The following is a 140,834-nucleotide window of genomic DNA, read 5'->3' on the forward strand; positions in this document are numbered from 1 at the left end:
CGTGGGAGGTAGCGGGGAAGGTGCCTGGTGGTGTCCTGGGAAGGCGTTTGGGCAGCGGTGGTGGGAGTCTGCAGGCGCCAGGAGGAGGCCTTGGCCCTCAGCGCCTGCACTGGTGGAAGGAAGCCTCCTGGAGCCGGGCCCCCCGGGCCCCCTGCACGCAGAGTCGAGGGGGCGGCCCGGGACACCTGGGAGGGCAGGGGGAGCGGGGGATCGTGGCCGGGCGCCCCACCGCCTGCCCTCAGGCCTGCCGCTGAGAGCGTTCTCCTTTCCGTTCCAGGCCGTCCGTGCCCAAAGCCCAGAGTACCCCCAGCGCCACCATGACTGGGCCGCTAAAGAGGAAGTTTGACCAGCTGGATGAGGACTCCTCCTCGCTCTGCTCCTCTTCCTCCTCCTTGTCCTCGGGCCGCCGTTCTGGCTCCTGCTCCCCGAGCTCTTCCGTCTCCCTGGCCTGGGACTCAGATGAGGAGGGCCCCTGGGATCAGATACCCCTGCCTGACCGTGACTTCTGTGGCCCCCGGAGTTTCACCCGTGAGTCTCGCCCCGCCCCCCTCCCGGGAACCACCACACCCCTTCATCCTTCCTGAAGATGAAATCGGGAGGCCCACCTTGTCCCCCGACAGAGCCATTCTGGCCCCTGGAGGTCATGTCCCCGCGGCTTTGGCTTCCCACCTTGTCCACTTCCCGTAATACAGTGGTTACTCAGGAATGCCCTCTGTCCAGAGGCACCGGGCCTGGCTAGATTCACCTTTGACCTTGGGACTCCCTGCTTAGAAGTCCTGCCGGGCAGGCAGGACGGAGCTCCTCACTGTGGCCCTCGGGCCCTCCGGCTGCAGCTCCTCCCTTCTGTTCCAGTTTCGTTTCTCCAGCTTGCACACCCTGTCCTACCTACGGAACCACCGGAGTCCCACGCCCCACACTTCTGCACCGCGGGGCCTGTCAGGCCGGTCCCTCTCCTGTCAGAATGCTGTTTGGCTTTGCCTGAACATAGTGGAAAGGTTTCTTTCCCCCAGTTATTTTTCAAGCTGGCATAATTTTGATTTCGAACTGACAAAGACAGCCCTAAAGTAGTATTCCTCAACCTTGTTTTCCATTATTATTGCCCCCAACCCTAAGGAGCCTTTTTAGACATATTTTTCTTTCTTTTTTAATTTCTTTTTGTTTTGTATATATTTTTTTCATTTTATTTATTTTTTTATTTTTATTTTTTATTTTTATTTTTTTTTTTTTAAATTTTTTTTTTTCAACGTTTATTTATTTTTGGGACAGAGAGAGACAGAGCATGAACGGGGGAGGGGCAGAGAGAGAGGAAGACACAGAATCGGAAACAGGGTCCAGGCTCTGAGCCATCAGCCCAGAGCCCGACGCGGGGCTCGAACCCACAGACCGTGAGATCGTGACCTGGCTGAAGTCGGACGCTTAACCGACTGCGCCACCCAGGCGCCCCATCATTTTATTTATTTTTTTAGAGAGAGAGAGAGAGAGAGAGCAGGGGAGAGGGACAGAGGGGGAGAGAGAGAACCTGAAGCAGGCTCCACGTTCCGCTGGGAGCCCGACGCGGAGCTCGATCTCATGACCATGAGATCATGACCTGAGCTGAAATCAAGAGTCAGACACTCAACCCACTGAGCCACCCAGGCACCCCGAGACATAGTTTTCCTAATTACGACATTCCTGCCATGACATTTTAATACCTCAGATATGGTGTCTTTGTTTATGTACTTGTTGTACATCTTTATATTATACTAGAAAAAGAGTATGATTTGTAGCACATAGAATCTAACAGTAGGTTGACTAAACCCCTGTAGGTTTGTTCTGGAAATACAAGAATGGCTTAATATTATAAATATCATAAAATATAAAATACTATAAAACCCGATTTTATACTTTTATGGTTTACTATAAAATATGGGAGCCACTGTCGATGTTGAAGGACATTTGATAAAAATGTCATGTCCCTTCTGGATAAGACCCTTGATAAAGTAGCAATAAATGGATGCTGCCTGACATGATTAAAAAATTTGTGTCTCGACCCAAAAAGCTGGCATTCTGACCAATGAGGAAATATTAGAAGCAGTCCAACTAAAGAAAGAGATGGGGACCCTGTCACCACTGGTAGTTAGCATTGTTCAGTAAGTACTCGCCAGTTAGCAGAGAGGATGAGAATTCTATATATTGGATTGAGACAGACAAAATAACATATTGCGTGGAAATACATGAAATTGCCAGTATTCAACTGCTTTATGGTTCTGCCTATGGTTCAGCCTAATAAAAAGGAACGGTATGCCAATATGTGTACAGAAGATACCAAATACATAGCTTACTACCCAGTATACAATCCATAATTTAGAAAGGTAATCCCAAATAATAGCCTTTCTAAGTGTGTTCCAAAATGCAGAAGCTATAAAGGAAAAGATCAATATATTTTTAATTATGTAGCCTTAGAAGTTATTTTATAAAATGCCTTGGACATGGGGCGCCTGGGTGGCGCAGTCGGTTAAGCGTCCGACTGCAGCCAGGTCACGATCTCGCGGTCCGGGAGTTTGAGCCCCGCGTCAGGCTCTGGGCTGATGGCTCAGAGCCTGGAGCCTGTTTCCGATTCTGTGTCTCCCTCTCTCTCTGCCCCTCCCCCGTTCATGCTCTGTCTCTCTCTGTCCCAAAAATAAATAAACGTTGAAAAAAAAATTTTTTTTTAAAAAAATGCCTTGGACAAAAATAAAAGACTAAAGGGGCACGAGGGTGGCTCAGTCGGTCAAGCATCCCACTGCAGCTCAGGTTGTGATTCCCGGAGTCCAGCTCTGTGCTGATAGCTCAGAGCCTGGAGCTTGCTTCGGATTGTGTCGCCCTCTCTCTCTCTCTGCCCCTCCCCTGCTCATGCTCTGTTTCCCTCCGTCTCTCAAAATGAATAAACATTTTATTTAAAAAATAAATAAATGAATAAATGAATAAATAAATATTAAAAGACTAAAATATTTGCACAGATAGGCTAGATGATTACTATCTCTAATGTCATATATAAAGAGCTCCTGCAAATCAATACAAAACTACAGAAAACTGCATAAGGAACCTATAAATGGCTAATAAAGATGGGAAAGATGCTTAATGTCACCAAATGCTCTCATTGGGACTGGTAAATAACAGTAAGCCCATGGTGACCTAGGAGTGGCGTTCAAATGTACCAGCTCGCATCCCAGCCAGGCTGGCTCCATTTCTCCAGCTCCGTTCGGATCCATTGCTTTCTTTGGGCTAGGAGATCGGAGGGGGAGTGTGAGGAGAGGCAGCTCGCCATCTTCCTGGAGGTTAAGCCGTCCCTCACGGAGAACTAATGCCCTGTTCCTTCCCTCCCTGCCTTTCCAGCCCTGTCCATCCTGAAGAGGGCGCCCCGGAAGCGCCCAGGCCGCGTTGCCTTCGATGGCATCACCGTCTTCTACTTTCCTCGGTGTCAGGGCTTCACCAGCGTGCCCAGCCGCGGTGGCTGCACGCTGGGTATGGCCCCCCGCCACAGCGCCTGCCGCCGCTTCTCCTTGGCCGAGTTTGCACAGGAGCAAGCCCGGGTTCGGCGGGAGAAACTGCGCCTGCGCTTGAAGGAGGAGAAGCTAGAAGCCCTGCGATGGAAGGTAGGGAGACCCGCTGCCCCGCGCCAGAGCCTGGGCCAGCTTCTCAAGTCCTGGCCGTGAGGGGGCGGGGCCTCCGGGGTGGGAGCCCGGGTGCTCGGGTGCTCATTATATATTTGGGGAAAGAGGCCCCTGGGGCCAGTGTTGCTCGGCCAGGGCCTGTCGCCTGCATTATCTGCAGAGTGGGGTGTGGGAGGGCCTGTTTGCTGCAGGGGTTGGGGGCACAGCGCCGGGAGCTGTCTGGGGGCGGGGGGCCAGGAGCATTGCAGGGAGGGCGGGAATCTGGAGTTGATGTGACCCTGGGGGTCATTGTGTCTGGCTGGTTGATGGTTGGGTGGGTTTGTCCACGGACTGGGGAATGACAGGAACGGGAAATCTCTGCAAATGCCCCGAAGGCAGTGTTCTTGGCCTCCCAGCTCACTGTGGTATCTATGGTGCCCGACCCAGAGCGCTTGTCGGGTGACCGATGGCCGTGGGTGGGGGCAGAGACCCCTTCTGTCTCTCACATCCCTCCTCTCTCCCATTGGATACAGCTCACGGAGGCTGGCGTACCCGAGACAGAGGCCGGCCTGCCACTCACAGTGGACGCGATCGATGATGCCTCTGTGGAGGAGGACTTGGCCGTGGCCGTGGCCGGTGGCCGGTTGGAGGAAATGACCTTCCTACAGCCCTATCCGGCCCGGCGCCGGCGGGCTCTGCTGCGGGCTGCGGGAGTGCGGAGGATCGATCGCGAGGAGAAGCGGGAGCTGCAGGCCGTGCGCCAGTCCCGCGAGGACTGTGGCTGTCGCTGTGACCGGGTCTGTGACCCCGAGACCTGCAGCTGCAGCCTGGCGGGCATCAAGTGCCAGGTGTGGGCCGGGGAGGGAGGCCCGAGCGCGGGGGCTTGTCTGGGCTCGGGGGGACCCTCTCTCACGCTCTGCTCTCTCTGCAGATGGACCACACCGCGTTCCCCTGCGGCTGCTGCCGGGAGGGCTGTGCGAACCCCAAGGGCCGCGTGGAATTTAATCAGGCGCGGGTGCAGACCCATTTCATCCACACGCTCACCCGCCTGCAGCTGGAGCAGGGGGCTGAGAGCCTGGGGGAGCTGGAGGCTCCCGCTCAGGGCGGCCCGGCCAGCCCCGGTGAGCAGGCGCTGGCTCCCACTTTCCCGCCTGCCAAGCCCCCCGCGAGCAGCGAGCTGGGAGACGACAGCTGTAGCAGTGACATGACCGACTCCTCCACAGCTTCAGGCACGAGCGAGACCCCCAGCGGCCCCACCCGCCCAGCCCTACCCGGCCCTGGCTTCCAGCCTGACATGGATGATGACAGCCTGGCCCGGGTCCTGAGTTTCAGTGACTCGGACCTGGGAGGAGAGGAGGAGGAGGAGGAGGAAGGGGGAGTGGGGACCCTCGACAACCTCAGCTGCTTCCACCCAGCTGACATCTTTGGGACTGGTGACCCCGGTGGCCCAGCCAGCTGGACCCACAGCTATTCCAGCTCCAGCCTCACGTCAGGCATCCTGGATGAAAATGCCAACCTGGATGCCAGCTTCTTCCTAAACGGTGGCCTTGAAGGGTTGGGAGAAGGCAGCCTCCCGGGCACCTCGGTGCCGCCCGGCTCGGACGCTGGCCAGAGCAACTCCGTGGACCTCAGCTTGTCTTCCTGCGACTCCTTCGAGCTGCTCCAGGCCTTGCCAGACTACAGTCTGGGGCCTCACTACACCTCCCGGAAGGTGTCCGACAGCCTGGACAACCTCGAGGCACCCTACTTCCCCTTGCCTGCCTTCTCTCCGCCTGGGGACGCGGGCTCTTGCTTCCTGGAGTCCGTCATGGGCTTGCCTGACTCAGCCGCCGAGGCCCTGGCTCCCTTCATAGACAGCCAGTTGCTTGAGGACACCGCCCCGGCGTCTCTGGTGGAGCCTGTGCCCGTGTAAGGCCCCGGGGCACCTTGTCATGGCCCCAAGAGCCCTGTTGCTGCTTTGTTGTAATTTGGGGGCTCCCTGAGGCCTGTAGGTAAGGGTCTCCCGTTGGCTGGCTCGCCCGTGCGGGCACTCCTGATTTTTGTGCAACACTCTGGATTGATTTATTTATTTTTGTAAGTTTCTGTGCCGAAGAGAGGGCGGGGAGGGGGCCCTCCCTTTCCGCCACCCTGCTCCCCCGCCCCCCAAGCCCACACAGTCTCTCCTTCCACTTCCACGGTGTGCGTGCCAGGGACAGGAGGACGTAAGCCTTCCCTGGAGCTTCGCAGACCCCTTTTCGGTCTCAGATGATGTTCCTTAGCCCAAAGACAGCAAGACAGGGCAGCAATCAGCCACTTCTTACGGCTTCTCCTGCCATCCTGAGCCCCAGACCCATGGGTGGCCGCGTTCTCTGGACTCTAAAGACTATAATTTATTTCCATAATTTATTTGGAGACTAGGAGGTGTCGGCCTCTCCCCCCCGGCTGGCGGGCAATGCTGGGGTTGGGGTGGGACACAGACCCCCGTGAGTCCCTTTTGCCTTGTAGTCCTATATCCCTGCCCTTCCTGGGCTTTGGTATAAACCAGGTGTGGATTTGGGCCCTGTGGTCTGCTGTGGCAGCTGCCTGGCCCCGGGTGGCTGAGGACAGCATCCAGGCAGGGGGCTGGGTGGGGTTGACCAACCGTGACCAAAACCTGCCCCACACGGCCTCCTCTTCTTCCTGTCCTCTGCCATATCTTCCTCCTCCCCAAAGGTCACAGCCTTCATGCTGGGCCCATCAGTGTAGAGGGGGAGCAGGAAGCCCCAGCGAGGGCAAGGGGCTAGCCTCGGGGCCCACAGCACGCCCCTGACCACTATCTCAGGGCTTTCTGGGCACGCATGCCAGCCTGGGCCGCCTGCCCATGCCCTGAGGCCACCTGGCTGGGGTGAGGGGCGGCTCCTTGTGGCTTTTATGCCGTTCGTTTGCTGATGTTAAGTTTTGCATCCTAATTTCTATATCGTCCCTGAGTGTTAGAGCTATATAGTTTATTCATCTTTCTCCATGTCTGTGCCAAGAAGCCCAGGCTGTGGGCCTGCCTTCTTGCCTAGGAGGCCTTACCAGCCCGCGTGCTTGTGGGAACACCTTGTACCTGAGCTTACAGGTACCAATAAAGAGGCTCTATTTTTAACACCGGTGGTTTGCGTTTGTGGGACCTGGAGTTGGGGGGGGGTGTCTACCCTCAGGAGGTGCTGGGGAGGGAGGGGGAGGCGGGACCTGCAGGGCAGCGTGGACACCGAGCCTCTGCTGGGGTAGGGGTGGAGACACCACATAGTGGGCCTCCTTCTGCACGGGCCAGTCATGGCCAAGTGGGAGGCTGGCCGGGCAGGGCAGGCCGAGCAGTGTTCTCTTTATGTAAACCCGTCTCTCCCCAGTGGTCACCTGGGGTGGTGGGAGCAGCAGGGCAGTCTTCTGAGACAGGGCTATCTGCCCCGGGGTTTTTCCCACTCGGTCACGCGGGGCTGGGGCCTGGCTTCAAGGGTGAAGCACCCCCCCATACCCTCCCCCTTTAGGGGCAGACAGTGAGATATAGCTGGTAGAGGCCTCCTGTGGGGCCCAGCGGCTGGGGTCCCTGGGGACTTGAGCCCCGGAAGCTGCGGGACCTCCTGGGACCTCCTCTTCCTGCACCAGCCGGACCTGTCTGACCTGTCCCCAGCAGGCGGTCTGACCTGTCCCCAGCAGGCGGTCTGACCTGTCCCCAGCCTAGGCCAGAGGAGCAGGCCTCGCCCTGCCCTGGGGAGTCCCAAGTGTGGGGCCTGAGGAGGAGCAAGGTCGACCTCCCCCTTAGGAATAATGGCTTATACGAGTGCTGGGAGGGAGGAGGACCAAACAAGGACAGCAGATTTGGGTCTCCCTTTTCTCGCTCTAATCGTCTGCCTTTCGGCCTGGGCTGGGCTCCCCTTTATTTCATCTCTGTGGCTTACGGGGTAAGAGCATGGACCCTGAGTGCCAGGTTCACATCCCAGTTCTGCTACTACCTGGCAAGGTGACCTATGCAAATCACTTCCTTTCTAAGACTGCAGTGTCTTGCTGTCCCCAGTGCTGTGCAAATAACACTACTTGTCTCATAAAAGCTTTTTCAGTTCACGCATACACAGCACTTAGGAGAGTGCCAGGAGGGTGCAAGCCTTGTGTGCATGTTTGTGACTTCCGTTCTGTTTTCGTATTGCTGCCTCTATGTTTTATCCCCTCTCTCTCTCTCTTTTTTTTTTTTTTTGACAGTTCTGTCACTCTTTGGGTATCTGTCTCTTGCCTCTGGACATGCATGGATGTGACCGTGTGGCCATATTGTCAGTGGCCGTGAGAGGACCCAGAGCTTGGAGCCTGGCCCGTGGTGCGCAGCCTGTTCCTGTAACCAGCTTAGCCAGGGACAGCCAGGACTTAGGCTCCTTGGGGTGGAGTATCCCCATACGGTCAGCGATGCTGCCTCCCCTCTCACTGGTCCCTGGGAGCCCTTTTGCAGAGATTGTGTCAGCATGGATGCTTCAAAATCTGGGTCTCTCCAAGGGCTCTGAGGCCCTGCTCTGACGAGCCTGGGGGTCCAGGTGGCAGGTTCCTGCAGCCCCACCCCGTCCCTGGCTGGAACCCCCACAGGTTCCTGCCCCATGGATACGGCCCATGGCTGGACTGGACCTGCCCACCTCCCCTCTAGGGCAACAGGATCACTTCCTGGCTTTCTCTTCTTTTCTTTCTTTCTTTCTTTTTTTAGATAAATGAAGACAACTTAGGTTTTACAGCAACAAAAATGTGATTAATATACAATCCATGACAGCATCATTCTCCAGACGGGCAAACCTGTCTCTCAACAACCCACCCCCAAGAAACCGGATTGTAACGCAGATGCCAGGAAAAGGGACTGGTTTCCCAAAGGAAGGATGCTAAGTAACCTGGGGAAAGTGTTCCAGGTCATTGACTCAGACCAAGAGGCCGTGCACCCGATCAGCAGGATGTTATAGAAACAAGGTTCTGCTGTCACGAAGGATAACTGTCTGTTCTACAAGGGACCCCTACCGGTTCAGTTTCCAAGCTGTAGTCACTGGACGACAACTCATAAAAACTGTACCACAGCTGCGTCTCGCACTCACGCTAAGTGCGTATTTCACTTTACATCAATTGTATCCATGTGCTTAAAAGTTAGAACCATTGTAACAGCACTCATGAGTTCACCAGTTCATCGTGCTGTTTTTCTCTAATAGAGAATATATAATACAGAGGAATGATGTTTTAACACATAGTTATTCAACTTCAGCTGTCTGCTGTATATCACTAGCAGGGATTTGTATCATGGTTTGGGAACACAGATCTAGTCTAATTTCCTGCCACGGAGGGGAACACGGAGGCCCAAAGAGTAGAAACTCTTGGGAAGGTCACACTCCGGGCTTCCAGTTCAGAGGTCCTTCCCCTGAGGCCTGACTGGCCCATTCTTGCCGTCATGAAACACAGAAGAGAGGTGTTGGGAGCTCCAGCCAAAAGTGACCGCTGTCACCCTCTTGCCAGGTACAAGTAATACAAGTCATCTAACTAGAGACACTGCTTTTGTCCCCAGAGGTGGCGAACGGGTTTCTGGAGGATTAAGTTTGTTGGTCAGTGTCTTTTACAAAATCTTAAGTGAGAACTATTTTTCCTGGGCTGTATTTCCCTGTACCAGGCATGGGGAATCACGTTTGTCCCAAACCAGAGAGGACCAGCCGAGGCCAGCCAAGGACTTGATGAGGAATCAGAATGTATGGACAGAGTGAGCCAATGAGCCTCAGAACCTGCAGGACGATGGCGTCCCTCGCACAGAACCTCAGCTACGGGGCCTTCTGAGCCGGCTCTCGTATCTGTGACACTGCCGGGAAGGGTGTGCGGGCAGCAGGACAGGGGTGAGCAGTCACTTCTTGAGCTCGAGGGCTCTGGGGACCAGACGGGAGAGGGGAGGCACTGACCTAACCATATTAAAATCGCTGTGGGGATTTTTAAAAAAAATCACCTCTTTGCTCCCTCGCAGAGTCTGGAATAAAAACGGAGCCCAACAAAAGGTGCCCAATGAGCCCGGCATAAACTAGCTTGGTTGATGCCCTTTTTCCCTCTGAGCAAAACTGCTTCTTGTGCCTGAAAAACACAAAGCTTTCGGATGCCCCTTAGATCAGACGAGGCACCATCCAAAGAAACCGCACACCATACAGACACGGGAAGAATACGTCATTTTCGAATCTCCTCTCACTGACCCACTTCCGACCTCTACTTCTGTAGAAGTGAAATGTCTGTAGGTTGATGGCTTCTCCCCGCCCTGGCTCCCACTGACCACAGCTAGGGCCTCAGAGACCCTTGGGCCTTTTCCAAAATTTCTTCTCTGATTTGGGGGTAGTTAGGATGCTCTCCGAGGACCTGGGAACAGAGGGAGAAAGGGTGTGCGGCATCAGGCAGGGCCCTGCCACCAAGCCCCCTCGCCCCTCCTCCTGGTGCCTCCCAGCCGCTGATGGTGGCTTACCGTGTGACAGACTTCAATGGCCTCCACGAATCTCTTATCCTTCAAGTAGTTGAAAGCGAGTTTGAAGCCTGTCCAGGGGCAGAGGAAACACACACGGTGGCACCCTGACCACCCAAGAGCCAGGGTGGTGGTCCTCCTGCCCAGCTTCCTCCTCACCCACATGGGCCCTGGCTGGTGGCCTTACCCACGGCCGGGCTGGCGTGATGACTGTACTTCCAGGCCAGCTCGTAGTTGGCGGCTGCGTCTTTGTAGGCCTGCTCCTTCTCCATGATGAAGCCCATGTACTCATAGGCCCTGAAGCAGGACTGCAGGGAAAGCCATACCCATCCCAGCACGGGGTGGAACCAGCGGTGGGGGGAGGGGACACGGGGGGGCGGGGCAAGGGAGGGTGGGGAGCCGCATTAAGCTGACCTCTCACCGACTCCAGCAGCACCCCCCACCTTTGCTGGGGAGGGGTCACCTGTGCGCCCCTTCTAGGATACCCCTATGCTTGCATGGCCCCTTTCTCCACAGCGCTCTGCGCTGACCTGCAGGCCCCTGGACCTCATGAACCCTTCCCATCTCTCTTCACCATCCCGCATTCCCCTCTCCCGGCTCCCCGACTCTGCGCGCCTCCTCTCGCTTCGCCCCGGCCCTTGCATTTCCTCTGCCCCCACGCCCCGCGCGTCCCTCCCGGCCGCCTGGACGGGGCGTCCCCGCTTCCCCGACGGCAGCGCGCCTGCCCTGCCTTGTTATATTGCACGCAGCGCCGCAGCAGCTCCGAGGCCAGGTCGAACTTGCCGCCCTGGCAGTAAACGTCAGCCAGTAGGAGCCAGCTCTTCTCCAGGTCCTCGGCCTCGTCCGGCGTCCACGGGGCCTTGGCCAGACGCTTCAGCTGCGTGCGTGCCTTGGGGACCTGCTTCAGCAGCGCGTGGGCCTGCGCCATGGCCAGCAGGGCGGGGACGCTGTCCTTCTGCACACGGGTGGGAAGCGGGCGTCGGCGCGCTGGGCCCCCCCAGCTCGGCCCCCCGCGGCCCACCCAGCGAGCCGGCCCACCTCGGCCTGTGCCATCGCGATGAAGGTGCCCAGCGCCGCCTCCACGTTGGCCTTGTCCCTGGTGGCCAGCAGGCAGAGGCTCTGCAGCAGCCGCAGCTGGGTCTGGCCCCAGTCCGAGCGCGGGTAGAAATCGCGCAGCAGCTTCTCGGCGGTGCGCACGGCGTGCTGCTCGAGAGCCTTCCTGTCGGTGGAGCTGCGGGCATCCGACGTGAGAGTGGCAGGCTGGCAGGCCGCCTGCGGGCCCACGGGCCCTCACGTGGTCTCTACCCCGCCACGTGGCTCTCCCCGCTTTTCCCAGGGGCCCGGCCCCTGCACCTCGCCTCCCCCCCCCCTCCCCCGCCCCGAGGTCAGCCGGGCCCCTACTTGCTCTCCGCCACCAGGTTCTTGAAAACCTCTCCGCCCACGACCTCGTTGTCCGGGTTCAGGCAGATCTGCACCATGTAGTAGGTGGCACTCTGGCCCCAAGTGCTGTCCTTGCGCGCCTTGTTTAGGAACTTCAGCGCTTTGTTGGGCTGCCCTATGCGCCTGTAGTGGAAATGAGACACAGATACCAAGAACCGGAGAGGGAAACTGAGGTCCGGGGAGTGCAGGGACACACGGGCGCCACTCCCGGAGTCTGCACGGAGCGGGGCTGGGTGGCTGGTCTCCCAAACGCCTGCCCCGCAAGTCAGTCCAATTTCTGCTTCCCCAGTGCTGAGCGGAAGCCCAGCTTGCCTGCCAGGAAGGGCCCCCTGCAGGGAACTGCCCCGAAGACGAAGACACCCCACTCCCCAGCTCACCAGCAGTAGATGCCTCTGCAGTAGTTGAAACCTGGCTCCAAAGGAACACGGCTGGACATCCTCTTGACCAACTCAAAGAAGACAGGGGCATCCTCAAGTCTGCCGCTTCTCCATAGCAGGTCAATTAGTTTATTCCATGCCAGAAAGTTGTCTACAATAGGAGAGAAGACGCCAGGCTGTGAAAACCAACGGCCAAGGCCGATTGGGCGCTGTGGCCTGGCATGGAGAAGTGAGGGGCCCAGCAGACACTGCCTATTTGGGCTGAGCGGGGACCTCCCAGCAGCTTCAGTGTCTCCCCTGGTCTCCAAAGCTGAGCAAAGGATAATCATCACACTGAAAAGTAGCAGCTAGAGCTTACACAGTACGTTAAGCATTAAGGGCTTTACCTACACACACCGAGGTAGCTATTTTTCCCTTTCCACTGAGACACAAAAGTTTTCGGCCAAAAGTCACACAGCTGGTACGTGGGGAGACCGTTAGTTAGACGCAGGCGGTCTGGCTCCAGGACCCCGCGCTCCTAAGGGCCGCAGTCTGCTGGGCCTCGGGGCAGGGTGGGCTGTGGGCCCGCGGGGGCTGTCTTCTGAGCCTCAGGTGTGGCGGGAACGTAGCTACCTAACAGGGAGAGTTTCTAGCCACCTCCAGGTGGCTGTCACTTCAGAAGGGGGCTGTGTCCAGTCCAGTGGCCGTGATTTGGAGACAGACAGGCTGTCCTGGGTCCGGGGCCAAGCACTGCCCTGCCTGAGACCGGGAACTGGCCCCTCGGACTCGGGAAGGGCCAGCACCTTCCACTGGTGCTTTATCAGTTTCCTGTCTCTCTGGGAACAATCAGAGAGGAAGGGGCTTCCTCTGCCCAGTCAGGAAGGAGGGGAGGCGGCCCACCCTTGCGGGGGAGAGCAGCCCTTGCTTGGTGGGAACTGACGCAGGCCATCTCAGTGGGCAGTCTTGATGTGGGCAGTTCGTTACCTGGTGCTTTCTCCAGGACTTGGTGGTAGAGATTGACGGCAGCTTCGTATTTCTGTTTTCGAAACATCAGGTCAGCCATCATCTGTCAGAAAACACACAATGCTCCGGGACTCCTGACAGTTCGCCTGGCTGTGGTGGGGAGGCTGGGTGGGCGTGGGGGTAAGCAGAGAAGGTGGACAAGGACGTCCAAGGTCGCCTCTCTGGGCCCTGGGAGGAGCGGCCACAGGAGGGGCCCAGAAGACAGGGCCTGCTTGGGGTGGGAGGAGTGTGGGGGTGAGGTCACAGGTGGGAAGGTAAGCCCAGGGGTAGACACCAGTGGGTCCCTTTGACAGCCAGCAGAGCCGGACCCTCCACCCGTGTCCGAGAACTGCCAGCTGCAGGCAGTGGAGGCGGAATGAGGACTCCCCACTCCTGTGGGCGGCCCTGGCGGTGGTCTGGGTGTCAGGGAGAGAAGTCAGACTGGAGAGGCCTTTTCCCACGTATTTCTTTAAACCCAGGAACCTGTCCACCCTTGCCTTCACCCACTGTGGGTGTGGTTTCCCCTGGAGCCCATCAGGCTCCCTGCCTCCCCTTGGATTGGCCCCGGGAGGCTGATGTTGCCCCGGCTGCCTGCAGGCCCACCCCTACCACGTGAAGGGCATCAGGCCCAGTGCTCTGTCCCCTCTGCCTGGTGGCCCCTGGGGGTGGGTCAGCCAAGCGTCGGAGTTATGGGGCCGGGAAGCAGCCCTCGCGCGGTGGTGGGGACCCTGGGGAGGGCGGGGGGGGGGGGGAGGTCCTGTGGCCCCATACCACTGAGGCCATCTCGTGGCTCTTCTCCGTCTGCAGGAGATCGGCACAGTGCTGCTCACACAAGTCCAGGTGGCCCTGCAGCAGGTAGAGGCGGGCCAGCTCCAGCAACACCTGGGACGAGGCCGGATGTGATCAACCAGGGAGCATCATGGGAAAACTCGGGCTGGTGTCTCACTCTCGCCTAGTCCATTTTTATTCGTTCCGCCTTCAACATATGTCCCCGGCTCCCCCTTCTCCCCCAATCATACCACGTGTTTTACCAACCAACCTCTGAAACTGGGGGCCTGGGCAACTCGTCCTCCTCCTTTGGCTTGGACCTAGCCCCCTCTGGGCAGCCCTCTGTGGTAGCCTCTGGGCCAGGCACCCGTCTTCTGAGTTCCCACAGTGTGCAGACCCACATGCAGGCAATGGAACTAAAAATGTGCTCATCTGTCCCTCTGCCTGAGGCAGTCTGTGGGCAGGGACCCTGTCTTGCCCCCCGCGGCCCCCCGGGCCTAGCACCGTGCCTGGCGCGTATGATACGTCTCTTAAATGAGTGCGTGTTGAACGAATGAATGGCTGTCACTAAGCTCTTCTCCTAAGCGGTTCTCCTAGTGTGGACTCCAGCCACCACTGCCTCATCTGGGCCACGCCCCCCTCACGACTCTAAACCTCCTTGGAAGCTTAGCCTGGCTTCGTGCCCAAAGACCCCTGGCAGCCACGGCTGTCACCGTGCCCCCACCTCCAAGGGGGACCTGAAAATGCCAGACTAACATGACTTTTGAGAGCATCTTCCCCGCTCTACCCCGCACAAGGAGCTGTCCGAAGTGAGGCCTCCCAGTCTTGGTCCAAGGACTGATGGCTGAGGGCCCTGGGGTCAGCCAGAGCAGGCTCCGCACACCAGGGGTCCCGGGCCCCTTGACCTGCAGCTCCTCAGGGAGGCACAGGGAAGGACCCGGCCTCTGCCCCTAGTCAGGGGACTCTGCAAGGCAGCAGGGCCCAAGAGAAGGAGCAGCCTCTGGCTTTGAGGACCCCACCTTATTGTCATCAGGCGAGTAGAAGAGGGCATCCTTGTAAGACCGTACTGCCTTGGCAAACTCCTTCTCTGCCAGGTGGTGCTCCCCAAACTGGACACAGATGGAGGCTGCCAGTTGTTTCTGGGAGGGGATCATTTCCGGTTGCTCCAGTGCAACACGCTTCAGGATCTGAGACTGGAGGTCCATGGCCTTGGGAAACCAGTAAACTCGGGATCAGAATCCCGGGGCCTGATGTGCTAGACCTCAGGCCAATTCACAGAAAGAATCCCTACTCTCGTTTCTGTGTCAGCAGATTATCAGAAAGGGCATCTCAAGTGCCCTTGAGCAAATCTGGGTCACTCTGGGCACGCAAGGCCCCTGGCTGAGTACTCAGGAGGCAAGCTGGCTCTGCCCCTGGGGCAAGATCGGAAGCAAAGGCACTCAAACAAAACAGTCTGTTGTGCCTGTACTTGTTTACCTGTTTCCATCACGCCTTGATACTTACCGTGTCTAATTTGCTCTGGCCCTCCTACGGGCTAGAAGAAGCACACAGTAGGTGCGCAGGGCAGGCTGCGTTTTGATGGATGCATTTGCTCTGAACGTCGCCCTGCTGGGAACTTGGGGGCAGCCTCCACAAATATCCACAACATAAAATGATCAAGTGAGTAACCAGGGAGCATCGGGACAAGAAGAATTGGTGATGCCGGGGTTAAGTCTTGGGAAGTGGGCACAAATCAGCACTCGGCTTTCTAAGGGCCAAACGGGAGTGGGAATCCAGCGGGAAACAAGGGAATAAATCGTCTCAAGCCATCAGAGTGGGCTTTCCTGGTACAAGTGCAGAAGGCATCTCAGGAACAAGAAGCCAGCCACACCCTTGCGGAGAAAGAGCGAGGGAGGTGGGATAGGAACGGCCAGGAACTGTCCCACTGGGGCAGCCCAGGGGAGAAAAGAGCTTAGGTTGGGACAGGCCAGACCCGGTTCAAATGTCAGCTCCCCCATTTACTGGCAGTCTGACTTTGGGCACATTTCTTAACCTCTTGGAGCCATATCTGTGAAATAGGAATGTCACAGTGCGTATCTCAAAGGGCTACTGTGAGAATTAATAAGAAAGCAAAAAGCCCAGTACAGAACCCACCATAGAGCATTCAGTGCCCGGGAGCTGCTCGCATTGTCCATTATTATCCCACGGGCATCCCTGCCGACTCCCTGCTTTCTCCGACCCAGCCCAGCCGGGCTTGGGGCACTCCGGGGCACCATCAACAAAGAGCACAGGTCGGGGAATAAATGGAAGGCCGAGGTCAGAGGTGTGACCCAGGTCCTCTTTTGAGTGCCAGCCCTGGAGCCTTCCAGACCTGCAGTCCTATCCTTCCTTTTATAGCTCCCACCAGGAAATGGCCAATAAAGAGCTTGAGTCTATTGTCTAATGTCGATTACCTTATTCAGAGTTCCCATCACGTCTTCTTTTGTATGACTCTTGTAAACCTTTGCCAGCAAAAGCAAGCACTTGACATTGTTCATCATGGATGGGAGGTCTTTGGCTGCAAAGAGTAGAAACTACTCTGATTTGAGTAGAAACTCAAATCAGTGTTCTCTGGTGCCTGGGAAGCCAGGGATGGGGGAGGTAGGGGACTGGGCTCAGGACCCCAGCTAGCGCCCATCCCCATTCCGCAGGAAGAGACTGCAGGGCGGGGGCAGTAGGCTAGGGAAGTGACTTCGAAGGGGGCCTCACCAAAGTCGTGTCCCAGTGACTGTTTCAAAACTTTTTCTGCTTTGTTGAACTTCTTTAACTTCAGGAGCAGTTCAGCGAGATCACAGCACAGAAAGTCCTGTCCATTGATCTTCTGCGCAGCCTCATAATAATTAATTGCCTTTGGGCAAACAGGAAATATTGGCCTCGGGGTCTGGTTCTACCTTGAGTGCCTCAAACCGTGTTCTCCTCGGCGGCCACCACACCTGTGTGTCCCTCCAGAACACAGAAGCCTGTGATGAGAAGGCCCTCCCAGCTGGCAGAGGGCTCAGGCTCGGCGTGTGTGTGTGTGTGTGTGTGTGTGTGTGGGTGGATAGCTTCTGAATTCTCCCCTAGCCAGTCCCCCTCCCCCACCAACTTCAACAGAGAGCTACGGTGGGAACGCAGCCACTCCCTTCCCATCCAGAAACTTCCACTCATGCACCCTCCTCTTCCCTGCTGGGCTGGCCCACACCTCTCCCCACCCCAGCCTAGCCTGACCTTGGTGTACTGGTGGGTCTTCACATAGGCTTGCCCGATCCTGCTGACCAGCAATGCATCATGTGGGTTCTTTCTATAGGCCTCGTCATAAGCCTCCAGGGCCTTCTCAGGCTGGTGGGGAAAGCGTCCAAAGGTCTCGGTCTCTCTTCTCTCCCACCGGAGACGTGAGATTGGGGGGCCACTTGGCAAGGCCACGAGGCTTTCACTCACCTCCTGAATGTTCATGAAAGCATCCCCCAGTAGCAGGCTGGTGTGCGGGCCAGGCAGTTGTTCACAGAGTTCCCTGCAAAAGTAACCAAAGACTTAGCTTGAACCTATGCACTCTTTGTTTCTGAATTCATCTCCAACTCTTCTTTCCCATTCATTCATTCATTCGTTCACCTAATACTTACTGAAAGCCCACTGTGCACGAGGCACTGTAGTCCAAGCTCTGCTTATCTGTTATCTGGACCATGCCAGAACGTCTACCCTTTCTTCTGGCCTCCAGTCCTAACCCTCTAGGCCCCTCTGCATAAGCAGGCATCCTGCTCTTTCTAAAACTATGGTGTGGCCGCCTCACCCCACCCCACTATTAGTGTCCCACCGCTCTTGGCTTTGGCTCCCCCCACCACTGCCCCCCAGCGCTGCCTCCCACCTGGATTGCCTAGATAGAGTTCTGCTTGAGGGAGGGGCTGGGAAGGTCAAATCATAAAGACAGCTAGCTCTCCACCCTCCTGCACCTCACCTTGGCCACATCGAGTCGCTGGACATTTCTTCAAGGACAGGCAGAGTCAGGGGCCAGGGCAAAAGTGCATAGCCGTGGTTCCCACCAGAATGTGGGCCATTCAGGGGAGGCCAAGCAGGATGGATGCAGTTCTGTATCTTCAGAACTTGGCAGTGAGCCGGCCTGGCTAAGCTATCACGCTCAAATGTGGACCCGTGGGAAATTCTGTACTTGCATTGCATCTAACACACTTGGACGGTGCAGACTGGAGACCCAGGTTGAGGAAACACAACCTGGAGAAGCCACTCCCTAAAACACCACCGGGAAGGAGGCTGTCAGGGCGCTGCCTGGGGCTTACCGGTAGCAGCCGATGTAGAGGCGGATGTCTTTGCGGGTCTGCAGGTAGATGTTGGCCATCTTCTCCTTGGCTTCCACGTAGAAGGGCTGCTTGGGTGTGATGTTCCTCAGCACGCTCAGGGCCACGTCCACGTTCCCACTGCTCAGGGCCAGGTCCACGTTGGCCATGGCGATGCGGATCTCCTCCGGTGTGCCACTGAACTCGTTGATGGCGTCCTGCATGACCTTAGTGGCCTCATGCTAGAGCATGGGAACCCAACAGACCTCCGTTAGCTGTCACCCACCACGGGTGACCTGAAAACACTTGAAATCTCTTGGAGGCGACTTAAAGGGATCCCTCTTCCCACTCCTTTCCCCAGAGAGAAATGAAATATGGAGACAGCCAGGAGCAGCCTTGCTCCACAGAAGGCGAGGGGAGGATGGCTCACATCCACCTGCAGAGAGGCTCCAGTGGCAGAAAGAAGAGAGATCCCTTCAGTGTCCACCACCACTCTTCCTGGGGGCAGGGGAAAGGTGCCCGGCTAGCTGGGGGTACAGAAACCCTCGACTGTTCCTTAGCACCTCTACATCTGTTGGCAATTCCTTCTTGCGGGAGACCGATGGATGCATCTCCTTGTACTTTCTTGCTTTCGGTCAAAAGTATTTTAATGTTATTGTATTTGGCACGTTAGCGGTCTGTTTGAATTATTTCCTCATTATATTCATGCCCTTGGTTATTTTAACGAAGTTGCTTTCTTTCCCCATTTTGGTACTTTCGGACTGGGATTCAGCCTTACCAGACATTTCTTCCTCAATCTCTGCTTTCTTTTTGTTTGCTTGGTATATGTGTATCATCTTTTTCCTCTCATCCTGGGCCCTTTGGTGTTTGAAGTATAGAGAGTAAGGGTTCTCTCTGTTGCTAGTTTAAACCACTCTGATGCCTCTTTTATTTAAGAGGTACATTTATTTCATTTACAATTTTGTTACCACAGATACGTTCTTGGGTTTTCTGGCAACAGAAAAGTTTCTGTTTTCATTTTTTAAAAAATATTTATTTTTTGAGAGAGAGAGAGAGACAGCATGAGCAGGGGAGGGGCAGAGAGAGAGGGAGACACAGAATCCCAGGCAGGCTCCAGGCTCCGAGCTGTCAGCACAGAGCCCGACACAAGGCTCAAACTCACAAACTGGAAGATCATGACCTGAGCTGAAGTTGGATGCTTAACCGACTGAGCCCCCCAGGCGCCTGTTTTCATTTTTACATGCTGTTGTGTTTGGCTTTATTTCTGCCTTTATGACCTGCGTGGTCCTTTCCTTTCTTCTTAACTCTTGATTAATGTGGTGGAGATCGCCTCTTAAATTCTACCAAGAGTCATCTTTCTATTAAGAAATGTCTTGTGGGGGCGCCTGGGTGGCGCAGTCGGTTAAGCGTCCGACTTCAGCCAGGTCACGATCTCGCGGTCCGTGAGTTCGAGCCCCGCGTCGGGCTCTGGGCTGATGGCTCGGAGCCTGGAGCCTGTTTCCGATTCTGTGTCTCCCTCTCTCTCTGCGCCTCCCCCGTTCATGCTCTGTCTCTTTCTGTCCCAAAAATAAATTAAAAAAAAAAAAAGTTGAAAAAAAAAAAAAAAAAAAAAAAAAAAAACCAAAAACTTCTTGATTGAGGATACCCCTTGCCACATTCAAGCCTCTGGATGCTTTAGAATAAAGAGGACTCTTTAAAAAAAAAAATAAATAAATAAATGTCTTGTGTACATTTTTTCCCCACATTCTATAAAGTGGAAACAATTAGCATGCTTATAATAATGCCACCTTCTCCCTGAATTTTTTCATAGGATGTTATTGTTATTTTGATTTTAATAACTTTTATTTTAAGAACTTAGCAATTATACTAGCTTTGGGTCAAGCCCAAAGGTATAGAGAGGCATATGGGGAGAGGTATAGAGAGTGGGAGGACAGGGGATCCGAAGTGAGCTCTGTGCTGACAGCAGAGAACCAGAGGTGGGGCTCGAACTCGCGAACCGTGAGAGCACGACCTGAGCTGAAGTTGGACGCTCAACTGACTGAGCCACCCGGGCGCCCCCAGTGACCGTTAATCCTTGGTTCCCATGACTCCATTAGGATATTAGTATTAGGATTTTTTAAATATTTATTTACTTATTTATTTATTTGTTTATTTATTTATTTAAAAGTAATTTCCACACCCAACGTGGGGCTCTCCCCTGATCCATTTCTTCTCTCTTCTGCAGGAACGTTTATTTTGCCTTGGTTGGATACCTGTGGTCTCTCTCTTTCTCACCCGTCAACCCCTCACATCACTTCAATGATTTTCTCACCCCTTTCCTGCATCAGAGAGCTTCAGCAAGGGTTCAGCCACTTTCTGTTTTGTCTCGTGGGACTATAATTTCCTAATGGCATCACTGTTTTCTATGCTTACTTGCTTTAATTTCTGCCAGCTGAACACCTCTGGGGATCTCTGGTGCTCTGCTTTGAGCTGGTTTTACAAGGTTCCATGTTTCCATTTTCATCGAATGTAGACAAGTTCTCTTAGAAGTATTTCTTCTTAGGGATGCCTGGGTGGCTCAGCTGGTTGAGGGTCCGACTCTTGATTTCAGCTCAGGTCATGATCTCAGGGTTGGTGAGTTCGAACCCCATGTTGGGCTCAGTGCTGGCAGTGTGGAGCCTGCTTGGGGTTCTCTCCCTCTCCCTCTCTCTTCCTCTCTCTCCACCCGTCCCCTGCTCACATGCTCTCTTTCACACTTGATCTTAGTTAGCCAAAAGGCCAAGAAGCGATCACATGCTCTCTTTCAAAATAAATAAACTTTTTAAAAAAGTACCTCTTCCATTTTTTATAGAACCCTTTCTCCCCAAGTGTAATCTTCACTTGTCTTTTGCTTGTGATTTTGTTTCCTCTCCCCTCTTTCCTCCTTTCCTTCCTTCCCTCCCACCCTTTCTTCTTTCCTTCCCTTCTTCTCCTCCCTCCCTCACCTCTGTCCTTCCCTGTAATCACCATATTGGACCCCTTCCTCAAATGGGACCGGTCCCCCCTAACCTGGCCCTTTGCCCAGGAGAACTAGGCTGGGGACGGACAGGGTCTAGCACAGCTGCCCTAGGCTCACATTTGCCCTGAGCTTTCTGTGGGTCTTCCTTTTGGGGGTGGGCTTAATGAGAAGCTGGGGTCAGGACAGAACCCCGGGCTCACTGTGAAGGCCCCAGTCTGCAGACCTGTCATCTTAGCAAAGCACGCTGCAGAACTCTTTTTCAGGTTATTTCCCTCCTTACTTTCCTCGGGCCACGTCTCCTAGAAAGGAGCCCGGACAGAGAGAAGCAAGGAGGCATCTGAGCAGGGAGTTCTTGCTCAGTGGCCCTGCCCTTCCACGGGCTGGACCCGAGTCCCTCTAGGAATGCCCCTGCTTCTCCCCGCTTGAGCACATCTCCAGTTCAGAAGGTTTCAAGCAAAGGCAGGAACCTCGGGCCCCGCCTCACTGCACCCTGCTTTCTCTCTCGCCCACCGATGGTAAGTTCCAAAAGGACCTTGCTAGCTTCTCTCTCTATCCCCAGCTGCCAGATGGTGCCTGGCAGCTAGCTGGCCCTCAATCAATAGCTGAATCGACTGACTGAATCGACTGTGCTGGGATGTGGCCGTTCCCTAGGTTTGCTCTAGGTGGAGATTCCTTCTCTACTTTTTTTTTTTTTTTTAAACTTTTTTTTTTTTCAAAAGTTTTTTTTTTATTTATTTTTGGGACAGAGAGAGACAGAGCATGAATGGGGGAGGGGCAGAGAGAGAGGGAGACACAGAATCGGAAACAGGCTCCAGGCTCTGAGCCATCAGCCCAGAGCCTGACGCGGGGCTCGAACTCACGGACCGCGAGATCGTGACCTGGCTGAAGTCGGACGCTCAACCGACTGCGCCACCCAGGCGCCCCTCCTTCTCTACTTTTAATTCCTGTGCTCCTTTGGGCAGATTTAAAGGAGGAAAGGACAACAAACAGGCTTCCACATCCCCACCTCTACCCAGAAGGCGGTTTTCTTTCTTTCTTTTTTTTTTTTTAATTTTTTTTTCAACGTTTTTTATTTATTTTTGGGACAGAGAGAGACAGAGCATGAACGGGGGAGAGGCAGAGAGAGAGGGAGACACAGAATCAGAAACAGGCTCCAGGCTCCGAGCCATCAGCCCAGAGCCTGACGCGGGGCTCGAACTCACGGACCGCGAGATCGTGACCTGGCTGAAGTCGGACGCTTAACCGACTGCGCCACCCAGGCGCCCCATGCGGTTTTCTTTTTTAATGTGTATTTATTTTTGAGAGACAGAGAGAGAGAGTGAGAGACACAGAGCGTGCATGGGGGGAGGGGAGAGAGAGAGGGAGACACAGAATCTGAGCCGTCAGCACAGTGCCCTACACGGGGCTCGAACTCACGAACTGTGAGATCACGACCTGAGCGGAGGTCAGAGGCCCAACCGACTGAGCCAACCAGGCGCCCCCCAGAAGGCAGTTTTTAACTTTAAGGAGAAAAGGGCCTCGCGAGCTGTTCCTTCTCTATGGCAGCCAGATGCCCCCGTACTGGCGGATTAGAGATGGTCCTGGAACTCTGCCGACCCTCTCCGCTGAGCAGGTGAGTGAGTGAGGACAGCGAGGCCGTGGGAGCCTGTGGAGTCAGCTCTATCCACCTCGCCCCCCACCCCGTGTTCCCCGCTGCTCCTTCACACCAGCGTAGGATGCTCAGGTGCTTCCTGTCTTTGCCAAGCCAGACCTGCCAAGGCCCCAGGGCTGCCTCATACAGTTGAGCAAATTATATACCACAAAACTCCCAAGGGGACACAGTTCGTAAAGACTGTGGTGTGATTATGGCGTCTACCGGGGCTGTGCCTTACCCAATCTGCACAACCACCCGTGGCTGTCCTGATGGGCCTGTGTGCCCTAACTCTGTGAGATCCTCATGGGGACAGTGAGGCAGGCAGGCAGGGGACAGATCAGGTGGGGCTCAGTAGGCTTTGGACGTTATCTAGAGGGCACCGGGAGCCATCGAGGCCTTTGGGCAGGGGTAAGATATGCTCCCAAATGAATAAAGGCTCGAATAATAGAACGAATAAACATCAGCCAGAACCAAAGAGCCTGGTTCCCAGGCTTACCCCGTCACTCCCCAGGGACGAGAGCGTGGTATTTCTTACCAGCTCCCCATTCATGCGGAGGGCGTCTGCCAGTTCCAGTAAGAGGGACGCCCGTTCACTGGGCTGCATGGAGGGCCCGCGGAGTTTCTTGCCTTCTTCCGTCTTCCGAGTTGGTAATTTTATGATCATTTTCAGCGTCCTTATGGCTTCTGGATAGTCCCCACACTTGTTGAGGGCCCTGGCCTTGACCAAGTGGTAGAGGGGGTGGTCTCGGACCTAGAGGAGCAGAGTGGAGTGTGGGGCCCCGGTTCACGGCTGCTGCTCAAGGCACCCGGACTGGAGAAAGCCGCGGAAGCCCACCGAGCCTGCCCTGGCCTTTGGCCCGCAGAAGGGTCTGAGGGATGCCGGGAGCTCCTGGGGCCTCTCCCAGGGCAAGTGGGGGCTGTTGGCCGGCTGGGCTTGGGGAGGCGGGGGCGGGGCGACTGGGCACAGAGGACCCCCACCTGGAAGTTGTGACTGACGCCCAGCTCTAAGCAGTGGGAGCACATGGCAAAATTGCCCTGCGCCAGGTAGATGTGGGACATGAGGAGGTGGGCGTCCACGGAGGTGGGGTCCAGCTCCAGGCAACGCTGCAGGGTGCTCTGGGCATTCTCTAACTCTCCTAGAAACAATAAACAGACCTCTACATCCAGGGGTCCCTGGGGGACTCCCAGGACCCAGTATGTAGAGGCAGAATGAATTTTGTGTGTTCCGTTACCCAGAAATACACGAGTTGGCCATTTCACCCAGTTCTGTTCTGTTTCGCTCAGAGGTCTCTTCTTGAAATTACAACTACCCAGACAAAAGCCTGGAAACTCAGACTGTGGGGCAACCCTCGAGGAGATGGCTAAGGCACGTCACTGCTCTGTCCAGAAGCTCCGGGGGACACTTAAGTCTCGAGTCCCACACCTCCGAGCAGAACGGAAGCTAACAATAGCAGCAACTGTAATAGCCCCGTCTTACGAAGCACTTGCTTTATGCAAAGCACTTTTGGAAAGTCGGGGTTACTATGTGCCCAGCCCTGCAAGATGGGCGGTATTGTCTGTGTCTTTTAGATGTAGAACTGGAACCCAGTTACGTGAGTAACTCAGCTCGCGAGGGACAAAGTCAGCATTTGGACCCAGGGCCATCGGCTCCTGAGGCTGAGCTCTGCCTGCCTTGGCGCTCAGGGGCTGAGGGCTCTCCCTGCAGCCAGACTGGCCCCCAGCCAGCAGCAGTGCAAGCCCAGGGGTGGGGTGCAGTGAGCTGGTAGGAGAGTCCCCCTCTCTCTCCATCCAGGTCCCGCAACAGCTCCCGCTCAGGGCCCATAACCCGGCGGGGAGGGGAGCAGCTGCTTCTGGGTCCCCAACTCCCTGCTCCTTCCATGTGCGCTGCTGCAGAAATGCAAAGATGTCACTATGGCAACCTAAGCGGCTGGAGACCTTGCTTTGGCCCTTAACTTGCTTGTTGCCAGCTGCCCGCACCCCTGGGGGAGTGCTCCTGCCCTTGCCTCGTACCCAGGAGCCCCTGAAGCTTGTGGGGAAACCTGGAAACCCAGATGACAACGGGGAGGCCCACGGATGAAGACAGGGTCGGGGGAGGGGCTGTCTCTGCTCGGTGTGACCCACGCCAGGCCGTGCCAGAAGCCAGACACATGCCCTGGCATTTGGGATCCTTCGGAAGCCCCCAGCGCACCAGAGATCAGCCTGCCTTCCAGGCAGACTGGGGTGCAAGGCCACAGGTGGAGAGTCCTCAGAGGGGACAGCAAGGTTCCCCCGGACGCGTCTCCCCTTTCCCTCTCTCTCCAGGACCTGGGTCTCGAGACAGAAGCTGGAAGGACATTGCTCTGGCCACCCTGAGGCTCTGAGAGCCGAATGCTACAGGGTCCCACCTCCCCGTGATGCCCTCCTGCCCACCTTTTAATAACTGCGACCCTGCCGGTTCCCACCCCCTCCCCCGCTTTGGTTTCCTCCACGGAATTCCTGTGTCCTAACAAACAAGGCCGCGTGCTTCTCTGTTCCGCGTATCGTCTATTTCCCCTTACTAGAATGCAGACCTCATGAGGGCATTTCTGCCTATCCTGGGGACCAGTGGATCCTGTGCGGAACTGAAGTTCAGCCACTTCAGCCGCGGTACCCCTCGCAGAGCGAGCGAGGAAGCCTCCAGTAGCAGGGCGGGTGGGAGAGACCCCTGCTGGCGAGGGAAGTCAGGCCGGTTTCTGGGGAGTGGAGGCCAGGGACGTGGCCGGGCCTGGTGAGGGTGTGTGTGTGTGTCTGTGTAAACCGCCTGAGGCAGGGGGCTGCGACCCCCCGGGGCGGTGGCTGAACGGATGAGCAGACACGGGCTCACCTGAGAGGTACTTGACCTGAGCCATCACGTACAGGGGGTCGATCAGAGCTGGCGCCGCCTTGACGACAGGATTCAGGATCACAGCGACTTGTTTGAGAAGTGGAGACACGATCTGGCCCGGCGACCGGGGCTGTAGGAACACGGGGCCTGGCTGGACGGTTTGCCCCATTCCAGAGAGACTCCTAAAGCTCTCAGGAAACACTCTCTCAGTGAAGGAATTTTACTTTCTTATCCAGTCCGTGCCATCTGGTGCTACCGCGGAAGCTGCAGAGAACGGGGACTTTGTTTTGCTGACGGTTGTGTCCCCAGTACCTACCACGGCGTCCGGCACACGGTGGTGCACTTAATAGATATTTGTGGAATGACTCATTACGTGGCACTGGGGGGGACATTACGATAGCAAGAGAAGATCCTTGCCCACGGAGAATCTTGACTGGCTGGGCAAATAGGCAAACAAGTAAAGCAGGCAAAGAAGTAGAGACTAACAGCCTTCTTAGAAGACTTGTGGGGGAAAAGGGAGCTGGTTATTGTCTAGGATAAAGGCAGAGGCGTGGAGCGGTGCCCTGTTCCCGCGAGTGTGGTCTGTGGGCCAGCAGCAGCGGGACCCCCTGGGGGCTGTGCTGACAGCTCAGAGCCTGGAGCCTGCTTCAGATTCTGTGTGTGTGTGTGTGTGTCTCTCTCTCTCTCTCTCTCTCTCTCTGCTCCTCCCCGGCACACGCTCTGTCTCTCTCAGTCTCTCGAAAATAAATAAACATTAAAAAAAAAAATTGAAAAGCAATGGGTCCCTGAACTTCAGGGGCTCAGAGCCGCCTGCTGGCAGGGCCAGACGAGGTCTTTGCCCCCGTCCAGGCCTATGCTCCAGACCCCCGCCGTGCAGATGGGACTTCCTCTAACCTGCTTGGGGCAGAAGAGCAAGTACTCCCTGGCGATGCAGACCAGGAAGAGGGGGTCCAGCTTTTCAAAGTACTCAGAGCCCAGGGGGAGGCCCTGCATGCCGGCGAAGTGCAGCCCCGCAGCCTCCTTCAGGAGCCGGGTGGCCTCCTGCTCCCCCTTGTGCTTCCTGGACGCCAGAAGGGCCTGGAGGAAAACCAGCACCTGGGGGAGGCAAGCCCAGGTCTCAGCACCAACGCCAGCCGGGGCCGTGGGGAGGCGAGCGCAAAGCAGGAGTCCGGGCCCTGTTGGCCGCTGGGTGCCGGAAACTGGGGCGAGGGGAGGGCCGGGGACACAAGCCTGGAGCGGCCCGCGTCCCCAGGGAGCTCTGACCTCAGACTTTCCGAGACACTGCTGCACCTCCTTCATAAATTCCAACTGCTGTTCAGCCTCCTCCAGGTGGCCGTCCAAGATCTGGCACCAGATGATCCCTGGGAACGGGGCAGGACAAGCGTGAGGAGCCAGCTCGGACACGGAGCCGGCAGGCCCTCGGGCCAAGAGCAGGGATGAGACAGCGGAAGGACGGGCGGCTGTGCAGGGGGCCTTTCCCAACATCTCCGCAAACGTAAAGAGCGATGCTCGCTCCTGGTAAAGAATTCGAGGCACGAGGCAGGCAGGGAAGCATATCCCTAGCTCGTGCTCTGCCTTTAACCATGCACCGTGGCTGGGACATTTTATTTAACTACTGCCCCGTTGAAGGACACCTCATTTCGCATCTAGTTTGCTTTCGATGCTTAAATGCTCCAGTGCCACGGTAAACATATTTCCGCGTTCTAATTCCTGCAGTCGAGTTGATTGGTCAAAGGGCGTGTATATCTAAAATGTTGATAGATAAGGCCAACTTGTCCTCTGGAGATGTTTGAATTAGTGTTACTGCCAAGAATTTGAAAGTAGCCTTTCCCCACAACCTCCACGACGTGCTTTACTCTTTGCCAGTGAAAACGTGAAAAACAACTCATTTTAGTTCCTTTTTTTTTACCAAGAGGGGAAAGGAGCATTTTTCCATACATTTAATGCCCCTTTCTTTTCTCCTGTGAATCTCCTGTACCTAGCTTTAGCCTGATTCTTTTTTTTTTTTTTAATTTTTATTTATTTCTGAGAGACAGAGACAGAGCACGAGCGGGGGAGGGAAGAAGGAGAGAGAGAGAAGGAGACACAGGTTCTGAAGCAGGCTCCAGGCTCTGAGCTGTCAGCACAGAGCCCGATGCGGGGCTTGAACCCACGAACCGTGAGATCATGACCTGAGCCAAAGTCAGACGCTTAACCGGCTGAGCCACCCAGGCGCCCCTAGCCTGATTTTATTTTAGGGCGATTTGTTTTCTCTTCATAAATATTAAGATTATTAACCCTTTATAGCAAACATTTTCTACCAGTTTGCCATTCACCTTTTAACTATTTTTCACTGTCTTTTGCCATCCATTAGTTCTAAAGTTTTACATAGATCCGTAAAATATTTTCTTTTAGGGCTTCTGAGTTTCCTCCAGGGAACCCAAGTCCAGCTGAACTTTTATGTTTAAATGTTTAGTTCACCTGGAGCTTTTAAATTAAAAAAACATTTTTTAAAATAATTTTTACCCCTGATGTGGGGCTTGAACTCACGACCTCAAGATTAATAGTCACATGCTTTACCAACTGAGCCAGCCAGGCGCCCCTGAAGTTTATCTCTGAATATGGCGTGAGCTGGGAACTTCCCTTTACATTTTTCATACTGGATAGCCAGATGTCCAACCATGAATTGTTGAAACCTACCGCCATATTGGTTTGAAATGTCACTTTATTTGTAAGACCTGTTTCTGTTCTTGTTTACTCCAGCATTGACCTGGAGCTGACTTAATTACCTACTGGCGTTCTGTAATGTGTTTTGAGTTTGGGAAGACAAATCCTTCTATTCCTACTACTATAAAAGAGGGATCTCTTTTATAGATATTTCTTGGTCATTTTGGTGTATTTATTCCTGACTGTCTTCCTAATGAACATCCTGGTTTTTCACTTATATGCATCCTGCTATTTGGCTCATCTATGGAGTTAATTTACTTTGCAATCGTTATTTGTAATGTTCAGTAACTTTTTCGTTCTCTACAATCTTTGCCATAGTAGCCTCTTCTTTACTTATTGACTGACATTGTAGCCTCTGAAAACCCTGGTGTTTTAGTGGGGGGTGGCGAAGTCTTTTCTGTATCTGGCTTTAAACTTGGCTCCTCAGAGGGCCTTGGCTTTGCATGGTCCACTTGGCCCCTCTTTCAAACTGTTAGCAGATTTACAAACGGACTAGACTGATGAGTATTAGCAGCTGAGGCAGATTTCCCAAATTGTTAAGGTCACTGTTTTTCTGGGCCCTGGACTTCCCTTCTGGCTGACTGGCGAGGGGGCTCCCCTGAATGAGGAAGTGGGGAAGGACTGAGCTGGGTGGGGGCTGTCCTAGGGGGTGTGGCCTGTGTGTGGAGCAAGTCTTTTTGTCCTTCATGTCCCTGGTGGTGGTGGGAAACAGGGGCTCTGCTCTGCTCCCTCCTGCCCCACCGCCTTGAAAGGTCTCCTTGATTCCATTCTCTGGTCCCCCTGTCATCTCGCTGACTGCCCCGTGGCTTGTGTAGCTCCCAGCCTCCAGCGACCATGAGCTTGCTTTTTTTTTTTAATGTTTATTTTTTTTATTTTGAGAAAGAGAGAGTGAGAAAGAGAGGCGAGAGAGGGAGAGAGAGAATGCCCAGCAGGCGCTGGGAGCGCAGAGCCCGAGGGGGCTCAATCTCACAAAGCGTGAGATCATGACCTGAGCCGAAACCAAGAGTCAGACACTCAACCGACTGAGTCGCCCAGGCGCCCCTTGTTATTTGTCAACTTTTGTTTTTCTTGGAGCTCTTTGGGAGAAAACGGGTCTGCTCGTTTCTTTAGCTGCCCCGTCTGTGTACCATGTTGGCATACGGCTTTCCAGAATGGCTTGTCATTTCCTTACTTTTGATGCTATCTGTTTTGTATCCTCTAGAAATGTGACGTTCTCAAAGTTTCTGGTCCACCAAAGGCAGCTTTCTCTCTTTCTGGGGCTGCGTTATCTTTTCAAAACGTCTTCCAGGATTTTATGGGTTTGGAAGTGGAGGAAGATGCATGGGCTCACGGGTCAGCTGACGTGAACAACCTCTCAGATAACCGTGCTGTGCTGGCAAAGAGCCTGGACCATAGAGAGAAGTGGCTGGACCCAAAAGACACGGCTCCTGAGAGCTGGGGCAAGGAGCCAGCCTGCCTTGAGCCTGGGACCATACAGTTTCCTCAACCAAAATTAAGTTGCTGGTTCAGAGTTCACCAGACGCCGTAGATTTGAAGGCTTAAAAACAAAATGTGTAAAATGAAAATTGGGGTCTGGGAAATTTACTGACCTTTCTCTAGAGCGGGGTGGGCGGGCCTCTGGACAGACAGGGAAGTAAAACTCTCAAAACTATTGCTCTGGTGGCCTTTCAGCTCAGGGCCTGCAGAGGGAGAGTCTAGGGGCTTTGGGTTGGGGTGCTCCCGGACTGGGACCCTCTCCACCACTGGCCTTGCCGGGCCTGAGAAGAGGCAGGGTCCCCGAGCGGAAGGGGCAGGCTGCTGGTCCTCCAGGGGGTCACAGTGTGGACATCGGAGGTCTGATGCAGATCCGAGTGGCTGTGGCCACACTCTGACAGTTCCTGTGTCTCTTACATCTATGCTTGCTGATTCACGGGGTGCCTGGGTGACTCAGTTGGTTGAGTGCCTAACTCTTGATTTCGGCCCAGGTCATGACCCCAGGGTTGTGGGATCGAGCCCCACATGTGGAGCCTGCTTGAGATTCCCTCACTCCCTCTGCCCCTCCCCCACTCTCTCTCTCTCACACACACACACACACACTCTCTCTCTCTCTCTCTCTCTCTCTCTCTCTCTCTCTCAAACAGACACCAATTCATGGAATGGCACCCCATCATACAATGTACTCCAAAACTCACACACCCTCTAGGGAAGATGCTTCCCAGCGCCTCTCTTCTGGACCCACGGAGGCTACCTTGCGACCTGCCTTCCCGCACCCCCACCCCCTCCCTTGCCCGGACCGCATAGACCTGTCAAGGCAGCCACACTGCTCTCATCCAATTTCATGGCCTCCGAGTACCACAGAGATGCCTCCTTCACTTGGTCCTGTAGGATGAAGAGATAGCCCAGCTCTGTGGCCACGTGGGCGTAGGCGGCTGTGGCCACGAATGTGCGCTCAATGAAGCCACACACCAGCTGCAGAATCGCCTGGTGCCTTCCACACTGCAAGGAACGGACATGTGGGAATAGGGAGACCCGTCAGTCCAGCTTGTCCGAGCAAGGCCGTGTCAGAAATGGGGGACACTTTGGCAGTCCCGTTTCGGGTGCTTAGGAGAGACTAAGAGGGGCCCATGACCCATATAGCCGGGGCTGTGCACTTGTCCAGCTTCCAAAGCCTCACACTGGCCACATCTGTGGAATTTGCCTCCAGGAACGGGGCCCTCCAAAGGGCCCACCTCCTGTCTGAGTCGCCAAGAAGTTTTTCAAAAACTGAAGGGGGGGCAGAGCCCTTTGTGCCCTGTTGGGGGGATGTGGCCCCGAGGGCAGCCATGTTCCCGGCCGTGTGTGGAGAACGAGCACAGAGAAGCAGACACAGGTGTGTGTCCCTGAGGGAGGGATGGCGTCCCAGTGGCATTCAACCGCACGGTTCTGGTTCCTGAGGCCCCACAGCCACCCCAGATTTTGCAGCAACTCCTTCTAGTCAATGTGCTTTGGGGCTGAAGGGTCTGACAGAGACAGACTGTTTGGCGACCTGGTCTGTTTGCACCTGCCTGATGGCAGAGGGGGTGCGGGCAGGCCCGACTTTCCAGGTCACTTCCACAGAGAGACAATATGGCAGTTGGGTGCCCTGGCACCCCGAGCTAGAGGCAGGCATAGCTCTGCCGTGTAACAGCCACAACACTGCTCTCTTCCCCCAAATAAGGAGCCTCCTACTCTAAAAGCACTGTCAGACCCAATGGCTCTGATCTTTACAGCGTCCCTGAGTGACATCCGGGCCAAGGAAACGGAGTGTATGAGACACAGGTGTTGTTCAGAGGCGGGTAGGGGCCGCTAGGTATGGGCCATCGGCCTGAGAGGCCAAGTTGGAGCCAAAGAGGGGAGGGCAGGGTCCCCGGGGGGCTCCCGGGGGGGGGCATAGGACTCCCCTTAGGAACACCCGGCCAGAAGCACGATTTCAGGAACCTGGAAAGGAGCCTTCTTACCAGCCTGCTAACCACAAGGATTTTTTTAAGATGGAGGTTTGGATTTTGGGGCTCTCTTGTCTCCAGTGCCTTAATCAGGTTTCTAACATGATTGGCAGCCTGTGGGGACAAAACAGACAACGTCAGAGGCAATATATAAAGTGGAAGCTGGGCAGAGGTTCACAACCCCGCCGTCCCTTAGCACCCCCTGGGAGATCTTAAAACACCCATGCCCAGAGGCCAGCCCAGAGATTTGGGTTCAACTGGACTGGGGTGGGCCCAGGCACCAGTATGATTTCAAAGCCCTGTAGTGGAACTTTCAGGAGCTTATGCACCTAAGAGCTGGCAGTGCCCCTTTGTTCATGGATTTGCGAAGAAAAGTTGCCCTTTCGGACCCACCCGGCCAGAGCCAGAAGCCAGCTGTCATGGTGCCCACACAGCGGCTGACCAGGCCGGCGGCACATCACCTGGGCTGGCCCAAGAGCAGATGGTCATGGCGAGTCCCTGGCCTCGAGCCTCTGCTCCATGGTGACATGAGTCACCACACTGGTGCCCCCTTGTCATGCCAGTGAATCCTCTCAAAGGCCCTGGAAGTCAATAGAGCTGTCTGAATTGTCCAGTCCAGCAGACAGAGGGTCAGAAAGGTTAGGTAATTTGCTTGAGGTCACTCAGCCAACCGGGTGACTGACTCCAAAGCCTTTGTCCTTTCTGGTTGACTCCTCTGTCCATTCCCTACCGAGGAGCGAGGAGTGGGGAGTTCTTAGTTCCCGGTTGCAAAGAAGTGCCAGGAGTGAAACCCCGGATGGGGCAGGTCTACTCTGCTCAGTCAGTGCAAAGCAAGCTTAGCACTGAGCAGCCTGGGCCAGGGAGAGGTGGGGGGTGAAGGACGGGCATTCAGACAACTCTGCCCCTAGGATTAACCCTCAGGCCCCTGGAAGGCCTGCCCAAGGCTCCTGGGTTGCATGAAGTTGAAGACAGGCCCATCTGTTCTCTGGTTCCTACCCAGCGATGGTGCTGGGGCCTCTTTTGAGGGTTCCTTCTAAACATGGACTGTACCCTCTGTCTCACCCCACCGCACAAAACGCACAATCTCAGAGCTGCGCAGAAGGAACCGGAAGCTTCTTCTTGCTATCATGACCCCTTAGCGACTCCTGATTTGTCACGCTTTTCACAGAAGCAGTGTATTTACTCAAAAGGCAATGTTATAGGGTGAGAATGCAAACTCTTCTTAAAGATAAAAACCTATCCTGGTATTGAGGTTTTCACGAAGAAGTGTTTCTGTGTTTGGGGGCTGTTTTGGGTTTCTGTGGAACACTACAGGGCTTAGGAGCAAGTTTGGGGCTAGGCTCTACCTGGCCAATACCTGCTTTTTCGGCAGACCTACATCATTGGAAACACCTAATAGAGTATATGTGGGGTTTCCTTTATTCACAGAACTATGTGTTCGACAAGACATCTATCTGCTAAAACTCTGCGAAAGACCTAACAAATTTAAAAAATCTTAGGTAGTGGAGTATCCCAACAATCTGTACAATTCTAGGGTGTGCTGGTTGAGGGGTGAATATGATTTGGACTCATTCACATTCAGAGGCTGTTTGAAATTGAGAACGAGGCAGATGTATCTACTCTGACCCCTAAAGTACAAAAATTGGATCCCCAAGATTACAGGTGGGGAATTTTTGAGGTACGTCCATATTCAAGTGGAGATCAAAGATGCCCAACAGAAAGAACTCTGGGTTATTTTGAAGATTAGATTTGGACTTAGGAGGAACTATGGTGATTGGCAGTGGAAGGAATCACATGTGAAAATCCTTACATAAACATTTATTGACTTAAAAAAATTTTTTTTTAAAAATGGCATTTCATGGGGCGCCTGGGTGGCTCAGTCGGTTAAGCGTCCGACTTTCGCTCAGGTCACGATCTCGCGGTCCGTGAGTTCGAGCCCCGCGTCGGGCTCTGGGCTGATGGCTCAGAGCCTGGAGCCTGCTTCCGATTCTGTGTCTCCCTCTCTCTCTGCCCCTCCCCCGTTCATGCTCTGTCTCTCTCTGTCTCAAAAATAAATAAATGTTAAAAAAATTTTTTTTTTAAAAATAAAAATGGCATTTCATGACATCAGGCACTGTTCCAAGCTGTCCCGTTTGTCACCCCGTTTAATCCTTATAACAACCTCACAAAGTGGTGGGGATTTTCTTCACTTTATGAGTGAGGATCCCAAGGCTTATCCAGGTGAACCTGAACCACAGTCAACTTCACTGCCGACCCAAAGAGCAAACCAGAGGACTTCCCCTTGACGGAGTAGGAGGGAGGGAGGGAGGGAGGGAGGGAGGAGCTGAGATCCAGGGAGCACCCTCCAAGACCCTGGGGATGAGGGCACTAAGAGGGCTTTCTCTCAGGCTGTGCGTGTTTCAAGGTCTGACTCCTGAGTCTTGAAAGAACTTACTATGGTTATGTTTCCTTCTCTCGCAAGTTCATGCACAGCTAGGATTTGGCAGGCGTCAATATTGCTTTCATCTTTTTCTAGGATTCTGAAATAGGAAGAGGAGCCCCATGAATCGAGAGTATTCACAGGCAAGGCCAGGGTGATGTGGCAGCCACTTCTGATTGTCTTGTATTATCCATTCTACCCTTCTCCTTCTAATAACAGAACTCCCAGGGCAGCACCTGGGAGGCTCAGTAGGTGAAGTGTCTGACTCTTGATTTCATCTCAGATCTTTTTTTTTTTTTTAATAGGCTCCACCCCCAGCGTGGAGGGAGACCAGGGCTTGAACTCATGATCCTGAGATCACGATCTGAGCTAACGCTCTGGAAAACAGTGTGGAGGCTCCTCAAAAAATTAAAAATAGATCTACCCTATGACCCAGCAATAGCACTGGTAGGAATTTACCCAAGGGATACGGGAGTGCTGAGGCACGGGGGCACTTGTACCCCAATGTTTATAGCAGCACTCTCAACAATAGCCAAATGATGGAAAGAGCCTAAATGTCCATCAACTGACGAATGGATAAAGAAGATGTGGTTTATATATACAATGGAATACTACTTGGCAATGAGAAAGAATGAAATCATGCCATTTGCAGCAACATGGATGGAACTGGAAGGTATTATGCTGATAAGTCAGTCAGAGGAGGACAGATACATGTTTACACTCATATGTGGATCTTGAGAAACTTAACAGAACACCATGGGGGAGGGGAAGGGGAAAAAAAAACAGACAGGGAGGGAGGCAAACCACAAGAGACTCTTAAATACAGAGAACAAACTGAGGGTGCGTGGCGGGGGGGGAGAGGGGAGAGTGGGTGATGCACATTGAGGAGGGCACTTGTTGGGATGAGCACTGGGTGTTGTTTGTAAGCCAATTTGACAATAAATTATATTCATAAAAAAAAAAGATCTGAGGGGCACCTGGGTGGCGCAGTTGGTTAAGCGTCCGACTTCAGCCAGGTCACGATCTCGCGGTCCGTGAGTTTGAGCCCCGCATCGGGCTCTGGGCTGATGGCTCAGAGCCTGGAGCCTGTTTCCGATTCTGTGTCTCCCTCTCTCTCTGCCCCTCCCCCGTTCATGCTCTGTCTCTCTCTGTGCAAAAATAAATAAACATTGAAAAAAAAAAAAAAAAAGATCTGAGCTGAGATCAAGAGTCAGATGCTTAACCAATGAGCCACCCAGGTGTCCCTTCAGCTCAGGTCTTGAGCTCAGGGCTGTGAGTTCAAGCCCTGTGTTGGGCTCCGTGCTTGGTGAGGAGCCTACTTAAAACAAACAAACAAACAAACAAACAAAATAGAACTCCCCACTTGGCTGGGCACTTGCTACCCAGAATAAACACTACATCTCCTAGCCTCCCCCTGCAGCTTAGGTGTGGCCCTGTGACTAAGTTCTGGCCAACAGGATGTGAATGCAAGTGCCCCATGTGACGTCCAGCTGTACCCTCACAGCATATGCCTTCCATTTCTTCTCTTTCCTCCTTCCTACTGGCTGTCATGTGGGCCATGCGAGCCGCATCCTAGGTAGAGTGGCAGAAAGAAGGGGCGCGGGACCCTCCAGAGTGAAGTTGCTGCCCCTGTCCTGGGCAACCACCCGAACTTTTACCTGGCAGAGGAATAACCTTTCACGTTATTTAAGTCATATGTCTGGGGTGTCTTTGTGACAGAGGCCATTCATGTTGCAGTGAACACAGGCGTGATTATCGTACCATGGTCCTGGGGTGGTGGAGAGGTGCCTAGGGGGCAATCCGTGCTGTCAGATGGAAAGAGAACCTCGCTTTCCATCATGCGTTTCATTGTGAACATGCGGTTTCTGGTCATACGTACTGTGGGGTTTTCGATGTTCTGTTTCTTTATAGGAAACTTCATATATTTTTCAGCCTGGTCAGGGATGGCCTTCTGCTTAATAGAGGGTTACTTTAGGGGCGCCTGGGTGGTTAAGTGTCCAACTTCAGCTCAGGTTATGATCTCACAGGTTGTGAGTTCGAGCCCCGCGTCGGGCTCTGTGCTGACCGCTCAGAGCCTGGGACCTGCTTCCGATTCTGTGTCTCCCTCTCTCTCTGCCCCTCCCCAACTCTCTCTCTCTCTCTCTCACACACACACACACACACACACACTCTCTCTCTCTCTCTCTCAAATAAACATTAGAAAAAAGAGTGTTACTCTAATGAACACACAAAATTCTAACATGATTAGATAGGCACAGTTAACATTCAAACAGTTCTAACCATTCATGGTGATTCTGAAGGTACTCACCAAACACATTTGGATATTTAAATAAAACTTAAAATTAAAAAAAAAATTATTTATTTAGAAAAAATTTTTTTAATGTTTATTTAGTTTTGACAGAGAGAGACAGAGAACGAGCAGGGGAGGAACAGAGAGAAAGGGAGACACAGAACCTGAAGCAGGCTCCAGGCTCTGACCTCTAAGCACAGAGCCTGATGCGGGGCTCGAACCCACGAGCCGTGAGATCATGACCTGAACCCAAGTCAGTTGCCTAACCGACTGAGCCACCCAGGCTCTCCTAAAAAATTTTGTTTTAAAGAGAGAGAGAGAACCAACAGGGGAAGGGCAGAGGGAGAGGGAGACAGGGAGAGAGGGAGAGAGGGAGAGAGGGAGAGAGAGAGAGAATCCCAAGCAAGCTCAGTGCTCAGCACAAAGCTGGTCTCGATCCCATGACCCTGAGATCGTGACCTGAGCTGAGATCAAGAGTCTGATGCTCAACCGCCTGAGCCATCCAGATGTCTCCCCCCAAAAAACTTTTAAATAACTTATGCACTAAAGAAGAATCAGAGTGGTTATTAGAAAATTCTTAGAGCCAAAATGATCCTGAAAATATATGCATCCAGATGTGTAGATACTACTAAAAATCGTGCCTTGAGGGACATCCACAGACGTACACACTGATATTCTAAAAGAAGATTGAGAATGGGTCAGCCAGGCATCCACCTCAAGAGTTGAACAGCCCTTGATCCAACAAGAGCAGAACAGCCCCAAAGGAAGAAGTCGCTGGAAATCATAAAGAGCAGACATTAATGAAGTAGAAAACAGAGATGCGGTAGAGACCATTAACAAAACTCAAAGCTGCATCTTTAGAAAGACCAATAAGGGGGCTCCTGGGCGACTCAGTCGGTTACGCGTCTGATTTTGGCTCAAGTCATGAACTCATGGTTCTTGAGTTCGAGCCCCACATCGGGAGCCTGAGGCCTGCTTCAGATTCTGTGTCTCCCCCCGCCCCGTGTCTCTCTCTCTCTTTCTCCGTGTCTCCCTCTCTCCCTGTCTCCCCTGCTCCTGCTCTGTCTCTCTTAAAAATAAGCATAAAAAAAAAAGTTTTTGAAAAGACTAATAAAAGAAATACTTATTCTAATGTTGACGAAGGAAAACAAGAGGACAGGGAAAAATAAATAATATTAGGGATGGAAAGAGAAACACACCTAGAGGGGGGCAGAGATTTAAAAAAAAAAAAAAAAAAGGCAATGGGGGCTAGGCGCCCAGCTGGCTCAGTGTGAAAAGCATGAGACTCTTGATCTTGGGGTGGTGAGTTCAAGCCCCACGCTGGGCGTAGAGATTACTTAAACCAACAAACAAACTTAAAAAGATAAGTTCTGGGAGCACCACTACCTGGGAAAACCTCCAGGAGGGCAGGCATCGGGTGTGGGCCTCAGCCCTTTGGCACTAAACACCGGGGCAGGGGGGCTGGGCGAGGGAGGTGGTGCACACTGAGGTTGTGGCTTTCGGCCAGGTGTCCCCAGGTATCCCGCTGGCCGAAGGCCAGGCCTCCAGAGCAAGTTCTTGAGCCAGCTCCCGCCAAGGACACTGGCCAGGCATCAGCCAGGCCCACACAGGCACTGCACGTGGGGGCCCCCGCGGGCCGAGCTGGCAGAAATTCCCGTTCATTTGTGACCGGCCGCCTCTCTCGGAGACGCAGATATCAGTGAAGATCATGAGAGAAATTACCATCCGTCCACAGCGGGGCAAGGGGTCTGCTTGCGATTTGTTTTGTTCTTGAACTGTGTGGGGTGTATTACCACAATTCAGTAACGTTTCACAGTGATAACTTGTGATCGCTCGGGAAAAAAAAATAAAATTAGCCTGCGACTCTCTTTGGGGGAGAACATTTAGAATTACTTAATAGAAATAGTTGAGGCGCTAAGAGTTTAAAGAGAGAGGCTTCGGTTTATCTAGAAAATCCCATCCTCAGAAAACCTTCCATCAGACAACCCTTCCCCTGAAGTGGTCTTGTTTTCTATCGACGAGGACAGCGCTCCCAGGTCACCCTGACGAGGTGCCTGGCTTCCACGTGGCCCAGGGACTCCCTAGAGCTGGCCGTCTGGCTGACGTGCCCAGCCTCAGCTAAGTCACCGGGGACCTCTCCCCCTGAAGCTTTTATCACAGTATATCATACCCGTAGTTGAAAACAATTAAATAGTGCACCGGTCCCTTTACTCCCCCCTGCCCTCCTCTCCTTAGAGACAACTGCTTGTCGTCCCATAACCTGGCTGCTTTGGATTCTTTGGGTCGTTCCCTCCAGCGCCCTCCTACACGATCAGCTCGTGCCTCTAGATAATGCCCATTTCTCTGTGTGTCCATCAGACCGCATCCTCCCTGCCCTCCCCATGTGATCGCATCACCATTCATAGCTCCACTGTCAACAATAGTCACTTTTTTGTCTTCGGTCAAATACATGGCGTCTCCATCTCCCCAGCTCGTACGATGGGACCCTATCAGCGCCCTCGGCTGGCAAAGAAAGGAAGCGACCCCCGCCCCTCACCTGTGTCCTGTTTCTACCGCCTGCTCCCAGTCCTGCCGAGCCAAGAACAGCCGCATCTTTAGGACGAGGGCGGGCAGGAAGCTCCCCGAGGTGCCGGTGATCTGGTTCACCACCTCCAGGGCCTCCGAGTAGTTCTGCTGCAGCATGAAGTATGTCGCCTGTTGAAAGCCCAAGAGAGGAGTCTCCATCGGTGCCCACGGAGGGAGGGGGCGGTGTCAGTGTTTCTGCCAGGACAGGAGCAGAGCCTGACACGTGGGCACTGTAGGCCCCCTCGAAGCCCCTGGGGAAGCAGTCAGCGCTCAGAGCGACAAATCAGGGTCCACAGCAATCTTGGGCTCCTGGACAGGCAAGGCAGGGGCTCCAGGGAGACGGGTGAGCCCCGAGCAGGCGTGGGATCCAGCAGGGCCACGCGAGGGGACCCGCTAGAGGGAGGCCCGGGGGTGCCGGGCACTTCTGAGTTCCACCAACGGCCCACTCGTTTCCCATTCGCTTTCTTTTCTAAATTTCTTTTTTTTTTTTTTTTTTTTAATGTTTATTTTTGAGAGAGAGAGAGGGTGTGAAGTGAGGGAGGGCCAGAGAGAGGGGGACAGAGGATCTGCACTGACAGCGGAGGGCCCCGTGCGGGGCTCGGAGTCACGAACTGCAAGATCATGACCTGAGCCGAAGTCAGATGCTGAACCCCGTTCGCTTTCTTCAAGCTTATCGCTGAAAACCGCTCACCCAGGCCCAGGGGCGGCTAGTGCTTGCAGGTAGCCCCCTTAAAAAGCGTCTTGTTTTTCTCTGTCAGGGCCCCCTGGGCCAGAGTTTGGCTTCTGCAGGCCAGTGTCAGCCACCAGGTTCTCCTGAGGGAGGCACGACATGTGCCTGAGGGGCAGAGGGCACTGCTCCCAAAGGACTTGAAACTGGGCTCTGAGGGGAGCTTTTGTTAGACCTTCGGCAACCCGCCCTTCCACGACTTATTAAGAACAAGAGGAGGACTGTTCTAGATGAAGGTTTATGCATACATGTGCTCACTGCAGACCTCTTTCTTTCTTTCTTTTTAATGTTTATTTATTTTTGAGAGAGAGAGAGAGAGTGTGTGTGTGTGAGTCGGGGAGGAGCAGAGAGAGAGGGAGACACCGAATCCGAAGCAGGCTCCAGGTTCTGGGCTGTCAGCACAGAGCCCAACGCGGGGCTCGAACCCATGAACCGTGAGATCCTGAGTCGGACGCTTAACCGACTGAGCCACCCAGGGACCCCACTGCAGCACTCTAAGTATAAACTGTAGACGATGTCACGGTCCAAACAACAGGAGATTGGGGTGACAAATTATATTGGGCCCAGGCAACAGGGGACTGGCTTGATGGAGATGTTCAAGGTGACATTTACATATGGTGGAATCTTACGTGAAGAAAAGGGAACCAAATGACAGGATGCCCTGTGATTACAGCTGTATGAAACATATTAAAGATGTCAATATTAAGCATACCAAACAACGCTATCTCCTGCCCTGCGGAGGTGCTCAGTGGGAACCCTTTCAGGACCAGGAGAGCTGGCAGCTGACAGCTGACCCCTGTGGGGTCATCCGTGGCTAAAGGAAGTGGCCTCCTGCCAGGTCACACCCGTCCCCAGGGGGTAGCCCCCATCCAGCACATAGTCAGGGAGGGGCCGCCCCAGCCCTAGAACCCCGACTCGGCTGAGGCCTGCGCCGTGTCACGAAGCCACTTCTGTCACCCAGCCCTGCTCCTGTCCCTTTCCCCGCAGGTGCTGGTCCCAAGGGCGCCCCCCGATAAACCTCCTGCTCCAGGATCCCCTTGGCTCCTGCTTCCCAGAAGGCCCGGCGAGGGCACATGCGGAACCACGTGCCTAGAAGCAAGACTGGGAGACGCTGCCCTAAAATGGCCACGTGAGTTGTCTGGAGCAGGGGGGCTGAGGATGTCGTTATCATTCATCTTTTGACTTTAGTAGCCTTCTGTTTTGTTTTGTTTTGTTTTGTTTTGTTTTGTTTTTAAATGAGGACACGTTCACTTTTCTAAGATATACGCAAAGAGAAGGGAATAAGAGGCTAGTTTTTCTCTCATAGGCTGATTCCGTGAGGGTCACGTAAGAAAAAAGGAACTTAAGTGGAGATCAGAAAACATAAAACTTGCAACGCACCTCCCTCCCCTTACGGCCCATTGAATTTAACGGGTGAGAAAGGAGAGGCAGAGACAAAAGGACAGACCCTGAGAAGACCCACACCCCCCCCCCCCGCCCCACCCATGCAGAACGAGACGGGAACCCACACCGTGCCAGAAGGACTGTGAGAACCGAGTGGGCCCTGGGCTGCCGTGTGACCCTGACTGTCTCTGGGCCCCCGCTCCTCATCGGCCGGGAGAGGGCCTGGAGACAGAGCGTCTGGCCCGAAGTCCCCCGGTGGATCTTTGGCTCCAATGGCCCAGGCAGAGACAACCCCCCGCCCCGCCTCCGTCCCCCGCTGCCCACCTTTCCCATCAGCCCCAGCACATCTTTGGCGTCCTGCATTCCTTGTTCCAGGTACTTGATGGATTTCTTCACGATGTGGGGCTTGTCTGAGGTGAGGTCCACCCAGCCTCTGAGCACATAACCCTGGGATCAGAACAAGACAGAAGATGAAGTCCTTGGCCGCGCGGAGCCTCTTGTCCGACCCCTGTCACTCTCCACCCCCAGGCCCTGCCAGGCACACCTACTTGCAGACTCCAGGGCGGCCCTGCTCTCTCTCACTGTCAGGACTTCGCTCTGATTGCTCCTTCCCAGCCCAGCCCTCCTGACCAAAGCCCCCTCACCCCATCAACTACCACTGGTCTCTAAAGCTCAGCCTGGGAGGGCCCTCCTGTCAGAAGCCTTCTGTGACCTTCCAGGCTGGGCTTGGGCCCTTCCCTGGACCCCTGTGGCTCTGCTACCCCTACTGACACACTCCCACCCGTCTTGTCATTGGCTGTCTACTCAACACTGGGATCAGGGGGCCACCACTCCAGCCCTCTCCATGTCCTAGCCCAGCGCGGGGCCCGGCCTGCATGGAGGCAGGAATGAGCAGGGGCCATTGTGAGCTCGGGGGCCTTGACAGTTCTGCTCCAGCCTTCACCCAGTCTCTGCTGGATAGGCAGCCGGGCCTGGGAGGTGAGGTCCGAGGTGTCGTTGGACCACATTGCCCTGAAGCATCCCTCTGCCCTAGACCAGGGTTTCTCACTCTGTACCGTTACTCTCCTCCTAAGGAGCCTTTCCAGACATTTTCCCGAATCGTTTCCCCTCCCTCCAAGACATTTTAATATCACAGATATACTATCTGTTTATGTAGTGTGTAAATCTGTGTTTTATACTTTTTTTTTTTTTGCCCCCGCCCCTCTGTGTGTTATATAGTAAGATTTTTTTTCACCCCCTCCTCCGGGAAACAATTTTCACCCCTTTGGTGGGGGGGGGTGACATCACCCCTGCTGCGGTGGTGACTAGACTGAGCCTAGATTGAGGCTTCAAACTCTACCATTAGTACAGATGCCCCACGTGTGAGATCCCCCACGTGTGAGATCCACAGCATGTGAGATCCAATATGCGATCCACGGTATGGGCCGCTGCTGACGGCCAGCAGACCCCTGCAAGAAGGCAAGGTAGGCCCACGGTGGAGACCGCTCATCTAGTTTGCCAAAAGAACCAGGAAATCTGGCCTTTTAGGTAAAAACCTTTTGGTTTCTCAATGTCAGCAACTCATCCGAGATTTTAAAAATATACAGCACTGGCTACGGAACACCTGTCTGCAGATTAGACTCCGGACACATGCCAGCGTGTACTCGGCCGAACCCTGAGACAACGTGGGCGGGGGCCCCTGTGAGACCCAGGGTCTCGTCCGTGCTCAGGTGCGGCCCTCTCCCAGTCCCCGGGGTGCCCCGGGGGGAGTAACGGTCACCCCAGGCTGATGTGTTTGGATGCTGCTTTCTGCAGCTGCTGCCCTCATGATGCCCGAGGCAGGTACCTCTCTGGGGCTGCTGGAAACTTTCAGCGTGCGGTCGATGTACTCCTTGGCCTTGTCACGGTGGCCCACGAGCCAGAGGAAGAGGCCAGCATAGTACAGGGCAGTTCCGCCGGCTGTCTTGCGGATTTCCTTCAGGCTGTTCTCGAGCTCCTGAACGGCTTCTCGGTCTGTGAATCCAGGAGGAGGGAGAGGGCAAGGCAGAGTGAGCAGGGCGGCCTGGCCCCGCAGGAGGCACTGAGGGCTCGGGGACCTCTCTGGCCACTGTGAGCCTCCTCTAACACGCGGGAGACTCCAAGGAGCCCAGGCGCTGGAAACCCCAGGAGCCGCCCACGCCCGCACTTGGCTTTGCTGGCTGAGATTTATCTTTTCTCCTCTGTGCCTGGCAGCTTGCTGAGCAGACAGACCAAACTGAATCGCCTACCTCAGGCCCACAGTCCATCCTGGGAGGGGACATCGTGGTTCGTAGCGTCTTGGAATCTTTCCCTGCCTCTAGAGAGGTGGACATTAGGGGTGGGACTATTTACACCAACTCGATTCGCCCTCATCAAGATCTTGGCGAAGGAAAGAGGGTGTCTTCCCAACTCTTGGGAGCTGGAAGGAGGACCCCTCCCGCTGTCACCCTCTCTGCGCATGGCTCCCACTCAGTCGGGCCTGGGCACGGGTCTTCCTTGAGGCCCCTGGGGGAGGGAATGGAAGCCCCTCCTCACTGGCCAACAGCATGTGCTGTCACCGGGGCACGTATCTCCTGCGGTGGCCCTTGGGGGCTGCATCCCTGGAGCGGGGCGGTCTCTGCCCCGCTGGGCACGGCCGCACTCACCGACAGCTGCACAGCACTTGTGAGCATAAATGAGGGCCATGATGGAGCACAGGGACACGTCTGGGTGGTGCCGGATGCTCTCCAGGTTGCTGATGGCATCCTGGATGCGCTCTGCAAAGAAGAGCCCACGTGGTTACGTTCTGGGGCTCCAGACCCAGAGGGCAGGACGCTCTGCGGCAGACATGTGGGAACCCGTCGCGGAGCTGACCCGAGACTTGGCACCACCTGGCTCCAGCCAGAATCATTGGGCTAACTGGCCCCAAACGTCCCCAGTGGCCCAAGTTCCCTGAAGGGGCTGTTGGTACCAGGGTCCAGGCTGCAAGGGGCGGCTGGAGGGCTTGGAGCTCAGATGTACCTGTGAGTCATCGCAGGCTGGGACTTCGGGCTGGGGGCCATTTCTGAAGAACGGCCTCAGGGCATTCCCAGCCAGCTGCCCAAGAGCCACAAATTACATGTATCCCCCAGCGCCCAAACTAGATAGGGATCACACAGCCATCTGCGGATTAACCTGGGAGTCTAGCTACTGAGCGTAAGACCTCTTCCGTGGGAAGGTGACTGGGGTGGAGGCAGGCATCCAGGCCGAGCCAGAGCGACAGTGCTGGGCTGGTGCCTGAGGTCGGGGGGCCGACACTGCCCAGTCCTTACCTTCTCTGAGGATCCCATAGGTTTTGAAGAACTGCAGTACGGGGTCGTTGCTGAATTTGTCCAGGCCCAAGGCCGCAGCCTGCTGCACGTGGTGGAAATACTGTTCCTGGCTGTAGTAAATGATCCCAGCCTGTGGGGAGGAAGTCACGGCTGCAACAGCCCCAGTCCCTTCTCTGTCTCGGTTCTGACCCACTTTCTCCCCCGCTCCCTGCTCCTCCTCTGTTCCGGAAAAGGAAGAGAGAAAGGACATTCGGGCCTCATTCTGTTCTTCCCCAGCCCCAAGAGCAACTCCATGCCATTCCCTAGGAGGGAGTCTGGAGGTGTTTGTGAATTATCCACAGATTATGGGTCAACGTGATGGAGAATTCAACTGAGGCTTTGTCTCAGGAAGGGAATAAGGGGAAAGAGAGAGGACAAATGATAAGAATGGTGACGCCACTCGTGAGAGTTGCAAGTTATTGTGGGTCAATCGCCTGTTGGGAACTGTATCTAGGGCTTTCCAACCATTATCCTATGCATTATTCTCTCCATAGCCTTCACAGTTAAAGAAGCTAAAGCCCATGCACAGTGTGGCTTCACAAAGGTCATGCAGTAAGACGGGCTGAGATGTCAAAGTGAAGTCTCACTTCCCCTAAAGGTTGTGGGTACGGGGGTTGGGGAGAGATGTGGTTGGGTTGTAAACAGCCTCGTGGGCCATTTGAAAGAGCTCAGACATCATCCTCAGGGTAATAGGAAGCAGCTAGAACGGGTTTAAGCGGGAGGAGGGATGTGTTCATATGTGTGTGTGGGGGGGGTGTGTGCGTGTGGATGGATGAGCAATGGCTCTGGTGAAGGACTGCTCGTGAAGAGAGGTGAAGCAGAGAACTATGTGGGGTGGGGGTGGGGGTGGGGGGACTGTTCCAGGTGCCTGGGGAGGGACGGTGGTGATTCTGGACTAGGAGATAAAAAGCAGTGGGGGATGTCAGGAGACATGTAGGAGCTGACATTTCCTGCTGATTAGAAAGGACCTGAGATGGGTTACAGTTAAGGCTCCAGGATCAAACAGCGGTGCCATAACTGAGATGGGGGACGCAGAAGAGGCAGAGGCAGGGGAGAGGGAGATGATGGCAAGATGACAGAGATGGGTTCAGGATACTTTGGTTTGGGGGAACTCGAGGACAGGATTGGGTGGGGATACCGATTTGGGGCTTAGGGTGCACAGAGAACACCAGAGAAAAAAAGATGCGCTCGCCAGGAACAGTGAGGCCAGAGAGGGCCAGGCCCTTCGTTAGCGGCCGGCGCGGGGGGGCGAAAGGCGGGTAAAAGGCGCAGCAGGAAGGGTCGGAGAGGTGGCAGGAGAGCAGCCGGGCGCGAGGGTCTCGGGGCCAGAGGCGGAGAGTCCCGAAGGGCCAGGCTGGGCAGCGCTCGGGCCACGCACCATAAGGGAGGAGTCGCTGGTGCTCATCTCCGGCGCTCGCGGCTCCGAGCCCGGCTCAGGGGGCGTCGCGCTGAGCCGGATTCCGGAGTCAGGGTCCTGGGCACGCCTCTCGCGGCCGGAAGTTGGAAGAGCGCGTCCCTGGAAACGCAGGGGGCGGGCCGGTTGCCTAGGGCGTCAGAATCTAGGGTGGGTGGGGCAGGCGCCCACGTGACAAGGCGCGGGCAATCGAGCGCCGAGACGGCCGGTGCGCGCTGGTGGCGCCGGGCCGGGCCGCTGGGTGGGCGCCGCCGCCGGGCCGCCGCCGCCATGGGCCTGGGCGCCAGCGCCGAGCAGCCCGCGGGCGGTGCCGAGGGCTTCCACCTGCACGGGGTGAGTCGCCCCCGCGGCGCCGGTGACCTTGGCTGGGCGCCCGCACGGAAGCGACGGGACGCTTATCGGCGGCCCGAGGTCGGCAGCGGCGGGGTCTCGGCCCCCGAGGGGCCGCCGGGTGGTGTCGGTGGGGGCGGGGGCGGGGGCGGGGGCGGGATGTGCCTCCTTCCCGGTGGGAGCCTCCTCCGGGAGGCGGCGCCGCGGCCCTCCGGCCCCCGGCCTGTCTGCGGCCGCGGTCGGCCCGGCGCCGGCCCCGGCCCCGAGTGCCAGCCAAGCAGGAAGCGGGAGCGTTTCCTGGTCCGGGAGTGGCACTTCGCCCGGATGAAGATTGCACCAGGTTCAGCCGGGAGGCACTTGTGCACTTAGGTCCTATTTGCGGTCGCCTCCGGGCTGGGCCTGGGGACAGAGCCAGCGACACTGAGACGCTAGCTCGCCGCCCTCGGGTCCAGGGAGTCGGGGTGGCCGAGAGGACGCCGACTGCCAGGGAGCCGGCCGGCCCGCGCGCCGCCGTCATGGGGTCGACAGGCTTCGGGTCGGGGGCTCGAGGGGCAGCGCGAACCAGCCAGGGAGAGCGGGAGCGGGAGAGCCAGGAGAATGGCGCAGAGGGCACGGGGAGAGCGCTGGCAGCAGGGGAGGGACCTCGGGTGAAACCCGCGGAGAGGCGCGACCGAGAAAGTCGTCTTGGTGCTGCGACCAGGAGGTCTGGACTGGCAGTTCTGGGCAAAGTGAAGACGGAGTGGGGTTCCTCGAGTCTGAAGAGGAGGAGAGGGGCCAGCAGCCAGATGGAGAGTTGGGGTGACAATGTGTACCCCGGAGAAGGAGGGCTGGGACAGGAGGGTCTCTGACCCCAGAGCGCAGTGGGTAAGGACCCTGTGTTTTCCCTTGGGCACCGTGGATAGATGCTGGGCTGAGTGTAGGCAGGGCGTGTCTGTATCGTGGTGGGAGGCTCTGTTAACAACCGCAAGAGGGGAGGGCTAGTGGAGGGTTTTCCTAAAAGGGAAGCCAGGCGGGCTTCGGGATTCTGCCTGGGTGATGGGCTTTCTCTGGTTGGCATCACGGTGAGGCCCCTGACAGAAAAGGTGGACGTTGGGATGCATCCAGGAGAGTTTTGCAACAGGTTGATGGAAAGGGAAGGAACTGAGGATTTGGCAAGAGGGAGGGGTGGGGCGATGGGGGCAGTGAAGACAGGAGGGGCCTGCTGGAGAGGGCAGAGTGGAGAGGTCAAAGGACTGGAGGTCTTCCATTCCCCCAAACGGACATTTGTAAGCACCTGCTCTGGCAGGCGGAGTTTGGGGTGCCAGAGATAAAGCAGGGGACAGAACAGACGTTGTCCCTGTTCTCATGGAGCTTACATTTGGTTGCTGGCCCTGAGAGGAGGCAGGCACAGACGAAATAGATCTCCACGGTAAGTGGAGATCGCTGCTGGGGTGGAGGATAAAGCCGAGGAAGTGACAGATGGGTCAGGACAGGCCTCTCATCAAAGCACCTCGGAAGGAAGGAGTGGGCAGTATGGATACTTGGTGGAAGAAAGAGCCTTCTGGGCAGAGGGAGGCCCTGAGGTGGGCTGGGCTTGTTGTGTTGAGGAAGTGCATGGACGGGGCGGCCCCTGTAAGGAGGGCAGCGGTAAAGGATGAGGCCGGATTATATTGGGCCTGGCATGTTCTGAAGGTCTAGGATTTTATTCTGCTCTGTGGAGCCATCGGGACGTTTTACGTGGAGGTGCGACGTTTCCTGCTAACCTCTTTTTTCTAATGTTTATTTATTTGTGTGTGAGAGAGAGAGAGGGAGACAGAGGATCCGAAGTGGGCTCTGATCCCTATGCGGGGCTCGAACTCGCAAACCGTGAGATCACGACCTGAGCCACAGTCAGATGCTTAACCGACTGGGCCACCCAGGCGCCCTTTACTAACGTTTCTTTAAAAATGGAGGACGCGTGTGCCGCCCTCTGTCCATATTGGCGTCCTCACCGTGTGCCAGGCACGTTGGAGAAGACCCTGCCCTCGGCGAGCTTAGAGCCACGGAGGGTTCCCAGGCACTGGTTGTTACAGGATGGTGGAACAGAGCTGGCTCTGGGTTGCATTTCCTGGGGCTTCCCCTCTTCTGTAAGTCGGTATGAGTTTAAGGGTTAAATGCAAGGTAGAGCAGGTGTCACAGTCCCCTGGCATGGAGCCTGTCCTCACCGTTAATTACATTAGGTCCCCTGCTGGGGGACACAGTAGAAAGTGTTACAAAAGCACACCCGGTGGGGCTGTGGGGTGGGGGTGATGAGAGCCCCCCCCCCCCAGGGAGAGTGGGACTGAGGGCAGCGCTTGCTGCTGGAGTGGGGGTGCAGGAGTGGGGGTGCTGCGGCAGCGGCATAGATTATTAGTCCCGTAGAGCCACAGTGGGTGATGGCGGAGCCCAGGGCGAAGGCAGTGGAGTACAGCCAGAGGACAAGGTCACAGCCGAGGCTGAGTAGAGGTGCAGGAGGCAGCTGGGAGAGGGGCCAGCCGGGATTGGAGTCGCTTCCTGAGCTTACTGTCATGGGAAACCATGGCAGCTTTGGGAGGTGGTGAGCAGGGGCCCAGCTGGTGGTGTCACAGCCAGGAGGGGTTCCTAATTCCAGGGCCGAATTAGCTTTGATCCAGAGGCTCAGTGTGAGCTCTCCTTCAGCTGGGGGGATCCAAGACTCTAGGCACGGGTGGGTAGTCGAAGCCACAGGGCCTTTCCATTGTGGAGGCCACAGGAGCCCAGTGTCCTCTGGGCTGATGCCTGACCAGCAGGACATCAAGTGCTCACAGCCAAAGGCCTGAGGGTGTGGGTGTGGGGGGGGGCACCGCAGGGTCCAGCCTGGGGTATAAAGCCTGCATTGTTTGCGCAAGGCTCTGTAAATGGGGCCTTTGAGATGGATTTCTACCCCAGCTGGGAGGCCTGGTTCTTGTGTGTTTGGAGCCAGCAGTGAGTTAGGGGAGGACAGGGCAGGGGGCCCCCCTGGGCTAGGAGTGGCTCCTGGGGGACCTGTGTACCGTGCAGTGGGGACTAGGCTGTGAGGCCGGGATCTGGCTCTGCTCACTGGGCGCCCTGCTCAGGCTCATCCCTTGGGGCAGTCCCTCCGGTCTGCTTTCCTCAGCCACACTCCTCAGCCGCTGCCACGCCTCCCCAGCTGGTCTTGGGTCCGCCACCACAGGGTCCGGGGCCCTCTGGGATCTGGCCACAGGCTGCCTTCCCCCTCTTTCTGAGCACAACCCTGGTTCCGTCCTGGGACCCTCCCTTCCTGTCCACATCTAAACCTTTCTGGTAAACTCTTCGGCTTCCCTGTCTCCTAAGCCTCCCCACAGGCCTGTGCCACCCTGTGTCTCTGTGGCCTTCTAGAAGCCCCCAGGGCTGCCCTGAGCTCTCCTAGGAGGCCTGTCCAGAAGCATGCTGTGCGGATCATGATCAGACAAGAGCCATTTCCTATAGAGGAAAATTTGTGCCCCGGAAGGCGGCAAGAGAGGATTGAGTTACCTCGACCGTGCCCATGTGTGGCCTGCCTGGAACAGTTCGTGCAGTGCACGTGTCCCTGCTGGGACGCAGGGATCCGTGATGCGTGGCCTCTGAAATTGGGGGCTGGGGCTTTCTGGGAGAGGCACGGGGTTGGGGTGGTGACGGTGGCCTCTGCTGTGGGACAGGTACAGGAGAACTCCCCAGCCCAGCAGGCAGGCCTGGAGCCCTACTTTGACTTCATCATCACCATCGGGCACTCAAGGCTGGTGAGGCTCCACCACATGACGTCTGTCTGCCTTGCTTGTATGTGTGTGTGTGTGTGTGTGTGTGTGTGTGTCTCCTGTCCCACGGCAGGCCCCATCCTGCTCTGCCTCCCTTTTCTTCTGGAGGGAGGCCCAACCCATCTTTCCTTCTCCAGGCCTCTACTTAGCCTCACTGGGGCTCTCCCAGGGCTCTGCTCCTAAGCTTTCCGGGAGGAGGCGAGGGGGCTCTTGGAGCTGCCTTTCGGGGCCTGAGAGGTGCGAAGGCTCTGGCGGAGGGGCCCCTCGTAGAGGGGCAGTCCTGCCACGCTCTGGACCACTTTGTTGTGTTCCCCAGGGGCTGAGGGAGGCAGGTTTAGTGGTGCCTGGGCGCACCCTGTGGGGGCTGCAGGGGTGGCCGGCCCAGAGCCCCCCGTGGCCCATGCCCTCGCCGGGTCCTGCCGGGGCCGCTGGCTGCCCAGGCCCTTCCTCGTCTCAGACCCAGACCGGTCCGAGGGGCCCCGACCCGGGAGTGGGGGTTGGGGGGTGGGGCCCCGGCGTCAGCCCCACTGCCCCTGCAGAACACGGAGAATGACACGCTCAAGGCCCTGCTGAAGGCCAACGTGGAGAAGCCCGTGAAGCTGGAGGTGTTCAATATGAAGACCATGAAGGTGCGCGAGGTGGAGGTGGTGCCCAGCAACATGTGGGGCGGCCAGGGCCTGCTGGGAGCCAGCGTGCGCTTCTGCAGCTTCCGCAGGGCCAGCGAGCACGTGTGGCATGTGCTGGTGAGTGGGCCCAGGGTGGGCGTGCGGGGGAGGTGGGGGCGGGGGGAAGGGTAGGGGGTGGGGGGGGGGCAACCGGAGAGGCCAGCAGCCAGTGCTTCCCTGTTAGAGGAGTCCCGGAGGTCAGCTCCTCGTCACCCCGCTTGTGAGCCAGGTGACTCTGGGCACGTTCTGACCCCCGAAACCTTGGTTTCTTGTTCTGAGAGGCGGGGTACCTTCTCCTGGAGGGGTGGTCGTGCTGCCAGAAGGCGGCCGCCCTTCACAGCGTCTCTTCCGGTCCACTCCGTGGTCTGCCGGGATCTCGTCTTTGCTGGCAGGTCCCCTGCTTTAGGCCCCCTCGGGCCTTGGCTTGCTGCCTGGGGGGCTGGGTCTTGACGAATCTCAGCGACTGAGCTGTCACAGGTGTTGCTGTTAAGGTCTGTTCGCAGACACACACGTGCGTTCCCTGGTGGTGCCCACGTCCTTGAAGGAGTCCTGCAGCTTGGTGGGCGGAGGGCTTCCTGAGCTGGCAGTGGACTGATCCGATTTGTGGCCTCCACTGTCGCTCACTGGCTTCTCGCGGGAGGCTTCTCCGTCTTTCAGCCTCCCTCGGTTGGTCCAGGAGCGCAGTGGGGGTGACGATGCGGTAATCCCTTTGTCCCTTTGCACTTCCCCCCGGGGGCGACTGGGAGATTGGGAATAGTAGAGTTCCCACCCCCCACCCCCCCAGGGAGAAAACAATCCTCGGACCCAGTCCTGCTCACTGTCTCCGTCTCCAGCCGCAGGCCCGCAGCAGGAACCACACGGCTGGCACTTACGAGGGGCCGACGTGTGGTTTTCATTCTTCATGTGTGTTCTATTTTTAATCGTCTCGGCAACCCTGAGGTTGCCCGTGGGGAAGTACTGTGTATCTTACTTTTAACTGTGGGGAAACTGATGCTAAGGGGTTAAGTATTTGTCCACAGTCGCTGGCTCGGGGTTGGTGGAGTCAGGAGTTAACCCAGGTCAAGATCGCAGAGCTCAGGGCCGTGAGCGGCGCCTCGGTGCTGCCCTCTGCTGGACAGCCTGCGGAAATTAGGGGGTGGAGTAGGAGGGTCTGGGCTTGAGGTCCTGCAGGGCCTGGGGACAGAGGACAGAAGTCCCACTGAGTACCTGGAGAGGCAGGTCCCTCCATCCTCCCCGCCCCCAGCTCCAGGAGCAAGACAGGCAGTTGGTGCTTCTTTCCGCAGGAAGTGGAACCCTCTTCACCCGCCTCCCTTGCCGGCCTGCGCCCCTACACAGACTATGTGGTTGGCTCAGACCAGATCCTCCAGGAGGTGAGCAGGATTTGGCTTGCCCTCCCCGGGTCCCTGAAGGCTGTCGCCGCCGGTGTGGAGATGGGTGCTGGCCGCGGGGTGGGCCTCGTTTTGTTGGGGCCTCCGATTCCTGTGCCGGGAGCAGGGCTCAGGCGCTGGCTTTGTCGTAGTCTGAGGACTTCTTTACACTCATCGAGTCCCACGAGGGGAAGCCCTTGAAGCTGATGGTTTACAACTGCGAGTCGGACTCCTGCCGGGAGGTGACTGTAACTCCCAACGCAGCCTGGGGTGGAGAGGGCAGGTACTTGCTCAGTGGGAGGGCTGCGGGGCGGGACCTGGCCGCTGGCCGTGGACCAGAATCGCACAGGGCGGGTGTGGAGGCTGGGCTCTGGGTGCAGAGATGCTGAGGATGAACACGGGGCCGGGAGGCGCCCTCTTCGCTCTTCCACTGCCAGTCGTGGGTGGGGTTGGCGGATCTAGGACCCACTAGGGGACCAGCCCTCGGATTGACTGTTTCTGGACTTTGGCAGTCTGGGGTGTGGCATCGGCTACGGGTATCTGCACCGGATCCCAACCCAGCCCTCCAGCCACCACAAGAAGCCACCTGGTGCCCCGCCGCCTGATGCCCCGCCGCCTGATGCCCCGCCACCTGGACCCACCCCCCAGGACTCTCCTGCCCCTCCTCTGCCAGAGACCGGCTCCAGGCAGGGTGACTACATGGAGGTGCGTGGGGGGCATCTGCCAGTGGGGGGACCTTCCTGTGGGCAGAGGGGCCTGCCACCTGGGAAAAGAGGACTCTGGCATTGCCGGGGGCCCGTTTGTGGAGCTCTGGGGAGGACCTTTTGCTTCTGGGACCTAGTGGAAGCGGACGGTCCCGTCCTGGGACAGTGAAGCCCACTTGGGTTCTCCTGCCACTTGGGTCTGGAGGTGAGAGTAACGGCAAGGCACTAGTTGTCATTTTCATTTGAAACTGAGGCTCGGAGGTGGGCATAGCCTCGTCCCATGCCTCGGTGAGTCTGGTAATGTCGGGTCAGAGGCCGGGCTCGCGGAACCCGGGCTGGGCGGGTGTCTGGCCGAGTCCGTAGGAGAGCGCCGGACCTGCCTTCTCGGCTGTTGGAAGAGGCACCTGAGTGCCTCTGGGGCACCGGGCTGGTGCCTGGGGTCTGTACCGGGGGGGCATGCAAGGATCGCTCCCCAGGCACGCTGGAGTTCAGGGAGGGCCTTCTCTTCTGGCGGGTCATGGGAGGACCCGGCCGGGTGGACACCAGGGGCTCCTCCTGTCAGCGCTGTGGGAGAGGCCACACCAGGCCCCTCGTGCCCAACTTCAGATCACCTGGACGGGGAGGGGGCAGGTCCTCGAGGCTGTCTGCGCCTTCAAGCGGAGCGCTGGTCCCCTGGCAAGCGTGGGCCGGGGGTTAGGGTGGACTGTGCGACCTGAAATGCCCCTGCCCTGTTCCCTCCTCGTCCCTGGCCCCCGCAGGCCCTGCTCCAGGCACCCGGCTCCTCCTTGGAGGAACAGCTTTCTGAGCCTGGGAGTCCCAGCCGTGGTGCTCCAGACCTTGGGGGACTTGCACGTCCCATGGAGACTCCTCTTCAGCCTCCACCTCCAGTGCAGCGAGTCATGGACCCAGGTAGCGAGCGGGCCCCGGACGGCGGGCTCGGGGGCCTGCCACCCCTCGGTGCTGGAGTGGGCGTCGGGTTTAGGGCGAGGCTTTCGTCCAAGTGCCAAAACCTTTCCTGGACCTGTCGTCCTGTGGCATATATGTCCTATGTCGTATATGTGAGGATGGTTGCAGGTGAGCCAGTGCCACGTGCAGATGGGGGGACGGCAGAAGGGAAGTGGCCTGCTCAAGGTCACGCGGCACTCTGGGGACAGAGCAGGCAGGGTCTGGGCTCCCTGCCACAGTGCTATTCCCCTGAGGCCCAAACGCGGACTCTTTTCTTTGCTCGGCGGTAGGCAGTGGGGACCGTGTGGGGGTTGGGTGGGGGCGCCCCCACGGGCTGAGGACATTGCAGGTTTAGGCCGGGCCAGGTGCCCCAGGGTACTGGCCTTCCGGTGGTCGGGTTTTGTGCCGGGAAAGACTCGCGCCCCTTCCTCTAGGCTTCCTGGACGTGTCGGGTATCTCCCTGTTGGACAGCAGCAATGCCAGCGTGTGGCCCAGCCTGCCGACCCCCACGGAGCCGACCCCCACAGCCGTGACAGCCGCAGGGCCCGAGGACGTCTGCTCCAGCAGCGGTTCTCACGAGCGGGCTGGTGAGTGGCCGACGCCCGCGGAAGCTTTCCGGGAAGGACCCTGGGCTGTTGGGAAGGCTGCCCCGAGTTTCTCGGCTGGGAGGGAGGCTGGCTTTGGGGTGAGATAGAGCCTCGTCAAGGCACGTGTACACCGGAGCCCCCCTTCCCCATCACCGCCTGGGCTGGGGGTTGGGGGTCAGAGGAGTGGCTGGCCCCGGGTCCCGCAGGCCTCCTGAGCTCCACCCTGTGTGTTTCAGGTGAGGCCACGTGGTCGGGGTCAGAGTTTGAGGTCTCCTTCCCGGACAGCCCAGGCCCCCAGGCCCAGCCAGACCACCTGCCTCAGCTAACCCTTCCCGACAGCCTCACCTTTACGGCCTCACCGGAAGACGGGCTGTCTGCTGAGCTGCTCGAAGCACAGGCCGAGGAGGAGCCGGCGAGCACAGAGAGCCCGGATTCGGAGGCCGAGGCTGAGGGGGCGGCCGGCCAGGCCCGGCTCTCTACCCCAGAAATAACGCCCTAGGCTGGGACGAGGCCCGGTGGCATTTCACGAGGCCTCGGTGTGGGGCAGCAGCTTGGGCCGTGCCGCGCGGCCCAGCCTCCGGCCCGGTGTGTCCAGCTCCCTAGGCTGCAGCCCCCAGTGACGTGCAGGGACTTCGGCAGGCAAGGGCTCTTGTGTCCGCTGGGACCCTACCGGTCTCGAAGAGATGACGTGTCGGCCTTAATTCTGCCCGACGGTCCTGGCTTTGGGGAATCGGGCACTTGAGAGTCTCAAACGAGTCCATTTGGGGCGGTGGGAGGCTGGGAGCGGCACCCAGGTTAAGTTCTGCAGGAGCTGGGGTGGGAGAGCAAAGGACTCTGCTGCTTGGGTGGGACAAAGCGAGTGGGTAGTAAGGGGAGGCCGCGGGCCTCGGCATCTTTAGGCCACGTACCCTTAAGTGAGGCGCTTCTCCTGCTCTGGTCGCTATGGCTGTCCGGGAGGCCACAGCCTCCAGGCGGGGTCAGGGGTGCAGATGGGAGTGAAGGAGGAAGGGACGGGTGTGGAGTGTTTGCCTGGCACTTCGTGGGGCTGGCCTTGACTCGGCCCGCACGGCTCAGCTGGCCCTGCGTGTGCTAGAAGGCAGCCCCGTGCCTTGGGGACCCCTGGAGCCACAATCACGGTCTCTTGGGTCGCGTGCCCTCCTCTCCATGCTACACGGCACAGGCGGTTCAGGCTGACATACGCCAGTCCCAGCCGGAGGAGAGAAGCAGTGAACGTGTCCACCTCTCCTGGGAGAGGAGGGGTGGAGACTCTAGGCCCTGCAGCAGAGACTCCCTTGATCTTGGATCACGACGTTTCTTCTTCCCCAGGGCCGACGCCCCTCAGACCCAGTGGTGCCTCCTGTCAGCTCCCAAACTTCTACAACCATCTCTTTTAAATACACAAGGCTTTGTCAGCCCCAGCGGTGAATAAAAATGACAAATTTAAGGTCACCATCCTAAGCAGACTCTTTCAAAGCGGGTCCTGACCGGACCTCTTTAGACACTGTTCCCGCTCCACGGAGGAACGGGGGGGGGGGGGGGGGGGGGGCGGGGGGCTGGACAAGAGTGGGTAAGGGCCGCTCCGTTCTTCCCCACAGTTCGGGAGGAGGCTGCTCCCTCCACCTCCAGGTGCCCTGAGAGGCTAACACGAGGCCAGGTTTTCTGCTCTGCTTGGCTCCTGCAGGCAGGGGAGGGCTCCATCCAGGAAGGGCCCCCTCCCCTCCACGGAAGTGCTTCCTGACTTGGCTTCAGTCCCTCCCCTTCCTGCTTGCTGGTTGCCACTTGGGCTGCCTCTGGCCTTGTCTTCTAGCTGCCACCCAGCGGGAGGTGCCACCTTTGCTGCTTGATGTGTAACGTCTGCACTTAACGGGGCCCAGATTTCTGTTAGGCCCAAGGCCCACGGGACGGGGACTCTGCTCTGGGCGGCACAGGTCAAGTATACGGAGGGAGGGCCCCCGGTTAGCGAACACTTCAACTTCCTGGCGCTGTGACAGCATTGAAAGCAAGCCCTTGTCAAACCTACCGGAGCAGCCGATACGCTGCAGAACGGAGACACCAGCGCCGGGGCTTGGTTCTTGGACGGTCTGGGACCCCAGCGTCTGTCCGCCTGCGGGGATCCGGGCAGCGGAACAGCATCACCACGGGACCGTTCTGAGAGCAGCTTCCCTGAACTGCAGCCTGGGAGTCTGGCCCAAAGTGCCCTTCCCTTCAGAGCTGTGGCTCTTCCCTCCCTTTTACGCACTCCCCTCCTTAAACTGGGTGATAAAATGGGCGTTGATGCTGATTATTGTCAGGATAAACACTAAACATGGAACCAGAAGTTTCTCTGTAATCTGCTATGAAGGAAAGTGACAGGTGAAAGAAATAAATGTGTACTACACTTTAAATATTTTAACTAAAGCCTTTATTCTATACAACCGTGAAATACAGATTTTTACCCTTTTGGCATTGCAGGCTGTCAAATTTTCCGGAAACTATTACTGGTTTGACTGGAAGGAAAAAAAGAAGTAGAAGCATGCCGAGGGTCAGATGGATGACAGGAAGGGAGTGCAGCCGCCCCTCACGCCTCGGCACACAGGGCAAAAGGGCCCAGCAGAACCCGTTCTGTGGCCCGAGGCCCCCTCCCGCAGACACAGCTGAGGGCTGGTAGATGAGCTGTGGGGACTTTTGGTTGTTGTGTTTCTGTCATCAATTCACAACTATTGCTAAAAAATGTGCACCAAAAGTGCACCGTTGTATCCAACAGATAGAAAGGACTTTAAAAAAAGAAGCCGGTGGCTCTGTGCGTGAGGGGGAAAGACTCCTTGGGAACGTGGCACCTCTTTGCTGACTTCTCCAAAGTGCTGGAGGCAGTGACCTGTCCACTTTCCAAAGGAGCCTGACCGGCGGTGAGGGAGCCCTGTCCCTACAGTCGTGCAGGCAAGGGAATCTCAAATGGTCAGGTCTGGCCCCGGGCCCGTCAGCTGCCTCCAGCCGAGCCTGGGGAGAGGACAGGGAGGAGGAAAGACCTTCCCCGCCCTCCCCGGCCCCTGCTGCCGTGGGGACTGACCGCACACGAGAGGGGGAGGCGACCGGACCCGAATAAACTGCCCTCCGAAGGCACTTGTGCTTCTGGCTTCATACAGGAGGCTTGTCTTAAGTAGTTTTATGGGGCGGACCATTGTTCTGTGCTGAATACAAATGACCTTGGGGAGGATCCAAAGTATTTCTTCTTGCCAAAAGTTGAAGTGTTTATCCCCAATAAGTTACATTCTGTACAAGACTCAAAGGATTCTAGGAAAGCTTTAGATCGTTAGAAAGAACAGTGAAGAGAACTCTGGGTGCAGGTACCACACCACCGCCCTGCCCCTGAAACTCCGGAGAAACGAGTATGTGTACTCCCAGACAGAGTATCCAGTCAGCTCACCGGGACACCAGGCGTTTTGGGTCGCGTGTAAATGAAGCTACCGTTCCGTCACGGTCTTGGGCTTTGATGGCATCACACTGTTCACCCAGAGCGAGAGCCTGTGGCGTCGCCTGGCTTTTGCCCATAAACAAAACCGGGCACCGTGAGGAGGAGCGAAAGAGCCGCACCTCCCTGCGGCCCACGGCACCGCGGGGCACCGCGGGGCGCACTCCAGTCTGGCGGTCCGAGGGCTGCGGTCCGGCACCCGGAATCTCTACAGGTCTTCCTAAAAGAACGCATCTGAGATGCAGGGTTAAAACGAGCCCAAGAAGGAGAATTTATTTTGAAGTGGGCTGGCTCCTGAATTGTACAACAGCAAATTCCTATTAAAAATAACCGTCGTAAGTGTGAGAACATTTGTTGTGGTTGTTTTTAATGACCAACTCGGAAAAAGCCTTCATAGGTGCTGCGTGGATGGAATGTACTCTCTTAGAAAAGCTACAGAGCGTGTGGGTTTGAAGTTGAAACACAGTGACAGAGGTGGCTCTACCGATGTGTCTCTAACAAGTGCTAACAGACAAAGATAAGGTCCTTTGAAACAAAAGGAGGAAGCCGAGTCTGTGCTGGCCTGTCGTCCGTTCTCTGTACATCTTGCAAGACACAGTCCTCTTCGGGGGCGGGGGGGGGGGGGTTGTCCTGCTCTCGCTCTCTGCCTCCCTGGGGACAGCTTAATCTACACATGGAGACTGGTTTCTATATTACATCTCGATTAGTCGCTTCAACTGAAAGAGAATCTCGGTCCATACCAAATCGGCCGCTAGAAGTCTTGCTCCCATTGGGGCTCGGCGGGCTTCCTAGGACTACTCTCGGGGCCACGGAGGAAGGTCGGTAAATGCATACCCAGGAGCGCCTGCCCGCCCTTCACGTGGACTTCTGGCGGTAATGGAGGGTGAGGTCGCCCCCGCTCTTCCAGATGAAGTGCTTCACCGTCCGGAGGTCCATGTTTGGATCCAAAACCTGAACGGCAAAAAAACAGGTCATAAAAAATGTCAGAGCCTCTACTGCGTGATACCTAAGACCTTTATTGTGAACTCAGACTCTCAGCAGGCGACCCAGCTCGTCCCCACCTGCCGGCCTGCTCGTGCTGACACAGCCGCCGTGACGCGGACACAAACCGGGGCCCCGAGAGACGTGCAGCTCGTGCGGCTGGGCCAGAAATCCCAACTCCAGCCGTTCCTCTGAGGAAATGCCTCGAGTGCACCTTTACTTCAAACAGCTCCCCCGGGGCGCCACCCACCTCCGCTGCACGTCTCCACCCAGCACAGCAGGTGCTGCTCTGCACACCGAGGCCAGCGGCTGTCCTTCTCTGGTCGGGGAAAGAAACAGCCACCGGCACATTCACATTTACCGTCTCTGTGTCCTCTTCCGGAGAACCTCCCCGGGGTAAATGGGAGCTTCAGGGTGGGCCGAAGAGCCCCTTCGGAAGGGGCCTCACCGGTAGGTGGGAGAGACCCAGCACTCCCTCCTCAGAGTCTCCTTAAAAGCAGAAGCACCCCCAAAGGCCACAGACGTGGGAAGCGTAATCACACGACACCTGGCTTTCTGAGCATCAGCACTAGAGAGAATGGGGCCGCGGTCCTCGAGTGCACTTACCTGGTCCTGGCACAAAAGTTCGATTTTCTCCTCTGCCAGCACAGCAATATCCTCCTCTTTTTCCTGTTCCCCTGGCTTTTCGTTGTTAGAAGAGCTAGTGGTTTGCGACTCATTATCCAAGTTGATGATTTTCTCGTAAACGTGTTCCATTACTTTCCGGACTTGGAGCATGTCACTGGCAGAGAGTCTGTCTCTGCAAAAAAAAAAAAAAAAAAGCAAGGGCAGAGTGTGACGTCAGCCAATTGCCGGACGTTGTCTTACATGCTCTTTGGTGTCCCCATTTGGTAAAGATAAAGCAAACCGCAGAAGCATAAACCAATAAATGTTTTCAGTCACTGCCTTCATCTATTTTAGAATTGCCAACATATTCTCTATAGTGTCCTCCTGAGACACAGATAGCGGGTAACTGAGATTAAATGCACGTTAAGACTTACACATACATAAAGAACAGCCTTCCGGGTTTTATTCCCTTAAAGACTTTCCTAGCACAGCAGCAGACTGAATGCTCCTGGGAGGGAAGGCAGCCCCCGGTGATGACCCACAAGCCCAACAGCCAGCCGGGTATCTCCAGATGGACGTCCTGTAGGAACCTCAAACTCTCCGTGTCCAAAACTACATTCATCAGCTTCCTCACTCCCAAACCTATTTCTGTATCACTGACGTCAGGTTGCCAACCCAAGCAGCTCAGGCTCAAACTCTGAAAGCCATCTTGAACGTCAGTCATTACAAGCGGAATCTAGGACTCGCTTTAACATAATCCAGGGTGTGTGTGTGTATGTGTGTGTGTGTGTGTGTGTGTGTGTGTGTGTGTGTAGGTGGGTGGGAGGGGGGGGAGGCAGAGAAGAAGGAAAATGTTCAGACATGTGTCAATAACCCTGAAGCTGTTTGACAGGATAACGGGGTTCATTCTAATCTCCTTTTCGTTATGTCTGGAAATTTCCCTAACAAAAGGTTTTTAAGTCTTGTTGAATACCTCTCTTTTGAAACTCTACCCATCCTTCCATGTGCAGCTCAAATTCCATGCCCTTCAAGAACCTTTCCAGAAAGCTCCAGCCCCAAATCCGCTTCTCCCTCTCTCCTCATTCCCCAAGTATCTGTGAAAGCAGTCTTTATATACAAACTGTCCTAAACTATGCTGTGGCAAGAAACAAAACCCAAGTCTTACTTTTTTGAACTTCTGTGGCCTACCACATAGGTACTTGGTAAAGGGTGAATTGTGTAAACTTTCAGTATTATGAAACTAGCTTTAGATCTACGACCTGTCTCCTTTGCCATAAAAGCAATCATAAAGAATAAAAAAATCTCTGGCAATTGATTAGATCCGGCATCACATGACACTACATTTACTTACTTTTTTAAGGTTTTTGCTCCCGAAGATGCATGAGGTTGGAGGTAGAAAGGAATTTTGTTGAATTTGGGCATATTTTTCTGAAATATTAAAAGTAAAAAAGGCACAATCATTTCTATTAGCTGATGAGTGAAAATGAGGTCAATAAAAAACATGATTTACCAGTTAATAGTTATTTTACAATTCAAATGAACTTCCTATGAAATTTATAGTAAGCTATCCAATCACCTAAGCCTAGTGAAAATGTATCCAGAAAAGTCTCGCGTTCAGTTTCGTAATAAAACGTATACGAGATAAATGATACGTCAGTGGCAGCGTGAAACTGCAGTATGGCTCTTCCCAAATAACAATTCAAGGTATTAAAGGGAAACAAATATTACTTGCTATTTAAAGCAAAATCTCAATTCCACATTAAAACATTGGGGCTGATACTTAAGGGCCCAAACAGAAAATTCAGTGTCTGGAGAGAAACCCACAGCATCCACTTCTGAGCAAAACCACACACTCTAGGGTGGTGAGGCCCATCATCTAGCTGGAAAGGTCACTGAGGTCCTCCAACTTTCTCTCCCTCTCACATCAGGTCTGAGGTTTTAATCAAGAGTGGAAACTTCAGCCAAACGCCTAGGTGTCTACCATGAAGTGAACCACATACTCAGATGAAGGATAAAATTAACTGGTCATCTTTTCTCTGGGTATCACTCCCCTTCAAGCCTCCATGTCATATCCTGTCTGGGTGTCTCCTCTCAGGAATAAGCCACAGGCTGAACGTCAGCAATGCATCCCAGGTGAGTTTCATACTCAAAGAAAGTAGTGCTTATGGGGAGCTCGGACTCAGAGCTAAGAGCACAGAATACCCATCAGGTGTCACACTGGCTTTAGGTTCTTGGAGGTATATCTGGACAGAAAACACATTTTCTGGAGGTTCTAGAGATTCAATCTCTTTTCATAAGGCTTTAGGAATATATAAAACAGATCAACAGCACATAAGAGAGTCTAGAAACAGATCCATGTGCATATAGAAATTTAGTACCTGATAAAGACAGCATTGCCAATTACTAAGAAAAGGATAGGTTATTCGAAAAAATTGTTTTGGCACACTGGCTACCTGGAGGAAGTCAGCATCCTACCTCACACTAAACAGCACACATTCTCATAAATTACAGAGCTAGACACAAACAATGATCACAGACGTACTAGAGAATAGCCAAGCAAGATGTGACACTCAGAGCCATGAAGATCAATCTGATTACATAAAAATTCAAACTTTTTGCCTGGTAAAAGACACCAACCACGAAAAAGTAATACTTCAACTGAGAGGCACAGATAATAGTCAAAGGGTGACTGTTCAATATGAAGAAGTCCTACAAATCAGGAAGACACACTAACTCCCCAACAGAAAAAGGAGTGAAGGATACAGAGGCAATTCACAGGAGAAGCACAAACAGCCAATACGAAAAGATGCCTAGCCTCAGTACAGATGGAAACAAACAAACCAACCCACATTAAAGACCGACAAAGCAAAGACCGACAAAGCAAAGACCGACAGTGTCAGTCAGTGTGGAAAAATGGGCACTCATGCACTGTTGGAGCCTCTGTGGGGGCAAATGGGCTGTATCGTAAAATTTAAAACATGCAGACCCTTGGATCCAGGATTTCCACTTCTAGGAATTTACCCAAAAAGTATACAAAGATACACGTACAAGGATGTTGACAGAAGCATTGTTTGTGATAGAGAACACTGGAAACAACCTTAACGTCCCTCAATCGGGGACCAGATAATTAATTATGGCACATTTATACAAAGACATACTATGTAATCATTAAAAAGGAATGACCCACATGACGTACAGACATGAAAAACCATCCAAGACCTATTTTTAAGCAAAAAATAAAACCAAACCAAGTTGCAGAACAGAATGTATAAGATTTTGTGCAAAATAATGAACGCTGTGTGTGTGTGTGTGTGTCTGTATCGACACACACACAGAGGCACCTACACACACACCTGGATAGTACCTGCTTGTGTACGCACAGAAAAAAGTCCTGAAGGTTGTGCATTAAACTACGAAAAGTTATCGCTCTAGGGAGAAGGACAGGAGTGGATGGAAGAAAGGGATGACTGGGAAAGAGATGGGCGTTTCCCTTATTCGTTTATTTTAATAAGCACATGACATGTTTATAACTCAATCCAACAGAGATATAAACTGACACGACTCATTACCAACTTCTTCCGCAGCCCTGGAGCTGCAGGGAAGTAGAGGGGGATTCCACTTGGAGCCTAGTTTTGACTCAAGTTTAGGACGGCACGGTCTAAAGCTGTTCTCATGCCTTCGTGATCTGGAAAGGACAAAAGGGCGAGGCAGGAGCGAAGGACACTTACATCCACAGTGATGTCAATGACCCATTGTGGCACTGTCTCATTAAGAAGCATCGACTCAGTCTCACCCCCGGAGTCTCGGCAGAGCAGCCTAAACATAACCCATCAGGTAGTAAGTGACACAAGCAGCACACATGACAACCCCCGGTCAGCAAACATTAGAGGGAGGGTCCGGGCAACCCCCCCTTGACGGCAGCCAGGCGGCCTGACTCAGTCCGCCGGGAGGGAGAGCAGGGCCCCAGACCTTGAGGCCAGGCGCACACTAGCGCCGCTCCTCTGAGTTGTCGGGTGACAACAGGAACCCTGGGTGGAGGTGGAACAGCCTGGAAAGCTCTCCTGCCGGCCCCCCCCCCCCCCCCCCCCCCCCCCGGCGCCTGACAGAGGGCGGGGCGGTTTTGGTAATGATCCTCGGAGGATTCTGAGCTCAAGGGCAACAGAAGCGTTCCTCTCACTTCTGGCCCAGAGGAGACTCTAGTGAGCTCCCCCGTGGCTCCAGCAGGGCCTCGCTGGCAACCTGAGGGGAAGCTACTCCAGCTTCCCCGCGGGGCCTCACGAGGGACTGACCGCCTTGCACCTCAGGCCGGGGCACCACAGAACACGACAGTTCTCAGGAGCAGCCCAGGCAGTCCTGCAGGGCCCAGCCCGAGGGAAGTGCCCTGCTCTGATGCTCTGGGCAGGGACACCTGGGGATTCCTGACCCCCCCAGTCACGCTGGCTTAAGTGAGAGAGAGGGAGAGCTTCCTGCAGAAACCACCAGAGAAGCTGCCTGAAAGCAAGGTCCCGACCTTACTTTCACACGAGACGCTCAGCTCTCAGTTAGAATGGAGCCGACTGGCATCAGACACTGAATTATCGCATGGAGATGGAAAAGCTTCCGAATCACACCCATAAAAGTTAGTAATGAACAACTTATGTTTGGACGTGCCTGGCTGGCTCCGTCAGTAAAGCAAGCGACTCTTGATCTCAGGGTTGTGAGGCTGAGCCCCATGTTGGAGTGATCACTTTAAAAATAAAATCTTTAGGGGCGCCTGGGTGGCGCAGTCGGTTAAGCGTCCGACTTCAGCCAGGTCACGATCTCGCGGTCCGGGAGTTCGAGCCCCGCGTCAGGCTCTGGGCTGATGGCTCGGAGCCTGCAGCCTGTTTCCGATTCTGTGTCTCCCTCTCTCTCTGCCCCTCGCCCGTTCATGCTCTGTCTCTCTCTGTCCCAAAAATAAAAAAAAAATAAAAATAAAAATAAAAAAAAATAATAAAATCTTTAAAAATAATTAATCAATTGGCTAAAAAAAGTAAAATCTTAAAAAAAAACAAACCCCAGTTTATCATGTTTGAGTCTGTATCTCTTAGCAAATGGGATGCTCTCTTCGGCAGGGTCTCCGACCTTCCTTACCCATACCTGAACAGTGTGCGTCCCCCAGCTTCACCAAAGATCACAGGAGTGTGGGGGGGGACTTGAAAATATCCATTTCCCTTCTGCACTCGGTTCTCCTGCTCCCCATTTACTAGGAAGAGATGCACATGGTGTCAGTATCCAGAGCTAGTGCTCAAATGTAACATTTTGTTTCTACAGGCTTCAAACTGCCAAGCTTTTAAAGTTCAAAGTCTGAGAAGTCAGCCAGTCAGATAAAGGTACAAAACCAATCAAAGTTACATTTCCACAAAGAATAAGGACGCCAACTTGGGGTGTACCTCATGGGAAATGACTGTATACTTTTAGGGAATTTTAATCGGAGACATTAACATCTGAGATTTGAAATAAAGAGCGAACCATCTATTTGAGCCACAGGGAAGTCTAGGTCAGCCTGTTTACAAACGGTGGTCCGCTGTTGTGCACGTGGGTAGAACACCAAGATCAGGAAAATTTCTGCGGCCAGAAACAAATTTATGTTTTAACGGCCGCCATAGCCGATGGCAGAGGTATCAGCGAAAAGTAAAACCCCCAAAGCGGCCCGAATCTCCTTCTTGTTATTCCCTGCAGATTTCATTTCCCGGCTTTCTTCGTAACCTTTTGACGAAGTGCGGTTGAGCCCCACTCCAGTGCCACCTTGTTCACAGAGACACCTCTGGTGAATCTAGAAGCCACGTCACCCTCTGACCCCACAGCACCCGGCACCTCCCTGCGATCTCCTCATGCTCTATCTGCTCCATCCAAGGAGCTTTCTGCCCTGCCGGAACGTCAGGCCCGAAAGGATGCGGTCCGTGCCCATTTATCTCTATCAACCCTGCCAGCAGCTCACGACAGGCCTCTGGACGCCTGAGCTGCTCACCGAGGGGCATCTACACGACTCTGGAGAGCCCACGGTGCTGGTGCCGATCACCACACGGGTGGAGCAAGCAGTGGTCTGGCTGCACGGTGGGTGGGCCCCGCCCCCGCCCTTACTACGGCAGTTTGATTTGAGGATGACCCGGATTCCTGCGACTCTTTCCTTACTCCCACAGCCAAAGCCTGGACGCCAGTGGTGCAGACTGTCCTACTAGTTTTTGATCTTGATCGTCTACTTGGCCTCTAGGGCATTCTAACTGTCACCCTGCAGGTGGAGAGGGACGGGCATGGCTGGGAATGACATGCCCACAGCTACACAGCTGATAAATGCCACAGCCCACACTGAGACCTGGCTTTTTCCACCCTCTGCTGAAGATCTTTCCGTTGAGTTTCTCTGGCTCAGAGGCCCCTGTACGATTCTGATGGGGAGGGGCGTGCACCAGATGACACAGAACAAAAGCCACCACGGGTGGGGTCGGCGCCCTCTGCGACAGGGATATCAGAAGACTGGCTTGCAGAGAAGCATGGACAAGAGACCTTGCGCACAAGAGATTTAAACTGATTATGGATGAATCAGCCAGAACAAAGGCTCTGGCAGGAGGTCCTGGTCATTACTGGCCACCAGAAGTGGGCGCTCTTCAGCAGAATCTTCAGAGAATTCAGAGAATATTCAACAGAGTGAGCCCTCGGCAGGTAGGACTCAAGGATTCTTCAACTGGCTAATAGGTGACATATGAGCTGTGAAATTGTTTTCTTTTTTTTCTCTTCATTCAATCAAACTGAATCGAAATTACAAACTCGAAACATGTTCTCCTCTACTGCCCAGAGAAAGTTATTGCCACTGTCTGAGGCACACATAACTTTTCAATGTCCTCAGTGACATTAATTCTTTACAAATACCCGTTCGCTTATCCTGACACTTCTGGGTTGAAATTTGATTCTTTGAAACGTTTGGAGCCAAAATCAGGTAGATCATCAGACTAGGTAATCCCTGTGTTTCAGGCCGGCATGAATCATGACCAGGTAAGGACAGAAATGGCTTCCTGACGCAGCTAAGTAGCTAGCTCTGGAGGTGAGTCCAGCAGGACCACAGATGCTCTGAGGAACAGTCTTCTTTGGAAGAAGACTGCTAAGCCGCTTGCTTTTAGGAGAAGGTCATTTGGATACATAAGGGTTTTTTTTTATCCATCTTGAGCAGCTTCACGGAAAGTGCTCTTGGAATCTTAAGTCAAGACCGGACCTTCTTTGATATGTGGAAGGGTGATAAATTGGGCACATCACAAGTATTTATTTTGTCACGATTTAGCAAATGCTTCCAAACATTTCTTAAACATCCTTAGAATAACAAACACTCCAAGCATCTTAAACTTCTGAGTAATTTTAAGTCAATTATTTGGATATAAAAACACGAACCATGGTTTACTTCATTTTCTTCTTCATCCATTGGATTCACATGTGTTCTAGGCCAATATTCTAGGAGTGCCTGCAGTAAAAGTCCTCCTAAGTTCACTGCAAAAGAGTTAAAATGAAAAGACATGGAAAAGAGTGTTATTAGTTTTCACCTAAAAACAGAGGGAAAGAAATAAAAATTGTTTCCACATATTCGGATGTTACATTCGTAACCCGATGCCAACGATGTTTAAAAGACTTTAAAGATTTTGCCAAGTCTATTAAAATTTATCTTAGAATGTTTAAGCAGTGATAATACGGAGCAATTAACTGGTTGTTCCGATAATATGAAGCTATCTGGTTGTTCAGATATAACCATTCTTTTTTTTTTTTTTTAATGTTTATTTTTGACAGCGAGAAAGAGTAGGTGAGCAGGGGAGGGGCAGAGGAAGGGAGAGAGAGAATCCCCAGCAGATGCCGTGTCGTCAGAGCAGAGCCCAACGTAGGGCTTGAACCTATGAACAGTGAGATCATGACCTGAGCTGAAGTCGAACACTTAACCAACTGAACCACCTAGGTGCCCCAAATAGGACCATTTTTAAAAGATGAACAAAAACAGAGGCCTGGGTAGCTCAGCTGGTTAAGTGTCTGACTCTTGATTTTGGCTCAGGTCATGATTTCACATGATTTCTCTCTGCTGACAGTGGGGAGCCTGCTTGGGATCCTCTCTCTCCCCATCCCCCGCTCACACTGTCTCTGTCTCTGAAAATAAATAACTTAAAAAAAATTAAAAATGAACAAAAACGGGAATTACATTCTTTTTTTTTTTTTTTTTCAACGTTTTTTATTTATTTTTGGGACAGAGAGAGACAGAGCATGAATGGGGGAGGGGCAGAGAGAGAGGGAGACACAGAATCGGAAACAGGCTCCAGGCTCCGAGCCGTCAGCCCAGAGCCCGACGCGGGGCTCGAACTCACAGACCGCGAGATCGTGACCTGGCTGAAGTCGGACGCTTCACCGACTGCGCCACCCAGGCGCCCCGGGAATTACATTCTTTAAAGAACTATTTCCATACGGAGCCACTAAAACTATATTTATGTACATCAGGTATGTCTACATACTACATTCTCAGGAGAATAGCAACCAAAGATGTAATCAACAAAATATAATAGACTTTTATACGTTTCTTCTCACAATACACAAGAATTAACTCAAAATAGATTAAAGATTTGACTGTCAGAACCATAAAACTCCTAGAAGAAGGGGTGCCTGGGTGGCTCAGTCCGTCAAGCGTCCAACTTCGGCTCAGCTCATGATCTCGTGGGTTGTGAGCTCGAGCCCCACGTCGGGCTCTGTGCTGAGAGCTCAGAGCCTGGAACCTGCTTCGGATTCTGTGTCTCCCTCTCTCTCTGTTCCTCCCCTGCTCGCGCTCTCTTTCTATCTCAAGATTAAATAAAAATTTTAAAAACTAAGGAAAAAAAAACCCCTAGAAGAAAACATAGGCAGCGAGGTCCTGGAGCTTGGTGATGATTTTTTGGATCTGACACCAAAAGCAAAAACAACAAAAGCAAAAGTGAGCTAGTGGGACTACATCAGGCTAACAAGCTCCTCACGGCAAAGGAAACCATCAACAAAATGAAAAGGCAGCCTACGGCATAGGAGAAATCTCTATAAATCATAGATCTGATAAGGGGTTAATACCCAAAATATACAAGGAATTCATACAACTCAACGGCAAAAACAAAAATGGAAAACAAGCAATCCAATTAAAAAATGGGCAGAAAGGGGCGCCCGGCTGGTTCAGTTGGTGGAGCATGTGACTCCGATCTCAGGGATTGTGAGTTCAAGCCCCACACTGGGTACAGAGATTACTTAAGAATAAAATCTTAAAAAAAAAAAAAATGGACAGAAGATCTTTATAGACATTTTCCCAAAGAAGACATACAGATGGCCAACAAGTACATGAAAAAAATGCTCAACATCACTAATCATCGGGGAAATGCAAATCAAAAGCACAACCTCACACACATTAGAATGGCTAGTACCAAAAAGATACAAGGTAAGTGTTCATGAAAATGTGCGTAAAGGGAACCCTCTTACACTGTTGGGTGGGAACGTAAACTGGTGCAGTCACTGTGCAAAACAGTATGCAGTCTCCTCGAGAAATTAAAAATAGTAAATGCCGTATTATCTCGCAATTCCACTTCTGGGTATTTACCCAAAGAAAATGAAAAAACCAACTCAAAAAGATATACACACCCTTATGTTCACTGCAGCAGTATTTACAGTAGCCAAGATATGGAAACCAAGTGTTCATCGATAGAGGAACAGATAAAGAAAAAATGTAGTACGTAGGTACAACGGAATGTTATTCAGCCACAAGAAAGAACACAACCCTGCCATCTGTGATAATTCAGTTGGACCTTGAGGGCTATGTGAAGTAAGACAGAGAAAGAAAATACCAGATGATCTCACATATATGTCGAATCTTAAAAAGCAACAAAAGACAAAATAGACTGGTGGTCGCCAGAGGCAGGGAGCAGTGACGTGAAGAGGATATCAAAAGGTACAAACTTCCAGTTATCACATAAGTAAGTCATGGCGACTACTATTGTGCACATTTGAAAGCTGCTAACAGGGCAGATCTTAGACGTTCTCATCATAAGCAACAACAACAACAAAAATGTGTAACTATGTACTGTGGTAATGGATATTAACTACATTTATGATCATTTTGCAATATATACAAATATTGAATCAGGTTGGACATCTGAAACTAATATAATGTCACATGTCAATTATACCTCAATTAAAAACAAACAAACAAAACAAAGGAAGACACCAGAACTGTTTCCCGGCTTCACTTTTCCTACCCTAACAGATTTCCAGAAAGGATTAGGGGTAGAGAGTGTGCTGTGTGTTTAATTGTTAAAGGTAAGCCACAGACTGCGAGAAAAACCCAGGCCCCTAAAACATTTATTTATCTTAAAACCAATTTATTCAAAGTTACTTATTTATTTATTTTGAGAGAGAAAGAGAGCCCGAGCTGGGGAGGGGGGAGAGAAGGAGGGAGAAGAGAATCCCAAGCAGGCTCCGTGCTGTCAGCGTGGGGCCCAACACAGGACTCAAACTCACCCACCGTGAGATCACGACCTGAGCCAAAATCAAGAGTCGGACACTTAACCGACTGAGCCACCCAGGCGCCCCAAGACCCCCAAAACATTTAAAACGGTATAGTATTTTCAAATTCCATGAGGGAATATATGTATTTCTTGAAAAGCGATTTAAAAATGCCCAAATATTGTTAAAAAAAAAAAAAAAAGGAGCACATAGCAAAGAAAACCAAAGCAAACCAAACACAAACAAAAAAACCTAACCCAGCACAGATCCACCTTCTCGTTCGAAAGGAGGGAGGGAAGGACACTTAAACGCACGTTTTGGATCTGACCCGTCAGGGCTGCTGAAGCCAGCGTCTTTTGCAGAAACCCAAGCAGCAAAACAATCACTCTCATCCAAAGTAATAGTCAACATCTGTCAAAATAAAAACACTGTTAGCGGCATTCCATTTCAACACATTCTCCTAATATGCCCCTACGTATCTGTACTAAGTGCTAAGCCACAGATTCAGGACCAAAATGTGTTTCATGGGAGTCACTGGAGCTACAGTTTAATTCCCTGGGATACCAAAAGGCACTTTTTAACTGCATTTGGCAAGTATTAACATGAAAAACTTACTGCGTTCATACTTAAACACAGGACTCCGTACTTAATAATACTTAATTTTGAGCTACATAAGAAACTTTCAACTATCCCAAATTGTACGAATATCGGTTGCAAACTCACCCCTGTTTTTAAGTCTACTGAGAACCAATTTGGCACATACACCATCTTAAATCTTTTCTTAATTTCATCCTCAAAATCCACTTTGCCCAGATCTTCAACTTTACATGCCTATACAGCAAAAAGAAAGTATGGGAATTATCAACATAAGTGGTGAACTGATTTGATTCCGACTTAGGTACTCAAAATTTTACACATATTCACATCTGTCTCAATAAAATGCAGTCAAAGAAACATTTCAACAAGGACATGGCCAAATAGTTGCAGGTAGATGCTTTAAGACAAAAATATCTGCTATTACACTTTTAAGGTAAAAGAAAAAAAAAAACCCAAAACCCAAAACGTTCTCTTTTTGGAATTGTCATGTTGGTCATACTGATAAAACACATCATCACACTGACCTGGAAGCAATGTTAAATGAGGCACAGACAATCTTCCAGGAACAAAGAACAGTTACTAAACACCCTAGGAGACCTGGGCAGCTGCTGTGAAGACGAGAGCTACCCTACAGGCAGCCGGGTAAAGGTTTCTCTTTCTTGGCCTTTCCAATCTCTCCTTCACTGCCCTCGAGTGCTCCCCAGAGGCGTGTCCTGACCTCGGCGGGGAGCCCTGGGGCGTTTCCCATCACAGCTCACCTCCATTCCTATCCGTGTCTCGGAATACTCCCTCCACCACCTCGTCACATCAATGTGGCTCTTTCCTGAGGGTCCGCTGTCTTCTCGAAGGCTGACTCTGCTGCCTCTCCTCTATCCCGTGCCTCCCCGATGGCACATGGAGACCACTTATTCCCTCGCCTCCACGGAGAGATGCCTATTCCTCTGAGGCTGCAGGATACTCTACCCCGTTCCCTCATTCCACCGGGCAACCTCTGTGGCCGCTCTCCCTGGGTAGAGGCTGGGGATCCTGCTAACATCCTACAGTGCACAGGACAGATCCCACTCCACCCTGCCTCCCTCGACAAAGACTTATTTGGCCCAAAATGTCAATAGTGTCAAGGATCAGGAACTGTGATGTATTCTTGTTAAGGCAAGGCAGCATATAGCAGAAAGGTTCCATTCAAATTTTAGGTGCTTAAAAAGATGAACTATGGCCTTACCTATTATTTGCATTAAAAAGTACCCCCAAATAAGGTATTATTGCAATCAAATCTTAACTTACACACTTACTATCTTGGTGACTACGTATATTTTTTACAATAAACAATACAGGTGATACATGGTCCAATAACTTACGTTTTATACAAAAAGATACTCACCTTCAATACATCCCAATATGCCACATTATTATTGGTATCTTTGGTTAATATATGTCTCTTATCATTAAGAATGTGACACTGAATAATACTAGCACCCCCTAAAGGAAAAAAGAAACCCACACGATTAGCAAAACAATTCTCTATTTAAATTCACAGTATGGCAATAATCACTAATTGGCATGTAACAACATAAATCATAACATCCATCAGAAAGAAGGCGAGTCAAAAGATACATAGATATTAATATATATACATATAATTATATCTAAGGCAATTTAAGGCCAAAGAAAAACTGTCTCATCTTAAAAACAGATTATAGCTTCAAAAACTCACTACTTCGAGGGGCTTCTAGTGGAAAATTGTTAAGGGCAAACAGTTTTACCCAGTGGGAAAAGTTCACAATTATTATTATTGTTATTTTTTAATATAATTTATTGTCAAATTGGTTTCCCTACAACACCCAGTGCTCATCCCCACAGGTGCCCTCCTCGATACCCATCACCCACCGTCCCCTCCCTCCCACCCCCCATCAACCCTCAGTTTGTTCTCAGTTTTTAAGAGTCTCTTATGCTTTGGCTCTCTCCCACTCTAACCTCTTTTTTGTTTTTTCCTTCCCCTCCCCCATGGGTTTCTGTTAAGTTTCTCAGGATCCACACAAGAGTGAAACCATATGGTATCTGTCTTTCTCTGTATGGCTTATTTCACTTAGCATCACACTCTCCAGTTCCGTCCACATTGCTACAAAGGGCCATATTTCACTCTTTCTCATTGCCGCATGTACTCCATTGTGTATATAAACCACAATTTCTTTATCCACTCATCAGTTGATGGACATTTAGGCTCTTTCCATCATTTGGCTACTGTTGAAAGGGCTGCTATAAATACCCACTGGGAAAAGTTCAATCGGTGACAGAAAATCTCTGAATCAGTCCCATGGCTAACTTTTGCTTCCTATCTTCCTTCTCTCTCTGATGCCACCTGCACGGACATCGAACTGCAGACGAAGACACCAGTAAGTACCTTGACCCCATACTCCAGCATTCAAGACAGAGTTGCCGCTTCCAGGGGCAGCACAGAGAATACAAGGATCAGACCTGACTCTTTCTGCCTTGTGCCAAGAGACAACATTCAACTCTCTAGATTTTGCAAAGTGGTTTGGCTTTTCCAACACCATCATTATTCTGATGCTAGGCAAAAAGACTGTACCTCAAGAAAGCTCACTTTTTAAAGTCACTAAATCGCATTAAAAAAAAAAACAACAACTTATTTTTGAGAGTGAGAGAGAGAGAGAGAGAGAGAGAGAAAATGAGTGGGGAGGGAGACAGAATATCTGAAGCGGGTTCTGCGCTGACGACAGAGAGCCTGATGCGGGGCTTGAACTCACGGCCTGAGCCGAAGTCAGACATTTAACCGACTGAGCCACCCAGGCACCCCAACACTAAGTAGCATTTAAAAAATATATTTCTTCTATTAAAAATAAACCTATATACTGTGTCTCTTGTTGACAGGAGAATTACATTTAAAGGAAAGCCATCTCCTTTTTGTCTATCTCTTAGTAACTATAATTAACCTTAGTAAAAAGTATCGTACCTTCCACCTTCCCTACTCACCTTTAATAACCTGGTCAGGCTGCGTACAAAGTGGTGTTATAGGATTTGTACAGTCATTGTCATAATCCCCGGAGGCTCTGAAATTATGAATTCCCTTCAAGGTCTAAAGGAACAAAATTCATTTTTTAATCATTTTACACTTTATAATTTGCCAATCCGTTTCAAGTGGTAAGAAAAACAAAGAACAAGAAAAAACAAAACAGTAAAATCAACCACAAAATATTTAGTGACAAAGTACAATTATCTACCACGATTTAAAAAAAAAAAAAAAGTATTAAGAAGGGAATGTCAACATTATCTTCTTGGAGAGAAAAATAAGCCATTTTCCAGGTAAAGCTATTGTTGATTTCAAATTGGGACAATGAAATTTAGACAAGATATATGACATTTTTTACCATACCAAGAAAGCCCACTTGACTGGCATATCAACAAATAAATGTAAACACACTCTCTTTTGTTATCCACACATAATCTGATAGGCAAGAAAACTTAAATGTTCTTTAAATAACACTTAAGGATTAGTAGCATTTTTGATGACTTCTCTATGCGTATCCTCTAATTCTATCCCTGTTCTACAAACCACGAGGGAAAAGGAAATGAATTTGAAAGCACCATTTTCTAATTCTCTTCTGCTTAGAAAGACAGAATCCTAGCCAAGTGTCCCTGCCGTGTTGGTACAGGGATTCCCTGCTTTCCAAAAATGAAGCGTTCATATGAAAACTTCCATAAGCCGAAACTGTAAAGACAAGGAAGCAATCGCCATTTCATAAAAGCAACAACCCTCTTCCGATTTCTTTTGGTTACGGAAACTGGGTAACACAGGAATTAGCAGAAGGGAAGTAGTATAAAGCAAACTTCTGGACAGTGGGGGAAACCTGTAGCCAGGCTGCCTTCAAATGCAGTTCTGTGAGGTCAGAAGCTATACTGATATTTTTTGGTTTTACCGGGCAACGGTGCCTATTCTAAGCACAACAAATGTCCATCTTGGTTCCTGACAAAGAAGTCGGAAGCTTCATATTGACTTTTACCTTAATTTTAGTACAATCCTTAGGATGATACACACAGGCTTTCATGTTTTTGCCACTGTTCAAAAGCATGCTGGGCTTTTTCATCTTGAGCATTTGTTACTGGTATCCGGCAGGTCTGTGATAACAAACCACGTCTGCACACCTTTGCCAGGTGTATGGAAGCTCACTTACCCATTTATTTACTGTAGACTTAGTCGTCGCGACCCAGATTGCGGGAGGGGGATCAGCTGATCTATCAAGCTCCATCTGAAAACAAAGCACAGAAACATTGCTTTCTTTTTTTTTTTAATTTTTTTTTTCAACATTTATTTATTTTGGGGACAGAGAGAGACAGAGCATGAACGGGGGAGGGGCAGAGAGAGAGGGAGACACAGAATTGGAAACAGGCTCCAGGCTCTGAGCCATCAGCCCAGAGCCCGATGCGGGGCTCAAACTCACGGACCGTGAGATCGTGACCTGGCTGAAGTCGGTCGCTTAACCGACTGCGCCACCAAGGCGCCCCGAAACATTGCTTTCTTGAGTGCTGACTCTCCTGAGTCGCTGGGACTAGCTACGTATTATTAAATATCGACTCCTGCTGACGGTACCCTGGCATGCGTTAAAAAGCTAGGGGGCATGGGGCGCCTGGGTGGCTCAGTCCGTCAAGTGTCTGACCTCGGCTCAGGTCGTGAGCTTATGGTTCGTGGGTTCAAATCTTGTGTTGGGCTCTGTGCTGACAGCTCGGAGCCTGGAGCCTGCTCCAAATTCTGTGTCTCCCTCCCTCTCTGTCCTTGCCCCCACTCATGCTCTCTCTCGCTCTCAAAAGTAAATAATAAACATTGAGGAGAAAAAAAAAAAGCTAGGGATGCACAGGGGCACCTGGGTGGCTCAGTTGGTTGACTGTCTGACTTGATTTCAGCTCAGGTCGTAGTCCCAGGCTCATGGGAGTGAGCCCCGCAGAAGGCTCTGTGCTGAGTGTGGAGCCTGCTTGGTATTCTCTATCTCCCTCTGCCCCTCTCCCCTGCTTGCTCTCAAATAAAAATTTTTTAAAAAGAGGGAGAAAAGCTAGGGATGCACAGAAGAACGAGGCAGTCTCTTTGCTAAAGGAAGCGTGGCCTCATAAAAGTATAATAGGGGTGACGTCTCATCAAAAACAGTGGCTTAAAGTCTGTGTGATTTTAAATTAATTAATTAATCAGGGGATCCAAACAGGTACAGTCAAAAGGATGACTTACATAATTTTTGGTTTTGCTCTTTTGTTTTTCTGTTCTTTTTTAAGTTTATTTTATTTTTTGAGAGAGAGCATGCACGCGTGTGCACACAAGGCGGAGGGGAGGGGCAGAGAAAAGGAGAGACAGAATCCCAAGCAGGTTTCATGCCATCAGCTCAAACTCAAGAACCATGAGATCGTGACCTGACTCAAGATCAAGAGTTGGATGCTTAACCGACCTGGCGCCCCTATTCTTTCTTAATGATAAAGAAATAGATCTTTCTCTATGAAGATGTTTGTACTAAAAAAAATCCTGAGAATACAGCAAAAGTGAAAAATATGCAAGTAAGTCCCCCCCTCCTAAGAATAGTACACCTGTGAATACCTTACTGCGTCTTCTGTATTTTTAAAATAGCACACGTATAGAAACACATCCCTGCACCCATGTACATAGTCTGCACACAAAATCACTGTGTAGTCAGTCAACCACTATTCTTCCCGTGCCAGGAAACGGAAGGTTGGGAGCTGTGGGACAGGCTGGACTCCTCGCAAGAAGGAATCCCCTCAGTTCAGAGTGACGTTTCTTGTAACACACAGTTATGTGGGCACTAAGTCCTTTTAGGCTTTCCTCTCCCCTGGCACTGCAAAACGCCGTGTTTCTCCTCCCTGCCGTCTGCCCCCAGGAGCCTGCTTCCTGCACACAGGCTCTGACTGCAGCAACTCCCTTGCTTCTCTAGGATTGCTGGGTGTGTCCCTGGGGGGCACCACCTATTCTGAAGAGCTGTACTCGGCCAGTATGTGTGCGCTCATAGGCCACAAGCATCCCCTCAACCGTCTCATTTGACCTCTATTCCTTTGCTTCAGCTCTTCCTCTTCTACTGTGGTCTGGGTGTCAGATGTCGCTCAGTTTTGTGGGTATCTGCAGTTTTGTCTCTTGCTTTCCTGATTGTTTTTGGACGATTGTTGTGAAAAGGAAGTCGTGCTGCCTTTATGCCTCCATTTTAAACCTGGAGTTCTCTTCAGTACGGTTTTAACGTGCGATGCTGAGATGATCAGTGAGGCCGAACGCGCGGTCATGTGATGACAGGCCATTCTGCAGTCCAGGCTTCACTTTTAGCAGGTGTCAGTATGGACGGCTTCCCAAGTACTCTTTCACCAACACGCCGGACGCTGGTCAGCAATCGGGACGACTGTGAGGTAGAAACGTCAGGTTTGGAGTATGAACCGGCTCGTTCTCTTCTTCCGAAGCATTCTTCCACATCCTCCCTCTGAGGCAGTGGTCTTTCTGCTTTGCTGTCTGCTCGCAGATACCTGAACTTGTCACATTCCTCCACTGAGGACAGGTTAGGAAAGCCGGGGGAGCTCAGGAGCAACGTGGGGCAATCGCACTAGGATTCGCCAGCGGGAGAGCTACGTGTCACGAATGTGCCCAAAAAGTCACCATTTCTTCTACAGATGACTAATAAAACTCAAAATATCTTTTTTTCACCACCCCACAGATGTGTGAGTTGTGTTCTAATACAGATTTTGCCGGATTTGGCCAGCACGTGTAACCATCTTAGGCACAAAACTAAAACACAGGACATACCTTGAGAACTGGTGCTTTTTCTTCACAAATTAGTACCCGAATGTCAGGGTTTCTTAGGTCTGTACAGTAAATCTTCCTGTCCCTTCCACCAGAATACACGTGTGTGAAGGCGTCATTGACCTGCAGAGCCCAAACGCCTTCATCATGGACTCGGTACGTCGCTATACATCTCTGTTGGCCAAGGGACCAAAGGCGAATTGTCCCATCAGAACTGCCCGAAAGGCACTGAAAACAGAGAAAGTTAACGTTAGAAAAAGTTCCGGCCAGAAGGTTCCTGCTTTCCTGTGTTCTGTAGCCGGTGTCTGTCCTTGTTGACTCTACACTGTCAAACGCACATGTCTGACAACCTGTATTTCTGCCTCTGATAAAGACTTCTGATAAGCACACACCATAGGCTCACATGACCGAAGGCAACAGTACCTGCTCAAGCAGGGGGAAAAAACTGCCTTTGTCCTCTCTTGCCTGGCCACATGCAGGATTAGCATCCCCTGGGAAGTTGTTAAAAATGCAGATTCCTGGGTCTGATTCCAGACTTAATGTGGCAGAAACTGTGGTGGTTTCTGTGGTGGTAAGTTACAATCCATGCTTTGATGGGCTCTCCAGGTCATTCTGGTACTCTAAGGTTGACAAGCTTTGCACTAGGCCAGCAAGCCTATTAGAGCTAGGGGTCACCCTCCGTCTCTTCCTCCTGCTCACGGCAATGGATTCCTGATGGCCTGCCAGGTCTCTGAGATTCTACTAATAGGAGTCAGAAGCAAATCCTAGTCCCAGGCTTACCACTCACTCTCTGTGACCTTGGGTACTTCCCATCTGAGCCTCAAGTTCAACGTCTATTAATATAAAATGGGGACCTCCAGCACTCAGAGTTAACATTAGCAATTCTGACGCTTTCTAAAGGTTCCGGAGCATCAACTGCGTAGAAGTTGCTGGCACACAAATTAGGGCCGAGCACGCTGTGAGTCCGACAGAAGGAGGCTGAATCAGCCACATGCCTGGTGTTCGCTACCAGTTCCCATGGTGACTTGCCAAAGAGAATAAACCTTACTCCTCTGAGGGAACAAATGGCCTCGAGGAGAAGCAAGTGCTGGTGCTGGCGTATGAAATCAAGTAGGCAAAAAAGCTTAGAGCAGGTAGCTGTGGGCTTAGAGATTTGGGAAGTGTCCGAATAGATGAGGCCTTCAGGAATGTTAAAGATCTAGTGGTGTGCCCCGTGACTGGAAGGACCCTTTAGAACTCTGGACAAGGTTAACTAAATGAACACGTACCGGGAGACTCCCCCATAAGTGGCCGGGAGCATCCGTGTTTGAATCACCTGTTCCAACTGGTCTACAAGGCAACCGAGAGACCAGCCAACAAAGAAACTGCCCCAGCTAAGTTACAAGCAGACCTCCAACGTGCGCGCGGGAGGACCGACACAATCTAATGGAGGAAGGGCAAGGAAGGGCTCGCCTTCCACGAAGAGACGCTACTCTGAGGTGGTGAAGCTGTCAGTACAGCTCTGACCCCTCAGATCCTAGGCCGTGTACCTACAGAGAGTAAGCCTGACAACTTGAGGAGGAGAAACTCCACCCTAAGGTGATGGGCTGGAAGTCCTCAGAGCCTGGGCAACTTGCAGTTACTCCCAAACCCAAAGTGTGGAGCTGAAAGCCGATGAGGGAACACAGAGCTGTATCACCCCTGATATGGAAGACAAAATAATCTCTGATGGTAACTGTATTCTGAGACTGCTAAAAAGCAGGCCCCCAAGTAGACAACGATTGCTTTTAAAGTCTAATGTTGGTGAACTTCCTTGTAGTGGTCGGTAGTGTGGTTGAAGGATGTGCCTATTTTATAGGACTTCTAGTGCCTGACAGCTTGCAGGAGCTAGAGTCGTGCACCAAACTATCTCCACCCTTCGGGTAGATACACGTGAAGACCCTGTCATTAGGAGGTAGCTCTTGGGACTAGGACAGGAGGCCCTGAATGGTTCTGCTACATCAGACTTAGGGGCACAGAGTCTACAGCCCTGATCAGGGGGGGGGGTCTGTGCTCCTGAACGAGAAAGTAGAGGGGCCAGTGTACCAAAGCCAGGCTGCTGTTGACCAACACGAGTGTTTCTGGGATGGTCGCTCATACATAACTCAACTCCCAATAGCAGCCACGTGGGCATGCTAAGCTGGCAAGGAATAGCCTGATGCTTAAAGACCCCTGGACCCATAATATAAGGTTAAGAAGCAGTACTTAGGTTACCAGGAAAACCCTCTGAGGGACCCATAAGGATGTCACTGACTCAAACTAAGATGGCAGATGGTCCCAGCTCCTCGAGCAATTGCCTGAGCAAGTACAAGGGATGAGATGTCCAGTGGCTCGGCCCAGTAATGTTGGCACCGATCAAAACAAGCTCAGTGGCGACAGACCTCAAACAGTAAGATTTGCTAAACGATAACAACAACAAAGGAAGAGGATGTCCACAGGATTCACAGGCCTATTACACACACACACACGCACACACATTATTTTTTAATGCTTATTATTTTTGAGAGAGAGGCAGAAAGAGGGAGACAGAGAATCTGAAGCCGACCGCACTGTCAGGGCTGAGCCCAGTGTGGGGCTAGAACCCACGAACTACAAGATCATGACTCAAGCTGAACCACTGAGCCACGCAGGTGACCCTTATACGTTATCTTATCACTAGTCCTGACTTACAATGACACCGGAGATCCTGTGTTAGAAGCTTACAGGGCAACTCTGCAGGATACAGTACATACCCTGGTCCGGTAATTGTTGACTATTTCTCTCATATATTACAAGAGTTTGAGAATCAGTATGCCAAGGTTTCATTTTCCTTCCTCTCTGTTACCCAAACAACTAGTTAGCATTGCTGTTATGTTGATCAGATTCCCAAATGTTAACATGTTGTGCAGTTGGTGGTTAAATGTACATTTAGCCTCCAGCTGCCAGTAAGGACAATGGATGGAGGAGGAAAGGGAGAAGGAGTCTCTGCCTGATTACGCACCCCAGGGCTGACGGCAGCCTTTCAAGCGGTCTGCGTACAGTCCGTGGAGGTGACTTCACGTGAAGTGCGTCTGTAACCACGTGTGCTAAATTGCCTTAGGTAAAAGCACACTCCTATCTGTACACACAGGAGACAAAGCAAGGAGTATAGGAGCAAGAGGAGCTTTAGAAAATCTGCCCAGCCCACAGCCCCCTTCTGAAAACCGTCTTATGCACATCCCCTGTTTCGGGGCAGTTGCACAAAGACCACGGGACCCAGTCAAATCCCGAACAAAGCCAGCAGAACAAGGCAGGGTCAGCCATCCCACGTGGAGCTCAGCAGCTACACGGCAAAAACAGTGAGGAGCGGACTGAACCGGGCTTCTCAGACTTCCATGAAAACGGGGCTGCAAAGGAACTCAAGAGCTCTAGAAAATGCCACAGCTCACAGAGAAGAATATACTTACTACTCCTAACCTTACCGACATTATGATCCCCACTTTGCAGATGAGCAAACCAAGCACTAGGAAAGTGAAGTCCTCTCCTCGAGGCCACGCGGTAAGTACATGAACACTGGGATGCAGCTCCGAAGACCTCCGTGGGCATCGTCTAGCTTCTCTTTGCCTGGTTCTGAAGGACGATTTCCTCTCACCCCCGGAGACAAAGTCTCCTCTAATTCACATGGGAGGCAACTTGCACGACGAAATTCCCACAGGAGTGACAGACCGATGGCGCTTCTCACTGGGCCACCTCCCCACTCTGCATTTCCTAACCCACTCGCAATCAATTCCAGCTAGCTCCGGGCTCCTCCCTGGCCCGTGAGCAAACACGGCTGGGGAGACGGGGGCACGGGGCAGAAGTAGGCCCGAACCGCAAATGGTGCTCGGTTTTTGTTTTTATTACCTACGTTGATGGAAGATCATTTTCCCGCTGCTACAGAACGAACTGAATTGTGATTTATAATCCACAAATTATGTGCCCAACAAAGCACTAGGGTACCAGGACGTGTTCAAACGTTACCAAAATGTTTGTAAGTATTATGTCAGATGTCTAAACTTACAGACTGTATCTACAGAGTCAAATGACAGGATTTGGCCCAAAGTCAGACCCACTGTTAGGAAATTTGCACTAGCAGAAAGCATTCAATGCCAAAACTTCCTTCTGCTTTACACAAAGTAACATTTTAAATTATCTTGTCCTAAGGGCGCCTGGGTGGCTCAGTTGGTTAAGTGTCCGACTTGGGCTCGGGTCATGATCTCCTGGTTCGTGGGTTCGGGCCCCGCATCGGGCTCTGTGCTGACAGCTCGGCGCCTGGAGCCTGCTTCGGATTCTGTGTCTCCCTCTCTCTCTACCCCTCGCCCGCTCACACTCTGTGTCTCTCTCGCAAAAATAAACATTAAAAAATAAATAAAAAATAAATTATTTTATCCTATACCCATCGTAACTGCATCTAGTCATTGGCATTAGAGTTATTCTGAGGGAACCTCTTGTTTGGTCTCTATTTAAGTGAGGCAAACAGAATTAATTTCAAAATGTGGATTACTATTAGGTGCAACTGGGGTATTTTAAGGATTGGAAAGTAGACCACTCTTCAGAAGTTTCTGGTGCATGAAATTTGAGACAAGGTCACTAGGTAAACATCCACGTGCACGTACGTACCTGTGTACCATCCCTGTTCAACAGCAGTGCTTTGACATTGTCTGTGTGCCCTTTCAGCTTCATTAGTTTCGCACATGTTCTTGGATCCCACACCCTTAAAACCTGCGTATTTTAACAAAATGTTACATCAACTGGACACACACCTGAACAAATTTCAATAATAAATGACCGAGAGGTCAAATGACAACCATTACACCGTGAAGGAAATACTGTTTTGCCAATGGGCACCGACTGAGGCTCCCGATCTTTTCAAGTAGGAGGAACCCCTTCTGATGTCAAAACGTGAATAGGCCTCCCCCACCCATTCAGCCCACCCCCGTCACCACAAACGACAGTAATTATATAGTTATAGTCTTATTTGTTCAAATAAAACCTTTCCCTTAACAAAATCTCTGTCTGTGTATTTAGTAATTATACGGATCGAATTATTTTGGTGTCTCTGTTTTCCGGTGTTAAAATATACCCGTTAGCTCCCCCTTACCTTCTCAGTGGACCCTGATACAATGATTGTTCCCAGTTGATTCATTGCCAGGCTATAAATGGAATCTTTGTTCCCGCTTAAAGAAGAGGCTATTAAGGATAAACAAAGCTAAATGTTAACAAAATCATCATCTGTTCAGCAGTTAGCCAGCAAAAATTTAAGTTTAATTATTTGGCTTAGAAAATCTTTGTGAGTGTTCTAAGGAAAAGAAGTCTTGCTATGAGGGAGATCATTCTAAACAACAATACTGTTTTCAAAATTTACATCTTGTCTAGATTTGAGACACAAAAGTGCTCAATAAATATTTGCTAAATTGAACTGCACTGCCATTTAAAAACTATCCACATAAGTAATGTATTTTCAAAGATATACTCGTGCCAATAAATATGAACAACATATCCAAACTCACCGTTTTCAAGGACACACAAACCAAAACAAAAAATATTATTTTCACCTATCAAATCAGATTTTCAATGAGGCAATAATTAATTCTCAAAAAACAGTACAATGGTACTCTCATACATTACTTGTCGGATAAGTACAACTTGTTTGGTACAACTCTTGGAAGGATATTAGGCAATGTTTAGTGAGAATCATGTTCATGCTCTACAATTCAGAACTCGGTTTCACTGAATTGAAGGAAGCTACATATAAACTGTCTATACAGTATCATCCTAATTTTCAATAAAGAATAAATATAAGCAAAAACGCTGAGAAGTTACGAGTAAAGGAGTTAATATACGTATTTAGAAAAGTAACAGGTTATGTAGTAAGTGCTCAAAAACTGTTAGCTATTAGTACTTCTATAATCATAAATCAGCTTGTGTGATATCCTCGCTAAACGATTCTAAGCAAGATGTATCTGTTGCAGAATCTGTAACCCTAAGCCCGGTGTCTGACCTGGGGACAATCCTGCCTTCTTCTGCTTTGTTCCCTCTTGTTAGTGTTTCTTTGGGGCAGGCCCTACATCTAGAGAGCTAAATAATGTGTCATGACAGCCCCCAGCAGAGATCAGCTGCTGGATCACTACAGTAATGCCCTGGTGAAAAATCAAGGAGATCAAGGGGCGAGTAGTGTTTAGAGCTCTGCATACTTCCTAGGGAAAAGGGTGGGAACAATATTCAAGAAATTATAAACATCAGTCTCCCAACCTGCCCTTCCTGGCACATCCTAGATTATATTAGGCCTGTTTTAGCTATGTCAATGTGAGTATTCCACAGTCATGAAAAGCTGGACCTGTATGTAGAGATCTAGACAGTTCAGGCCTATGTCCTGAACACAGACCTGCCAGGCCAGCCTTAGCCACAAATGTGCTCCTAAAAGCCCTCTGACACCTGGCCTAGAGGACACTAGTGGGCTGGCTCAAGTGTGAGGCTCAGTGTCAAATTTAGACTCCTGTGGGTCTGACCTGGTAATCTCCGATCTCTTAGCTGATGAGGCATCTGTGCAATTAACGTGTTGTGAATGTTTCTGAATTGCCTCTGGAGGCACCCTAGCCTCTCCTGATCTCTTCTGAAATTGGCTGGATTCTTTAGGGTGGCTCTGAAAGGGTCCTGCAAAATCAGTGCAGGGAGCCTTTTCTTTCTTCGTGTATTTTCCATGTTGGCCATTAACTCAAGGGCTCATAGTAACACTTTTAAGAGTCAGAAACTGCCTGCGTTGTCAAGTAATCACCACCTCCATCAACAGTGTCTGCTGAGATTGTGACCCTGGACCAGGCAATGCTACGGGAGGTACAAAGTGGTAATAAGACAGACTCTTTTGCCCTGCAGGAACTTACACTTTAGCTAGGGAGCTAAGACATGCACATGTACAAAAATAGCCAGGTTACACCTGGAGAAGTTACCATTTTTAGACTGCAGTGAGGAACTAGCTCCTTGTTGTTCAATCATACTCTTGGGGGCTAGAACGCTGTAGGTAGAAGCACTCTCAAAATATGAACCACTGTCTCGATGCAAACCTATCCAAGATGTTTCATCAACCATTCTTTATGTATGTCAACTTGAATCACTTCCAAAGAAATTTTTTTCAAACACCTTACTTGTGACAGTGTTGTTTGAGGCAGTCAATGCTGTTAAAGTATTCACATCCCAAAGGAATATCTGTCTGTCCAACCCAGCTGAAGCTACCAGTTCTTTATCCTTGGCATAGGCTAAGGCCTTTACATAATCCTGTAACAGAACACACACACGATGATCTACTAGATCGGTAAGAACAGGAGTCACAGAAAGTACTGAGATCTCAACGTTACACTAAAGACGCTGAAAATTATGTTTGCCGTTTTACCTTATGTGTCCTTAGTGTTGACATGCAAAATCCCTTGTGTGCATTCCACACTTTCACTGTTGTGTCAGAAGACGCAGATATTACTAGAAGAGGCAAAGAATAAACGAACCCCTTAGTAAGACTTTCCGTCATTTTAAGGACTCATAACAACGTAACATGCTTTCAAACTGACATTCATAGACACACGCATATACTTGAATATTTACGGTATTTGTAACATTAATTCCAGTATCTGTTAATGTTCACACACACACACGTCTAAAAGCTCTTCCTAGAACCTATTTTTGAAACATGTTTTTAAATATGCAGGGCAAAGCTTTTTAATGTTCCAGTTGAAGACACAACTAATTTGATTGAAAAAAATTTTTCTAACACAGACTGCAAAACTAAGAAATGGATCTTACCATAATAAGAACAAAAAGAGACATTAATAAGGCTAACAGAAGACTACATATTGTATGAATCTGTTTACATATATATAGCTTGAATGTAGGCAAGACTAATTTATAGTGTTTAGCAGACAGGAGAGCAGTTATCTTGGGGCATGAGGGAGTGGCTGAAAGGGTGGTCCAAGGGGGATTTTGGGAATCTGTACCTAGACACGGGTATTCACCTTAGGAAATTTCACTGAGCTGTATTCTCAAGGTGTGTGCTTTTCTGCATGTATGTCAGACTTCAATTAAAAAGGCACATGAAAAATAAAAAAACATACCAAGTTGAGTGAAAAACTCCCAGAAACCCAATAATCTAAAGAAGTACTTACATGTTTTCCCATTACAACAAAGCACAATGTCGTTTACCCAATCGGTATGGTGTTCCATAGATGCTATATATGGATCTTGCTAAAATAAAAAGAAAAATTGTGAGAATGTCACTAGTTTACATTAGAGGACAAAATATATATTATAAATTATAGATATGTTTGCATTCTTCAATTAATGTGACCCGTTACTCTCGGGTCGTAAAATTGACAACTGAATTCGGAGTACAATTTTATCAAACAGTTGATGCTTCTGTATTACAGATGTGAATAGAAGTTTTGTTTCAGGAGTTTTATTACTGACGAAAGCCTGGGTTCCTAGGGCAAATGCTTACTTTTTACGCCTCGAGTGAGTGAAGGCAACAACATCTGACCTAGGCACCGCACGTGACACAGGGCGCTGCAGGCAGGGGTTTCCTAGGACAGGATGTGAGCAGATCTGCAGGCTGGCGGCGTCTGAATCAGTGGTGGTGAAGGCTCACCACAGACACAGATATGAAAATGAGGCTGATGAAAGCGGAGAGGAGCCCAGCCTAACATCCTACTGCTATTTTGACTTTCTGAATTAATGTCTTCCTCATGGTATCTACAGTCCTTCAGAAGGCTATAAGAGTACTCCCCATGCTACCGTATCAATTCAGTAACTTGAGATTCTTCCACTCCTCTCTCTTGGCTTAATTACCGGGAGTTAAAGAACAGTATTTCATTACATGCTACACCCAACACTTCAAGGGGGAAGAGAACAGTTCTCTACAAGTCTATCTGACAAGCGATGCTACTCAGTCTCGTGGTAAAATGAAGACCGGAAAAAAGATGTCTAAGGGCAGGATGGGTAGGTTTCCTAGATTCTTTCAGGCTTAAACTTTTTTTTTTTTTTAAATATGAAATTTATTGTCAAATTGGCTTCCATACAACACCCAGGGCTCATCCCAACAGGTGCCCTCCTCAGTACCCATCACCCACCCTCCCCTCCCCTCCCCTCCCCTCCCCTCCCCTCCCTCCCACCCCCCATCAACCCTCAGTTCTCAGTTTTTTAAAAAAAATTTTTTTTTCAACGTTTTTTATTTATTTTTTTGGGACAGAGAGAGACAGAGCATGAATGGGGGAGGGGCAGAGAGAGAGGGAGACACAGAATTGGAAACAGGCTCCAGGCTCTGAGCCATCAGCCCAGAGCCCGATGCGGGGCTCGAACTCACAGACCGCGAGATCGTGACCTGGCTGAAGTCGGACGCTTAACCGACTGCGCCACCCAGGCGCCCCCCTCAGTTCTCAGTTTTTAAGAGTCTCTTATGTTTTGGCTCCCCGCCTCTCTTTTTTCCTTCCCCTCCCCCCATGGTCTTCTGTTAAGTTTCTCAGGATCCACATAAGAGTGAAAAGATATGGTATCTGTCTTTCTCTCTCTGACTTAATTCGCTTAGCATAACACTCTCCAGTTCCATCCACGTTGCTACAAAAGGCCATATTTCATTCTTTCTCATTGCCAAGTAGTATTCCATTGTGTATATAAACCACATCTTCTTTATCCATTCGTCAGTTGATGGACATTTAGGCTCTTTCCATCATTTGGCTATTGTTGAAAGTGCTGCTATAAACATTGGGGTACAAGTGCCCCCATGCCTCAGCACTCCTGTATCTCTTGTGTAAATTCCTAGCAGTGCTATTGCTGGGTCATAGGGTAGATCTATTTTTAATTTTTTGAGGAACCTCCACACTGTTTTCCAGAGCAGCTGCACCAGTTTGCATTCCCACTAATGATGCAAGAGGGTTCTGGTTTCTCCACATCCTCGCCAGCATCTATAGTCTCCTGATTTGTTCATTTTAGCCTCTCTGGCGTGAGGCGGTATCTGAGTGTGGTTCTGATTTATATTTCCCTGATGAGGAGCGACGTTGAGCATCTTTTCATGTGCCTGTTGGCCATCTGGATGTCTTCTTTAGAGAAGTGTCTATTCATGTTTTCTGCCCATTTCTTCACTGGATTATTTGTTTTTCAGGTGTGGAGTTTGGTGAGCTCTTTATAGATTTTTGGATACTAGCCCTTTGTCCTATATGTCATTTGCAAATATCTTTTCCCAATCCGTTGGTTGCCTTTTAGTTTTGTTGATTGTTTCCTTGGCAGTGCAGAAGCTTTTTATCTTCATGAGGTCCCAATAGTTCATTTTTGCTTTTAATTCCCTTGCCTTTGGGGATGTGTCAAGTAAGAAATTGCTGCGGCTGAGGTCAGAGAGGTTTTTTCCTGCTTTCTCCTCTAGGATTTTGATGGTTTCCTGTCTCACATTCAAGTCCTTTATCCATTTTGAGTTTATTTTTGTGATGTAAGAAAGTGGTCCTTTATCCATTTTGAGTTTATTTTGTGTTGTAAGAAAGTGGTCTAGTTTCATCCTTCTGCATGTTGCTGTCCAGTTCTCCCAGCACCATTTGTTAAAGAGACTGTCTTTTTTCCACTGGATATTCTTTCTTGCTTTGTCAAAGATTAGTTGGCCAGACGTTTGTGGGTCTAGTTCTGGGGTTTCTATTCTATTCCATTGGTCTATGTGTCTGTTTTCGTGCCAATACCATGCTGTCTTGATGATTACAGCTTTGTAGTAGAGGCTAAAGTCTGGGATTGTGATGCCTCCTGCTTTGGTCTTCTTCTTCAAAATTACTTTGGCTATTCGGGGTCTTTTGTGGTTCCATACAAATTTTAGGATTGCTTGTTCTAGCTTCGAGAAGAATGCTGGTGCAATTTTGATTGGGATTGCATTGAACGTGTAGATAGCTTTGGGTAGTATTGACATTTTAACAATATTTATTCTTCCAGGCTTAAACTCTTGTGAGTGTTTTCCGTAATTTGCCTGAAATACTGTAAGTTCCCAGAATGGTGACTTTCCAATTCAAATGTGAGCTCCAAAAAGCATTTCAAAGTCCTATTTTCTTAGTTTCTATGTTTCTGACACCGGGCCACCACTGTTTCCGTTGGTCACGAAATTCAAAACCCACAGGACCAAAGTCCACTTAAAGAAACATTATCCAGCAACCGTGCAAAGCAGTGGCTCTTTTTCAGACTGCACATCAGACTTGCAAAGCTTGCTAGAGAGACACGGACTTTTAAAACCACAAGGTCAAGCACCAGGGTTCTGAAGTTAAACTGTGCTCTAATTCTCTGTCACCTACTAGCTATTTAAGCATGGGCTTCTCTGAGCCTATCTTCCCAGCGATGAAAATGAATCATAACAGCTGCCCTGAAGGTTGATGTGAGAGTTAAAACCACACTGGATAGGAAAGTGCTAAGACTGTCTGGTACATGGCTAGGGGCTCTAAATGCTCCTTCTCCTTTCCTGAATCTTCCTTTCTATGTCATTGACAATACATGCATTCAAACAAAATACAGGAACAGTTCCTTTCCATCTGACTGGGGATTTGTCTTTACATAGATTTAAGTCCTGTTCCCTGTTTAAGAAAACAGACCTTCAATCTCCCGAAGAAGTGGAACATGTTGTCTTTATACTTTTATATCAACTTTCTATTAACGAATGAGGCCTATTGATTTTTTTTTTTGGGTACCCTACTCACTTTTAAATAAAGAAACCAAATGTTTGTTCAAGATTAATTATAAATGTAAAAGCATATTCGACCTTTTTTTTTTCTTTTAAAGCACTGACAAGGGTTGCCAAGAAGCTTTTGGGAAACATACTTAAAACAGAAAAATAAATTGTTGAGAGTAATCCTCCTACCAGACAAATCTCTCTGTTCTTTTGTAGGAGAGAGCTCTTCTCACACACCTAGTTTATGGAGTCCCTACCTTAGCTAAAACGCTTTTGAATACTCTCCTACGGGTGTTTTCTCAGAGGCTTACAGAATTCTGGTTGCGGTGTACCAAATACCTCACTGCTCAGAGATTAAGTCTGAAACTGTGGAAGGTGCCACTTGGACAGACTACAATTTACTGAGTAAATGTGAAATGTGAAACTCAATCCCTGCCTTACCTTGTGCTGATTGACACTCCATATTCTTATGATGGAGTCTCGACCGGCCGTGAAAAGTCTGTTCAGTGCTGGATCCAGCTGCAGGGCGTTGACTCCATTTCGATTGTACTTCTCTACTTCATCTCGAATAACATAGGAAACCTGAGAAATACGTCCAAATTTGCTTTTTATAAAGTTGTAAGACATGCGATAACAATATGTAGCCTACTAGTGGCCAATCTGAAATTCAAAATCCCTTGTTTCCCAATATAAAACTTATTTTTCAACCCGCTGAGATGCTGAGGAGTGGAGAAGAATGACACCAATAACAGCCGAGTCCAGGATGAGCACGAATGAAGCTAACTTCCCGCAACTTCCTAACCAGACTCTTCCCCAGTGTTGTCTCTCGAATCCACTTTCTACAAAGCAGTTGTAAACTGGAACGTGTCTCACCGCTGCTCAAAAACCTCTTCAGTTGCTCACCCTCCTAGACCCGTCATTTGACCCGAACTCCTCTACTGGTCTCCAGTGCCTTGTTCATCTCTCCTGCCACCCATCTTTGCACACTCTGCTCGCGGTTCTTACACACCGTGCCTCCAGACCATCGGTGCCCCGGCCCCTCTGTGTGGAAGCTCTCCTTCCTACTCTGCCGCAGTCTTTACACGTGTTTAGATGACGCTTCCTCAAAAGGCCTCGTCTGACCTGCCAAACAAAGTGAGGTTTTGTGTTCCTGTAATACACTAACCCCTTCCTTCAGAGTACCTGGCCTTACTTCGCCGCCGTCGGTAACCTGTCTGATCACTGTGAAAACCCAGGAGAATCAACCAAAAGCAATTACAACTAAGAAAAAGGCAGCCAAAAGCGAACTGTTTCTAATCTAATGAAATAACCAGTGAAGACAAAATTGGGGGGGAGGTACTTACAATAGGAACAAGAATGAATACCCAGAAATATATTTTGCGAGGGAGACACATAATCGGCAGGACAAGGTATGTAAAAGAACGACTTGAATAAAGGAGACATGCCGTACGGGAAGATTCAAGATTAATAATTCTTGCCTAAATTTGTGAATTTGGCCCAACTTTGGTCAGAATCCTGCCAGATTTCTTCCTAGAAGACAAAGTACATATAGTATACTGTCTCTGAGGGAATACCCAGTCATTTTTAAGAATGAAAAGATATTCTTTAGAGATCTTAAGAGGTATTATTGTAAAGCTACTAGAATTACAATGGAGTACCACCACAGGAATATAGAAAAAAGGATCACTAGAATGAAACAACATTTGGAAACATATTTTCCTGTTATAAATTTTTAATTTTTGATATAAACATAGTATGTCAAATGAATGAGGGCATGATAAGTCATTTCATAAATTATCTAGGAGCATCTAATGATTCCACCGGGAATAATTATATCCTTTCTCCAAATCTGAAACCAAAATGAATTTTTATATGAACTAAAGATTGAAATTTAACAATTTAATCATAAAAATACTTTTTAAAAAGACAGGCAAATATTTATAATCTCTAGACAGAGAAGGTTCTGCTAACATAAAAAGCAACAGGGTAATCTTTTCAAAGAAAAAGGCCAACGCGGCTATGACCAAACACGTCTATACCTTGCGCATGTACACAACTGTTCGCAACAGCATTATTCACAACAGCCAAAAAGTGGAAACAACTCAAATGTCCACCAACTGACGGATGGATAGACAAAATGTGGTATATCTGTGCAACGGAATATTATTCAGCCATAAAAAGCAGGGAAGTATTGACATAGCTTATGACACAGCCAGAATCTTAAAAACATTATTAGGCTAAGTTAAAGAGACCAGTTACAAAAGGCCACCTATTTTATTCTATTTATATGAAACATCCAGACAGGTAAATCAATCTACAGAGAAAGAAAGCAGATGAGGGTTGCCAGGGGCTTAGAGGAGAGGAAAATGGGGGTGACTACTAACAGGTATGATGTTTCTTTCCGGGGTGATAAAATGTTCTGAACTAGGTGATCAATGCACAATGTTGGGAGTTTACTAAAAAGCACTAAATTGTATACTTTAGCAGGGTGAACTTGTCAATTTTATCTCAATACAGCTGTTATTTAGGAAAAAAAAAACCTGAATGTCAAAAAATAATATGAGTAAGGTTAAAAGGCAAACATCTAACTGGGAGAATAACGAAACAGATATGAAAGACAAAAGTTCACTCTTGAGAACATACTAAGCATCCTTACAAAACAGTAAGAAAAAGTCAAACTCCTTAACAGAAAGAGGAACAAAGATCACAAAGGGGAAATTTTTAAAAAAGAAAAGAAAATGGCCAGCAGACGCATAAATAAAGTCACAAAACAGGCCAGGGTTGTATGCACAAAGACAACAAGACTGTTGTTTTTGGCCTAGTCTTTTGGGTACAAGTAATTGTAATAGAAATTTGCAAATGAGCTTAAATTGAAAAAAAAAGAAAGAGAGAGAGAGAGAGAGAGAATTTAACATAGAGATACAAGGATATCTATCAGAGCCCAAGGGCAAGAAATATATATAGTCGTGACTCATAAGAGACATTTTAAAATAAAATCATGGCACTTCTCTGTTGAAGCCTTCCGAAGATTTTTCACTGCACTGAAAGTCCAAATTCCTCACGTGCTTTGGATCTATCCTGTGCCTTCACACTCACCTCTAACTAACTCCCCCCAGCGTGTTTCATGAGAGTCACCCCAAACTCCTTTCTGTTCCTCCGATACAACAAACTCTTTTACTGTTGACTGTGCCAAGAAGATCCCCTGAGTCTACAACACCCACAGGAATACCCTCCCCCTGGCTTTTATCTGCTTTTATCTTGTCTGGCTCACCCTGGCCCTTCGTGTCTTAGCAGAAAGGTCACCTCTTCCGAAAGGCATCCCCTGATCTCCTTTGTCACTTACCCTACTTATTTCTCCTGTGGTTCTTACCACACTCTATATTTCCCTTTTTTTCCTTTTATCATTAAGTTTCCTATGCTTTGAGAAAGCCCTTTCAAAGTTTATTTATTTTTGGAACAGAGAGAGACAGAGCATGAACGGGGGAGGGGCAGAGAGAGAAGGAGACAGAATCGGAAGCAGGCTCCAGGCTCTGAGCCATCAGCCCAGAGCCCGACGCGGGGCTCGAACTCACGGACCGCGAGATCGTGACCTGGCTGAAGTCGGACGCTCAACCGACTGCGCCACCCAGGCGCCCCGAGAAAGCCCTTTCAATCTAGAAACTTGTGGCACTTCAGCTCTGAGAAACTTTCTTGTATCAAATCATTAATAATGATCTTTGCTTCCTTTGCTCCTTCTTAAATTCCCATCAATCAGATGTTGGAACTTTCTTTTTTTTAATTTTTAAACAATGTCTGTTTTTGAGAGAGAGAGAGAGAGAGAGAGAGAGAGCGCGCAAGCACAGGAGTGGAGGAGGGGCAGAGACAGAGACACAGAATCCGAAGCAGGCTCCAGGCTCTGAGCTGTCGGCACAGAGCCCGACGCGGGGCTCGAACCCACAAACTGCGAGATCATGCCCTGAACTGAAGTTGGACGCTTAACCTACCGAGCCACCCAGGCTCCGCAGATGTTGGAACTTTCAAACTGATCCTTCATCTTTTATTCTATATCATCGATCTTTGCCCTTTTGTTTCCTTTTGTAATACCTCCTTTACTATTTTTTAACTGCTATTATTTTTTTTAGTAAATTTCAGTATGATGGACAAAACAGAGGTGGTATCTTCGAAAAGGAAATGACTTGGTAAATTATGGCACATCCGTCCTAGGTGGTCATTAAAGAATCAACATGAACTATACACACTGAAATGCTCCAAGACCTATTACAGTAAAACCTTGTTGTTAAAGAAAAAAAATATTGGCTGTAGAGATCAGGAAAACAGGATTCAGGTCTTTTAACAAACACGGATGAAGCATCCACCGGTGGCCAGGCTCGATTCTAAATGCTGAGGATCTTGTGAGCAAGCACAGAAGTCCGCTTGGAGCTTTCGTTCTAGTGGGGGCTGGGGCTAGAGAATATAAGTCACAGCAAGTTAAGTGACATTGGCTGCCCTCCCCCTGCAGGATACAGGCAAGCTGTGTAGGCAGATGAGATGGAAGTAAAAGAAAGAGAAAAGCAGAAGGTACTGGAGACAGAAGCAATGAATGAGTGAACAACGTCCTGGAAAAACTCATTTAGACAGAGTCAAGAGTACACGCAAAGGCAGAGAAGAGGAAGACTCATATCTTAAAAAAAAAAAAAGGGGGGGGGCAAGGCAAGGAGCAGAGGGCACTGTAAGAATTCTGCAAGGAATGGGAAGACAGACCTTCGGTAGGAACTACGCATTTTGGAAGAGACATGTAAAGGGACTGACAGGAAGAAGACTAGGGCAGTGCCCTAGCAGGAAGTACCCAGCCAGACTACCCTGTAAGTATTTGTAGCTGGCTCAATAAGTAAGCACTGTTTGATTAACTTGTCTAGCAATTACGTGGGACCCAAAACAAAGAAATCAGAGTGGGGACGATCCACTAAAGTTCATGTGGTAATACCCCTAGAGTATTTGGTAATGTGCCAGAGGGCAGAGGAAACACTATCCTTGATTATTTTATTTCAAGATAATCAGATTAGTTTTCTATCGCTGAGATATACATTACTACACATTTAGTGGTTTCAAACAATTCCCATTTATTATTTCACAGTTCTGAAGGTCAGAAGTCCAGGGTGAGCTTGGGTAGGTCCTCCGCTTAGGGTCTCTCACAAGGTCTAAACTGATTGGTCAAAATTTGATTGGTCCGTTCCTTCTCCGAGGCTCTAGGACAGTTGGCTTCTAAGCTAATTCAAGTTGCAGGCCTGCAGGCCGTTTCCTTGCTGGCGGTCAGCCAGGGGTCCATCCTTGCTCCTAGAGGCTGCCTGCAATCCTTCTCAAACTTTCTACGTGCCCTCTCCTGCAAAAGAGGGACTCTCTCGTGCCTCAAATCTGACTTCTGCGTCCAGTGGGAGAACATTCTGTTTTTAAGGGATCATATAATTAAATTGGGCCTGCTGGGATAATCCAGGATAATCCCCCCTTTAAGGTCTGTAACCTTAATTACATCTGCAAAGTCCTTTTTATCATGCAACATAACATATTCACAAATTCCAGGGATTAGGGCATGGGCATTTGCTGGGGGAGGGGGGATTCTGCCTATCACAGTAACAATTTTTTATATGAAAACAAATATAGATGTATCATGTAATAAGTACAAAATTCACAATCTTTTTAAGAAAAGAAGGGGTACTTGCCGGCATTTCAGGCTCACAATGGAGGCACTCTGAGCTATTACCCTGCACCCCCCCCCCCCACAGTGTGCATTGACTCACCTCCAGCTGGATGTCTAACAGGCATCTTAATCTTGCCATTGCCCAAACCACGCTCCTAACAGTCCTCTCCAAACTAGTTTTTCCCAGTCTTCCTCACTGAGAGGCGTTAACGGCAACTCCATTCTTCCAGTCACTCGGGCCAAAAACCTTGGTGCCATGGTTAATTCAATTTGTCTCATCTCACATCCTGTCAGCAAGTCTAGTCTTGCAAAATTTAACTACTTCTCACCACCCCGTGTGGAGCCACTATCACATAGCATCTGGATTTCTTTTTGTTTTCCTGTTCATTTATTCATTCTGAGGGAGAGAGAATCCCAAGCAGGCTCTGCGCTGTGTGCCAGTGCTCCCCCCTTCCCGATGCGGGGCTCGACCCAGCGAACCCGTGAGACCACAACTGGAGCCCAAATCAAGAGCTGGACGTTCAAGTTTAACCGACTGAGCCACCCAGTCCCTACCCACCCCCACCCGGGTTTCTTGAACAGCTCTTGGTCCCCCTGCTCTGCCCCTGCTCTAAGTATAGCCGCCAGGCTGGTCCTGTTAAAACACAGATATATCATGTATATTCCTCTACTCCAAATTCGCCAGGGCTTCCCAGCTCGCTCAGTGTAAAAGCCAAAGCCCTCCCTACGACCCGCAGCGCTCCTAAAAGATCTGGCCTGCAACGACCTCTCTGATCTCATCGCCTGCTCCTCTTCCCTCACTCATTCCATGCCAGCCACAAAGGCATCTCGAGCACTCCACAAGCAGGCCAGGCACATTCCCACTCGGGACTTCTGCATTTGATGTTCTCACTGGAATGCTCTCCCAGATGGCAATCTCATTTCCTTCAGCTCCTTACTCAAAAGGCAGCCTCTCAGCAAGGCCTTCTCTGGCCACCACCACTAAAATTTCACTTCCCCCTCCGCTGCTCACCACTAACCATTTTTTACATCTGAAACTTATTTTCCCCCACATTATCTTACGGAAATTTCAAACACATATAAAAATCGAAAGAATTACACAGCCAGTGTCTGTATACCCACATCTGTTCTACAATGAACACTGTTTATGTTTGCTTTATCTCATACCCATCCAACCATATGATCTGCTATTTTCAATGCGTTTCAAAATAAGTTGCACATCATCAACATCACTTCCCCCTGAGTACTTCAACGTGTATATCACTGTCTAGACTCCATTATTTATTTATGGCTTTTTTTTAGTGGTTCCTTTTTTAAGGTAGAATTTACATACAACGAAATGTAGAAATCTTAAGGGTACACAGATACTTCTGACAAACGCATGTATCTGTATAATACAAACCCCTACGAAGACATACAGAACATCATTACCACCCTAGGAAGCTCCCTCCTCTGCTTCCCAACCTCTACATGCCATTTCTAGGCAATCTAGAGCTCACCTTTTTTCACCATAGATTAGTTTTGTCTGTTCTAAAACAATCCGTAAGTGGAATCACACAGCTCTTTTGTGGAAGGATACTTCCAGCTATCCAGGTTAAATCAGGTCAAATTTGGCCAAGAAAAACTGGCCAAGTTTCAGTAATTCTCACATCTGTTTTCCCTGTTCAATCCTGTGGCTGCTTTCACAGCCACATATACGATGGCTGAGTTGAGTGGCTATGACACAGTAATGTGGCCTGAAAAGCCTAAAATACTTACCATCTGATCCCTTAGAGAAAAAGTTTATTGACCTCTGTTCCAATGGATGCCACAGTGGTACAATTTTTTTTTTTTTTTTTTACTATCCATCCTGTATAAAAAGTAACTCATCTTGGACATCTGGCTAATTTGTAAGGGTCTTTCCTTGAGAAGCCAGGATTTGGATTCACTGTACTTCTTTTAAAAAGTCTCAAAGATTAAACAACCAACCCAAAACTGGGACTCAGACTCAGAAGTAAGGACCCACACTACCTTTGAATAGGTCTGGAATAACTAAATATTTAGCAGAGAAAGAAGGTAAGTACTGACAGAAGAGAACGTGGTTGGTGGCCTCTCCATTCCCCATTTCTGCTCCTAATATTTTCCTTCAGGCAAGCAAATCCTAGAAGAAAATGTACAGGAGCTACTTAAGACTCTGTAATCTTGGATACCGTGTGAAAGGACATGAGGCTTGGGATGGGACGGCCAAGTGGAAAGGCCAAAGCTGGGAGTTTGGGAATCGAAGAGAACTCCTAAGCAGCCAGATGGTAAAGTTTCTTAGGTTAGAGAGTCACAGTGAGCCTGCTGGTTCAAGATTTGCATGAAACTAGAACTACCTCTTGAGTTTTCATTTACATGAGCCAATACATATCTTTTATTATGGGAGCCGGATTAACTTGGATTTGGGGTCATTTCCAAGGAAAAGAGTCCTCCTGTTAATGGAAGGCCAAGTATTTATATGTTTGAACCATCACTGAGTACTATGGCATAGTCAGCATAGTTGTTTCTCCTAAACCAGTAATAGTAGTGACAACCTCACCCCAAGAATTCTGAAGCAAGTGAGGAAAAAGGTCATTGTTGAAGGGAAGATGGAGAAAAGGGGGGGGGGGGTAGAGAGAGAGAGCGTGCACGCATATGCGTGACAACCAAAAGACTCAGGTTTTGGAAAATCGTAACACCAAGGGACCACCAGGGAGTGAAATGACTTGCTTTGATACTTTACCAGGAAAAAAAACCTGCATCATATATCTGAATTCACCAATTTGATAGTCTGATAATGTTTTTGCCAATCACAAATCCACCCCTGCCCCTCATACTCACTTTCAGGCTTTTTAGAAGTTGAAAATGGTAAGACATGTGTTCATTCTTCATTATGTCTATAATTAATAAGCAGTATGCTTGGACCCCTCTCCACTGTCTATTTATCAATATTATAAGTCTCAAGGTTCTTTTTGGCCTACAATTTAATCACGAAGCTCAGGGCTACTGCCTCTTGGTACAAGACACAGACAGCCAAGAGGCACAACATATTTATGTAGCCATATATATGTTTTCCAAAATGGAAAGATTTTATGAGAACAAAGAATGTTTTAAAAAGCTCAAAAATATAAAAGTTAATGCATATTTTAAAATAAAAGATATCCCATTTCCTGCCTTACCCATAATCACATAATCTAAAACAGAGATAATCACTGTTAATAGCTTTTCAGACTTTTGAAATACATTATTTCCTTGTGGAAATGGGACTATGTAATGTTGACATTTTTTTTTTACTTCTGGACACTTTTCCTTTTTAGTAATACAGACTGAACTTATCTTTTTAACAACTATAGATTAATCCACTACATACTGTACCTAAGTTACCTGCCAAGTGACTACCGATAGACATTTAGATTTTTTTCACAATGACAGCATTCCAAAAATAAACCCGCTAGCACAACCAGAGAAAGATATATGCATATGTGCTTCTGTTTTTTAAAAATATTTTTAATGTTTATTTTTGAGAGAGAGAGACAGACAGACAATGTGAGCAAGGGAGGGGCACAGAAAGAGGGAGACACAGAATCCAAAGCAGGCTCCAGGCTCACAGTTGTCAGCACAGAGCCCGATGTGGTGCTCAAACTCACAAACCACGAGATCATGACCTGAGCTGAAGTCAGACACTTAACTGACTGAACCACCCCGGCACTCCTGTACTTTTGTAAACAGACGAGGAATTGCTGGGTCAATGGGAATGTGTATTTAAAATTTTGACAAACAGCAAGACACTAAACAAATATTATGACATTTAGAATAAAAAAAATCACAAAAGTTGGGTACACACGCACAAGGAGGTATAGAACACTGGTTTTCTTTTTTTTTTAATTTTTTTAATGTTTATTTATTTTTGAGACACAGAGAGACAGAGCATGAGCAGGGGAGGGTCAGAGAGAGAGGGAGACACAGAATCTGAAGCAGGCTCCGGGCTCCGAGCTGTCAGCACAGAGCCCGACGCGGGGCTCAAACTCACGGACTGTGAGATCATGACCTGAGCTGAAGTCGGACGCTCAACCGACTGAGCCATCCAGGCGCCCCAGAACACTGGTCTTCAACCAGGGGCAATTTTGCCCTCCAGGGGACATTTGAAAGGATCTAGTCATTTTTGGTTGTTGAAACCGGGAAGATGGTAACATCTAGTAGACAGAAGCCAGGATAATGCAAAACAACTTACAATGCATAGGATAAACCCACCCCCCCAATAAAGAATCATGCAGCCCAACGTGCCAACAGCACACAGAGTAAAAAAAAAAAAAACAAAAACAAAAAAACAAAAAAAAACCAAAACTGGTCTAGGATTATATATCACATGGTCCAAAGTAGCATTCTTTGAAGAGTAGAGGACAATTATCATCTTTACCTTTATATTGTTTTGTGGGGTTCTTTGGCAATAAACATGCACTAGTTAAAAAAAAAAAAACACTTCCATAAATAAAAGTTCTCTCTCACGTTGAGATAAAATCAATCTCTGTAGCTTCTCACATTGGTTCTGTCTCTTGGGGACAAATTCTGAAAGCAGCTAATAAGATTCACGGAAGATTCTCTTCATCAGACTAATCTTAGCTCTGCTGAATGCTTTTCATAGGAAATAGTTTTAGGTTACTTCACCGATCTGATGGCTAGACCTATCAAGAACAAGGTACTAAGTGCTGGCCCCCAAATTGTAGTTTTGTACTCTGATCAGCAAAGAATGGAATTATCTCCCTCGTTAAACATGTGATGGCTCATATTCAGCTTATTAAAACATTCAATTTTTTCATACACACTGTGGTGAATTTACATTTCCTCATCTTGCACTTTTATATTGCTTTTTAATTTTTTAAATGCTTATTTTTGAGAGAAAGACAGAAAGAGAGAGTGAGTGAGCAAGCGGGGGTGGGGGTGGGGGGCCGAAAATCCAAAACAGGCTCTGTGCTAACAGCAGAGAGCCTGATGGAGGGCTCAAATCCATGAACTGTGAGATCATGGCCTGAGCTGAAGTCAGACACTTAACTGACTGAGCCACCCAGGCACCCTTATATTGCTTTTTAAATTTACATACAAGAAACTGAGGTGGCTGATTAACTCTCCTTTATTTACTACCTTACGGTGTACCACTCCAGTGTCTAGAATACAATTAAGACAAGTTTGAGTTGCATTTTAGTCAGGAGCAGTCATTCTCACCCACCTGGCTTGGATGCTGGGGTTATATAATCCCATTACTGGTGCACTTAAAAATCACCTAACAGGGTAAGCAATTGTAGATTCTAACTCAGGACACTGCATTGATCAATGAGATCAATAAAACAAGTAAACTGCCCAGAAGACTATGGCCTACAGCCAGTAAGGGTTACCTTACTGAAGATAAGGGTTTTTGTTTGTTTGTTTGTTTGTTTGTTTTTACCTATTACATACTCGATTTCAACCTGTAGATCTACATACGCAGTGTTCCATATTACTTATTCCTATACTGTCTCAATTCTTTGCACATCTTTGGGACTAAACTAAGTGCTCAGGAAATGTTTAATGCGTAAGTACACAAACCTTCACTCCTACATACAATCCACCTGCAGGCAAACACCTGTAATAGGGCTTTTACTCCTCGCACCGTTTAAAATAATAGGTAGCAATAACTCTTAAACGTACCCAAAATAAAAGTGGATTCACGAAGGCATAAAGCACACACCGAAGGGTTGGATAACTCTACGCTTGGAGAATAAATTACAGAAACAGGAAAGAAAGACTCGAGGATGCACAAGATGAAAAAAATTAATAAAAATGATCGTTTCCCCACTAACACTGGCACACTCCCACGTCGTTTCCACCTCACAAGGGACAAAGCTTCCGGGGGGGGGGGGGAGGGTCGGGAAGGCAGGGGGCTTCCGAGCAGAATCCTCCGCAGAAACCCCGCAGGACCGTGGGCGCCCCGCTGCCCCGCCACGCCCCCGCACAAGCCCACTCCGTGGCCGCCCGCCGGGGAATTGCCCGGAGGCCTCTGCTCAGGCGCGGCTAGGGCAGAGCGCTTTGAAGAAAAGCAAGGGAAGGGGGAGGCAGGTGGGCGGGGATCGAGCCCATCCAGATCCCGCAAGCCCACAAGAGAGCTGCAGACCCGCAACCCTGGGCTCCGAACCGCGCACCCGAGGGTCCTGGGACCGGGCCAGGCGGGCCCAGCCAGCCGCCCCCTGCCCCTTCCTCAAGCCGTTAACGCCGCGGCCCCACCCCTCGCCGCTGGCTGCGCCCCGTCCCGCTCGCCCCAAGACGCTACCCTGGCCGACCGCGGCCCGAGGCAGCTGCTCGTTGGAGGTGGGCCCGGGGCCGCAGGCCGCGTCCGGGAGGTCGAGGAGCGGGGCTCCCATACCTGCACTTTCCTCCGCCCTGCCGTGTTCTGCCGGTGATGGGCCGCCATCTTGCATGTTGACACTCCTACGTCACTTCCGGAAGTGTCTGGGACCGGGCGGATGTCCCGCCTCCTCCCCTTTAGCCAAGGGCAGGTGGTGGAGCCAAAGTTGGCCTGGCCTTGTGCTCACCTGATGCTGTTTGTCCGTGTGGCCGGCGGCTCTCTGGTGAGGTAGAAGCACCTAAAAAACCGTTGTGTGGTGTCGTGGTGGCGGAAAGAGCGCTGCTTTCTGAGCCGAAGGAGCAGTTCGACTCCAGCTCCGTGGCCTTAAACCATGGCTTGCGCTGCCCTCCGTTCGGGATGCCTCCTCCAGAGGTCCAAGCAGGCAAAACGAAAACGCTGAAAGAATTAATGCTGGACATGGGAGGCTTGGACAGACCTCTCCCCTCTCTGCCCCAGCTTTCCTAGGCCGCCAAAGGAACCTACCGATTTGCCACGAAGTACCTGAAATTGTAGAATTATTAAATTGGTTTCGAGGGAGGGGAGAAATAGAAGGTTCGGAAAGAAGTGGCCCGTATCTTCAGGAGGAGCAAAATTTCTATTTAAATAAGAGATAAAAGGGTGTTATAAGAAGGCGAACATTAAAATTGGTCCTGGAGATAACTTTTCTAAGTTAACAAATCCTGAAGGAGTTGAGGCTCACTCTTGTATCTGCTTCAAGGCATCTTACACTGGGACGGTTAGATCTGGATGAAAGTTTGCCTTGAGGACGCTTTCCTGACACTAATTATAGGTGTTGAAGAGCGCCAGGCTCTTCCTTGTGAAAGTGAATTCTTTAGAACGGCACTGTCCCATACAGCATCCGCTAGCCACATGTGGCTACTGAGTACTTGAAATTAGCAACTTCAAACAGGTAGGCTGAAACTAAACTACCTGCCAGATTTCAAAGAAGGGGTAAAGAAAAGAATAAAATATTTCATTAATAATTTTAATATAGGTCTCACGTTGAAATGATGTCTTGGAAATACTGGTAAAATAAAATAGATTATTTCTTTTTTTTTAATGTTTTTAATGTTTGTTTATTTTTGGAAGAGAGAGAGAGAGAAAGCGCAAGCAGGGGAGGGGCAGAGAGAGGGAGAGACAGAACGCAAAGCAGGCTCCAGGCTCTGAGTTGTCAGCACAGAGCCCTATGCGGGGCTCAAACTCGCGAACCGCGAGATCATGAACCACTAGATCATAACCTGAGCCGAAGTCAGATGCTTAACCGACTGAGCCACCAGGCGCCCATAGGTTATTTCTTTTTACTTTGTATAATGTGGCTATTAGTATATTTGAAGTTACATACATCTCACGTATTTCTATTGCATAGTGCCAGTATAGAATGATGCTTTAGAAAGCTCTTGTCTAGACAATACCTTTTTAAGTTAATAAATGTGGATTAGAAGAGTAGAAACTGATATCAGAAAGCTTCTTAAAACTTGCAGTGGTAACGTGTGGGTTTTTTTAAGTTTATTTATTTTGAGAGAGAGAGTATGAACAGGGGAGGAGTAGACAAAGGGAGAGAGAGAATCCCAGGCAGGCTCCACACTTTCAGTGCAGAGCCTGGCACGAGGCTCCAACTCATGAACCACGAGATCATGACCTTAGCCAAAACCAAGAGTCAGACCCTCAACGAACTGAACCACCCAGGCACCCCTAGCAGTGATAACTTGTAGATAAGTGACCAGTGCTCAGCGTGCAGGGAAAGACAGGCAGAGGCCATACCCAGAAAATGCCAGTTGTGTACCCATGAAGTGCCAGGCATTGTGCAGGCTTGTTGCTCTGCACAATATGGTGGTAGCTGCCAGAAATGGTTTGTTAGATTGCAGCGGTCCTACTTTGGTCCTGAAGGACAGTGAAGTCATGATGTCCTTTTAGTGTGCGGAATATCCAACAGTATTGGGGCACCTGGGTGGCTCAGTTGGATAGGCAGCTGACTCTTGATTCCAGCTCAGGTCGTGATCTCACAGTTTGTAGATTCAAGCCCTGCATTGGGCTCTGTGCTGATACAGTGGATGGAGTCTGCCTTGGATTCTGTCTCTCTGTCTCCCTCTCTGTCCCTCCCTGCGTGCACTCTTTCTCTCCCTCAAAAATAAATAGAACAAACAGGAAGAAAAGTTAAAAAAAAAAAGAAGAAGAAGAAGAAGAAGAAGAAGAAAAGAATATCCAGCAAGATGTCTTGAAGTTCACTTTGCCTAAAAGGAGAGATGGCCTTGGGTAATAATAATTGATGGCACAAGGCTAATTATTTGGCCAGTTGGTCAAGGACATTGGAAAGAGCAAGACTGGAGAACTGGTGACAAGGAAGATTTGGGATGGGATATGCCGATGGACCTAGCAAAATGAAACTTCTGCTCTGTGGAGGAAGCTCAGCCTCCTTTTCCAGGCTCAGCACTGGCTCAGTGGAAGCATGAATGAAACAGAAAGGATAACAGGACTGGAGCTCTGCCTAGGACCACCAAGCACTGTCGGGCGTTCAGGTTGCCGGCAACAATGACCAGTTCTGAGTTGGTGAGATAGCGCCTGCTCCGGGAGGATCAACCAACCACTCGGAGGCAAGTCATTTCCTTTGGCCCTACCTAGTCATTGAGAAAGAGAGGAGTTATGTCCTCTCTGCAATATACTTACCCTACATTTCTATTTGTTTCCCTGCTTGCTGTGCTGGTGTAAACACCACCATCTGGGGATTGAATGAATGCTTTGCATACAATCATTGTGTCTGATGCCATAGAGCTTCTGACCAGGAAACTCACTCTGTAATGAAAGAAAGAGCACACTGGGCTATTGCCCATAGAATTCTCTGGTCTAATTGCACTGTCTGTCCCCAGGAAGCACATGTCTTACTGAAGATGTTAGTTATGGTGCTTTCTTGGAGATAGCCCTTTTTGCAGCATATGCTTTGAACTTAGTGTCCAACATTTGGTACTTTTCCTTCATGTTCTTGCTGTCTATTGCTGTATAACTGTCCCAAAACGTAGTGGTTTAAAACAACTACAACATTTACTTTGCTTACCAATCCATAATTTATGCAGGGCTCGTGAGGACAGCTTACCTCTGTTTCACTTTCCACCTAATGCCAGCTGGGGCAGCCAAAAAGTTGGGGGCTGAAATCATCTAAAGCCTCCCCCTTTCACATGTCTGGCGACTGATGCTGAATCTGTGGCCAGAACATCTACTCATGGCCTTTCCACAGTGCTGTTTGGCTCCTCACAACATAGTATCTGGGTTCCAAGGGCAAGCATCCCCAGAGAGAGAAATGTGGGTGGAAACTGTAATGTCTTTTCTAAACTAACAGTGGAAGTCCAATAACTTTTTAAAGTTTATTTTGAAACAGCAAGAATGAGGGAAGGGCAGAGAGAGAGGGAGAGAGAGAGAATCCCAAGCAGGCTCTGCACTGCTAGCACAGAGCCCCATATGGGGCTCCATCTCATGAACTGTGGGACCGTGACCTGAGCTGAAACCAAGAGTCGGACGCTTAACCCTCGGAGCCACCCAGGTGCCCTGTGGATATGTTTTAAAACTATCAGGCTTCCATAGGCCAAATTAATGGATTTAGGAACAAAGGGATGTTATGGAACTTCAATTTTTTTGAACTTCCATTCTCTGAGATTCTGGTTTGGAGGTTTTGCTGGTTTGAAGGGTTTGTTACCAAAGAAAGGAATTCTTCCGACAAAGGCTGAGCAATGGTTCCACTGATTTGGGGGTAAGACTGCCATCTAACCATGTTGCGTGCCTTGTGTCACTGGAGAGGCAAGAGAAGGAAAAGGAGAAGAACAAGGTTATGGTATTAGCTGGAGTGAGTCACCCTGATCGTCCAGCAGATAGTTCTATCAGACACACAGATCCCTTAGCAATGAAGGTACTGGCTGAAAGTAAAGGGAACTCAGAATGGCTTGTGGAGAAAGGGAGTCACTAAGGTGGTGAAGTCCTCGTGATCAGCGGAAGCAGTGAGAGCTGGCATCTATACTTGTATCTCCTTTCTTGAAGAGTATCATGTACACTTTTATGTGTTTTAATTTTTATTTTATTTCTTTGCCCTCTACTCTACTGTTCTGTGTAGGGTGTGCTGTTGTTGGTAAACTTCATTATTTATTTCGCCTACACGTTACAAAGGAATGGATATCAACCAGAGGTTCTGGACTTAGACATGGACAGATGGATGTGGTAACTGATGAAACATCGGCTGACTTTCTCGGAGAGTTGTAGAGTGAAGTGCGCCTCTGATTGTATGAAGGATATTTGCAACATTTTAAGTAGCACCTTTTTTGAAGTATAAGCATTGAAAGCAGCGGTTGTATCAGTGTTGGGCAGCCAAAGAGATGACTTTGAGTTAGACATTTGTGTGGTGTTATTTTCCGCCGTTTGCCATTTGAGTTCTTTTTCTGTGTTTGGGGAATCCCCGCTGTGTTTCTTGGTGGTGATGAGCATTGCTTACAGAAAGTGAGAAAGACGGTTACTCGCTTTTTCTAGCCTTCTTAACAGTGAGAGTGTATGCATGTGACCTCGGCTTGATCAATCAGATGACACCTTGACTTCAACTTTATGAGAAACTCTGAGCCAACACATTCACAAAAATGCTCCCAAATTCCTGATTTGTAGAAACTGTGTGAGATAATGTTTCTTGTTTTAGGTACCTTCCTTGTGGGAGAATTTGTTATGCAGCAATAGATAGCTGATACATCCTCCCTTCTCCATAAGGAGGGGACACGTCACAGTACCTACACAGCTGTGCAAAGATATTCTCATCATCGGTCTCCGCAATCGCTATTTCATTCTTTGTCTTGTCTTGTGTAACTGCCAGGAGGCTTACCCTGGAAGAATTCCTTCATCAATCTCTTAGCATTTCTGGCATGGGCAGATTAGCAACTTTATTCAAAATGTAAGAAGGCTTGACAACTATTATATTGTTCTCAGATTTTGAGATCTCTGCCTAAGGTCCTAGGCAACATGAAAACTTTGCTATCCTGCAAGAAAAATCCTCACACATATTAAGTAAAAATGCAGTAAATGTAGAAAGTAAATTAGAGTTCTAGAAGGCTTCTACATCCAAATAGACCAGATATGTTCTTTCTAAATCTCTCTGGTGGTTGATGCTGCCAGTTACTTGAGCAAGTTAACTAACTTCTCTCTTCAGTTTCCGTATCTGTAAAATAGAATGACAAGGGTATCTATCTCATATGGTTCTTATGAAGGTAAGTGAAATAATCTATGCTAACATATTACCTGGTATGTAGGGAATATTCAGCACATTTTAGGTATCATTTTTAATCATCACCTTGCTCAGGAAGCATTGCCAAAGTGCCGTATTTTCCGAGGGTAGATTGTCTCAGAAGTTTTATGTAATGTAGGCTCTATCACTTTTTAAAGTTTTCAAACCAACTCAAAATTTCATATCTTTCATTCTTGCCTCCTCTCTTGTTCTCAACAGACTGGAAAAAGATTTGTGAGATGATAAGGCGTTTTTAAAGCGTGAGCACCCTCATGCTTAAATCCCTGTTTTTTTTGGTTCCATGATCAATCCATTTATTGAACAAAGTGAAGGTAAACAGATATGTCTTTGTACCATACCTCCGACTTGCCATCTTGCCATCACTAGGGGGAGACATGAATGTTGTCTTGTTTTTTGTTTTAATTATTTAAGAGGAATTACTATGTTTTTTTAATGTTTATTTATTTTTAATTTTTTAATGCTTATTTATTTTTGAGAGAGATAGAAAGACAGAGTGCGAGCAGGGGAGGGCAGAGGGAGAGGGAGACACAGAATCCAAAGCAGGGTCCAGGCTCTGAGCTGTCAGCACAGAACCTGACACGGGGCTCGAACCCATGAACCGTAAGATCATGACCTGAGCTGAAGTCAGATGCTCAACCGACTGAGCCACCCAGGTGCCCCAATTTATTTATTTTTGAGAGAGAGAAAGAGAGACAGAGAAAAGGAGCCAGGGAGGGGCAGAGAGAGAGGGAGAGAAAGAATCCCAAGCAGGCTCTGCACTGTCAGCAGAGACAGACGTGGGGCTTGAACCCATGAACTGTGTGATCATGACCTGAGCTGAAATCAAGAATCAGATGGTCAACTGACTGAAGCCCCCCAGGTGCCCCGAAGAATTAATATGTTTTTGAAAATTTGTTTACAAACACGGAACCATATAGAGCCTTGGTTTGCAACTACTACTGTCCTAATGCATTAATTTGGATATTTGAAAGATGAATTTTAAAAAGTATAAAATTTTCAGCCTCACATGGAAGTGTGAAATAAGCTTTTTAATGTAAGCCTGTCATGACATCAGTCAGAAATGTGGGGAAATTGAGAAACTGCATAAATTTTCCTGTAACTCTTTAATGATTCTCTACTAAGAAGAGTTTGATATATAACAGACATCATAACATCATAACTACATTATAATATCATAACATTATAACATCATAACTATGTAAGTATGCATAAGTAAGTCAATTTTATATAAGTAAATACAGAGACTCAGAATGCGTAAGATGTTTATATCAAAAACTGTGCTATTTTATGCCTTGTCAGTAACTCCTCAGGTTTAAATGCAGTCTTAGAAGGTATGATACTAAGTGACTCATCATTCAACAGTTCACTTATTTCTGAACACACTGGGAAAAAATAGCCTTTGGTTCTTTTTGTTACTTTTTGTCTATATTTTCTACATGCCAATATTAGAAATATACACCAGTCTCTTGCACTCCAAAAATGTTTCCACCTCCTTCCAACCTCCCACTGGAGGGCAGTAGAGAACCATCCAGACCATCACTGATTTTGGACCTCCCTGGCTGTAATGTGACAAATTAAATCTTAAAATGCCTAATACTTATTTCCTTCTGCTAAAATGTCATAATCAAAGTATCTTTTCAGGAAATCAATATGCTTCCATAAAAAAGCCATAATTTATTGTACAAATAAAAAAATAGAGCAAAAGTTTTGCATTTATAAGCATATACTAAGTGGAAAAAATTAAAACTACATCACAAATGTGCTTTGTTTGCGGTGGGATTTTTGTAGCTGACTGGCTGAAACTTCCCAAAATGCTAGTCCTAAAAAGTACATTGGATGTGAATCTTGCTCCACAAACTCTGCTATAGCACATTAGATTATTAAAATTATATCAACCGTAATTTTGAGCACCCAGCCAGCCAAAATGATGGCGAAGTCTACTTAAGTCATTTCTTAGACTCCCCTAGTCACCCTGATCCAAGTAAATCACTCATAGATTTCAGGAGTTATATATAGGGAGGCACAGTAGTCCCAGGCCACAGTGGTTAGGTCTGCGATGCCCAGTGCCCTTTGAAAGTAGCCAGGCTTCTGGCTTTTTCCTGCACAGGAAATGGGATTTTTTTTGTTATAGCTGGAAATCCCGGTGCCTTGGTCCCTGTTTCCCTGAGATCACTAGCCATCATTGATCAGGTTCTGTCACTGTTAGGAGGAAAATTTTTCCTTTACCCTTCACGGTTCTCTTGGCTGGCCTAAGAATTAAGTTGACATGAGGCAGAATCACAGGAAAAAAAATTTAATTACATACATAGGGGGACTCCATAAGAATATGAAACCCACAGGCAGTCAGGAAATTGAGGCTTATCCAGAGCTAAGGAGAAAGGGCTAGGGGTCTGGGACTTCAAAAGGAAGATAATTCCCAGGAAGACAAAAGAGATAAACGTTTGGTAAACAAATGTGTGTTGGGCCATCCAGAAACAATGGGACATAAAGAGGAGTTTTGTACTGTAGTTGTTTATGGTGATTGCTCCCTTCCTGGAGCAGGTCCTCTGTCTAAATTCTTTTAGGCAGTCAGTGGGAAGGTCAAAGTTTCTTCCTCAGCCTTTTGTTTCTTAAAAATAACCAGCCTAAAATAATCCACAAGCCAAAGAGAAACATTTTGGGGAGGCAAATTTGCATCCTTTACAGTCAGTCACCAACCTGGACGCTTTCAACAGTGGTCGCAGGTCGTCACCCCTTGCAGAACCTTTCCTGATTTCATTGACTTCTCTGCCTTCCAAAGAGAATGGATTTTTTTCCCCTACTCACCCTTTCCCACCTAGATTCATAGTTTAACCTCTTCAGTGATCCCCGGCTTTCACTAAAGGCAAAACCAGATGTAGTCTTTAGGCATAAGGCCTACTAAGCACTGGGGACTGGCAACCATCAGCAGAAGGTGGGGAAGGAAGGAAAATTGTAGCAAAACCAAAATACAGTCTAATGTCGGGGCGCCTGGGTGGCGCTGTCGGTTAAGCGTCCGACTTCAGCCAGGTCACGATCTCGCAGGTCTGTGAGTTCGAGCCCCGCGTCAGGCTCTGGGCTGATGGCTCCGAGCCTGGAGCCTGTTTCCGATTCTGTGTCTCCCTCTCTCTCTGCCCCTTGCCCGTTCATGCTCTGTCTCTCTCTGTCCCAAAAATAAATAAACGTTGGAAAAAAAAATTTTTTTTAAAAAAAAATAAATAAAAATACAGTCTAATGTCTTAACAAATTATCCCCACAGAAGCTGGAACTGAAGACCATTCTTTGCCTAGTAATCTCCCAATGGAAACCACAGGCATTCTTCATGCCTCTAAGCACCTTCCAACTGCATTCAAAATCAGGGCCGTGAGTCTGGAAATCTTTCTTTGCTAATTTGTTGTACATGAATGCCTGTAGAAGCCTTTGAATGGTAAATGCTGTGGGAGGGGCAGTTTCCATGGTGACTTTTCAGCGCACCCTTTTCCTTGCACTTCAATTAGATCTTCATTGCTGAGCTGCTGTGAATGAGAAGGTAAGGACTCGGTCACATCTGGAGGGCAGGAGGCTGCATCTAGATGCAGCCTTTCTAGATGCAGATACATTGTGAACCCGCTGAGTTGTACTATGCTTGCCTGGTCCCATCTCTACACGGTTGCCCCAGCCCCACTGTGGGAAAAGATGTTTGCAACACCCATGACACAAGGTCAATTTCCTTAACACCCGAACAAGTTACTGTGAACAATACCAAAACAATAGGGAAAAATGGGCAAAGGACATAAATAGCTCCCAGAGAAAGAAAATTGATGGCTTACATTATATGAAAATATGCCAATCTAATTCATAATGAAAGAGATATGCACTTAATTAGATAAAGATTCCATTTTTTACCTACCACCCTGGAAAAGATCTTAAGGTTTGATAATGTGCTGTGTTCAGAGAATATGAAAAACCATCATTTTATACACTCTTAGTGGGTGGATAAATGGGTATAATTTCTTTGGAGAATGATTTAGTCCTTCTTCTAGAAAGGCATCCTACAAGTGTAATTACATTTGACTTAAAAACACAAGTAAAATCATATTTATCGGAGCCTTGTTGAAGCAAATGATGAATAGATTAAATGAGTTACTGATAAATCAGACAGTTACTCAGACAGAGACAAAAATAAAGTTAGGTTTTCCTCACACCCCATGAGTTGTGTGTTCAGCCTATTGGCTAAACATTGTTAAAGGATAATTCTCAAAAAAAAAAAAAAAAAAGTAAAATCATGACTCTCATGCAGATATAAAATGAACACGTGTTCCAGATTTTATTTTGCTCATAACGAAGGAACTAGGCAGATGTCATAACTGGCTCAAAGGAGAAGTCAGAAAAGGACAAATTCATGTGGAGTAAAGGAGTGTTGAAATGAATGTGCAAAATGTGGGTGTTCCACAGGTGGGGGAGCTTGTCCCTGCACCTGCCAGCATTGCTTTGCATGTGGGTAGACAGGAGTTACATTGCATTGTTACCTGTGATTTACAGAGTTGTAAAATAGCTCTCAGAAACAGAATCAGTTGGGCTGCAGGTTGTGCTGCGGGGCAGTTTCCACGGTAGCTATTTTCTGTACGAGCTTTAAGTGACTTAAGTGATAAATGCGAGGAGTCTAATAGAGTGTAAAACACTGGAGGCCCAATTATATTCCAAAAAGGACGTTGAAGTACGGGCACACGTATATATGCACATACACATCGACTGTTCCTCTCCGGAGACAGAAGAAATCGGTGATTGTGGCTGACACTCAGGAGAGGGATTGAAAGTTGGGAATGTGAAGCGAAAGAGGAATCTGTTTTTCACCGTCCACCTTTATATATTGCTTGATTTTTTTCCTTTACATTTGCCACGAGTATGTATTATTTTTCCAAGGCAATCTTTTGTAAACCTCCGTGTGACAAATAATAAAGCAATAACATGTATAAATCAAGCATCACAGGAAGTACGCGGAGAAATGCATAGAAATGTAATAGGGGAGGGGAGTCCTTAACGAACCTCTTTCGGGCTTTGATTGTTGATCAGACAAAAAATAGATAAAGCAATGAAAAGCAGCTTTCAGCACGGATTGCATATTAAGACCAATTAGGGAGCTTCTTTGGAAAAGCTGTTTTATTTCAAACCTATGCAGAAGCAGACAGACCGGCCTAATGAACCCAGGGGACCCAGCACCCACCTTTCACAGTTTTACCAATTCATGGCCAGCTAATTCTCCCTCCACTTTCCCTCTTTGCATACTATATTGAAGCAATCCCAGGAATCATATGCTTTCATATACAAACATTTTCTCTAGCAAGTATCTCTAAAATGTAAGGAATCTTGTAAAAAACAGCCACAATGCCATTATCACTTTTTTAAATAAAAAAATCACAAGCACAGTATTCTTATCACACCTGAAAAATAAACGGCAACTCTTTAACTTCATCAAAGATTCAGTGTTAAAATCTCTAATTGTTTTATGAATGTCATTAAAAAAAACCAGTTTTGTTTGAATTAGGACCTGAATAAGGTCCACACATTTTGATTAGTTGACACATCTCTCAAGTCTTTTATTGTAATCTAAACATTATCTGGGGGGCTTCTAGAAACTGTTGTTGTCCAGGCTCCATCCTGACAGTGTTGAATTTTACCTGAGCCCAGTGCTCTGGAAAACAGTGACAGTCAAGGCACGCACACGCACAGAATCTCTTTTGTGTTATGGAAAAGGCTTACTACAAAGAACCATCATTTCCCATATGACTTAGGTAAGTCTCATGCATGCTCCCTTGTTTACTAGGCACAGACCCTCTCAGTGGCCTCATAGATGATTAGCTGACCCGCTTGTTCCCGCTGACCAATCAGAACAAAAATCCTTGTTAACCAAACTTTGGTAAAGAGTCTCTTCAAGTCTCTGAGCTTTGCCCCACCCCTAGCCTGAGCCAGCACATAACTCCTCCTTAATAGCCTCTCCTCAGGGTTTACATTCTCTGATCTACTGTCCCGTTAGGTCACCCTTTCACCCCACTTCCCCACATCTAGTTCCTTCCAGTCTTGTTTATTCTTCTCCATAAAGGCAGAATTCTTCTTGCCTAACACTCGAGATCTTATGGTCAGAGCTTCTCCCTGCAGCACCAATCCCTCCCAGCTCCTTCTCATTAGTCCTTTCCAGGAGTCTCTCCTTACTAAATCTGGATTTGTTTTTTTATTTGACAATTCCCAGAAATTTTGGTATATTTATCTCCCATTGATTATAATATGAAATGAGATTTGAGAACCACTGCTTAACAGATGTCAACCATGCAATTATGAGGATAATCTAATACATATATATCTGTGTTTGTGTTCCTCTAGAAAACAGGTTCTGAGGCGAGGTCTTGTGCAGATGGTTTATTTAGGAGGTAATCTCAGGAAGCACAAGAGAGAGAGAGCAGGATGGAGGAGAATCCCATCCAGGATGCACAACGAGCAGGTTTCACCTATGGGTAACTGAAACTTAGTTCCTTTGGGGGACTCTTGGAAGAACATGTAGAATGTATGTTAGATTTGACCTCTCCAGGGACAGCAAAGCTGGAGTATTTATCCGCTTTCTCCTGTCCTTCACTGGTTGAGCCGTTGTCTCTGAGGGTTTTAAGTCCCAAACTTTGCTGGGCACTTTCAAGCAGAGAAGCAGAAATGTATATAGGTTTTTGAGGGGACCATCAGCACATTGTCCCCTGCAGCTGCAGGCAAAGTCCGAGGGGTAGGGAACTGGAATCAAGAGCGTGTGCTACTGTGTTGAACTTTATACCTACAGAGAATACCCCTTTTCACTTCTGGCAAGTGCCAATCGAATGGCAAAAGTTGGCCACAAAGGATTCCCTATAAATTCCCACAAACAGACTAAGATTTGTTGGATACTTACTCTGTGCTAAAGGATTTACATGGATTATCTTCGTTTAATTCTCAGGGCAACACCTGAAACAGGTATGATTATTATCTCAGTTTTACAAATGAAGAAATTGAGCCTCAGGTTAAATACTCTGCCCAAGGTCATACAACCAGGAAAGACAGAGCAGGGATTTAAATCCCAGCCTCCTGACTCCAGAAAACCGTGCTAACCGCTCCGCGGTATGCTTCCACATAGCCTTTAATCATAATGTGGGAAAACTACAGATTAATAATAACAATGCTATAACGATCCAACAATAAATACTCCTATCGTTTGGGGATTAAAAAAATTTCTCTATAGAGAAAATGAAAACGCCAATAAGAAAAACCCTATATGGCCAAATAGATGAGTTCTGGTTATAGCTGTGATGAAAAGGAATATCATTATAAGTAAGAGTGACATTATATGAATTAAGCATTCTGCTCAAAAGGTTAGGAAAAGAATAAATCAGCATTGGATAATGTAAGTAAGGAATTAATAAAAATAACAATAGAGAGGACTTCCAATTCAGCTCAAGATGGAGTAACGGGAATTAGATGTACCCTCCTGCCTGGATAATCAAAAAGCAGACGAAACGTATGAAACAGGTTTTCAAGACGCTCTATCAGGCAACAAAGGACAGTGATCCCTGATGGGAAACGAGGTAAGCCCCACCTTGAGAGAGTTTCCAGGCCTTGGTGGAAGAAGAGGAACCCAGGCAGAGCCCAGCAACTCCTTGAGGAGGAAGGAACTCGGAGTCTGGAGGAGAATAAGAAAGCTGGAGTTCTCAGGATGGGCTACGAAACAGGAGAAAACTGCACATTGGGAGAAACCCAGAGACATGTAGAGTGTTCTCACGTCTTCAGCAGAATACTGGTCAGTGAATGCATGTAGAGAAATAACCTGTGGACAGGGAAAGCAGCACCCAAAAGTGTGAGAGGCAGCAATGTACAGTGCTCACACAGAGCCAGGAATGGTGCCTCTTCCCACCAGCCAGACTGGGAAACCTCAAGACTCACAGGGCACTGGGTAAGGTACACACAAGAGTCTTAACCTCCATACTGGGAAACAGTCAGCCCTAGAATGAGCACTGTGGAAGTCCCACCCAACAAATCATCAAACCAAGACCAAAGGATCAAACGCTTTCCAAGTTACTTAGTAGTGGCCCAGAACGAAGCTCAGAAATATTTACTGGAAGATAAATTGTCCATACATAACAAGTGAATTTTATAATATCTGCTATCCAATATATAACTGCCAGGCAATGCAAAGAAGTAGGAAATATGACCCATGATGAAGGGACAAATTATTCAGTTGAAACCACCCAGAATGGACACAGATATAAGAATTAGTAGACAAGGATATAAAGTTATAACTATATACATATGTTCAAAAAGTTAGGTAGAGACATGGAAGATGTTTTAAAAAACACTCAAATAGAGCTTTCAGAGATGAAAATTAATCAGTGAGCTGTGGGACAACTTCAAGTACCCTAATATAAATATAGTTGGAGTCTCCGGGGGGGCGGGGAAGACAAAAAAAAATTTAAATAAATAATGATTGAAAATTTCCCAAACTTGAGGGAAACTATAAACATATACATATGAAACTTCACAAATATTCAAGCACAATAAAGTTGAAGAAAACAACATTGGCGCCCATCATAATTGATGAGGGAGCGTAAGGCAAGCTGACACCCCCACACCCCGCCCCCCCTCCACTCCCAGTAGGGATATGTGTGACATTCCTCAGGCACTCCTGGCTGCCTAAGAATAAAGGAAAGGGGAAAATAAATGGTTAACTGAGAGATCACGGTTCTGCAGGACATGAGTTTCCATCAGTTTACAAATGTACAAATGTCTTAGCAAATTATAAGAAAAAGGCAATCTTATCAATAGCCTAATCTCGAGAAACCCATAGACTCAGTTTCCTGGAGCCCCCTCCCCTCTATAGTGATGGGGAACAAAGACAAGAAGGAAATGGCAGGTAAAATTAAATTTCTCTGTAACCTGCAGTCCGTTGACAAATACTTGAGGCAAATACAGAGAGAACATTTCTCTGGGAACCCCCTACTGTCCTAAGGTTAATGCCTTACTAAAGCGAAAACAATCTTAGCTTGACAATAGCAAGGCCTCTGGTGTCTTAGGAGTCCTCATTAGCATATGAAAGTCCTTTTGGAGGCCTCCCTTTTGCTTGCATCTACCTCAAATCCATGGTATATAATCAGTTGCTCTTCACAACCCCAGTGCTGCTCTTTCGGCCCATGGGTAGGGTCCCTGTGCTTTAATAATGTCTTTTTGCGTCAAAGACATCTCAAGAATTCTTTCTTGGTCATCAGCTCCAGACCCCTACTACTCCAAAACCCCATCAATAATCAAATGGCTTAAAAGCAGTGATAAAGAGAGAATCTTGAAAACAACTAGAGAAAAAAGGCATTCTACATATGGAGGAACAAGGGTAAGGATGAATTCAGATTTCTTGTTGGAAATAATGCAAGTGAGAAGATAATAGAGCAATAGCTTTAAGCGCTAAAAGAAAAAAACCCCATCAACCTAGAATTCTATACTCAATAAAATATCTTTCAAAAATGAAGGTGAGGGGCGCCTGGGTGGCTCAGTCGGTTGAGCGTCCGACTTTGGCTCAGGTCATGATCTCGCGGTCTGTGAGTTCAAGCTCTGCACACTCAGGCCCGATGGTGCTGCATATCCCTTGGAGATCCTAGACTTGATACGGACAACCTGGTAGATGGAACTGTGTTCCCTCTTGTTGGGGAGAAGGTGAGAGCATCTTCATTTGTAGGATACATCTTCTGCCTGGCCTGATCTCCAGAAACCCATAGACTGACAACCCTTTATGTTGTGTTGGTTCCAGCCGATTCATAGTGATGCTATTGGCTAGGAATGCCTGAAGCACTTGCCCAGACCTATTTTATTGTTAGCAAGACCCCACAGACAGTTCCCCACCAGGGCCAGCATTGTGGCTGGATTAGCCCTTGAGATTCTTCTTCCTATTTTTTAATTATTATTTTTATTATTTTTTAACGTTTATTTATTTTTGAGAGAGAGAGAGAGAGAGAGAGAGAGAGAGAGAGAGAGAGAATGCAAACAGAGGAGGGGCAGAGAGAGGGGAGACACAGAATCCAAAGCAGGCTGCAGGCTCCAGGCTCTGAGCTGTCAGCACAGAGCCCAGCCCAGGGTTCAAATTCACAAACCTCGAGGTCATGACCTGGGCCGAAGTCAGGTACTTAACCGACTGAGCCACCCAGGTGCCCCTTGTGATTCTTATTATGATTGTAGGGTGCATTTCAGCAAGAAATGATCAGAGAATTTTGAGGAACAGGATTTATTACTCACAAGTACTGGAGGGCCATATAGTGAGGTCTAGGGTAAAGGGAAAAGAGGGAGGGAAGGAAAGAAAGAGGGAGAGAGAAAAAGAGAGGGAGAGAGAGGACCTAGGGCTCTGCCTTTATTAGGGTCCAAGGGTGGGTTGTCTGGGGTTTCATAAGTTTCATTGGCTAATTTAACACTGAAGAGTGGGAATTAATTAGGGCATGGGACAAGAGAATCAGGGTCAGACAAGGTTCTGACAAGAGAATCAGAATTGAGTGGTCAGTTGTCTAGGTTACCCAGTGCTCTCTGAAAGCGGAAACTTCATGGGTAGTGGTGGCTCGATTCCTTATCTGCTTGTTTTGCTAGTAGCTGTTTCACACAGCCGGCAAAATGTTTATTCAAGATGGATGTCTTTGAAAGTGGATGCCTCAGCAATCAAAAGCTTAACGCCAGGCACATACACAGCAGTTTTATGTTAGGTAGGGGCATGAAGTTGTTTCAGAGGGTTAAGCATGGGTAGAAAGAGGGAACGAATGCTGAGTAGCAAAAGGGGTGGACTGTGCTGATGTGGCTCTTGTCATGCCTCACCTGGCCCCTTCCCTGATTGATGGGGGCTTGCCTGCCGCCCGCCACACTTTCCAGACCCTCATGTCTGCTGGCTTCTGGCCGCGTTTTGGCACCACTGGGAACCCGGCAAGAAGAGAAAGGAGGAAGCCAGGGAATTTCTTTGTCTTCTTCTCTGTTCTGGGCATCATCTCTGGCGGGGGGCCACGTCTCCTCCATAGAACAGCTATGACATGTATACCCTTTTATGTCTGTGACAGTGTGTGTGTGTGTGTGTGTGTGTGCGCGCGCGCGCGCGCTTTTAAAATGTGCCTTTGAAATGTGTCGCCGGGTCACTCTGGTTGCTAGAGCTGCTAAGGAAAAAGATTGGAAGACACTATTAATGATGCAGTCTGTTAAAGGTGGTTTTCTCTAAGTGGTAGCATTATTGATGACTTTTCTTCATTTGGTTATTTTTAAAAAAGAAAAAACAGTATGCCCCCTCTCACCTCCGTTAATACTCTTTGATGAATAGTGCAAACTGTCACCTGGTATTTATTTTCATGCACGTCTAATTGCAGCTAATCAAGCATTTACCTTGCATTTACAGGCTCTTGCTACAGGTACATTTTTAGCTATCCTCAGTAAAGAAACATAATTGCAGTAGAAACCATAGAAATGAACATAAGAAAAAGTAAGAGTATCATCACTTATTACTTAAGCATAATTCCTTTTTTCTAGCCACAGAGATCAGGAAGAGAAAACAGCATCTTAAATAGAATTTACCAAGCAGAGAAGCTGTTGACAAGGAGCTCAGATAAAAACACCATGGCATTTGCATGTAATGACACTGTATCCGCAACGCCAATTTTATTCGATGAATAGAATTATGGATTATTTAATTGGCAAATCTTGAGGCCCAAATCAAATGCTATTTTCTTCTCCAAAATGTTTTCATTTCTGTGTTAAAGATAAAAGAGTTTCCTTGTTCAGATCAATCTGACCTGCCTTTGCTGTCCAGAATGTTACTGGTGGAGCCTACAATAGGTTTTTAGACTTAATTGTCATCTTAGTGACCATCAAGTGCAGCCCTCTAATTGAATAGGAAATTGAGACCAAGTGACTTGGTTAGGCGAGTAAGTGGCAAAGCCACTAGCGGCTCTCAAATAGTGGTTTGTCTTCAAACCACACCTACCCTCCTCAGTGTTCTGACTCTTGTGATTCTCTTATATTCCCTTCCCCAGTTGAAAACCAGCATGTTATAATCTCCCACCTCTCAATTCAGAATTTAAAATCCCAAATTTACCATGTTATCTCTTGGCTTTCTACTGTGGGAGATGTGGAGTTAGCACTCTTTTGCCTACCGTCCTTTTAGCCCCCTGGTCCTGCCCCCAGTCCCCCAACATAGTTATGCCATACTTTTTTTTTAAAGTTTATTTATTTAGTTTGAGAGATACAGAGACAGCACAAGTGGGAGAGGGGCAGAGAGAGGGAGACAGAGTATCCCAAGCAAGCTCTGTGCTGCTAGCACAGAGCCCGATATGGGGCTTGAGCTCACGAAACCACGAGATCATGACCTGAGCCAAAACCAACAGCCGGCCGCTTAACTGACCGAGCCACCCAGGTGCCCCAGTTATGCCATACTTTTGATTAGACAATAGCAGTTTACGTTAATATGTCTATGTAAATAAATGCTTTCCTCAGCTGAGCCATGCAGTATGCTATGGATACCTTCCTTTTCTATTTGATTTTCCCTTTTCTCTGGAGTTTACAGTTGTTCGTTTGCTTAGGTCTACTTAACACTAATGCAGTCCACACACTCCACTAGCTGTCTAAATTAGTAGTTCTCAACCTTTTTGGTCTCATAATATTATGAAGGATCCCAAAGAGTTTTTGTTTATGTAGGTCATATCCACTGACATGTGCCATATTGGAAATCAAAACCAAAAAAAATATTTATATATGCATTCAAAAGAATTAGTAAATCTATTTCATGTAAACATAAATAATATTTTTAATGAAATATAACTATATTTTCCAAATCAAAATACATTTAATAAGAAGAGTGGTATTATTTTATGTATTTTCAAGTATCTTTAATGTTGGGCGTATCAGTGGACATCTGGCTTCTCATTTCTACTTCTGCATTCAATCTGTTGTAGGTATGTTGTATGTTAAGTAGCCTCTGGAAAACCCCACTGTATGCCCATGTGGAAATAGTTTGACCTTGCAAATTCCCTGACAGGATCTTGAGGACCTCCTACAGTCACTGGACCTCATTTTGAGAATTATTGGTTTAAATATGTTCAGATGCAACAGGTGTTTCTGGATCCTCTGAGTTCTCCAATACGGCCTGGTTTCCCTCTATGTCAAGTGCTTAGCTATTATCCCGGGATCTCCCTTCACCTGTCTCCAAAGGAAACATCCTTTGTTTAATATATCCCAAGGCTTCCTCTTTCTGGTTTTGGTGGAGTATATCCTGCAGTAGCTTTCTTTAAAATGATGCATGGGAAACACACTTTCATAGACCTTGCATGTCCAAAAATATTCTACCTTCATACTCCATTGGAATTTGGCTGAATTTATAATGATTGGAAATTATCTTTCCATCATTATTTTGAATGCATTACTCCATCATCTTTTCTTTTAGCTTCCTACATTGTCGCTGATGAGTCAAAAGCCATTGTGATTCCTGATCCTGGTATTTTATCCTCAGGGAATTTTTAGTACTTTCTCTTTGTTCCCCCTGTTCTGAAATTTCACAGTGATATATCTTGGTGTGAGCCCACTGGAGTTTCCTGAGTGGTAGGAGTGAGAGGAACATCTTTTGTTATTTATAACAAATCCATTTCAAGCATACCTGAGTTTATGTTAATGAAGTGACTCGAAGGTTGGGGGCTGGTTGCCGGAGGAACCAACCCTGTGATTGGAGGGTTGGAACTTTTAGCTTTACCCCCTGACTTCTGGGGTGTCAGGAGTTGGGGAAAGGGAGGGGAAGGCTATGAATGGAGTTAGTCACCAGTGACCAATTTTTAATTAATCGTGCCTACATAATGAAACCTTCATAAAAACCCTAAAAGAAAGGGTTTGGAGAGCTTCTTGGTTGGTGAAGCTGAGAGGGTGGTGCACCTCAAACTCCATGATAACAGAAGCTCCTGTGCTTGGGACCCTTCTGGACCTTGCCCAATGTACCTCTTCATCTGGCTTTTTATCTGTATGCTTTATAATATATCAGTGATATTGAGTAAAGTGTTTCCCTGAGTTTGTGAGCCATTATTGAACTTGAGGAGAGAGTTGTAGGAACCTCCATTTTGTAACCAAATCAGACAGAAGGATAGGTAACCTGAAGACCTATGACCTGTGATAGGTATGACTGGTTGAATCATTGGCCATTAGTGACTGACTTAACCTCTAGTCCCTGTTCTCTATCTGCAGGTCAGGTGGTGGGACTGCTAGATCCAACCCTGTAGTCACATGGTTGGTGCTCCCTGGCAACCATCCCCCATCCTGAGTCTATCTAGGGACTTTACAAAAATTATGTCATTAACATGAACTCAGGTGTGGTTGAAAGGGGCTTCTTATGAGTGACAAAATCTTTGCCGCTTTGGAGCCGTTTTAGGAACCAAGGACAAAAGACCAAATATTATAGCAAAAGATGTTCCCATCACTCTTTATCCTTCAGGACGTTTTAGGAGCTCTGTTCCAGGAATGAGACAAAGACCAAATGTACATATTTATTACATATTACAATCTCATAAGAATATACACAGGTCTGGCTACCACTGTTCTGGAGGGAAGAGCACTGGGCATCTTAGCACTCAGCAAGTAAACATTCAGTCTTCCTAATTTCAAAATGGTGCCTGTTGCAGACATTGTTAGTTCACCTAGAGCCCCTCAAATCTTTTTAAAGTTTTTAATATACTTTATTTTTTATTTTTTTTAACTTTTTTTTTAATGTTTTTATTTATTTTTGAGACAGAGAGAGACAGTGCATGAGCAGGGGAGGGGCAGAGAGAGAGAGGGAGACACAGAATCCGAAGCAGGCTCCAGGCTCCGGGCTATCAGCCCGATGCGGGGCTTGAACTCACGGATGGTGAGCTCATGACCTGAGCCGAAGTCGGACGCTTAACCGACTGAGCCACCCAGGAGCCCCTATAGTTTTTTTTTTTCTTAATGTTTATCTATTTATTTTGAGAGAGGGAGAGAGCACGAGCATGAGCGGGGGAGGGGCGCAGAGAGTTGGAGAGCGAGAATCCCAAGCAGGCTCCACACTGTCAACACAGAGCCTGACATGGGGCTCAATCCCACAAACCATGAGACCATGACCTGTGCTGAGATCAAGAGTTAGACGCTTAACTGAGTCACCAGGGTGCCCCTGTACTTTATTGTTTAGATCAATTTTATGTCCACAGCAAAATCAAGTAGAAGGTACAGATATTTCCCCAAATACCTTCTACTGCCACACATTCATACTCTCCCCAACTATCAACACCCCAAACCAAAGTGGTACACTTGTTACAGTCAATGAATCTACATTGACACATCAGTATCGACCAAAGTCCATAGTTAATGTTAGGTTTCAGTCTTGATATTGTACATTCTGTGGGCTTTGACAAATATATAATGTCATGTATCCACCACTGTAGTGTTATATCAAATAGCTTCAATGCCTTAGAAGTATTCTGTGCTAGACCTATCCGTCCCTCCCTGACTCCTAACCCCTGACATCACTGACCTTTTTACTGTCCTCATAGTTTTGCTTTTTCCAGAATATCATATTGTTGGAATCATGCCACATATCGCCTTTTCACATTGGCTTCTTGCATTCAGTAGTATGCATTTAAGGTTCCTCTCTTTTCATATCATGATAGCTCATTTCTTTTCAGTACTAAATAATATTCCATTTCTGGATGTACCATAATTGATGTATGCATTCACTGACTAAAGGACCTCTCACTTGCTTCCAAGTTTTCATGATCCCTTTTGCCTCTGTGCTTTTGCTCATATGAATCATTCCAAATGGTGAAACTCAGCTCTCTTTTTACTTCATAAACATATTCCATTCACACAAAACATCTTTGAGTAAAGAGAATTTATTATAGCACTGGTCATGGGGCATATTATGGGCAAAATAAACTTACAAGTTCATGCTTTCATAGTCTCTGTATTTCACTTAAACTTCTCTATGCCTTATTGCTTAAGAATCACTGGTGAGATTTCAAAACTTACTATAAGCTACAGTGATCTAAACATTGTGGTACCAGCATAAGGATAACCATGTAGATGAATGGAATAGAATTGAAAGTTCACAAATAAACTCATATGTCTCTGGTCAATTGATTTTTAATAAGGATGCAAAAACCATTCATTGGGAACAGAAGAGCCTTTTCAACAAATGGTGTTGGGACAATTGGATAGCCACGTGCCAAAGAATGAGGTTGGACCCCTTACCTTACACCATATACAAAAATTAAAATGGAACAAAGACCTAGATGTGAGGCCTGAAACTATAAACCTCTGAGAAGCTAATGTAGGTATAAACCTTCATGACCTTGGGTTAGGCAATTGTTTCTTAAATATGACACCAAAAACATAAGCAACAAAAGGAAAAAATAGACAAATTGGACTTCATCAAAATTAAAACTTTTGTGCCCCAAAAGATACTATCGAGAAAGTGAAAAGACAACTCACAGAATGGGGGAAATATTTGCAAATTATAGGATCTGATAAGGACCTCATATCTAGAACATAGAAAGAATTCTTACATCTGGGCAACAAAGAGACAACCCAATAGAAATAGAGATATTTCTTCTAAGAACATATACATGTAGGGGAGGAAAAGTAGTTTTCCTGTACTCTTCTAGGTTCTTGGCTGAGATCCCTTATAATAAAAAGATTAACAAGAGAAAACATATTTAATTACATGTGTATGTACAGGAGCCCCACAAAGATATGGGATAAAGAAGTGACCAAAGTAGGAAGTATTTTACCTTTTAGACAAGGAAACCACAAATTTCTGAAGAATTGACTGGTAAAGGGGTTTGGACTAAGGGTAGTAAAATGGAGAAGAAGTAACAAGTTTTAAGGATCCTTTTTGGCCTTAAATTCCCTGTCTCTAGTGATAAGGATGCTTCCTTTCATAGGGGAGATTTATCTCCTGCTTTCAGAAGGACAAAGACAGGTCAGATGTGCATGGTGTTTCTCAAGTTTGTGTTGGTGTTTCTTGTGCATGGTGTTTCTCAAGTTTAATTCAAAATAATCAGTATGCCAAATGGCAAAGCTTGAGGTGATATATTCTGAGCCACTGCATACAAATAGCCAACAAGCACATGAAAAGATGCTCAATATCACTAGTCATTAAAGAAATGCAAACCAAAATCATAATAAGATACCACTTCATACTCACTAGGGTGGCTATATCTAGTGTGAAACATGGCGAATATACTAAAACCACTGATTGTCCACTTTAAGAGGACTTAAATGGTGAATTGTATGTTACATGAATTTTACCCCATTTGAAAACACTGACTTCAGGAGACTGATGACACCTTGGGCTGTTTGACACAATTACAGGATTCATTCATTTAATAAATTTTGAGTGAGTGTTTTCCACGTGCTAGGTAGTGGAACACCTGCTAATAAAATTAAATCATGACAGCTATACTCAAAAAGCTTGAGTCTAGAGGAGGAGATGGACTATTAAACAATTAGGTTGCATGTGGTTAAGTGTTGTCAACAGAACTGACTAAAACTTGTTTGAAGCACAGAGGAAAGGGAGAACAACTTTGGGAAAGTTGAGAAAGTCTTTGTAGAGGGGACATTTGAGCTTGATCTTGAAGAACAGTTTGCTGATTGGACCAGTAGTATAAAGAACGTGTGCAAAGTCAGATATGAAAGAATGAGCCATATTCCAAGAATGGATTTCCCTGTTACTGTGCAAGCCTTGAAGGCTTGTAGAGCCACACCCAACACAGTCCAGAGCAAACCAGACACAAAACCAGAATCTCTCAACAGTCTCCCATTAGGAGGAAGGGGTTTTAAGCCTTGCCAGACCTCCTCAGTGGGACTCCTCAGCCCTGACTAGGCCTAAGCAAATCTACACAAATCATAGACTGCAATGCATTGCTCCCTAGAGTCCTTTATATTGTCTACAACAGTAACATTGTAAATGACACTTACTTTCAATAGGTGGCAGTGTTCACAAAGCAGATACTTGTGTCTTCTTTTCCCCCAGGATTTTGGCTGTAGGTGTTGACCATAGCCTTAGGGCTTCACCATGCAGGGTCTGGAAGCCAGAGCCTGGAGAGACCCTAGTCAGCCTCTCAGCCAGCATCACTTACATCAGAGCTGACCACCTTCACCCGTGGTGGACTCCTCACATTTCTCCCAGAGGAGTCCTTTCACCCAGAAACTGCAGTGCTAATTCCTGTTTTTGAGTGCAAAGGAACGGCATTATCAGAGTGTTTGTTATCGGAGTACCCATAATTACCAGTTGGGAAGCAACCTCCCAACATGAAATGTTCACTGACAGACAGATCCCTTAAAGCCAGTCCCCCATCACGTCTCCTTGTGGCTTAACGCTGACAATCTACTCCCACCCAACCTTGATGTCAGATGTTTTCATTGTGATTACTACTGTGTCAAACAATTGCAAAGTGAAATTGCCAGTCTCGCCAAAGATGTAGGATTTCGCTAAGATAATGGAAGTGTTGGTGGAGGACTGATTCAGTAATTATTACAAAGCCTCCAAGAAATGAGGGTCTGGCAGAGTTTATCTGGTTACAACTGAAAAAAAGAAACTCAACAATGATGATGACATAATGGAGGTTTCAGAAGGGGATGAAGAGAAATTCAAAAATTAGGAGCAGCCCTGGGGAAAAGTCATGAAGCCCTCGACTATTTGCAAAATTTACTTTCTTTAAAACCTCACTGTGAAGTTCCAGTGAGAAATGATGAATGTTGTATTTTGCTATGTTACAATTTCTTTTTTTTTTTTTCAGAAAAAAAGCATGCCCCAAACAAGTCTGGATTCATTTTTCTGTTCCACGAATTAGTCCATTGCAGTTATAATCAAAATGTGGTTAAATATAAAATAAATTTACTTTCATCATTTTTAGTTCTTTTTGAGATAAATCTCTAATCCGCATTCCCATTTACCCCCTCTATTTGCTATAAAATGTTGCTTTCCATTTAAGTGGATTCACTTAAAGTGACCTTTTGCCAGGACCAATTATCCTCAAAAACCTTTTTTTTTTTCTTAAGGAACTCCTTAATTCTACCCTGTGCGAGCCTATAGGGCCCACTAGGCATGAGAGCATTTTAGATGCGCTCTGTGTTTGGTTAGTGGAAATTGCAGACTCTCTGGGCTTTGTGAGGAATTCAGCTGCTCATATAACTGGCTGTCCATCCTTCCTTTAATGGTGCAGCCACATTTCTTTTCTTTTTTTTTACATTTATTTATTTTTGAGAGGCAGAGACAGAGCAAAAGTGGGGGAAGGGCAGAGAGAGAAGGAGACACAGAATCAGAATCAGGCTCCAAGCTCCGAGCTGTCCGCACAGAGCCTGATGTGGGGCTCGAACTCACAAGCCGTGATATCATGACCTGAGCTGAAGTCGGACGCTCAACCAACTGAGCCACCCAGGCACCCCTGGTGCAGCCACATTTCTTAAAAAGTGATACATGTACATAAAATATTTATCAAGTGAATCAATTCTAAGGGAGGGGGGAAGTCCATACTTAAAAAACAGAGAATCCCCATGTTATACTAGGAGCAAAGAATTCCTCCTTTTTTGGAAGAGAAATGTTTTGAGAATTCTTCCCCTCCCTATCCCTAATTTATAGATATTTAATGTATTTATTTTTTAAACTGTGTGACCAGGGTGAAAGCGGGGAGGTCAGTTATCTGCAATACCCAAAGCAGGAAATGATGGTCACTTAAACCGAGGTAGAGGCAAAGAAAGCGTTCAGAACTGATTCGCTTTGAAGGTAGATCCAACATGTATTTTGGTACGTTGGATGTGTGATGCAAGAGAAGCAAAGAATGATTCTGAGTTTCTTGGCTACTGGAAGGACTGAGTTTCCATCAGCTGATGAGGGAAGACTGTTTCAAGCGTAAGAAAATCTTAGCCGTTTAGCTTTGGATATGCGAAATTTGAGATGTCTGCTAGTCATCCCCGTGGAGATAGTAAATAAGCAGTTGAAAATAGAGTTTAGAGATTAGGAGAGTGGTATAGGCTGGAGATATAAACTGACTGTCACCAGCAGATAGATGGTAATTAAAGCCACGTTGACCGAGGAGGTTGCCAGGGGTAGTAAAGAAGACAAGGGGCCCAGGATGGAGTCCCTGGGCAGCAACATGTAAAGGTGTTGGGAAAAATAGGAGGACCCGAACTGAAGACTGAGAAGGAGCTGCCAGAGGAGAACCAAGGGAGTATGGTGACCTGGAAACAAAGGGAAGAAAGTGTATATAAGATGAGAGAATGGCCAACTTTATCACATGTCACTAAATGGCTGAAAGCTAGTCATTGAGTTTAACAACTTGGGATGCAGCGGTGACTTTGGCATGAGAGGTTTTGTCATGGGGATCGAGGCAAAAGCCTGACTGGAATGGGGTTCAGAAAAGGCAGGAGGAAAAGAACAGGAGACTGAAAGAAGAGACAACGCTTTGGGGAGGTTTAGAGCAAAAGGAAGTAGAGAATTGGGGCAGAAACCGGCAGGGGAAGTGGAGTCAAGAGAAGGTTTTGATTTATTTTTTGGTGTGGGGGAAATATCAGCATGTTTGCAAGCTGGTAGGGATGATTCCTTAAAGTGGGAAACATTTGGGGTACAGAAAAGAGAGGGGAGAAATGGTGAAATTGTGGCTCTAAAGTTATAAGAGGGGATAAGACAGGTGTGCAAGTGGAGGGGCTGGCTTTAGATGGGTCGCAGAGAGTCCATCCAAAGTAATAGGGAGTGTGTTGGTTAGCTTTTGTGGCCAAACAAACCACCCCGAAGCTTAATGGATTAGTGGATCAGTGGGGTGGTTCTTCCTGTCTGGGCTGGCTTGAATGGTCTTTCCTGGGCTTGCTGTGGGTCAGCTGGTGGGTTGGCTAGAAGTTGGGTGATCCAGATCATCATTTGGAACTCAAGCATCGCTCATCTATCTGGCAGTTGGCTGTCAACCGGAGTGTGTCGGTGGTTTTCCACGTGGCCACCACTCTGCTGGGAGGCTCACTTGAACTTGTTGACATGGTAGTCTCAGGTTTCCAGGGGAAGGCAGACCCCAGTGTGCAAATATTTCTCAAGCCTCTATTTGCATCACACTGACTAATGTCCTCCTGGCTAAAGTGATTCAAACGTTAGGGAAATACATTCTATCTCCCGATAGAAGAAGCTGCATAAGTACATTCCAACGGGACATGGATTCAGGGAGGGGAAGAGTTTGTGGCCATTTTTGCAATTGGCGACAGGACAGAAGGCAGTGAATATGAATGCAGATCCCAGTAGGTAAACAGATATAATTGTGGGATTCTGGGGAATTCTCTTCTGAGTGCTTCAGTTTCCTTAAGTTAAGGTCGCAAGTTCGAAGCTCACACCAGGCTGATGTTGATTTATTCATTTACAATGAACAACAAAACTGCTTAGAGAACTAGGTCTTTATGGCACCTTTCTAGAGTCCTCCTTTAGGGGACTGTTTCATGGAAGCCACCCAACCATGAAGCCTGGGATTCCAACAAAAGGGACTAACTGGGTAATTGATGACTGATGTCATGGAACTTAACAGCGAGATGCACCCATCCTTGAAAAGGACAGATTGAAATATCCTGTCTACTAGGCATCCCCCACTCTGGATAATGCTATACGGGTGCCTCTGGACTCTGCTTTTTGAGTATATTTTCTCTGTGGACCAGCCCCTTTATCTACCAACTCTCTACTGCATATGTTATTAATGAGGCTGTGGTGGACTTCTGTTCTTGCTGTTGTGGTCCTGGGGCCATTTTGACTTTTCAAATATATGTTATCCCAACCTTTACCTGAATCTTTACCAGTTTAACTACCAGTGTTCTGAGAGGTGTTTCCATTTGGATTTTTCTTTCTTTGAATGTATAGATTTTTTTCAGACCTCTGTTTCTTCTGGATTTACAGTGTCTCCCTGTAATTTTATGAAATGTCATTCAGTGACTAGAAGCTTCTATTGGCCTGGTTTTATGATCAGTGCATAATTTGATTCTTGTAGTGAACCTAATCCTTCTCTTGGTTAGTATAAAAGTATTTGATTGGGAACTAATAATTTTAGAAGGAGGAGAAGGAGCCAAGGTCAGTTTTATGGACTGAATGTTAATGTCCCTATTCCGCCCTGTACCCCCAAATTAGTATATTGAAGCCCTGACCCCCAGTATGATAGTATTAAGAGGTGGGGCCTTTAGGAAGTAATTAGGTTTAGATGAAGTCATGAGGTGAGACCCTCATGATGGGATTAGTGCTCTTATAAGAGGAGACCAGAGCTCGTGCTTTATGCTCTCTCTCTTCACCGCGTGAAGACATAGCAAGAAGGTGACCATCTGTAAACCACCATCTGGTGGGCTCTCACCAGACACTGAATCTCTCAGCGCCTTGATCTTGCACTTCCCCATCTCCAGGACTGTGAGAAATATTTGTTGTTCAAGCCACCTAGTTATGGTATTTGTTGAAGCCTGAGATGACCAAGAAAAGCAGCATAACTTTGCGACACCTAAATATGATGTAACTTGGCTGAGAAAAGGCGGGACATGATTTTGGCTCAGTGCCTCTAAGTGGCAATGGAGATTCATTTTCGGTAGGGCTCCATTTTTGTGGTTTCTCGTAGACTTGATCCTGGATTCTTAAATGAGTAGGACTCCAAGGAGTAACCCCAGTCTGGGGTCTGTTGCCCCTCTCAAGGCCCTTTAGAAAGCCTCCTTCTGCTCTCATGGGCACCCCAAAGAAGTCCAGGTGGATACCCAAACACTTGGGAGTCAGTCACTCCAAACAACCAACCAGCCACAGCGGATCTGTGACAGAGAAGTGCCTTGGAAAAATCGAATTTTCCTTTCTTCCTCTCACTGCAACCCATCCTCTGGGGCTCAGTGGGCCAAGTGCAGCATTAACCACTGCTCCTAAAAATCAGCCAACTCTACCTGTCTTTGAAAATCAAGAAAATGCACTGGATTAGAGTCGGGCCCCATCTGGGCAGTGTGATGCTTGGCAAGGCACTTAACCTGTCTGTGCATTGGTTTCCTAATCTCTAAAATAGTGCCATGCCACTCTAATGAGGTTGCTGTAAGAGTCAAGTGAGATTAAACGTGTGAGAGAATATTAGCTTGACAGAATAACTGTAAGGGCATTTTTACTATTTAAAATAAGTAGAAGGTCAGGGTATGAGTCATTTATACAATATGCGCGAGCAGGAGAGAGGTGATGGGGAATTGACTGTCAATGGGGAAACGAGATCAGCCGAAGGGATGCAGGTTGTCTGTAAAGACATAACAGAAGTCAACAGTTATATTTAGCAAAACTATAGGCCTCGGGGTGAGCGGTGTGTTGTCTATTAACGTTTTGAGGCATAAAAGCACAGCATTCATGAGGGGGAGCTGTATGGATGATTTGGCCGTGACCCATCCTGGATAGATTGAAATCTGGGTCTTTACCCTGAAATTAACTTTGACAGATCAATTCGTCAGGCCCTCAATGAAACGTCTCACTGATAGAGGACGCACAGAATGGAAAGGATGTGTTGGACTTTGTTCCTGTGCTCCAGGATGGTGGGGAGAATAGAGTTGTGAGACAACTGGGAATTATTTGCAATCTAAACCACGAACTGAAAATTCGACTGCTTATCAGGGCCCAGCAGGTGACGTAGCTGAGGAAGGACACCAGTTATAAGAGAAAGAAATGCATAGATGCCATATCGATGGCATTTAGACTTAATAAGAAAATATGGGGGGGGGGTGGGTAAAGACAGAGGCAAACAGCATGGGTCCTGTTGAACGGGCCAGGAACCTCAGCTCAGCTCCCAAGTTGCCCAGCGAGAATGAAGGCGTATGGTTGCCAGGTCTTCCGGTTTGGTCAAAAGAGATAAGAAATCCAGATGTTTATATGGAATTTCTGAATTTTTGTAGGTTCTCAATTAATTAAAAAAATTATAAAACATGGGTCTGTAGCCCTCTTTGGGATCTTTGCAAACATGTAGTGGTGAGTGGAAAGCTGGGGGGGATCCTAGAGAAAGGAGTGGTGGGGGTAAGCTTGGCATCCTGGGACCGAAGGATGGGCCCTCTGCATGGCAGGAGGGCGGGTCCCCAGCTCGCTCTGGGGAGGACAGGTTACAGAGGCTCGTGGTCCCTGGCTACTCCCGTAGCCCAAGGGCTGGCTCTGGCTTGATCTGTTTTCCCCCTCTTGACATTCCCTTAAGGGAATGGTGGGGGCAGGTGGAGGAGAGTCTTTCCTTTGTTCATTTTTAACTAAACAATATAGAATTGTAAAAGTGACACCAGACAAAACTTTCTCACATTTGGAAAGTACAAAGTAAAAAGTAAGAGCTCCTCTTCCTTCCCCCCTACTCGCTTCCATTTCCACTCCTAAGAGGTAATCACTGATAACATGTGTTTGTGTGTATCGTTCCAGAAATTTGCTAAGCATATAAAGCCATACGCACGCTTCCTTTTTTTCCCAGGAGTCAGAGGAAAGATGTGATTGGCCACTGAATGAAGAGCGCAGCCCCACCTCTGTGCCTTTCACCTGTAGGGTCCCCTCCTTTCCCTGTCCCCTCACCTCTTTGTATTAATGCCTTGAATGGCGGCACCACGTAGTGGTAAAGGACAGATTCCCGAGTCAGACTTTCTGGCTGCACATCCGTTCTACCATTTGCTAACTCTGATTCTAGCTGAGTTACTCAACATTTTCGTGCCACGATTTTCTCATCTGTAAAAGGGGATTAAAAGCAGAATCCACCTCAAAGGGTTGTTACGAGGAGTAAAATATGCTAAAGTGTATAAAGGGCTTGGGGCAGGATTTGGCACAAAGCAAGTGGTGTATAAGTGGGCGCCTGGGTGGTTCAGTCGGTTGAGTATCCCACTTGGGCTCAGGTCATGACCTTACAGTTCATGTGTTCGAGCGCCGCGTCGGGCTCTGTGCTGACGGCTCGGAGCCTGGAGCCTGCTTCCCATTCTGTGTCTCCCTCTCTCTCTGCCCCTCCCCCACCCATACCCTGTCTCTCTCGCTCTCTCAAAAATAAATAAAACATTAAAATGGGTGCATGAAAAAAATAAATACATGTTTACTCTTCTTCTTCTTCTTCTCAAAAGCCTAGCACTTGTTTCCTCCTTACTAGGAAACCTTCTTCAATTAGCCCTAATCCCTGCTCCCCTCCAGTTTACCTCTTTTAGTGCTAATCATGCCACTTAATTTGGCACCCAATTATACTGCCGCGCATTGTCCCACCGTCTGTCATATGTGCATGTGTCCTGCTGACTGTCAAGGCAGGGGCCACGCCTCTTCTTTGTGTCTCTGTCAAGGCACCGCTTGAACAGAGTTGGGGCAGGAACACAGGTGCCTCCATATCTCTGTCCTGCTCTGTCCCCTGTCACAGAGATCAGCGAGCTGCAGCAGGGACCTGGGACCCAGCTGCCCCTCTTGTCCAGGGCTTGGGGTGAGAGGAAAACGGAGGGCTTCTCTTGTTTTGAGCTGCTCTTTATATGCCCCAGAAGGTGCCCTGCCAAAATTTAGAGCAAACAGTTTTAGAAACTCTTCCCTCGCACCAGGGCCCTCAGGGCGGCACTGCTCGGCACTTCTCCTGTCCCCGGGGAGCTTGTGAGATCATCTCAGTAAAACTTTAATGCCTGGAAGTCAATTAGAGCGGAGAATTCTCTTGTAATCAAAAGAGGCAATGCTTTTATTGGAAAGGTGCAAACTAGAGGGGAAGGATGGCAGCTGCGAGAGGCTCTCGAGTTAATGGCTTGGGCTGGGAACGCTGTTTGGACCAAGTCAAGCTGTATCTCCCAGGCCTCAAGGCGAGGGGGGCTGTGGAGTAGGCAGGACGGGGAACAGATGGTAGGTGGCCTCTGTGATCCCCTTAGAGTGAATAGGTTTATGCCTTCACTTTCCTGGACCCTCCCTCACCCCCCACCAGATCCACAAAGTGAAAATCACACCCCATCTGTCACCTATAGAAGAGGAACTGAAGTTCAGAGACCTTAATACAGCACTGGATGTGAAACTCCAGCTTGTCCACTTCTTTCCAGAAAGCAAACCTGGCTGGAGCGAGGAGTGTGAATGGGGAGCGGGGAAGAAGCCTTGCTTCTCCCAAGCACATCTTCCGAAAGCACCTCCTTGTTGTCTATTAAGAGAACACTGTTAGAAGAAGTCATGTGAAATTTATGACTTAAACCTCAGCGGACAGATGTACGGCCTGTCTACGTCTGTTCTGGTTACCGCGGCATTACAGGTCACCCCAGAACTAATGGTCTCGCAACAACCATTTCATTATCTTCACAGATTGTGTGGCTCAGGGATTCAGACAGGGCAACAGTGAGGATGGTGTCTTCTTTCTGGGGCGTCTGCTGGGAAGACTTACCCACGAGGGTCACTTGACAGCTGGGGCTAGAATCTTCTAAGGGTCCACCTGGGTGGATGTCCAGGGTGGCTTATCAATGGCTGGCAGTTGATGTTGGCCATCATGGGGCTCAGCTGGTGCTATTGAGTAGAGCCCCACGTGTGGCCCCTGTAGCATGGCAGTCTCAAGGTACTTGGTACCCTTACACGGGGGCTGGCTTTCCCCAAAGTGAGCCTCCCAGGAGCACTTGACAGACCTTTTTTTGACCTAGCATCACTTCTGACCCATTCTATTGATTGAGGCAGTCATAAGGGTGCTCAGACTCAAAGGAAGGAACACAGATACCCCACCACTCAATAATGCCAAAGAACACACAGCCATCGTTTTTAAAAACCACCATTGTCATTCCTTTATGTCGTTGTTGCTTTATTTATTTATTTTTTTATGACCCCTCTAATTCCTAATTCCTTTAGAAACTGTGGCCGGAGTCAGCAGGTGCTGAAATCCTGCCTTTGCTTTGCCACTTCCTAGTTGTGTGACCTTGGGCAATTTACCTAACCCATCCAAATTCCCATTTTCTCATTTACAAAATCATTTACTATAAAACCAACAAACTTTTGGATATCTTTTGTCACTTCTAAAATATCTTTAAAAGGTAGCTGTCCTAAAAAAGATCTGAAAAGGGTTTTCGGAAAGGATTGGAATGTCCCCAAATTTGTGTATGGTTCTTGTCAGGCAAAAGCTTGGTAGCAATGGAGAAATGGGTAGAGGGCCTTGAGAGCAACGGTGGGGAAAATGGAGCAGAGCTGGGCAGAGGTGAGAGGCACGTGTGGGATCACCGGAGACAGAAAGAGACTGGAAGGTGATCCAAGAGGGTGAGTGTGGGCTATGGGGCTGCCACTGCTGCCCCAAAGTAGGAAGAACATTGTAAGGAGGAGGGATGGGATGGTCCAGAAACTTTGATGATGGAGACCACAGGATATGTGGAGGCCGGGAGGGGGGCAGATGAAATTGCTTAGGCTCAGAGAGCACAAGATGGATAATAAGTAGAGGAAGGAAGAATATTTCTCGTTCAGGGTCCTGTGTGGCCCAGCCCAGGGCTGGAGGGGGCACACAGGGAGACTGGCAGGATGAATGTCAATGGCAGGCATCAAAGCTATGGACTCAGGGGAAGGGACAGGTGGGCAGGGCCGGCTTGGTGTGTGTGCAGCCTTGTGCAGCCACACAGAGCCCTGCACTTTGAAGGGCCTTGCACTTGGTTTAATGCTCTGCTGTCACCATTTTGAAATTCTTAATAATATATGAGCAAGGAACCTCACGGTTCCATTTGCACGGGGCGCTGCAAATGGTAAACTTGGTCCTGTAGGCAGGGCAGCTTGACTGTCGCCTTCAGGCTTAATCAGAGGCTCAGCTGCAGAATTTGTGCCTAGATCCCTCATGGGATAGCAAAGTGAACGTATGTGCTTCTGTGGATGGAGGCTGGGGATGGCACAGGGTGGGAAAATGTCCTGCCACTGGCGAAGACGGATGGGTATGAGGCACGGTCCTTTGTTAAGAGAGCTCTTCCTTAAGGCCAGTCCTGGGGCAAGACAGGACCTGGGCTTGCCGAGGGAGCAGACCTGGGTGTTCACAGAGCCCGGTCTTTGCATTTTTAAGGTAAGACTCAGTAAATCTGATCAGTTAGCATTTATGGACGTGTCAGTGCCCAGGCTGAGTTTGATAGTGTTCACAAGGTGACCATCTCGGAGCTGAGGTCACAACCCTTCAGATCACAGGGGTGGAGAGCTTCCTCCTTCTTGTGCTGCCTGCTCTTAGGAGCCAACTCTTGGTCTCAGAGTGTCTCAGGGAGATTAATACCTTCCTCAGTATTCGACCCACATTCCTTGGTGGAGTCTTTGAGAAGTTTCGGGCACTGGGAGAGATCCTGTCACCTGGATCACCTGTGGCAGAAGGCATCAACTAGGGATATGGGTCCCAGGCATACCTGTGCCTTTAGCCAGACCTGTAAGGTAACAGTGACTCCTGTAAAAGAAGAGAGGGGTGTGTGTTTGTAGGGTGGGGATGCTTGCATCTCAACACTGACCACTAGCCTTAGTCGATTTCTTTTATATCTTCAGCTCCTGGTTTCCTCTTCCTTCAGCAGATACGGTCACCTCCCTGTATGATGATTCATTAACTCTTGTGGGCCCCTCCGTGTGTTCTGAACCCCAAGCAGGAATCCACAAGCCTTTCGACAAATAGGGCTTTGTGTCTCTCTAGCCCAGCTCGCCTCTTAACAGGGAACATCGCGCCCCACTCAAGTCCACTTTTACACGTCTGGAATCACTCCCGTTTTCTCATTTGTACCTCTAAAATCTGCTCTAATCCTATTCTCCAGGTCCCTGTTGCCAGGTGGGCCCCTCAACACCCTGATTGCTCTGTCTGCATTGTGTTCCAGCATCAGTGTGGACGGTGTGGGAGCCAGTCACCAAGATGGCTCCTAGTCATTTTTGTCCCCTGGGATCATGCCCCTCTCACACTGAATAGGGCCAACCTTTGTAACTAACAGGATACTATGGGAATAACAGAGTATGACTGCTGAGGCTAAGTCATAAGAGGTCTTACATCACTTGCCTGGAGTAAGGCAGCTGTCGTGTTGTAAAGACACTAAGGAGATTGGAGAGAGGTCTAGGTAGTGAGTAACGGAAGTTGCCTAACGATGGCAAGCAGAGCCCGCCGGCCAGTGAGTGAGCCACTTGCAAAGCACATCCTCCGACCCTAAAGAGGACTTACAGGGGCTGCAGCCCCAGTCAACGGCTTGCTTGCAGCCTCATGAAAGAGCCTGAGTCAGAAGCACCCAGCTGGCCACTCCTGAATTCTGTGGCCACTCACAGAAACAGTGAGATAGTGACAGTTTATTGTTACTGTAAGCCACTAAATTTTGTGGTCATCGTTATGGAGCTAGATGACGAATACAATGACAGGCCTCTCTCTCCCATGGTTTCCACCATCCCAGCAGATGGCAACTCCATCTACTCTGTGGCTCAGTACAAAATCCAAGAGTAAAACTGGATTCTTTTCTTCCCCTCCCACCCCACATCAACACGTTTTTTAAGGCACCTTTTCCTTAAAACCTTATCACAAGTATGTCCACTCTTCCCCACCTCCACTACCCTGACTTGCACCCAAGCCACAGTCACTTCCTGAAATAGTGTGTGTTTGTGGACTCCTGAAATAGTGTCCTCACTGGCCTTTCTGTTTCTACACTTGTCTTCCGTGGGAAGTTCTCAAGACAACCAGCCAGAAATACGTTTGGTTTTTAAATCAGAATAGGTCACTCTGTTCAAGCCCTTTAGGGGCTCTTACCATATCATAAAACCACACCCCCTCACTGCAGCCTAGAGACGCTTCGGGATCCAGCTCCTGCCTAGCTCTCTGCCCTCGACTCCTGCCACTCGCTTGTTCACTTGGCTCTAGCCACACTGACCTCCTTGCTACTCCTTGATGATGTTCCCACCTCCAGGTCTTTGCATTTACTGTTGCCTTCCTAGAATGCTCCTTCCCAACCCCTTGCCTGCCTTGTTCACACACTTTGTTGAAGGATCATCAGAAATTTTGCCTCCTTAGAAAGACTTTTCTTGACAACTCTATATAAACAGCTCCCTTTCCCCATCTATTCTCTTTCCCTCACAGGTGAGGTATCGTATTGAAGCCAAGGTTCTTGAGCTGCAAGCAACAGAAACCAACTCTTTCCTATTTAAGCTAAAATAGCAATTATGAGAAGCCAGGGGGAGCAGAATTTGATGGAAGGCAGTGTTGAAGGGCCAGGAAGGAGCAGGCGTTGGGCAGCTCTGAAGTTTCTGAATAGAGCACCTGCCCCAGGGCAGGGGCCTCAGATGAAGAATGAGTAAACCCAACTGGAGAAATGTGGTTAGAGAGAGCTCCTAGTGAAAAGGACCATATGACCAAGGTCATAGAGCAAGACTGCTCCAGGATTCCTCCTTTGGTCTGGTGGTTGAGGTTGGGGAATGGTGACTGCTCTGGAAACCTTCCCAAAGCGATTGGACTAAAAGGAATTAGAAATGTGATGAGCAGGATTTCATTTTACCCCATTCTAGTCCTGGAAACAAACCAGTGAACTGACCTTGACCTGCACCAGAGGACCATTTAGAAAGAGAGTAATGGAAGAAGCACACAGACTTGAAGGATTTATAATGTGTAAGCCCATCTCTAAGTAGGTTCGGTTTCTAACTTCCTGGTGGGTGAAACCCAAAACAAGCTAGCTTAAGCAGAAAAAGGTTTTTGCTTTTGTTTTTTTTTAATAGAGATAGATCATTGTTTTATGAACCCGCAGTTCTCTTATGATGGCCAAAGGACTGGGACCAGAGTTTTTGGCAACCTATAGGGGTTCTTACTGTGCTTCTTGCAGCCTCTTTATGAGGTAGGGACTATTATTAATTCATAGTTGAGGAAAGCCGACGCATAGGTTGAATAACTTGCCTTAGTGTCACATCTTGTCTTGCCTCTAGGATAGGAGGGTCCTCATTCATCCTGGCACAGTGCCTGGGGGTTTCAGAATGTCCTTGTTCTTTACTACTTTCTTTCCCCATTCAAATGAGACTCAAGCTTCTGGCTCAGGGGTAGGCAGGCTGCAGAGGACCCACTGTCCATTGAAACACCACTTTACAGGGCAGCGTAGTGCCCGCCCTCTGTCCCCAGTGCCTGCTACCTTGGAGTCCTTGAATGGGGGGGCCCAACACCCAGCACCCTCTGTCTGAGGCCTGAGTGTTGAGAAATGAGCGGCCTGATCACTCTGGGCGGGGTGATGCGGAGCAAAGAACACCAACTCTCAGGAGTAGACGGCGGGATCATGGAGACCTTGAACCCAGGAGCCACAAGCCCACCTGCTGCAAGAACCATCCAGGCACCATAAAGAAAATAAACAGTATGATAGGAGTGTGATGGTGTGGCTGATGGTCTCACTTAAAAAAGCCCAGCTTCTACTCAGCTCTGGCTTTTTTCTGCTATGTTGGACTGGCGCCCAACATTGTCAGGCTTCCTGATTTGTTTTTCAGAGAAATCAGAAATTTTCTTCTCCTACCTCATGAGATCGTTGTGACAATTACACGAAATAACTGCATACAAGGTGCTTGGAACGTGCATCTGCCATCCGGAGGGAACCAAGTGTTGGTTGCTATTATTATTACAGCACTTCACAGATGTAGAAGCCAAGGCCCAGAATGGGGCCCCCCAAGCTTACAATGAATAGGTAGATGTTACATGACAGCCCAGGCTCCCGACCCCGGGCCAGGGCCCTCCTTCCCGGCTTCCCCCTCCTGCCGTCACCCCTTTCCTAAGCCATCAACCATCTTTATGATGTAGCACGACACATTTCAGGTAACCACATAATGCTTTGCTGTTGTAGCTCTCATGCAGTATTTCTGCTGATTGCCTACTTTCACAGGAATCTCCTTCCCTTAGTGAACGAAACCGTTCTTTCGGCTTATTCCAGTAGAACAGTCCATAGGGTTCTTTTATGTCCCTTTAGGTTCACGCAGGAGTAGCAACTTTAAAGTAGCTCCCCACCCTGCTTTATTAGCTCTGTGGGGCTGTATTCTATAAACTCACCCTTTTCCATTTAAGTCAGGGGCTCACCTACTGTTTCACCAGGGCCCATTAAACCATTAGGAACAGCGATGCTTAGCGGGCCAGGACGATCTGTGCACTTTGCTGGGAGTAAAGCTCATTTCCTCTTGCTCTGTGGAAAATGCCCTTTATACTCATCAAAGGTTCCAGGAATTCTGCATCCTGGGCTGCTCCAGGTGTGATCCCCACAGACCAGGTGTCAGGGCTACTGTTTCCTCCTCAGTTTTTTGGTCCTTCATCACAGCTCTAAATAGGGCCTGGTGTTGGCCCCAGTCCCTACGTTTGTCTTATACTCGTTCTCATAGTTCTGAGTCAGTCGTGTCTCACTTTGCACTCTGTGTCAGATTCATCCCACTCATTGGAAAGTCTGAGGTTGAGTGAGGTCACTCCCCATCCCTCGCATGTTTTGAACTGGCATGTTCCTGTTGTTTGACCTGTAGCTAGCCTCGTCTTTGCCCTAGGATGGCCACTATGGCACTTGAACCTCAAAAGCCTGCCGTAAGTCGGATGGTCTGCTGCCCTTTCCCAAGACCGTGGATAAGGGTGCAGAAAGAGAGACTCGAGACTGATCCCTGAAGACAGCCCCATAGGGCTGGGGCTGGGGGGGCACTGGCTGCCCTTGGTTTTCAGTTCTCCTCAGCAGACAGAGCTCTGATTCCTACTGGAGCCGACTTGAAGCCATTTTCCAGGTCTCTTTTTTTCTGAACCACTTCTTGGAAATATAATTAAGGGGCAAGGCGAGACAGTTGCACCCTTGCATTTGTCCCTCAGGTCAGGAAGCGACATCCCTGGGTACTAGGAATTTGGCTAATAGATGGGCAGCCCAATGCCAGAGAAGGCTTGTAAACCCATGGGTGATTTGAGATTCCGGTTTTTCCGAATGACGAAGATAAGGAGCCACATCAAATAAACTGTAGCCTTAGAAACGGTGACATGGTAATGACAGACATGTACCCACAGAGAGGGTAGACGAAGGTAGATGGGAGAAAACCAATGTCAAGGTTTATTCAGCTGCAGCCTAGGGAGGAGGCACGGCGTCTGGCATTCTTGAGTACCTCACTCTGAGTTTTAGGCAGGCCAGTTCCCCACTACATCGAACATCCCAGGCCCTGTGTAGTCTTGGTTATGAAACAAACAAACAAAAATATGTCTACAACTGTCTGGTCCCCTCCGGCTCACTTCCACCCAGTGAGTGAACTTCTGGGTACTAATTTGGCTTCCCCGGAATCCTGATGCTGTGAAGAGGCTGCCCAGGATAGCAGTCACAACTGTTTTATTAATAAATGAAATGCTCCTGATGCAGCAAAGCTCAGGACCAAAATCCGCGTCTGACCTGACTGTACCGTGAGCTCCTCCCCGCTGGACACCAGCACCTACTGGAAACTCGAAAAGCCCCCAGATCTCTCCTGGGCTCGGATGCCCTCGCAGCCCGGTTACAGTTAGAGCAGCCTCTCACGCATTTCTCCTCGTCATCCTGTCTTTCCAGTGGCATTCAGTTTACGATCTGTTGCGGATCCTGGTACGGACTTGGAGAGTCCACGGGTAGGGACGTGCCTGAGTCCCTGCAGGGAGGGCGCGTGGTAGCGGTGACCCCTGACTCCCACTAATGACTGAGATCGCCGTGCCACGGCTGCCTGCGGTGGTTCTGGGTCTTTTGTTGTGCTGCTCGCCCATTAACTTCCCTCCCCGGAAAGATGTTTTAAAAACCACTTTGCCCCTGGAAAGGAGCCCTTTCTTTCTCCCATGCTTCACAGAGGCTGGATGTGAGGTTGGGGCCGCGCTGAAGAGGGCCTTAAATGTTTGCCGGGGGGGTTTGAGGACATCTTGGGGACCGAGGGTTTTTCAGCTAAGAGACAGTCTGCTCGTCTATGAATTTTTGACTGTGTGGCGAATCGGTTGAAGAAGACAGGGACCAGAGGGGCGTGTTATGATGGTCCAGGTGCCAGAGGATGAGGGCACGCATTAGAGGTTGGCAGTGGAGACGGGGAGACCCAGAAGCTTCAGAGGACCACCCTGCAGGCTTGTCAGGCAAATCCATGCCTCACCGTCCCATCAGAGACACAGAAGCTGAGCAGGGAACAGAAGACTTCCCTGCTACACCCACAAGGAATTGTAGGACTTCACTACTTGCTATCTCCAAAATCCAGGAATCGTTCATTCGTTCAGCGAGTCATTCGTTCAGCAAATACCGTTAAGTGCCTATGCTTGACTCTGGAAATGCAGCGGTGAGCAAAACCAACAGCGTGCATACCCCTGGTGGAATTTACATGAGCCGGCGGGAAAGACCGATGTTAGTGGACAAACGGAAAAGTGTGGTGGATGGGGCGCCTCGGTGGCTCAGTCGGTTTGAGTGTCCGACTCGGGCTCAGGTCGTGATCTCACGGGTAGTGAGGTCGGGCCCTGTGCTCACAGCTCAGAGCCTGGAGCCTGTTTGGGATTCCGTGTCTCCCTGTCTCTCTGCCCCTCTCCTGCTCATGCTCTGTCACTCTCTGTCTCTCAGAAATAAACAAACATTAAAAAAAAATTTAAAAAGAGAAAAGAAAAGAAAAGTGTTCCCGGCAGAAGTGCCGAGGAGAGACCAGCAGTGCTCTGAGACCGGAGAGTAGGGGGATTGAGTTCACTCAGGGAGGTCTGTGAAGGTTTTCCCAGGGAAATATTTTACACTGGTATCTGGAAGGCCGGAAGGAATTTTTTTCATAGTTTCTTTTAAGTTTATTGAGAGACAGAGAGAGAGAGAGAGCTTGTGCAAAGTGGGGGAGGGGCAGAGAGAGTGGGAGAGAGAATCCCAAGCAGGTTCAGCCCTGTCAGCACAGAGCCTGACGCAGGGCTCGATCTCACCAACCCTGAGATCACGGCCTGAGCCGACATCAAGAGTCGGACGCTTAGCTGATTGCACCACCCAGGTGCCCCAAGGCCTGAAGGAGTTTAAGAGTAAGCTAAGAGAGTGGGGAAGAGTGTTCTGAGTGGGGGAACAGCATGTGCAAATACCCTGTGGC

The 140,834-nt window shown here is 49.1% G+C and overlaps 4 protein-coding genes across 11 annotated transcripts in view; 2 read left to right on the forward strand and 2 right to left on the reverse strand.

The window, feature by feature from the left end:
• The window catches only part of CSRNP1 (cysteine and serine rich nuclear protein 1), a 12,904-nt gene extending 6,187 nt beyond the window's left edge, over positions 1-6,717 (forward strand). For both annotated transcript variants that reach the window (XM_043595710.1, XM_043595709.1), the window contains exons 2-5: positions 278-528; positions 3,355-3,614; positions 4,145-4,459; positions 4,543-6,717. In XM_043595710.1, the coding sequence (XP_043451645.1) occupies positions 318-528; positions 3,355-3,614; positions 4,145-4,459; positions 4,543-5,523 (1,767 nt within the window). In that variant the 5' untranslated portion in view covers positions 278-317 and the 3' untranslated portion in view covers positions 5,524-6,717. The remainder of the gene's footprint in view (positions 1-277; positions 529-3,354; positions 3,615-4,144; positions 4,460-4,542) is intronic.
• A 3,036-nt stretch (positions 6,718-9,753) lies between these two features.
• Positions 9,754-45,874, reverse strand: TTC21A (tetratricopeptide repeat domain 21A). Of its 2 annotated transcripts, none has more exons than XM_043595707.1 (29): positions 45,592-45,874; positions 44,175-44,284; positions 43,530-43,640; positions 42,713-42,879; positions 41,212-41,334; positions 38,749-38,906; positions 33,938-34,022; positions 31,519-31,617; positions 30,346-30,538; positions 26,621-26,718; positions 26,252-26,452; positions 25,358-25,487; positions 23,494-23,651; positions 23,051-23,266; positions 17,909-18,147; positions 17,058-17,130; positions 16,848-16,958; positions 16,350-16,488; positions 16,055-16,158; positions 14,642-14,830; positions 13,626-13,736; positions 12,837-12,918; positions 11,874-12,024; positions 11,458-11,619; positions 11,095-11,287; positions 10,787-11,011; positions 10,244-10,364; positions 10,060-10,127; positions 9,754-9,956 (listed from the first exon to the last, which is right to left on the reverse strand). In XM_043595707.1, exons 3-29 carry the CDS (start codon positions 43,567-43,569, stop codon positions 9,879-9,881), a joined length of 3,714 nt encoding a protein of 1,237 aa, XP_043451642.1. In that variant the 5' UTR covers positions 43,570-43,640; positions 44,175-44,284; positions 45,592-45,874; the 3' UTR covers positions 9,754-9,878. The 2 variants fall into 2 exon arrangements, with proteins under 2 accessions (XP_043451642.1, XP_043451641.1); XM_043595706.1 differs by having other exon boundaries at positions 44,175-44,304.
• GORASP1 (golgi reassembly stacking protein 1) lies at positions 45,803-56,358 on the forward strand. Of its 4 annotated transcripts, none has more exons than XM_043595714.1 (9): positions 45,803-45,960; positions 49,611-49,691; positions 50,246-50,449; positions 51,655-51,741; positions 51,891-52,021; positions 52,251-52,443; positions 53,201-53,351; positions 53,822-53,974; positions 54,211-56,358. In XM_043595714.1, exons 1-9 carry the CDS (start codon positions 45,898-45,900, stop codon positions 54,471-54,473), a joined length of 1,326 nt encoding a protein of 441 aa, XP_043451649.1. In that variant the 5' UTR covers positions 45,803-45,897; the 3' UTR covers positions 54,474-56,358. The 4 variants fall into 4 exon arrangements, with proteins under 4 accessions (XP_043451649.1, XP_043451651.1, XP_043451652.1 ...); XM_043595717.1 differs by lacking the exon at positions 45,803-45,960 and adding an exon at positions 46,168-46,297; XM_043595715.1 differs by lacking the exon at positions 45,803-45,960 and adding an exon at positions 46,365-46,821.
• Positions 56,359-100,720, reverse strand: WDR48 (WD repeat domain 48). 3 transcript variants are annotated; one of them, XM_043595713.1, is made up of 20 exons: positions 100,639-100,712; positions 89,015-89,155; positions 85,056-85,134; positions 84,293-84,375; positions 84,048-84,177; positions 83,853-83,966; positions 82,007-82,095; positions 81,526-81,627; positions 76,894-77,118; positions 74,288-74,362; positions 73,089-73,191; positions 71,479-71,576; positions 70,227-70,334; positions 69,818-69,914; positions 66,408-66,503; positions 64,128-64,233; positions 62,738-62,825; positions 60,361-60,437; positions 59,010-59,202; positions 56,359-58,373 (listed from the first exon to the last, which is right to left on the reverse strand). In XM_043595713.1, the coding sequence occupies exons 1-20, from the start codon at positions 100,684-100,686 to the stop codon at positions 58,278-58,280; spliced, it is 2,148 nt and encodes a 715-aa protein (XP_043451648.1). In that variant the 5' UTR covers positions 100,687-100,712; the 3' UTR covers positions 56,359-58,277. The 3 variants fall into 3 exon arrangements, with proteins under 3 accessions (XP_043451648.1, XP_043451647.1, XP_043451646.1); XM_043595712.1 differs by lacking the exon at positions 83,853-83,966 and having other exon boundaries at positions 100,639-100,720; XM_043595711.1 differs by lacking the exon at positions 83,853-83,966 and having other exon boundaries at positions 69,761-69,914.
• Between the last annotated feature and the right edge of the window lie 40,114 nt (positions 100,721-140,834).

The sequence above is a fragment of the Prionailurus bengalensis genome, chromosome C2, assembly GCF_016509475.1.
Source record: "Prionailurus bengalensis isolate Pbe53 chromosome C2, Fcat_Pben_1.1_paternal_pri, whole genome shotgun sequence".
In the NCBI taxonomy this organism is placed as follows: Eukaryota; Metazoa; Chordata; class Mammalia; order Carnivora; family Felidae; genus Prionailurus; species Prionailurus bengalensis.

What these genes read in the sequence shown, in the direction of transcription:
- WDR48 (XM_043595713.1), bottom strand. Translation starts at nt 100,686, where the DNA reads ATGGCGGCCCATCACCGGCAGAACACGGCAGGGCGGAGGAAAGTGCAG. An exon ending in CAGGGCGGAGGAAAGTGCAG is followed by an intron (nt 89,156 to 100,638) that starts GTATGGGAGCCC and finishes CGTATTTCTCAG; the next exon opens with GTTTCCTATGTTATTCGAGA. An exon ending in AACTTTTGTGCCAGGACCAG is followed by an intron (nt 58,374 to 59,009) that starts GTAAGTGCACTC and finishes TTTGCCGTTCAG; the next exon opens with GTTTTGGATCCAAACATGGA.
- TTC21A (XM_043595706.1), bottom strand. Translation starts at nt 45,618, where the DNA reads ATGAGCACCAGCGACTCCTCCCTTATG. An exon ending in TGCTGGGGCTGATGGGAAAG is followed by an intron (nt 38,907 to 41,211) that starts GTGGGCAGCGGG and finishes GGCTTTCAACAG; the next exon opens with GCGACATACTTCATGCTGCA. An exon ending in AACCTGGTGGCGGAGAGCAA is followed by an intron (nt 11,288 to 11,457) that starts GTAGGGGCCCGG and finishes GGATGCCCGCAG; the next exon opens with CTCCACCGACAGGAAGGCTC.
- GORASP1 (XM_043595714.1), top strand. Translation starts at nt 45,898, where the DNA reads ATGGGCCTGGGCGCCAGCGCCGAGCAGCCCGCGGGCGGTGCCGAGGGC. An exon ending in AGGGCTTCCACCTGCACGGG is followed by an intron (nt 45,961 to 49,610) that starts GTGAGTCGCCCC and finishes GCTGTGGGACAG; the next exon opens with GTACAGGAGAACTCCCCAGC. An exon ending in CGGTTCTCACGAGCGGGCTG is followed by an intron (nt 53,975 to 54,210) that starts GTGAGTGGCCGA and finishes TGTGTGTTTCAG; the next exon opens with GTGAGGCCACGTGGTCGGGG.